The sequence below is a fragment of the Vipera ursinii genome, assembly GCF_947247035.1.
Source record: "Vipera ursinii genome assembly, chromosome: 2".
Lineage (NCBI taxonomy): Eukaryota > Metazoa > Chordata > Lepidosauria > Squamata > Viperidae > Vipera > Vipera ursinii.
In genome coordinates this window covers 250605287-250749465 of record NC_139513.1, presented here as the reverse complement: position 1 = coordinate 250749465, position 144179 = coordinate 250605287, and positions in this window count along the sequence as shown.

The window sequence follows — 144179 nt, the reverse complement described above, 5'->3', positions numbered from 1 at the left end:
TCATTCAAATTATTCATCTATGAATACATCAGAGCGACTTGAGAATTAACAGCGATGCTGAAGTCAATGTACCATAATGACTTCTGAGAAACCTGTAATTGCTATTTTCTGTTCTAGAAATGTTATATCATTACTACTGTTCCATACCAATTGGGGCCGGTTGGCATATATGAAAGTCTGAGCTTGCCATTCAAAAAATGGTTGCCATAGGAGACTCAATCAATTATAAAACATAGATTAAACAGAATATACTGGCTATTCTCTCTAGTGTTCCTCCTATAGGATTTCCCTTTTCAATCCAGCTTCCTTTTGTCCTTGGGAGGCTCATTTCCAAATCCAGGGTCTGGCTACAACCGCTACCCATTGGCTGTAACTGCATCCATTCTGCATCCAGAAAATCTTTCCAGGAAATAATGATGCTAGAAGTGATGCTTTTCTTACCAGCATGCCAGGTTCCCATATTTTGTAACTAGAATAAAGTAAACATGTCATATATAAAATATCAGGTGAAACAGGACATGATTGGTACCAAGGGAAGCATTGGCATGTATATTAGGCTTCCCTAGGTGACAACCCTAGGAATGGTTCTACTACAAATATCAGGGTCCCTAAGCTTTCTGAGTCAGCGACCACATTTGATACAGTATATTGACAGTATGTGGTGGGAATGCTTTCAAATGATAGCCATGAGCTGTTATGTTGTCATATGGGCATTGCTAGTCACAATGTCAGAAGGCAAACTGGTAAAGATTCTCCCCTCTATCTTTTGCAATTTTCCAAGATGTTTCTTATCTCCACACTGTGTTCTCTTTATCATTATTCTTGGCAATAACCATAGTGCCAGACAACAGTCAACTTATGTTTTTGTTTCCCTCAACTATCTGCATTGTTCTGTTGGGCTATCAATAGAAGAGAATATTGGTAGCTGATGAGGTTGCCTAATTTGGTAATTAAATGTCTTCAAGAAAGCCATGAAGCTCAGGGAGCATCAAGAGCACTGCAGTGTAAGGGCTATGTTGGTACCAGAAAATTTCTTAGAAATCCTGGAGTCTGTTTTTTGTTTGTTTGTTTGTTGATATTGATTACATTTTAAATAAAAAAACATGTGGGGCAAAGAAAGACAAATGCTTTTAAACACTACTTCATACATTTGATCTAAATCCAGATTTAGATGACTTACTATTTAAATTGTTCATGTTTGTTAGACTATCTAATGAAAACAGGAATCCAAACCTAAAAGAAGATCTTTGTCTTACTTTTCACTGGGTACACACAATAACATCTCCTGCTTGGGTGGCGGTGGGGGGTTGGACTAGATGACCTACAAGGTCCCTTCCAACTCTATTATTCTAATTCTAATTCTAATATATTTCAAACAGTACATTCCAGACATTAACAAATAATATTTATATGCAAATCGGTTAGAATTTAGACAGTTTTCAAGTTTTGTATGTGAAAAGGTGCACATTGCATGTTGATTAAAGTTTAGTCAGAACAAAGTCTTTCTATATTCAATAGAGATCACAGCCAAATGAGTAGAAGTTTGACATATAAATTTACAATAGTTTTAAACTGAGAGAGCCATTCCTGTATTTTAAGGTCATTTTCATTTGGAGGCAATTTCCAATTTCTGAATCATGGGCTTCAATAATTTCATCAGATTACTTTCTCCATGGTGAGTTACATGAAATCAAGTCACAATTAAAGTTGTTGAAGCAATACTTTACATTTACAGCTCTTACATGTTGCACATTTTCACAGTGGTAGCAATACTTGGGCAACCCCCACCCCACCTTATAACAAGGCTATCAAAATTTCAAATTAGTTGCCCTATCACATGAAGGCGGATATACATGTTCCAGGATAATTTTGCAGGATCCAATCTGGGTCGGTCACCGGGACCAGAGGTTTAGTCTCCCGAGCTTTCAGACTGATGCTGGAGCCCATTCTCAAGGAACTTCTCTCCAGCAGAGTGTGTACTTTGGGCTATTCTCTGTGTGATATTTATATAGTGTCTCTTGTGTGTGGCTTTTTAGTGAACAAGGGAGAAAATGATAGGCATAAATATCAATGCATGTTCAAGTACCAACTACCACCATCACTGCATCCCATTAAAAAAAAACATTATCTTTGGGACTTACAAAGGCATACTAGGATCTTAGAAAAGATTCTATTGTAACAATGGGGAGGAAATATTCATATAAGTTTCCTACTCCTCCCACCATCCTCACTTAGGTGATATTGAAATAATCTTGATATTGTATTCTAACTGTGAAAAATCCATCTTCCTGCCTTGAACAATGCTATTGATGGAGCTTCTTTTACATACATGAAAAATGGAGCAATTTTCTCAGTGCCTACCCTTTTTTTTTGAAAATGACATTCCAGCATACAACTTCTCTCTTTTTTTTCAAGTGTCTCTTTCTACAAAGATTTCTAAGAAGCACATATGAATGATTATGAATTGGATAGGAACTTCAGTTTGAGGAATATATTTCATTCTTTCAAAATTATTAGTTTAATTTTTATATGGAAAGGTTTTCTCTCACCTGCTTTGAATTATATGGAATGCACAAATCTGATCTTGCATCCTCACATCAAAGGTTTTATCCAGCCCAATAGGCTGTAACTCTCAAAAAGTATTTATCGCCAGTATGGTTCCTTCACTTAGCTATTTTTTCCCCATTGTCATTTAACAAGTGTTGTACAAATATAACCACACTCTTCAACCATTAGAAGAATAGTTACCCTTGGGCAAGAAAAGAATTATTAATACCATGTTTATGTTACAGAGGACTCTGATTTGCCTGCTGTCTGCTGCCGAGCCCTGGAGTCTTTCAAAAACATCAATTACTCTTTATCCATAACATCTACAAGACTTTTCACATCTGCTCTGCAGTTCATATATCCATTTTTAATCCATTTTTATTCTATCTCTTATTAACATGAGATTGAAACTTCAGATCTCTCCTTGCAGTCGCTGCATATTTTAAACAAATCAAATGCCATAGGTCTAGAATATTAAACATTGGTTTTATTGGTGCCAATAAACAGCAGGCAATAAAGTAGAAACTAGCAAATTATAGGAGTTAGTGATAATATTTTAATATGGAAATAAATACTGCAGAATATTTTAATAAATGTCTTCTGATAGTAAAACTATAAAGGTAAATCTCAATTTTATATATATATATATATATATATATATATATATATATATATATATATATATATATATATATATATATATATATATAATGTTTTCTGAGGTTTTCGTGGGTGTTTGTATGTGGATCTTTGGTCATTCGGGTTTTTCCCCGCGTAGAGTTGAAGGTGTAGGAGCAATGTTTCGACGGAATCCCATCCGTCATCCTCAGGCTGGTGGCTTCAGCTTCCTTCTTCTATATATATAAACTACTTTCTTATCACTATATTCCATGTATTTAATAAAGTAGACTATAACTCATGAAAGTTTAGGTAATTGTCAGTTTTAAAATACTAAAAGATTGTTATTTCTGCTAGGCTCTAACCATCATTTTACAGTAGATAAATAGATCTCATCCATCCATCTACCAATAGCGCTTTCTACACAGAAAAATGTTTAGAAAATAGGGTATACCTGCTTTCAAATCAACCCCAAATTTCTCATTCAAGGCACAAATAATCAGGCTCAAATTATCCTACTGCAGGGACATTATGTACAGATCTAGCTTTCTAGAAAATGCTCTAATGTTAGAGGATGACCATCAGCAAGGTGGATGGACTCAGTTACTATAGTATATTTAAAAGCACACTGTTTTAATGATTTGATTCATTGCAACAGGAGTATCTGTTTTTGCACTTGCATGGAAACATGACACACAAGTTTATAAAATGTTCCAATGTTGTTACCACTTCAGTAAGCTTGGACAGAGTAGGTGTTCCATCAATTAAATAATGACACTTATCAGAACCCAGAAACTGCACCTTCTCTGCCATCTCCTGCCTTCTGGAATAGCGTTCCCACTGAGAATAGTTTGGCTCCCTCCAACAAAAAAAAAACCTGGCTACTCTCCTAGGTCTGGACATAGGGTGGCTATTGAGTCCTTGTTGGATATATTTTCATAGCATATGGAGTCTGTCTTATATGAACATACATTATTTATTCTAATATTGTTTTCTACTCATTAAAAATGTTATCCACCTAGAATTGTATTGCAGTGGCTAATAAATCTAATAAATAAATAAATAAATAAAGAGGTGTTGCCTCCTTTAATTAAGAACAGAAATGTATTGTGCTCCCATTAGGTCTGAGGTACTTTTTATGGATTATTTTTGGAAATTATGCACAAAACATTAAATAATTCATTCTAGCATGCCAAAGTACAGTTACCAAATAGATTTTATTAGCATTTCAATTAAATATTTTTTTCAAAATCATCTGAAGATAATATCTCTGAAAAATGTTACAGAAACACTAGCATTTAGTTGCTAATGGTTACAGCAAAAATCAAATGCTGGGCAAGAATGCAAATTTGGTCTACTGCAGAACATTTACATGAGGAAAAACATTTTTGCTATACTGGTCATCTCTACATCTTGCAAAGCTGCTATAAGGAACTTTCTCTCTCTTGCAGCATTAGAATCCTGCATGACTATGGTTTCAGAGGGCATTTGGTGGTGTTGGTTAAGACATCAGGAAACTGAGATTTCTAGTTCCACCTTAGGCAGGAAGCCAACTGAGTGACTTTGAACCAGATGCTCTCTCATTCTCTCAGTCTTCAAAAAAAAAAACTTCCAAAAACCTTGCCAAGAAAGTTGCAAGGACTTGTTCAAACAGCAACCAGGAGTCAACATTGACTCAAAGGCACAAACACACACATACACACAAAATGATTGTGGATCATAGGCACTACACATAATGATATACAATTCTGCCATATCAGCCATTTCTATCCTTGTTAGTTGAATACACTGGGATCATGCAATGGAAAGACATTCCTGTTTGCATTAAGCAAATGACATTTGGAAAAGTCTAATATCTCAAGAACCATTTTGCCTCCCTCCCCAGTTAGTATTTTCTGACAGATGCAAAGAAGTGTGAATCTTGTTACTAAGAAATTTCTATAAATAAGGGGGGAAAAAACCTTCTCAGTAATCAAAGAAGTGTGTTTGGATGCTCAGAACAATTATATATATAAAAAAATCTAACACAAATGGTCCTGGGCCTTTCAGGATCTTAAAATCTATATTAATGCATAACATATGCACTGATCATACTATTTGTTATCAACTGTTAAATGTATAGTTAGTATAGAAGCCTGATACTCAAATTACTTTCTACTTATTTACTTACTACTTGGTTGTATTTATTTCCCACCACTCTCCTAGGAAGTTGAGAGGGCAGTCATCATATTCTCTTCCCAATTTTCTCCATAACAAGTCTGGGTCAGCAGAGACTGAGTAGCTCATAACTAGCTAATGAGATTTCATGGTTGAAAAGTGATTTGAATCCACATCTTCCCACTTCTAGCCCCAAACCATATATTGGATTGGAGTAATTTGACATTTTAAAACATATCTAATATGCATCAGATTTAGCAAATTGTAAATCCAGTAACTCTTTTTAACCTTCTGCAAATCAACACTGGACTCTCCTTCCTCCAGTCTTTTCATCCAATGGATCATAATTATACATATTTATAATTCCATGTCGGGATGTGGTGGCTCAGTGGGTTAGGACGCTGAACTTGTCGGGCAGAAGATCGGCAGTTTGGCGGATCGAATCCCAAGTGCTGCGTAACAGAGTGAGCGCCTGTTACTCGTCCCAGCTTCTGCCAACCTAGCAGTTCTAAAGCACATAAAAATGCAAGTAGAAAAATAGGGACCACTATGGTGGGAAGGTAACAGCGTTCCGTGCGCCTTCGGCGTCTAGTCATGCCAGCCACATGACCACAGAGACGTCCTTGGACAAATGCTGGCTCTTCGGCTTTGAAACGGAGATGAGCACCAGCCCCTGGAGTCGGACACGACTAGCACGCATGTGCGGGGGAACCTTTGCCTTTACCTATAATTCCATCCTGGAGTTTGGCATGAAAATCAATTAATCCAATAAGACATTTCCATGTGCCCATGCAGTTATTCACTTTATGAAAACAATGAGACATCTATTATGAAAATAGATTGAAATCTATCCACTTTTCACAATTTCAGGAAGCTCTTTTAATAACTGAAGTAGAGTGTTCTTTACCATAAAATGGGCATTACCATGAAGTAAAAAATATTAAGTTAAGCAGCATAGTACTATGCATTAGTAAAAAAGAAAAAAATATTTTCATGGACTAAACAATTCTGCTTACTAAATTCAAGAAATATAGAGTACAGGATAGCCAAATTGAGGGCAAGGAAATTTGAGTTACAGGAATTAAATGTAGCTCAAAAAAATCAATTACATATCTTTAACATCAGTAAACTTTAACATAAAAACTCCAATTTTAAAGAGCATTTTCTTATGTTATACCTGCTTGTTTAGATAAATGTTAAATATAGAACACATAGCTACACTTTAAGTATTGTCCTATAAATGGAGAAAGTTGTTAAGTAATGGTTCAATTCTGATCAGTGACAAGACAAGAGGAAAGAAGAGAGGAGGGGAGAGAAAGGAAGGCAAACATCCTAATGGAAGTGAACTTTCTTCCACAAGTAAACTAATATAAGTACAGTAAGTATCTGTAAGTACCGTAGATAAAAATATGGCTTAGTTGATATACATCTCCTGGTTTTATTTTGAAAGAAAATATAAGCTTTCGTCTAACTAACTATATTTCTAATTTATATTTATCTACAGGATGTAGGATATAGATACTACACAGTAATTCAAGTAACACATAATGAAATGTATTCTAATTAATGGATATAATTTTACCATAATAGGTTACACAGAAGAGTTAAGTACTCTGTGAAGGAAAAAAAAACTGAGAGAAAAAAAAGAGAAAAATATGGTACAAACAGTAATCTATTGAGAACTGATTATACTGTACACTAAGAACAAAAATAATAGATAAGGCATAGATTAATCTTTTTTTTCTTTATCAGTATTGCTGGCTACAGTTTTGTTGATTGTCTTTTTTCATACTTTATCTGTATATTGATGAATTTATATAAAGGCATCTCAAAGATACTGGATTTTATTCAATGTTTTTCAAGGTCTAAATCAGAAACATATACAATAACAGAATTGCCCAATAGGCTGATAAGTTTTAATTTTTTGTTTTGCTTCTCACATTTTTTTGCTGAAACTAGTCTGTGACTAAAGAAAATCATAAAAGGATTTTTTTTCTATGAAAATTCTCTATATTCTTTATGTAAAATGATTCTTTCTATAAAAAGGAACATTATTCTGAATGTGCCTATGAACAATTTAAATATTTATATCACTGATGTGATGTTCAAAGATTATAAATTATAAAGATAAAAGGTTAGAAAATTTAAAACAGGCATATTATTTGAGCATTATAAGTATGACAACCTTAATGGCTGTTGCACAAGATATTTATTCCTGATATGGTATTCCTCAGAACTGCTTTCTTAATTAACTACCCTAAAACTATTTGATTCCTATATAGGATCAGTGGTATTATACAAATGCCACACAGAAACTACCATATATGCAAAATGTAAGGCTAGAAGCAAAAAATTCTGCGAGTGTTGTAGTACTACGTATATGGTTGAAAGTCACCCAGCTCCAAGACTGAGCAGGTAACTTAAACCTTGGCTTTTGTGAGGTACTGATGAAGCATAAGATAAGGTTATTAATTGTTAAAACTGGGCGGGGGCAGGGAGGAATAAAACAGGAAAGTATAAATATAAATATGGAAGACCCCAAGGAAGCAAAGCAAAGGTGGGTATTCACACAATCAATATTTTGGTTCTTTTAAAATCAGAACAAAAAGGCTAACAGAAAAGTCATACTCCCTAACAAATTGGTTTGATTTCCTAGGAAGAAGGTACTTATGGTTTTTATTGCTCTGGGTGAAACAGAATAAATGACTATGATGGCAATTTCCAGGAAAATAGCTGGATTAATCAGTCTCACAAACAAATAGGATGTCTTATTAGTAAGTTTCATGGAGCAAAATCTGCTTCATGAAATGCAAAAGTATTTAAGTTTTTATATACTGTATATGTGGATTAGAAATGCATGCATACAAACAAATCACTCGCTCTCCCTCTTTCCACCCCAGTGATCTTTCAAATAGAAAACTGGCTCAAAATCTGGGATCTTCTATTCTTACTCAATCTATAGAAAATCTTATATCAGAAGCATCATATTTAAGTACCTGGCTGTTCAATACTATAAGCCAGGGCTTTTTTTCTCATAGAATGCTCAGAACGGAGTTCCGGCACCTTTTTTGGATGGAACCTTGTAGGGTAGGCAAGGTGGGTTGTATGACATGTGTGAGTTCCGGCACCTTTTTCTTTTACAAAAAAAGCACTGCTATAAGCAGTTAAGATACGCAATGCAATATGGAAGATGGAATGGAAATATAAAAGAAGATTAGCTGATAAAGTGCCACTTTGGCTATCAACTCATGAAGCGCTACACAGAACAGAGATGATTTCAGAATGTATGATGGACAAACCAATTGAAAAACAATTTGGGGTGCTATTCCTTCACACGGTGACAGCTGTGAGGATTGTACTTGCCAAACTCTGGAAAGAAAAAGAGAAGTCGACTGTTGAAGAATGGATTTTGAAATTGACTGAACTAGCAGAGATGGTGAAATTAACTGCTTTGATTAGAGATAATGGACTAGACAGTTTTATAAGAGACTGGAAACCATTAGTAGACTTTCTATGTGCTAAATATAGTAACAGATGGTTAAGAGATGGATTCAAAGAGTATTGTAATGTTTAGCTCAACCTGTTGACTTTTCATGTGTTTGTGTGTAGAAGGGGAGGAGAATTTACTGCTTTTTCTTTTCTTTCAGCACCCAGTTAGGGCGGATCCAGCATGTTAAATTTAATTGACTACTTTTTCCTCTTTTCTGTACACTATTTTTTTTCTTTTTTGTTGTTAGGGTTGAATGTATGCTTTTCTTTTGTTTCATTTTGTTTGTTTGTTTTACTGATTTGTATTTTATTCTCTATGATAAAATAATAAATAATAATAAAAAATAAAGATGGAATCTTGGAATTTTCTTTTTTAATAAACTTTTATTAATTTTCCAATATTACAATGGTATCTTTAAAAAGCAATGTGGTGTCTGGGTTACAATAGTTCCATTTCAGACAAATACATATTATTACAAATCTCCAAGTTGTTAAAATTAATATTTCCTCTCTTTTGTTTCCTTTAATGCATATTATCTCTTATCTAAATTAACATACTTCTCATTGCTATCCATCAGTCATTTAATAGTTTCCTTATATTTGTCAATACATTGGTATATTTTATATTTTAACATTCCATCTTTAAAACATCAAAACACCTTATACCCGTATATACTTGAGTATAAGCCGACTCGAGTATAAGCCGAGACCCCTAATTTTACCCCAAAAAACTGGAAAAAGTTATTGACTCGAGTATAAGCCGAGTATAAGTATAAGCTTGGCCCCTTCTTAGCAACATATCTATATTCTGTGCCATGACGAGCTGCTCGTTGACTCCGCCAGCGGCTGTTTCTTGCCGCCTCTCAGCTGATGGAGCTGCGCGACCACCAGCAGCCGTCTCCAGCCTTCTCCCAGCCATCCCTGCTGGCACGTGTGCTCTGTGGCCATTCATGGCCGCCCCCGTTCGCCCCCCTGACCGTGGGTGCGGCCACGGGTCCGGCGTTTGCCCGCCGACCAGCTGATGGGCGCGGGCGTGGCCAGGCTGTCCCCAGAGCCAGGCGGGTTCCACCGGCGTTCGGCGTTCGCCCGCCAAACAGCTGATGGGCGCGGGCGTGGCCGGGCTATCTCCGGAGCCGGGCGGGTTCCACCGGCTGGGCTCTCCATGGCTGCCTCAGTAGTTGGTGCAGCCACGGGTCCGGCGTTCGCCCATCGAACAGCTGATGGGCGCGGGCGTGGCCGGGCTGTCCCCAGAGCCGGGCGGGTTCCACCGGCGTTGGCCCGCCGAACAGCTGATGGTCGCACGAGAGGGAGAAACAACGCTGGACTGCCGCCACCTCTGCCAGCCCTGCAAGCCTCTGCCGGGGCGGAGGGCGACGGCAGCCGCGGCGACCGGGGAAGGGAGCTGGAGGACTCGCAGCAGTCCTTAAGGCATTGGTTGTTGTGACTGGGCGAGAAGCGCGCGCGCTGGAAGGGGCTGGCTGGAGGGCGCTGCCTCGGCGCCTCGCATTCCTTTGTTCTGCGGAGGGGGCGGGGCGGGAATAAAGGCGGCAGGCAGCGCTCCAGCGAGGGGGAGGGGGAGAAGAGTAGAACGTAAGCCCTGCTGGCTCGGGCAGGAGTAAATAAAGCTGGATAACAGTTGTTTTGTACGGACAGAGCGAGAGCAGAACAAGCTGGCCGGAGGGAGGGATGCGTCTCCAGTCACGTAGCGTGTGTACTCGCGCTGTTCAACATGGGGAATGAAAGGCAGGAGAGAGGGTGGGCGGAGAGCTCCTCCCTGCTTCCCTCTCCCAGCTCCTTTTTGCCTTGCAAAATGGAACTGGGTTAAGCCAGCCGAGAGCACACGCTTTCCCCCTCCCCAGCTGGCCTGAGGGACCCCTGCCCCCTTTGTGCCTTTTGCCTTGCCGGAATGTCGCCAAGGCACTCGGCCGACTTGCCCTGCAGTCTGCGTCTCCTTGGAAGTCCAATACCTCTGGAAATCTCCACGTTGGAGAAGCGGCAGAGGCTTGCAGGGCTGGCAGAGGTGGCGGCAGTCCAGCATTGTTTCTCCCCCTCGTGCGTGTGTGTGTGTGTGTGTGTGAGAGAGAGAGACCCGCAGGAATGGCTAGTAAAGGTGGCGGCAGTCCGGCATTTGCGTTTCTCTGTGTGTCAAGCCCCGTGGGCCCGACACACAGGAGGGGGGGACGCCGCTTCCTTGCCAGCCATTCCCGCGGGTCTGACACACACACACACACACGCACGAGGAGGGAAACAACGCTTGACTGCCGCCTCCCTAGCAGACCTTCCCTGCGGGATGTGCTGCCAGGTGTCAAGCCCTACGGGCTCGACAACACAGTGGGGATCGGGGAAGCACGACCGGTGGCAACTACCCAGCATCAGAGAAGGCCCAGCTGCGCCCGCGCCCATCAGCTGTTCGGCGGGCAAACGCCAGACCCGCGGCTGCGCTAACTGCTGAGGCAGCCATGGGGAGCCCAGCCGGTGGAACCCGCCCGGCTCCGGAGACAGCCCAGCCACGCCCGCGCCCATCAACTGTTCGGTGGGCGAACGCCGAACGCCGGTGGAACCCGCCCGGCTCTGGGGACAGCCCGGCCACGCCCGCGCCCATCAGCTGTTCGGCGGGCGAACGCCGAACGCCAATGGAATCCGCCCGGCTCTGGGGACAGCCCGGCCACGTCCGCACCCATCAGCTGTTCGGCGGGCGAACGCCGAACGCCAGTGGAATCCGCCTGGCTCTGGGGACAGCCCGGCCACGCCCGCACCCATCAGCTGTTCGGCGGGCGAACGTCGAACGCCGGTGGAACCCGCCTGGCTCTGAGGACAGCCCGGCCACGCCCGCGCCCATCAGCTGTTCGGCAGGCGAACGCCGAACGCCAGTGGAATCCGCCCGGCTCTGGGGACAGCCCGACCACGCCCGCGCCCATCAGCTGTTCGGCAGGCAAACGCCGGACCCGCGGCCGCGCCAACTGCTGAGGCAGCTGTGGGGATCCCAGCCCTCCCTTCCCTCAGCAGACTGTTCCGAACGAAGGGACAGTTCTTTTTTTTGTTCACTGGAGTATAAGCTGAAGTGGATTTTTTCAGCCCAAAAAGTGGGCTGAAAAATTCGGCTTATACTCAAGTATATACGGTATATTTTTCCAGCTTTAATTTTACATTAATATTAAAATTAAACATTTAAGGTTTCTCATTTTCATATTTCTAAATAACCTTCTTTCCCCTTACACAATTTTCTCTGATACCTAGTAATGTAAATACACTTCTTATTTATCTCATTTTCATATCACCAAGTTAGTAGTACAATATAAGAATGGTAGTCATTAGATTGCAGGGAGGAGAAAAAGACAGAGGGCAATATAATATTCTTATTTCTCATTTATAGTTTCCACATATTGAAAATTAACCAAAATTTCTCCTGTTTCAACATTTAATACATCCTTTCATGTTACTACATCCAAGTATATTAGTTACATTGTATCATTCTTAACATATATACATCTTAATCCATTTCATTTAAAGAGCTCAATATTTCAATGTTAGTATTCATACATCTGTATTGTTTTTTTTAATTAGTCAGTATTTTTTATCTACTCATGAAAACAATCTCTTATAATCCAAGTACAATCCTGTCTATTTCGGTATTATCTATTTCAGGCCTCTTAAATATGTCCATATTTCTTCAATCTTATTCTTGCTTTCCTCCTTTGCCATGCCAGTTTTAGCTTTTTTGCCTCAGGGTCATCAAAGCATTCTTGTGTTGTTGTATTGAAGTAGTCCTTCAGTCTCCATTTTTGAAGGATTGAGGGGTCTGTTAACAGTGCCAAATCTTCTCATTATTTTCACCTCTTGATATAATTGTCCTGGGCTAAATAAATTTTGTTCCACCTTCTCATTTTGGACTTCTAAAGTCTGTGCTTGTTGAAGAGTTAATTCTTCAGCCAATGTATTTAATTCTTCTGTTAAGTTCTGTCCCAATAAAATATTAGTTGTAGTCACAATTTGAGTTTGTTTCTTTGAGATGTTTTCTAATTCTTTTCCAAAAGCTTTTATTTCATTGCCAGCTGTAGAAAGGAACTGATAGGTTTGGTAGGATATTTCCCACATAGCATAGATTTGTTTTTGAAACTCTTCCATGGTGGAGTTTTACATCTGGTGTTCATGGTTAATCTTATCTTATTTTTCTTAAATGTTTTCTTATTTTTTTTTAAAAAAGAAAATCAGATTGCAATTTCAGGTTTAGCCACTGGGTGTCCCCCAAGTGCTTTGAAAGTTCTTTTCTTTTAGTCCATTTCTTTTTTCAATGTTTTAAAAAAAACACCCCTGAGCTTGCTCGCCGCTTATTTGAAGGGAGGATTGAATTCCGCCCTCCCTCTCCACAGGGGGGAAGGTATTTAGCAGCTTATTTAGGTGAAAAGAAGATTAAGGTATTAGAGAGAAATCTTACCCCTGTCTCTTCCATGCTGCTTTAATGTTGCCTGATGGTAAGTTTGACTTCGGCTGTCTGCAGCCTAGTAACTGGCCATATTACTATGGCTCGTCTTTCGTCTGCTGGTACAAAGGGAATGCAGGCACTAACGGGGGGATTGCGGCTCCCCCGCATTTCTGCAAAAGCCCCTTCTTACTGGTCACCCTTCCAGGGTGACTCTTCAGCCCTTTTAGGACCCCCCAGGGATGCGAAACTGGACATGGAAGACAAGAGCCATCCTCCAGATGTCCATGTTGGCTGGCTTGGCAAACCGGAAGTCAGAATCTTGAGGGAATTATAATAGTCTGTATAATTATAGTTGTAAAAGATTTTTGTAGTTTTACTGCATTTTACTGCATTTTACTGCATTTAAGTCAACTGTACCTACATAGCACAAAAAGAATAAGAAGAGATATTTCAGAATTAATTCTTACTTTGGTTTATATCCAGTTCCTGTGCTAATATTATACTCAAATTAGTTGAAGATGATATTAGACATGGAAAGACTTTAAAATGTTTCAGATTCAGAAAATAGAATCCTAGTTTGATGCTGCTTTGTTTCTTTTTGATAAACATTGGCCACAAAGTTAAATTATTCCATTCTTCAGTGAGTGGTTTTTGCTTTAATGAGAAAATAATCTTCAGCTTTTAGCCTAGTTAGACAACCCATCATTTTGCCCCTTCAGAAATGTTTCCTTACGTAAACAGAGAAACAAAATTACCATGGGCATATTGCTTTTGGCTTGGAAATTAAAGAAGTAAACATGGGTTTATTAAAGAAAAATGTGTAGCAAGAGAAATATAAATGCTTTTCATTTAACAAAGGATCTATTATCATCTCCTGCTGGCTTTCTCATTGATTTATGGGAAGCTGGCAGGGAATGTTGGAAATAATGATTACGTGACCATGGCTGACCACGGTAGCAAGCCAGTGTGGCAGCATGGCAGCATTGAATGGACCACAACTTTGCCAAATTTCAATCTCCCAGGTAATGGGTTCCAGATTTTGGATGCATTCTTCAAGTTAGTCCATTTTTAAAAGATTTTTTTTTAAATCCAGTCTTTATTATTTTTAACAAGCATACTTAATACTCCTTCTTCCTATTTTCCCCCACATTTGGGCTGTGTGTGAGAGAGAGACTGGCTCAAAGTCACCCAGACAGTTTTCATGGCTAAGGCAGAACTAAAACTCACAGTAGCCTAGTTTATAGCCTAGTGCACTAACCACTAGAAAACTGGATCTACATTGATTCAAAACTTGTCCTAGGATGCACAGTTTTGCCAATTATTTTCATGCAAAAAAGGATGGAGCTGTCTGTCCTTAATGTTCTTTCTCAGCTTGAGTTGTGTTTTGTAGAATGATGGAGGTTGCCTTCAGGTAAGCATTCAGAAGCTGTAATAAAAACAAAAAGGTCAAAAGCATTCTTTAAGCCTTGGAAAAAGAGATAATATTAGGAAGAAACTCAGACTGGCTCTGCCATAATTCACTGGGATATAAGAAACAGAGAAGGAAAAACTCAGTAAAAATTCCAATAGAAAAGAATCTCTGATGAAAACTCCTTAATCTTATAACATATATACAAATTCAACCACAGTTTCAACTGGGAAACTATTAGCATCTTGGATCCAAAAATGTTAGGAAATTCCTAGAAGCTAGGCATTCAGAAAAATCAGCCATCAGTAGACATATTGGGATAAAACCCATTTACATACCATTAAAAAGTAACAATAAAAAATAGGAATGAAACTACTGTAGAATACAACCCTTCCAGCATCTACCATTCAGATAAACAGGAATTAACAATAGACAAATAATCAGGCAGAAAACAATACTCTAATCCACGCATGTCAAACTCGCGATGTCTCGTGACTTCTTCCCCATTGCCGGCAATGGGGACGACGTGGTTTCGTCGTGATGATCCGGCCTGTGGGCCGGCAGTTTGATATGCCTGCTCTAATCAACAAACCACCAAGGAAGAAGACACGTCCCTATTAAAATTGGCAGGGAAGCTACTATGCTGTATATAAACAAGCTCATGACATGCTTACTTGCACTGATTGATGTTACCTGGATGGTAACAACCAAGCTCAGAGACATCCAGGACTTCAATCAGGTTGCAAAATAAAGCTTAATTCCAGTCTTCTTGTAGAATCTGTTTCCTGATTTGAGCAGCCTTAAAGGCTAGAGTTTTTCACTGTCCCCAATTACATGGAGAGTTTTTGTCAGAATCCATTTATATCACATTTCATAATTGTATAGGTAGAACAACGTGCTATTACTGGGGATTCTGCCATCTCTCCGAGGGGGGGGAGAGGATGGTTACTAAAGCTATTTTCAAACAACAGGGGATGTTTTAATGGGGGGAAGGGAGGGGGACAGACAGATCTGGTTTGTGTCTTCATTTACAACTGAAAAGGGAAGCAATAACCATAAAACCAAGGAGAGTTCCCTTTCCCATGGAAGGACCTGACACCTAGCAACTGACGACAGCCTGACCAAATGGATGAGGGGAGGGACTGGAATGGGAATGGTTTATATAGGATTGAAATGTAACTTTTCTCAGATTCCGTCTTGTATTCCCACAATCGATTCCTTCATAGTAAACATTTTCCTTTTGGACTAAACTTGCATCCAAGAGTTCTTATTTCCTAAGATGTGGATTGAGGTGGGTCCTGACAGTAGACGGAATCTGCTTTAAGAGTCAACCTGGAAGGGAAAACCTTACCGGGGGACTTTGCAACAAATACAAATGTCTGGCGACGAAGCAAGAGAGGAGGGAAGCCCCATGGAGGGGGAGTCTTCCCCCCAAATGGAATCCCAGAGACAATGGGAAGCTGAAGCAGCATATTCCCCCGGGGAAGAAGCGGTGGAGCAGTACAACCGAAACCCCCGGTGGTCGATGGGCGTTGGAAGGAAAAGTGAGTGGGAAAAGGCATCGGGAGAAAAGACCCTGAGGCGTAGTAACCACCAACCGGAATGGAGGCAAGAGATGGAGAGTTCCCTGCACGCCAGCGAGGAGGAGCGGATCCTGGAAAAGGCCATTGATCTGATGAAAGCAACCCTGAGTTCACTGAGGGAGGAGAGAGCTGAAAATCGCAACCGAGGCAGCGCCTGGGGACGCAACTGGAAAGGTAACGGAGGGGATCCAACACCTGAAACCCCGGGGCCATCTAATGGAACAGGAATTGCTGCCTCAGCAGTACCCCCCCCCAGAACCACAGATGGGGACCAGGATGAGGAGCGATACCGGCCACAGTGCAGACAACGCTCCAGCCAAAGACTCCCACCCCTGGAAGTCAAATTCAAGGGGGAGCCATCACGACTGGGATTTTTCCTAACCCAAGTCCTCAGCTACATGGAAGAGTATGGACAGGACATCCCCAGTGACAAAACACGCATCCGAATTGTGCAATCTGCCCTGGACGGGATGGCTGCAGACTGGGTGGTGAACTTGCATGACTCCAACGCCCCAGAACTCAACGACTTCAACCGATTCATGTCATCTTTGAGGCGACGGTTCGAGGATCCTTTGGCTGACCGTAAGGCCCGGGAGAGAATCAAAACGGTGAGGCAGGGCAGGCGAGCAGTGGCTGATTATACCCAAGAATTCCGAGCCATTGCCAGCAAGCTGAGCTGGCCAGAAGACATCCTCCTTAGCCATTTCAAAGACGGTCTGAACTACGACCTGTATGATGCTTGCCTGCCTCGAGGAGACCCACCCCACCTCGACGACTGGTACATCCTGGTGGAGGAAGTGGAAATAGACCTACTGAAGAGACACCGCAGAGGAAAACCATGGGGCCGCCTGCCACCCGAGCAAACACGCGAGGGGGAAAAACCACCAGCCACAGCCAAAAAATAAACAAGTTGCTTCAACTGCAGGAGAGAGGGCCACCGTGCTGCAGAATGTCGTTCAAAAGCCCCCCCACGAAAACCAGAGGCATCATCCTCCAAGAAGCCGGGGAAGCCCCAAGGCAACACAAAAGAATCTTCCATGAAGGGGACAGAGGCTGTAGAGTACACAATTCCTGCCAGGAACAGGGACTGGACTCCGGCCTGCACCGCAGGGACGGTGGACAACTCGGAAAACAGCTCAGAGGGAGAACCATTGGTAAGTGGACCCCTTCCACCCATACTTAAGACAGTGACTATATTAGCTTCCCCTATGCCTGAAGCAGCCAAAATAAAAGCTCTGATAGACTCTGGGTGCATCCGCTGCCTTATCAGCCCAACGCTGGTGGAGAGATTGAGCATCCCAGTGAGGAGGCTAAAACATCCAATCTCTTTTAGTCAATTAGATGGGACAATAGCAGGGGGAGGACCAGCCACCCTAGCCACTTTACCAATCCACCTATCACTGGGGCCCCATGAGGAGGACATAACGTTTATAGTGGCCCCAGGCATGGAATGCCCAATGATCCTAGGACTGGAATGGCTGAAGAAATGGAACCCCGGGATAAACTGGAGGACAGCAGAACTCAACTTCCCAAAGGGGGGGCAGAAGAACGTAGACTCCAAAAGCACCCCCCCAACCCAGAGGGAGGAGACAGCAGCAGTGGGGAAAGAGAAGGGATTACCAGAGATACCGGAGGAATACAGGGACCTGGCTGAGGTTTTCAGTGAGGAAAGAGCAGATGAGCTTCCCCCTCACCGCCCCACAGACTGCACCATAGAATTCAAACCTGGGGCAAAACTCCCAAAACCCAGGATGTATGCCATGAGCCCAAGGGAAATGGCAGAAATGGAGAGATTCATAAAGAAAAACTTAGAAAGAGGATTTATTGAGTCTGCCAAACCCAAAGTGGCCACCCCGGTTCTGTTCAGGGAGAAGAAGGATGGGTCCTTTCATTTGGTTGTGGACTATAGAAATTTGAACACAATTAGTGAATGTAATCTGTACCCCCTTCCCCTAATGAAGGATATGTTATCCCACCTATCGAAAGGAAAGATTTTTTCCAAACTAGACCTGAGGGAAGCATACTAACGTATTAGGATTAAGGAAGGAGACGAATGGAAGACTGCATTCAACTGCCCAATGGGGTGCTATCAATTCAAAGTATTGCCATTCGGACTGCAAGGGGCCCCCGCAGTCTTTATGCAATTAATTAATGACGTGCTGAGAGAGCACCTATATAAGGGGGTCCTGGTTTACCTCGATGACATCCTTATCTTCACAGAAACCAAAGAGGAACATATCAAACTAGTCAGAGCAGTCCTGAAGAAGTTGCGAGCTGCCCACTTATATGCTAAATTATCGAAGTGTGAATTCCATCAGGAAAAAATCGACTACCTGGGATATCGCATATCTCCAGAGGGCATCGAAATGGACCCTGAGAAGGTCAGGGCAGTACTAGAGTGTGCACCCCCCCGCACACAGAAGCAATTGCAAAGTTTCCTGGGGTTTGCAAACTTCTACCGCCAATTCATCCCCGCATTTGGCCAAATAGCCATGCCCCTCACAAATTTGTTGAAAACGAAGGGGGGTCACCCGTGAAACCCAGCCAGCCTCTGAAATGGTCAATGGAATGTCAAGCAGCATTTGAGAGGCTAAAGAGACTTTTTTCTGCTGAACCTGTCCTAAAACACCCAGATCCCGACAAACCTTTTGTAATACAGGCAGATGCAAGTGATGTAGCGGTAGGAGCCATACTATTACAAGAAAATGATGGGGGGACATTGCAACCATGCGCATACACATCCAGAAAACTCACAGAAACAGAACAACGCTGGCCAATATGGGAAAAAGAGGCATTCTCGTTGAGGTGGGCATTACTAACATGGCGCCAATTTTTAGAAGGAAATAAAATACCTTTCCAGGTCTGGACAGACCACAAAAATTTGGAAGCACTAAAAACGCCCAGGAAGCTCACTCCTAAGCAAGCCCGCTGGTCCCAACATTTTCACCGATTCAATTTCACTCTCAAACACTTACCGGGGGGAAAGAACTTCCTTGCAGATGCATTATCCCGCATGCCCCAATATAACAGCACAAGAGTTACTGACTTTAAACCACTTGTACCGGAACAACAACTGGCAGCACCAGTCACCACCAGGGCCCAAGAAAAAATGAAGCCGAAGGTAGATAGCCAAACTGGAATAGAATTCAGGAAATCTTTGGAAAGTGATGAATGGTTCCAGAAAAATAAACATGTGTGCACAATTAAAGATGGACTGCCGTGGGTGGGGGAGAAGCTATATATACCTGCCACACAGAGAATCAATTTCATGCAACTGTGCCATGATACAAAATCAGCAGGACACTTTGGCTTTGTAAAAACCTTACACTTAACTAAAAGGCAATTTTGGAGGCCATCTATGAAAAAGGACATAGAAAGCTATGTGGGTAGCTGTCAAATTTGCGCGATGGCCAAAAGACTGCAAGGGAAACCGCCAGGTCTGTTACAACCGGTGGCAAACCCCTCAGCCACATGGAAAGAAATAGCCATGGATTTTATCGTAGAACTGCCAGAAAGTAATGGAAACACCGTAGTCTGGACTGTCACAGATCTGTTCTCTAAGCAAGTACACTTCATACCTTGCCAAAAAATCCCGACTGCAAAAGCATTAGCAAAACTTTTTGTACAGCATATTTACAGATTGCACGGGGTACCACAACGCATCATATCTGACAGAGGGGTGCAATTTACGTCGGCATTTTGGAAAGAATTTTTATCCCTCTTGGGAACCACCCAAGGACTGTCATCTAGTCACCATCCTCAGACAGACAGAGCTTCTGAAAGACTTAATAATATACTTGAACAATATCTGAGATGCTACATTAATTTTCAACAGTCCGACTGGACAGACCTACTGCCTTTTGCAGAAGTAGCATATAATAATGCAGTCCACTCAAGCACAGGTTACACTCCTTTTCAAGTAGCTACAGGCCAGAGTTTCAACCCAATACCAGAACTAACCCCAAAAGAACCGGTTATCCCTGATCTGAAGGAATGGATTGCTCAATTACAAAATACATGGCCAATCGTTAAGAAAGCGTTGGAAGATGCCAGAAAAGCATACAAGACACAGGCAGACAAAAAAAGAACCAATCCCACACCATTTAGGGTAGGAGAGATGGTATATTTATCCACAAAATACCTGAAATCACTCCAACCCTGTAAAAAACTAGGACCAAAATATATTGGACCCTTTCCAATTAAAAGAATCATAAACCCAGTAACAGTTGAATTAGAACTACCCAAAAATCTTAGATGAATACACCCAACCTTCCACTGCAGTCTATTAAAGAGAGAACAACAATCTCCACTACGAGAAAAAATCCCACCACCACCACCCCCCATCATGGTGGAAGGAGAACAACATTTTGAAGTGAAAGAAATCTTAGATTCCAGAAAACACCATGGAACGATACAATATTTAGTGGCATGGAAACACCTCCCCTCCTCAGAAAACGAGTGGGTTAACAAACTGCATGTTAAAGCACCCAAGTTGCTTAAGAGGTTTCATACAGAATATCCAAACAAACCAGGCTAACATTTATATGTTTTCTTTCCCCACAGATGGACTCATCTTTTTTCTGAAAGGACAGCCGAATGTCAGAATCCATTTATATCACATTTCATAATTGTATAGGTAGAACAACGTGCTATTACTGGGGATTCTGCCATCTCTCCGAGGGGGGGGGAGAGGATGGTTACTAAAGCGATTTTCAAACAACAGGGGATGTTTTAACGGGGGGAAGGGAGGGGGACAGACAGATCTGGTTTGTGTCTTCATTTACAACTGAAAAGGGAAGCAATAACCATAAAACCAAGGAGAGTTCCCTTTCCCATGGAAGGACCTGACACCTAGCAACTGACGACAGCCTGACCAAATGGATGAGGGGAGGGACTGGAATGGGAATGGTTTATATAGGATTGAAATGTAACTTTTCTCAGATTCCATCTTGTATTCCCACAATCGATTCCTTCCTAGTAAACATTTTCCTTTTGGACTAAACTTGCATCCAAGAGTTCTTATTTCCTAAGATGTGGATTGAGGTGGGTCCTGACAGTTTTACTCATATGTAAATAAATACCAGGTAGATAGCAGTCATGCCAGTGATCATGTGCTGAAAGCCTAACATGATGGCATATGAAGGTATTAATCAGAATCTAGAGAGCCAGAAATCTTTTTTAAGATAGAGAAATACAGGATTTCTTCTAATATTCCTCAGGTTCATATAAGCACTGGAGAGTTCTGAGTTATTCCTTTGCAAATGAATTAAATCCCAGAGCAAGAGAAAAAGCAAATGGCAAAATTTAAAAAAAAGATATTGAAGGATACAGCCTTCCTACAACAATGAAAATAGAAGAAACAATACTAGAAACCCAAAACATTTATTCTCCATTTTCTCTATTCAACCATGAATATCTATTACATCAATTTACCCTACATAAGAACCCAATAAAGAAATATAATTCTATAGCAGAGCAACTCAATTCAGTTATTATGCCCTGTATTTTTCAATACACTTAGCCAAAGCTTTCTTTAATATTTTTCTTTCTCTCACATATATGCACCATATGTGTTAATTTTTAACCCAGGATCTAATATTATACATGCCTTTATGTCTATTGCAAGTTGCAGACAGTTTTAAAAGTAATTCCGTTTACAGTTCTCTGACTAAATAGATTACACAGAGGGATTTGTAATTTGCAGAAAAATTAGTTCTCTGATCACCAGTGTCTTATTCTGATTAAATGCATTCTACATATTTGGCAGAAGCATAAATGAACAATGCATTTACTTTTGAGGAAAATAACTCAGCAGATCAAAAACCATCTATTTTTGTATGGTATCAAATTTCTAATCTTCATTAATAAGGTTATATTCTTCTTAGATAGTACATTTTTCATGCTATCTATACATATTAAATTGTTTTATATTTGTTTACACAGGGGTAACTCTAACATAAAGTAAGATACAAAAAATGAATTATGTGTTAAAATATAGTGTGATGCGTCCCTTCAATTTCTTTCTTTTTTTTAGAGTAAATGAATAAAGAGAGAATAATATAAACCAGGGGAGAAAATAATGGAAAGGACTGAACTTCAATGTGCAATTTATTTATTTAAAGCACTTACATGGCTGCCTATCTCACACAGTGTTCCTAGCTATCTCATAACAACTAATAAAAGCAACAGTATTGAAACATATTAAGCCTTTTCAACATGTACCAGTTGATCATGCTGGGCCCTTCTTGACTCGGCCCCATACTAGCCCAATGCTTGAGTGGGGGGGAGAGTCAGGTTTTGATGTCCTTTCAGGTTAAAAGAGTAGGGTTACAGAATATCAGGTAGGAAGTTATTCCAAAGGGCTAGCACAGCTCAGAAAAGGGACCCACCAAATGACAGTATGTGAGGGAAGGGATCTGCAGTATGTCTTCCATAACTATCTAGACTAGAGGGATGGGCAAGTATCCTCAGGGAGAGGTAGACCCACAAATAGGCTGGTCCTGTGCCATGCAGACCTTTAAAAGTGATAAACAAAGGGTAGAAATACTCTGGACTTAAAGCTAATTGCACTAATTGTTATTTAGATGAGACTACACGGGGAATACAGTACAGGATTGCATAAATAAAATACATCATGGAAATATGCAACAGTAAACCATTATTTCCATATTGTTGCCAAGAAAAATCCATGGTTGCCTCCAAGGAATCACCAAAAGTCAAAACCAAGCTTTTGCTTGCCAATGTACAGAATGGTTCAGTCTAGATCAGATCAATGGCTGCTTATTCTAGAAATGAGATACATAACCCAGTTCTACAGGGCCAGTTTGGGTATATTCCAGAAACCTCTCAAAAATTGTGACAACACTTTAAATTGGAATGTGTCTGAAGGGATTTTTTTAAAAAATGGAGAGAAAACACACACACACACACAAACAGTATTTTATTTTAATTAAATACATATCAAATGAAATCAAAGGAGCCCTGGTGGCACAGTAGTTAGAATTACAGGAAAAGTCTGCCCACAGCCTGGAGTTTGATCCAGCTTTCCATCTTTCCAAGGCCGGTAAAATGAGGACATATTGTTGGGCAATATAATAACATTATAAACTGTCCAGGGAGTGCTGAAAAGCACCATGGAGTGGTATATAAGTCTAAGTGCTATTTGCTATTTTAGTTTTTGCTCTGGTCTTGTTTACTATTTTATTTTCAAATGTGACACCTGGCATACTCCTAAAATAAAGGAAAAGAAAAGGTCAAAACACATTCATGCAATCTACTTTAACAAATCACTGTGTTTTAAATACTACAGTATGGAGTTGCCTATCAATAGTAGTAATAATCAGTGCTTTTTTGTAAAAAAAAAAAGTGCTGGAACTCACACACGTCATACAACCCGCCTTGCTTACCGTACAAGGTTCCATCCAAAAACGGTGCCAGAACTCCGTTCTGGGTGTTCTATGGCAAAAAAAACCCTGGTAATAATAAACATGTTCATGTCAGAGCATAAAAATGGCAAAAATGTCAATTGTTTAATGGGAAAAATGTCAAGTGTTTAATTAACATTTATTATCAGAAATTGAGTGATAGAGTTTTTCACTTTAAATATCAACATCATGTCATGGAGTAGGGAATGAAAAAAATCTGAAATATATTGCATCAATCTATGTTGTGCAACATAGCTGGATATAAAAGGAATCTCTGAGTCTGCAGCAGTGCAAAATGTTGAAAGGCAAAAATAATATGTTTTTCTCTGTCTCATGGAAAAGACAAATTATGTAAATTGGGAAAGTGAAGTCTCTTGCAAATCAAGGCCAAAACTATTAATATGTCACTGAAAAAGTAACATATGAATGTGAAACAGAAAACAAATATTGTACATAATCCCTGATGTGTTTGAACAAAATTAAGATAATACCAATAATTACAATGGTTTAGAAATTTTGTAGGACTATAAAGAGGCTATGTATCATTCTGCAAATAAGGATGAATTTGTTATGCTTATAAAGATTTTGTTTTCCTTGTTCCTTGTATATTATATCAACTTGGGTTAGTGCTTGATAACTTGAGTACTTAAAATAGCTACATAATATTTGGAGCACTAACCATGACTGTTAATTTCATCTGTGTAAGAAGATTAAAAAGAAATATTATTGATAAAATGTAGCCAAAGTACAAAGTAAAGTTTACTAAATATGTAATAGGATAGAAAGTAGATGTGGGAAGATATGGAGGAGGTCAAAGAACCTTGAAAGTTGATGTTGAAATAACTTTAGCATGAAAGAAGTTAGCTAAGTACAGGTCTTCAAAGATGCAAAATTCCAGCAATGCAGAACAAAATCATCCATATGGATCATTACTGCTGACAGGAATAATTTAGATATACTTACTCATCTCTTTCTTGTGGTCGCATCTGGTTTCCTAGTTAATCACTTCAGTTCATTGGTTTCCTATGGCTATTTAAGATAGCTAGATGTGGGCATTCAACTTTCTATCACATTTAGAAGCTGGATAAGTAGTCTTTTCAGTTTCCAAGTGTCCTCATCCTGAAACAATAGCCTAGACTATTTTAATGATTATCAAATCTGCTGAGATGCTATTAATATTTTAAATTATGTGGACATAAACATAGAATTAATATGTTAATATGTATATGTTTCAAAATCTGGAATTCACAGAGAACCATCAGCCATTCAATGATTGCCCTTTCTTTTCAATAAATAAGAGAGATGTGCTAATTAATCAGTTATGTTGCTCTCCTTTCAAATTGGCAATAAACAAAGGCCTTGCTCTGGTGTCACCAGTCTTAACAAAAATACAAACAAATCAAAGTGATTTGGGATCACCCATCTCAGGATTCATAACTGAGACTGTGATGTAATGCTTAGAAGCATCAAATGGCTGTAGAGGACCATAAAAGTTTAGTATGTGGAAGACTATATCAAATTATAGAGGACTCGAAAATGGCAAACTAGGTCCTTATTAAATCTTGTTTGCAGCACAGATCATCATCTAGCATAGGAGGCTAGTATTAATATCTCTGTAGTATAGCCACTGGAGAAACACATCAGATGAATGAAACCATACTGAAATATTCCAGAACTCCAAAAAGAGGAAAAAGACTATCTTCCAACACAATGGATACCGATGCATCTTAATTAAAAAGTATATTGGTTCACAATTTATCACCATACAACTGTCTCAGCCTATTAAAAGGACAACTTTCACAGAGACCCAAAACCTTTCCATGATAATCAACAGATTATTACAACCTCATGGAATCATTTCAGCATAGAAACCAAAAATTTATTGAAAGTATCTTGAACAAACCCAAAGATCCAGTAACGAAAGAATTAAAAATTGGAGTTATAATGGATAATGTAAGGATTGTAACAGACACTATGTAAGGCAGACAGGTTAGAAAATTGGCAGAACTTATCCCTGAACTTCAACTGATATCACAAGATAGTCAGAAGACAGAATCGATTTTTATGAGATGAGTGGCCATATAAATTTAACAAACAAAACTTAGAAATTCGTTAATCCTCACTCACTTTCAGTGATTCTAGGCATCTGGATTTAGTATACAGCTAGCACTTAATAAATAGCCTGAAGTGGTATACGGTATATTCTCTCTACTGTTACATTATATATACACTTGTCTTTAGCTTTTGAATTGAAACATCGCTATATACATCAAAACCTCAGTTATTATTGATAAACTGTTAAAAAAATGGATCCATGTTAAATCTGAATGCCTATTAAATCCAAATTTGTATTACTTGCATGTATTTACATTGTTCAGTTAATTATGCAATAGACATAAAGGGAGACGATGCAATAAACCCAGTGGGAGTGGGTGTATGTGTGTGAAGTTTGAAAAATTTGTAAGTTGTATTAAAGTCTGTTAAACTTGAAACTGAAGTTTTAGTGTGTACATTGATTATCTCCAACTGGATTGAGGCAATATACAAATGGCACAAACACATAAAGAAAAGGAAAAACTGGAGAGTCAACCAAATTTATAATCCCATATCAAGAATAAGTACGATATTATTTTCTTCATACTGAGCAATTTAAAACAAAAGGCACACCAAATTTCCTAACAATTCTGACTTTGCAATGGGCAGTCTGGCAAACAGCAAGACATACATATTCATAAATATAGAATTATGTAGTCAAACAAGGAAAAACACAGAGGTGCATGATAATTTGCATAATTAATTAAGTGAGGGTTTTAGAATAATTATATCTTCACTGATGAATGCTGGAAACTAAACACTCTGAACTATTCTGAGGGCAGAGAGAACCCACATTCTGAAAGCTGCAAAGGGATTTACCCATTAACTTAGTTTTATACTAACCTTTGGGATATCAACTATTAATGAGCTGCTGGTTTCAAATTATTGGTGTCTTTAAAAAGAATCTATTAATAGGGCTTAATTTAGTAAATTAATATAGCATTTTCTCAGACCTTTCTATTTGGCATGACCTGACACGGTTTCCAATTTTATAACAATTTAATTATCATAACATCACATATTAATGGACCCTAAACACACAATGACAAAGAAATATCTTGTTGGAGTAGCAACAGCAATGTATTTATAAGCCAAGTGTAAGAAACCATGGTTATAGCTTCATGTACAATTTTTCAAATAGTAGATTAAAAATCACAATTACAATAATATAAAACTAATACAAACTAAAACAATAAAAGAAAAAATTAAAAAAAAATAGAATGTGCAGAAAAAAACAGAAAAAAGGAAATAAAGAATAAAGAAAAAGAAAAAAAAATGTAAAGAAATTATTTTCCTATTCATCCAAACACATATAAACAATATTAGTAACTTATCACTTTCTCACGTATGAATTGGGTGGGTCTAGCTCACACACTGTACAGATAGAATAGAATAGAATAGAATAGAATAGAATAGAATAGAATAGAATAGAATAGAATAGAATAGAATAGAATAGAATAGAATAGAATAGAATAGAATAGAATAGAATAGAATAGAATAGAATAGAATAGAGCTGGAAGGGACCTTGGAGGTCTTCTAGTCCAGCTCCCTGCTCGAGCAGGGGAACCTATTGCATTTCAGCACATGTTCCTGTGCTCAGTGTTAGCTACAATATGTGTCTGTACTCAGTCTTCATCTTGGGTTCTACCTAGTTTGGTGGACCCCTGTTTCAATTGATCTGGTGCTTAATGCTTTGTCTTATTCTGCTAGGATTAGTGCTTGAGTGCTGTCTTTTACCACCCTTTGCAGTTACTGGTTGGACATCCTATGGGCAGAAGATAAGGAGTGAAGACCATCAAATAAGAGCTATAGCTATTATTAGAGCCTATCTCATGGCCACAAGAGTGATCAAATGTATCTATTTCTCCACATTAGATAATTATTTGGCAGCCCTATAGTGGATGACTCGGTCCTTTCTAGGAGGGAATAATTATATACAGTAGATCACTATGGGGTAATTTTGATGAATATGCCAGATATCTAGCAGATAAAATTGCTTGCATGTCCACTGCTCTGGAACCCAGCCTTGCAGCAGGCCCAATAGAGGTTGTGGGGGGGTCTTTATCTGTCTCAGTTTGAGCCTATTGAGCCTGAGCAAATAGACAGGTCCCTTTCAACTGTTACTTCAGCCACTTGTATGTTAGATACATGTCCCACCTGGCATATTAAAACTGAATGGGAAGGGATATATAATTGGGTATGGGTGGTAGTCAATACATCACTATGAGAATGGGTGGTTCCACCACTCTCAAGGAAATGGTAGTGGATCTCTTCCTTAGGAGACCTTCACTCAGTCCAGTTAACAATGTTCATCCAATCTCCAATCTCCCCCTTTTTAGGGAAGGTAGTAGAGAGAGTGATAAAATGGCAGCTCAAGAAGACACTTCCAGTCAAAGTTCAAGCTGGGGTTTGGGATTAAAACAGCATTTATCACACTGGTCTGGTGGGAGAAGGATGGGGGTAGTGCCTCATCCTTGCTCTTCATGACCTTTCAGTGTCATTCAATACTTTCTTATACGGTGTCCTTCTAATTTGGCTCTCGTAGTTGGAATTGTAGTTGGGTTGTCCTGGTTTCCCTCTTTCTTCTGAGGCCAGTTTCAGTCAGTGTTGGTAGGAAGAAATAATCCAGGTCTTTGCCCCTGGATGCCTCAAGACTTTGTTCTCTCTCCTTTCTTATTTAACACGTACATGAATCTGATAGGTGAGGTGATGTGATGGTTTGAATGAGGTGACCATCAATATGCAGATGATACCCAGCCCTATAACTCCATTCCAGGCCTGTTGAGTGATGCCATGGATGTCTTATTGCAGTGTCTGAAGGCTGAAGGAGCTTGGATGGGTGCAATGGGCTTCAACTCAATCCAGATAAAACTGAGTGGCTTTAGGTATTTAATCCTCCTGGAAACAAGGTTCTTCAATCTTTGCTACGGTGTGAGATAGTAGTGCCACAGACAGATCAAGTGTGTAATCTGAGGGTCCTCTTGAACTCACAGTTTCTAGTTGAAGAGCAGGTGACAGTCATGTCTAGGAAGGCATTGGCACACCTTCAGGCTTTCCCCCAGTTATGCTCATTCTTGGACCTTTGCTCACAGTCATGCCCTCCTTACCTCTCTTTTGATCTACCATAATGGGTTCTACATGGAGTTGCCCTTGAAGAGCATTCCAAAACTTCAATTCATATAGAAATGTTACTGCCGGGATAGTTAATGGTTGCATTGGTTGCCAGTGTTTTCTGGGTGTAATTCACAATTCTGGTAGTTACCTTTTAAGCCTTATATAGTTTGGGACTGGATTACTTAAGGGACCATCTTCAAATTGTTTCTACCCATCAAATTTGATGTAGTAGATTTGGGATGTTACGAACTCCATAAGTCAATTAATATGGACTGAATGTAGACCCTCAGGAAGTGTGTCATTTTAGTAGTAGACCCTGCCCTCTGCAGTATTCTTACTTTGGATTTCAGGATAGCCTTGACCTGTTAGCATTTTGTAAAGCTCTAAAGACTCAGCTAGGGGAATAATAATAATAATAATAATAATAATAATAATAATAATAATAATAATAACAACAACAACAACAACAACAACAACAACAACAACAACAACAACAATAATAATAATAATAATAATAATAATAATAATAATAATAATAATAATAATAGAGTTGGAAGGGACCTTGGAGGTCATCTAGTCTAACCCCCTGCTCAGGCAGGAAACCCTATACCATTTCAGACAAATGGCTGTCCAGTCTCTTCTTAAAAACTTCAGTGTTGGAGCATTCACAGCTTCTGGAGGCAGATTGTTCCACTGGTTAATTGTTCTAACTGTCAGGAAATTTCTCCTTAGTTCTAGGTTGCTTCTAACTTTGGTTAGTTTCCATCTGTTGCTTCTTGTCTTGCCTTCAGGTGCTTTGGAGAATAGCTTGACTCCCTCTTCTTTGTGGCAACCTCTGAGATATTGGAACACTGCTATCATGTCACCCCTCACCCTTCTCTTCATTAAACTACACATACCAAATTCCAGCAACCGTTTGTTATATGTTTTAGCCCCCAGTCCCCTAATCATCTTTGTTGCTCTTCTCTGTACTCTTTCTAGAGTCTCAACATCTTTTTTCATCGTAGTGATGTAAAAAAGGGGTCCCACTTCCTGATTGCACTCTTAATTTTTATGTATTGTTATGATAATTCTTGGTTATTTATATGTAATTTCTGTTATGTTTTTAATTGTTGTGATATTGTTTGCCATCTCAAGTCAATTAGATTGAGTAAATTAGAATGAATAAATTGAATTGGATATATAAATTGAATAAATAAATAAAACATTTATTATGACTAAATTATTAATATTGCTTAAGAGGCATACAAGAAACAAAAGTCTAGAATGATTGAAAAGCTAGCAGAAAATATTGGAATACCATGTTTTAATTATGTCTCCATTCCTCAAGACTATTGTGGGGTAATTCATATTCATTTCAAATAGAAAGGGCGTTTGCTAGTACTGATGCTTTGAAATTTATTAAAATAAATTTCAAATTTGTTAGATACATAAAATCTCAGATGTGTAAGGTAAAGGTAAAGGTAAAAGTTCCCCCACACATGCGTGCTAATTGTTTACAACTCTAGGGGCCGGTGCTCATCTCTCTTTCAAAGCCGAAGAGCCAGCACTTGTCCAAGGATGTCTCCGTGGTCATGTGGCCAGCATGACTAGATGCCAAAGGCGCACGGAACTCTGTTACCTTTCCACCGGAGTGGTCCCTATTTTTCTACTTGCATTTGTATGTGCTTTCAAACTGCTAGGTTGGCAGAAGCTGGGACGAGTAACAGGTGCTCACTATGCTACGTGGCACTCGGGATTCAACCCGCCAAACTGCCGACCTTCTGATCGACAAGCTCAGCGTCTTAACCCACTGAGCCAAGAGACAATTCTACAGTTTAAAATTCATATCCACCTTGAGTTAATATATGCAAAATGAATCACTAAACTAAATCTTATCTTTTGTTCCATCTTCTTTGTTATTTTCATGTATGGCACATGTAATATGCATTCTCTAGAATTTTCGACCAATGGACACATGAATAAGCCATCATTTCTGAATTTTCAGAAATCATCATTTTTTACTACAGTGTTTACAAGTGATCAACAGCACAATCTGATATATGCTCAATCAGAAGATTTCATTTTCTTTCAATCAAACATACTCCTATGATTACAGCCTACAGTATAACCTCAGAAGAAATAGGTTAATATGCACAATTTCAGCAAAATGCACTTTGATATAACTTAATACTCTTATACTTAATGTTGTGTCCGGCGCAGCGCGAGATCATGTGGAGCCAGGTTAGGGTTAATCCGTTTATTTCTGGTACACGTGGCCGAACTGGCCTTACCTGCCCGGTTGCCAATATATGTATGCCCGGAACGCCTGACGCTAGCCAACCAGCTGGCTTTAATCTCCCGCGCTTGCCCTGGTCACCCAACCCGGTGTCCAGGAATTCCCGCCGGACGGGTTAGCCAATCAGGTGGCCGGACAGGTGTATACCTAACACCCCTTTCCCCCCTATTGAGTCTGTTCTCTACCTTGTGGTCCATGCTCTACTGCTTCACCGTCTTATATAATCCCTTAGGTATGCTGGGGGCCTGTGTGCCCTGGCAGGATATCTCCCTGGTGGACTATCAGGTCCCGCCCCCTTCCCTGGACCGGCCTCATTGGCACTGGCTGTTCACTCATCTGCCGGTGCCCCGCTGGCTGTGAGGATCCGGTGGGTTCGCTTTGCACTGTGTCTGTGGTTGGCTCTGGTGACCCAGGTTCGGTTATGGCGTCCCTGGGTCCCCCAGTCTCTGTTGGTCTGGCCAAAGCCCTGGTGTTGGGTTGCTGTGGGGTGTCTGGGAGGGTGAGTGGTTCACAGTGTGTGTTATTTGGTGGCTGCTGGGTCTGTTTTTGTGTGGTATTCTCTGGGGCCCTTTTCCTGAGTTGGTCAATGTGTCTCCTGACCTGGCATTCCCCTTCCCCCTCTATAATGTACGATAGCGGGCCCAGCTTGTCCACCACCACTCCCTGTATCCACTTGTCCCCCTGGCCATAGTTCCTGGCCCACACTAAGTCCCCAATGTTCAATGTCCTGGCCGTGCAGTCCTGTTCCATTTCCTCCGTTGCCCTATCTGGGTGGAGCCTATCTAATTTGGTTGTGAGTCTCCTGGCCCACCTCATTTCTGCTGGGCTTTTCCCGCTTGCTGTGCATGGTGTAGTGTGTTGTGCCAGCAAGAACTGCACCAGTCTTTGGGGCCAATCACCAACAATAATCCAGCGTAGTGCATCTTTGGTGGTCCTCACGTTCCTCTCTGCCAATCTGTTGCTGGAGGGATGGAAGGGAGCCGATGTTGCATGCCTAATCCAATTGGCCTTGAGGAAGTCCTGAAATTCATTAGATGTGAATTGAGGGCCATTGTCAGACACAATCACGTCAGGTAACCTGTGAGTGGCAAAGAGTCCCCTCAGAACCTGTATTGTCTTCGTTGATGTCGTGTTCTTGACAGGCACCACCTCTAACCACCGGGAATAGCTATTGACCACTATTAAGAATGTTTGACCCTGGAATGGCCCTGCGTAGTCGATGTGTATGCGGGACCAGGGGTTGTGTGTTGCCTCCCACCTGTGGACTGGTGCGTGAGCCTGTTCAGGTCTGGACCTCTGGCATTGGTAGCACCCCGCTACTCTCTCCTCGATGGCCTTGTCCAACCCTGGCCACCATAGGTGGCTTCTGGCCAGGGCTTTCATGCGCACTATCCCATGGTGTCCTTCATGTAGTTCACTGATGACCCTCTGCCTTAATTTTTCTGGCACTATCACCCTGTTTCCCCATAATAGGCAGCCTAAGTGTGATGATATCTCGTCCCTTCTCCTTAGATAAGCCTGGAATTGTGGTTCCAGGTTCCCATGTTTCCACCCCCTAGGACCCAGGTCGCCACTCTGCTTAGCACTGGGTCTTTGCAGGTGGCGTTGGTGATGTCCTTAGCTGTCAAGGGGCATTCTGGGAGTTCTTCTATTGTTAGGATTTGTCCTGCAGGGGCTGGGTCTGTGTCGGTGTCTGGGAGGGGTAATCTGCTTAATGCATCCGCATGACCCATTTCTTTTCCTGGTCTGTATTGGATGGAGAATGTGTAGGCTGATAGGAATATTGACCATCTCAACATCCTTGGCGACATTATTTGTGGGGTCTGTCTGTCTGTGGTGAATAGGCCTAGCAGGGGTTTGTGGTCAGTAAATATTGTGAAATTCCTCCTGTATAAATAATCGTGGAATTTCTTTACTCCTGCCACAATTGCTAATGCCTCTTTGTCTATTTGTGCGTAGTTGCGCTCTGCCTTGGTCAGGGTTCTGGAATAATATGCTATGGGTCTTTGTTCCCCGTTACTGTCCCAGTGGCTGATCACTGCTCCTACCCCATATGGCGATGCATCGCATTGGCTTTCCTTCGATGAAGTGGGTGACTGTGGGCCTACTGGATAGTATGTCCTTTAGTGTTTGAAAACTTTTTTTGTGTTGTTCCAGCCACTGCTACATGGTTTTTTTGTCTAATAGCCTGTGCAGTGGTTCTGCTATGGCAGCTTTGTGTGATAGGAATGCATGGTAGAAATTTATGAGACCCAAGAATGCTTGTAACTCTGCCTTATTTTTGGGTTCTGGGGCTGCTTTGATTGCCTTTATTTTTTCCTCTGTTGGATGTATGCCCTGGGCATCAATCCTGTATCCCAAAAATTCAGTGGATGTTACTCCAATGGAGCACTTCCCCTTTTTTAATTTGAGTCCTGCAGCTCTAAATCTCTACAGTACCCTTTCCAATCTTTCAGCTAAAACTCCCTCATTTTCCCCTGCTATCAATATGTCGTCAAAATAGGGACACACCCCAGGTATACCTTTCAAGGTCCTCTCCATCACTTCTTGGAAAATACCTGGGGCTGTTGCTATGCCAAATTGCAGTCTGTTGACTCGGAATGCCCTCTTGTGGGTGACTATTGTTTGAGCATCTGCTGCTTCCCTGGTGACTGTTAGTTGCAAATACGCCTGCGCTAAATCGAGTTTAGCAAAGATGGCGCCATCCTGGATGGTCGCGAGGACCTGCTTCACTGTTGGGACCAGGTAAGCTCGGTTTAATGTGGCTTTATAATCAGCGCAAATCCTCACATCCCCATTGGGTTTTAGAGGGGTGACGATAGGCGTTTCCCAGGGGCCCCCTTCTACCGGTTCCCGCACTCCCTGGCCCACTAGTTTGTCTAGTTCGGTTTCTATTTTTTGTTTGAGTGCGAAGGGCACCCTCCTAGCCTTAATTCTTATGGGAGGTACTGTGGGGTCTAGTTTTAAACTGATAGGCGGCCCCTTGTATTTGCCCAGTGTGCCATTGAAGACGTCTGCGTAGTTATTGCAGATGGACTGTAAGGATCGGTGCTGTATTGTGTTAATTCCCCAAACCCAAATACCTAGTGGCCCGAACCAGTTGAGGCCAATTAAGCTGGTTCTCCGGCCCTCGGTAACTAATAGTTCGAGTGGCCCCTCAAAACTCTTAAAGCTGACTTCAAGGGTGACTATCCCCTGCACTTTTATGGGTGTCTTTTGGAAGTCTGCCAGCTGGATGTGTGTATGTTTGATGGGAACCCAGCGGCCACTTCTAGCCTCGATGCGTGCCAGTGTTTCTCTTCAGATTATGGACACTGCAGCCTCTGAATCCACCTCCATTCTGCAGGGGATGCCCTGCAAATGGACCTCAATTTGTAGTTTGGGGCTAAGCACTTGATTGACGGACTCAACCATCCCCTGGTTAGGGGTTCGTGCCTGTGGCCTGTGGGTCTCTTTGCCACTATCACCAGGGGTTACCTTACCTGTGGTCCAGGCGTCGATGTCGTGGAGTTTTTCCCGCGGTTTGCTTCTGTAGATGCTCTGGATGTGGCCGGTTTTGCCGCAATTCCTGCATTTTGCGTTTCGGGATCGGCAGCCCGCACAGGGGTGATTTCCCCCACAGCTTCCGCATTTGGATTCTGAGTCCCTGTGCCTGTTCAGGCCTTCCCTTGGTGGTCTTGTTTGTTGGGATGATGGTGGTCTTCTGGTTCGGTCGGTGTTGTCCGCACGGGATGTTCTCACGGTGGCATTTCCGAATCTCCGGGTGACCTCGTTGATGTCCATCTCCCATGGGTAGTCCTCCACCCCACTGTCCACAAGGCACTCTTGGTGGATGGATCCAGCCACGCCATTGCTGTTGTGGGGGGGGGTCGCATTGTCCGGTGGCTTCGTAAGTCAGCAGTTCACCGAGGACTTCTTGTAATTTCCCTGTGGGTTTGGCTATTATTCTGTTTTGTAGTTGTTCATCACGTAGGCCTAGGACCACTCTGTCTCTGATGCACACCTCTAGGTTATCGTACTTGCAATGGAGTGTGGCTTCCCTCACTGCGGCCATGAACTCCGTTATCGATTCCCCCAGTTTCTGGTTTCGAAAATCCTCCTCCAGAAGAGTTTGGATCATTTGGGGGTGAAATGTTCTTGCAGTTTCCCCAAGAGGTCAGCATACGAGATGCTGGCGACTGTTGCTGGCTGGCATAATCCCACGGTGACCTGGTAAACTGGCGTTCCGCTGATCATCAGCAACACGGCGGCCTTCTTCCGATCGTCCGTAATGCCATTCACCAGCATGTATCCCTCGACTTGGCCTACGTACTCTTCCCAATCTTCTGGGTGTCTGGGGTCGAATTCTCTTATTGAGCCAACTTGTGCCATTCTTGCTCGTCCGTTCGTGGGGTTGGTTCTGCTGACGGCTCTTTGAATTTCCCGCTCCGCGCGCTGCCTGTTTTCGCATCTTTTTCTCTGCTGTTCTGCCGATCCCACCTTCATTGCCACTGTTGTGTCCGGTGCAGTGAGAGATCACGTGGAGCCAGGGTAGGGTTAATCCATATATTTCTGGTACACGTGGCCGAACTGGCCTTACCTGCCCGGTTGCCAATATATGTATGCCCGGAATGCCTGACGCTAGCCAACCCGCTGGCTTTAATCTCCCGCGCTTGCCCTGGTCACCCAACCCGGTGTCCAGGAATTCCCGCCGGATGGGTTAGCCAATCAGGTGGCCGGACAGGTGTATACCTAACACTTAATACTCTTAATAATCCTCTCTGCGAGGAGGTTTCAAAGTATTTCTAGCAGTACTACCCGATTCTGTAATAGCTTTGTTCCCTATGCCATCTGTTTGGTAAACTCACAAGATTCATTTTTCTCGCCATGCACATGTATACATAACCCAAACTAGACTGTTGCTTCTCTGTGTCATATAATATATGTGGGTATATGCATAATTCTGTATTTATTTATTATTTTGTTATATTTATGAAGTGTATATTGGAGGTGGTGACCCTTTGAGAGCTATATGCAACAAAATTTCATTTTAATGTATGCCGATTAGTGTACATTCGAAGTGACAATAAAAGTTAAAAGTTATTATTCTATTATTCTGTTCTATTCTATTAATATAGATTCATTTCATATTCCTTTATGTCTTTATATACAGAAAGAGACTCCACAAGGGAGACATCAGCAAGCTAACTGTCTGTCAAGCTTCTCCTTAGTAGGCATAGTGAAGGTGAAACTTCCAGATACAACACAAAGGACTAAATGAATATGGAGAATCTCAGTCATCCAGGTATGGTTGTCCCAAAGGTGCTTTTTTCAGGAGACAAATGGACTTTTTTGTTGTTTCTTTGAAGACATTTTGCTTCTCATCCAAGAAGACTGCACCTGTCTTCAGCAGTGAAGGGACACAGGACATTAAAAACAAGAAGGCTTGACACACATTTGCATTACTCAGGTGACCCTGAGGACACAGGAAAACCTCCAAATGGTCCCAATAACTCTCTAAAAGAATGCAAATGACCAGCTGTCTGCAAGCAATATAAATCCTTCCATTCCCCACTGCCTAGTCAGAGCTGAAGAAGTTTCTTGGATGAGAAGTGAAACATCTTCAAAGAAAAAACAAGGAAGTCCATTTGCGTCCTGAAAAAAGCACCTTTGGGACAAAGGACTAAACTATTACAGAGTTTATGCTCTGTCCCTGAAGGCTACTTCTCAATTTAAATCCTCACTGGATTTAACTCTGACAACTTCTCTTGCCACAATTTGCTTTTCGATATTCATACTCAGTTTGAGGTGTCACTGTCTGTTTACATACTCTACAATTTTGCCCCAGAAAATTCAAGCTACTAATGGAACTCTATCATCAGTCTTTCAAAGAACAGAAAGGAGTTGAACTTGGATCTCCCTTGTTATAGTCCAGAGGTTTCCTAGAAATGTAATTGTCTTTGTATAGACCACAGGCCCTGAATTCCCAGCTAGCATCTTAGACTTGGACTGGATTTTTAGGTCTTATAATTTATCCTCTGCACTTAAATAGCTCTGCTCTGTAATATTCAGGGATTTAATAAAATTTTACTCAAATATTATCATAAGTCTCTTAAACCTATTCAGTCAGATACTAATTTGGTGTAATATTTTCACTGTCTGTAGTTTATAAGCATCAGCTTCTTTATTGTAATGTAATACAAAAAGGAAAACAAAAACAAATAGATGGAATAATGGTATAATACTGCATGAAACTATTGTGTATAATATTGTTATTTGCAATGTGTATATATATATATATATGATAGTTGAAGCAAGTTGATAGTTGATAGTTGATAGTATAGTTTGCAAGTTGATAGTTGATAGTATATATATATATATATATATATATATATATATATATATATATATATATATATATATATATATATATATATATGTGATAGTTGAAGCAAGATGAATGTTTAAAACTACCAGAGTCAGCAATTGTATCTAGGTTGTTCAAGTTGCTACTTACAACCCCGTAGATAAATTGCATAAATTGATTTTTAAAAAACTGGTAAAAGATCCTTATATGTTCTCTTATACATCAGAATTTATGAACAGAAGAATATATATCTCCTCAACTGTATGGCAGAGTGAGAATTCTGCAGCCTAATTCTCAATTTTCAAATTATCACAATATTCAATATTTTATTTGTTTGTTTGTATCCAGCCTTTATTATTTTTACAGAGAGGTGTGGTGGCTTAGTGGCTTAATGTGGTTAGAGATGGTTATTGCTCCAGTGGTTTGAGTCCTAGCACCATGTGGCAGGGTGAGCTCCCGTCACTCGCCTCAGCTTCTGCCCACCTAGCAGCTCTTGGGAAGATTCAAGAACAGAATTAAGTATTATTACTAAATCATATTTAGCAAGAATAGAAATGATTGTAAAATGAAGAACATCTCCATATTCCTTATACAATGCTTCAGTAGCTTTCCATTCCTCTTCAGAGCACCCAGCATTCATGAAGTAGGAAGTAACACATTCACTGACACTCTGTAGATGAATTCAATCCAAAGAAGTCTTCTTGATGGGTAAAGCTGGCATTAGATTAAAAACAAAGCCTCCTACTTCATTTTGAAGACTTGCTGAAAGCTTCTTTATTGCTTATGTTCTGTATATATGTAGAGCTCCAAGAAAAACCTTTCCAATCCCCAATGGTGACAGACCACAGGCCATGGCAATCAGTTGGTGTGCAAGAAGAAAGTCACAACTGCTTTTTCCACTTCACCAAAACAGTAGGCATGAACATCCCAAGGGAGTCAGGATAAAAGAAAGAGACCAGCTAGAGAATATGCAGCACTGGGAAAGCCATCAAGGCCATCAAGGCCTGCAAGGGCTCCATTTCTATCACAGGGCTTGACTTGACCTTTCTCCATTTCTAGGCAAGCCAAGAAGAGAGAGCTGACGGCAGTCTTTTGCTGCTGATTGAGACAATGCTTGACTTAGGAGGGGTAAAGAAGGAGCTAATATAACAGGGGGGGGAAATGAATGATTATTCTTCATGGCTCTCCCCTTTCTTTGCTATGGCTACTATTTGGCCTATGTGATCAGGTTGCTGAAGGCCTGGACCAAAACTGCAGCAAAAAGTAGCCCAGACCCCCTGTGAACTGCAGAAAAAAATGGAATGGAATAGAATAGAATAGAATAGAATAGAATAGAATAGAATAGAATAGAATAGAATAGAATAGAATAGAATAGAATAGAATAGAAGGTAAAGGTTCCCCTGCACATGCGTGCTAGTTGTTTCCGACTCTAGGGGGCGGTGCTCATCTCTGTTTCAAAGCCGAAGAGCCAGTGCTTGTCCAACGACATCTCCGTAGTCATGTGGCCGGCATGACTAGATGCCAAAGGCGCACGGAACGCTGTTACCTTCCCACCGGAGTGGTCCCTATTTTTCTACTTGCATTTTTACGTGCTTTTGAACTGCTAGGTTGGCAGAAGCTGGGATGAGTCACAGGCACTCACTCTGTTATGTGACACTCAGGATTCACCCCGCCAAACTGCCAACCTTCTGATCGACAAGCTCAGCGTCCTAACCCACTGAGCCACCACGTCCCTAATATAGAATAGAATAGAATAGAATAGAATAGAATAGAATAGAATAGAATAGAATAGAATAGAATAGAATAGAATAGAATAGAATAGAATAGAATAGAATAGAATAGAATAGAATAGAATAGAATAATAACTTTATTGTCACTTTGAATGTACACTAATAGGCATATATTAAAATGAAATTTCATTTTATACAGCTCTCAAAGTTCTTTCCCTTCCTTTACTATTTGTATTTTTTTTTTGAATTTGAGATACACAGTTGAATCCTGTAGAGACCTTGAAGGAAGATATGGAATGTCTAGAAATGCAAACATTTACTTTTTGTGGGACAACAGAAGAAAGTGTCCATTAATCTTGGATTCTACAAAGAAATATCTTTACCATTGTGTCAATATACTAAATATAACCTCAATTCTATAAGTGTCAATCTTTATGAAGCTCAGACAGGGCTTCTTAGGCACAAAATGGAGGCATCTAGTGCTTCAGGAAATCTCTAATATTTGTGGAACCATAAAATACTTTAAAGAAAAAAGAGCTGAAGGGATGTACAAAACCACAAATCTGTCCAATGAAAATTGAATTCATCCATAGCTATAAAATGGTGACAGTTTGGGGAGAGGAGATGACCCCAAACCATTAGACAAGGAATGCAATGAAATATATTCAGCAGCAGCTATCTGCACCAAATGTTTTGTTTCAGTTCTCTTTTTATCAAATATTTTATTTTCCATTCCATAAACAGCCTAGTTCATAGAATTGATTTCTCTTTCTACTCTCCATTAAGGTTATAGATGACCAGTCATGTGTTCTTTCAGTTGCCCACTCTTGCACTAGGAAACATAAAGGGTTATATACCATGAAGTACTGTATATAGTTGTGACATTTTAAGAGAGACCTAAGATTATGAACTTCAGAATTTGGGGTCATATATTTTGATTATTGTTTTTATAATTGTGTGTTGCTTTGTGACCATCTCCATATGATAGAATGCACTGTTTAAGTGTGTTGGGTGTCTCTCCATATTTTTACTTTTTGTTTTCCATCCAACTGTTGTCAAACACATAAAGAAAGTGAAAATACAGCTTATCTTGCTATGCTAGGATTCTTAAAAGTAATGCTGGGTGCTCTACAGCATGGCTGGCCGAGGAATTCTGGGAGTTGAAGTCCACAAGTCTTAAAGTTGTTATGTTTGGAGACCACAACTCTACAGGAATGGAAATGGGATGGAGAGAAAAGGGGTTATGATGCTTCATTACTCGGGTCCAGTGAAAATCAAAGCATAAGAACCTTTACCCTAGATCCATCTCAGACTGAATGGCATAACTTTCATTGTATTTATTTATTTAATCAGTTAATCAACTGAAACCAGCCACCTAGAGATGGAAACTCTCATATATTCAGGGACCCAGGCCTAGAGATAGAACCAAGTTTTCAGGGCCTTATAAAAGGTCAACAGAGTTGGGGCCAACCTAATCTCCAGAGGAAGAACATTCCACAGGTTGGGAATATAGAAAAGGCTTATCTTCTGGGACCCACTAGTCATTGTTCCTTTGCTAGTGGATCCAGAACACGCCCAATCTTTTTATTATTATATTATATTGCAACAATGTAATGATTACTCAACTATGTATATAAAAAGATATATTGAAATTAGTTTCTCAATAGTGACTATTTCATTAGATTAGATTTTTATTAAAATTAACTACAATTATAGCTTTGCTGTTGACTTTCCCTATTGTAAATTTTGCATATCTCTCCTAATGAAACAATGGTTCATTTCCTGTTATTTCATTGTGCAGTCTGTCCCTTGGCATATAAACATATTTATTCAGTCACATAACTAACCAAAAAGTGGCGTCTTTCAAAGAATGAAATTCTATTTAGCATTGAAGAAGAAAACATAAATCTACTTGAAAATAGCTATCATGAATAGCTCTTTTATTTAGTCCTAGAAGCATAACTAAGTACTGAAGCTTGTCCATAGCATCTGTCTGCAAGGCAGTCTAGAGAAAAGACACAGCTGTTTTAAAGAGTTGTAAACAGATGCTTTAAGTTTGCTTACAGATGCTTCATGTGTGATACAGGACCATACTAGGTGCTTGCATGTAGAAAGTCCACGTCCACTCCCAATAATCCCAAGCTAAGATTCTGTTTGACTGACAAAAATAAGTTAGGCGGTAATGGTCTCAGTAATAGTTTGATTCACTGTATGGCATCTATCAGCAATCCTATGTTCTTCTGAAAACATTTTACTAATCTCAGGAAATTATACAGTTAGAATTAAATGAATGGTACAGCCCAATGAAATATATCTTATATGATTCTCCCAAACCTGTTTTCTCTTTGTTCTGTGCAAAAAATAAAAACAAAGATGAAAGTACTTTGGAAGCTGGACAGGATATCATTTCTTGTAAAAGGAATGATGAACCAATAATGAACAAAATAATATGTGCTGTTTTGTTAATGATTTTTGTGCACATAATGTTTTCCTAGTCTATCAAATTTAAAAAGTATAGGTAGTCCTTGACTTACAACCATTTGAGCCCAAAATTTCCATTACAAAGCAAGATACTTGTTACGTGAATTTTGCTCCATGTTATGACTTTTCATGCCACAGTTGTTAAGTGAATCACTGAAATTATTAAGTTAGTAAGAGGTTGTTAAGTGAATCTGATTTTCCCATTGACTTTGCTTGTCAGAAGCTCGCAAAAGGTGATCACATGACACTGCAACCATCAAAAATACATGCCAGTTGCCAATTGTCTGAATTTAGATCATGTGACCAAGGGAATGCAGCAATGGTTGTAAGTGTGAAAAATAACACATATTTTTCAATGCTGTTGTACCTTTGAATAGTGGTTGTAAATGAATGGTTGTAAGTCATGAATTACCAATAATTTAAAATTACTGCAAAATTATTCCCCACACTAAAGCACATTATATATGCATTTATTGAAATGATAGTTTTATCTAGGTGCATCATACTGTGCAATATCACTTGAGTATACTTGCATCCACTGATTAAATTACTCCTAGATGTCATAGCTGTGCTAATTATTTCACATAGTAGAAATAAAGATGACCTTCAAATAATTTGAAAGATTCAGAATTTTTTGAGACTGGGAATTTAAATTGGATCAGAAAAAAAATGCCTTGATTAAGAAGCTGTCATCTGCTTTCTCTAACTTACTGGGTAGATAGACTGAGCTGCAGATTGTGGTACACCTACTGCAAACTGCACAAATTCATCTCCTGATAACAGGAATTACTATGAACTTTGCTTGCTTTGGCAGCAGAGATACTAATACTGAAATGTCATATGAAGTCTGTTACAACTCTGTACTTCATTTAATCTTCTCCTGCAATGCTTTAAGTAAAGAACAAAGAAACAAATATGGAAGTTTTGTGTTGCTAGGCTAGTTATCTGTGTCTATATAATAGATCTGTATCAATTCTGACCCAGAATAGCACAAAGTATTTTATATATTTGGTTTTCCATTCAATCTATTGCAGGACTAAACATTATAAACAAAGAGAATTATAAATCTCTATGTAAGATTAAGGGGACGCGGTGGCTCAGTGTGTTAGGATGCTGAGCTTGTCGATCAGAAGGTCGGCAGTTTGGCGGGTTGAATCCCGAGTGCTGCATAACAGAGTGAGCGCCTGTTATTCGTCCCAGCTTCTGCCAACCTAGCAGTTCAAAAGCATGTAAAAAATGCAAGTAGAAAAATAGGGACCACTCCGGTGGGAAGGTAACAGTGTTCCGTGCGCCTTTGGCGTCTAGTCATGCCGGCCACATGACCACGGAGATGTCCTCAGACAAGCGCTGGCTTTTCGGCTTTGAAACAGAGATGAGCACTGGCCTCTAGAGTTGGAAACGACTAGGACGCATGTGCGGGGGAACCTTTACCTTTACTTTTTTACGTAAGATTAAAACATTTTATACACACACACACACACACACATAATAGCAAATACTGTAATCAGGTAGCCAATGTACAGTGCAAAGGACACAAATACTTTCACAATTTGGCAATATACAGTGTTATTGTTCTATAAAAAGGTGATTTTATTCTGATTCTGTTTATGCTGGGTTTTGTTTTTATGGTCAAGAAACCAATTCTTTTAGTCTTACTCAGCTGTTGGACAAAATACTTTATGTGCCATTGAAAGTAATAATTCAGAACTTGGAGATTATATTGCAATTATATATAGTGCTTCAAATATTATGCAGAAAGGGCATAACTTTTTCATGTCATCAGAAATGACAGTGCACTGCTCAAATTAGATTTCTTTGAATGCAATGTTCAGAGTTTTTCCCAAATAAATTTAATGAGAAAGTTGTTTTTTTTTAAGCTGACAAATTTTCAGTATGTAATGTAGACAGATAAAAAGACTGCTCAGTGTGCAATTTTGGCTAGCCTGCTCTCAGATTAACCATTTAGGAAATGTGCTTAAAGATCAAATAAAAGTTTGTTTTAATTAACAATCACACAATTAAATGGATATGAAGAAAAAATGGTACTCTTAGCTTTACACAACTATTTTTAATTTAATCTGCAACTTTGTTTGAAACACAAACCACGTCCCTTTCAAAACTGGTTATACCAGACCAAAATTTGATATACACTTTTCAAAAATGCAAAATAATGTTTGTTTGTAAAAGGTAGATCGGCAGTCAAAGAAAGTAGAATTAAACATATTTAATACTATTTCAGTTGTCATCTATTAAATTAGGAAACTGATTGCTCCATTCTAAAATAAATTTTTTCCAGGCTTATCAACTGCTCCTATATCTAAAACCAGGTGATTTTTCTTATAGTTAAGAGTTTTTTTGTTTCCTGTGAACTGTCTGTTCCAATATCTTTACATAGCTAATAATGTCTTCTAAATATTCTTTATGCTAAAAGATTTTATATTCCAGATTTTATATTCCATTTACAATAGGTATAAACCAGATATGTCAAACTTGTGACTTCACATGACGTCACACGACGTATCAGGACTGTTTTGTCATTGCTGGCAATGGGGTAGGTGCGGTTTCCATGTGACGGGGCCGGCCCATGGGGCCGGCAGTTTGACATCCCTGGTATATCCCTGAGATTTAAGGTGCTGGTACTTACCTTTAAAGCCCTACATGGCTTAGGCCCGGGATACTTGCAGGACCATCTGCTGCCGGGAACGAATTCCCATCGCCCAGTACGCTCACACAGAGAAGGCCTCCTCAGGGTACCATCGGCTAGACAATGTCGGCTGGTGACCCCCAGGGGAAGAGCCTTCTTTGTGGGAGCGCCAGCCCTGTGGAACCAGCTCCCCCCTGAGCTTCGGATGGCCCAAGATCTCCAGTCCTTTCGCCGCAGCCTCAAAACACTCCTTTTCCACCTGGCTGACCTGGACTGACAGGGATTTTAATTATGTTTACAATTTTAACTCTAATCTTTAATTTATTTCAATTTTTAATTTTAATTTACTGTACAGAGACCTTTAATTTTTGTTGTTGTTAGCCGCCCTGAGTCCTTCGGGAGATAGGGCGGGATATAAGTCCAATAAATAAATAAATAAATAAATAAATAGTTACCCAGCCTATAAGTGCACATTTAAAGGGTCAGCATTATTAGCTGATGACCAAAATGCATCTCTGATCATTAATCAAGCAAGTGGCCATTTTTAGCATTTAGTATCTTTTTATAATAACATAAAATGCAAAACTAATAATCTAAAGGAGGAATATTTATTCCCAGAAAAACATCATATAGCCAAACCTTTTCAGTGTTCTTTCTGTCACAAATCATTTATTTTCACCAATGCAGAGGTAAAAATATTTTAAAGACTATATTCCTCTGGCTGTTATTTTGCAAATTAAAATAACATTATTTGACAGAGAAAATTAATCTAACCCCAAACTATATTTTTTTTCATGTAGAATATATTGTCACTGCTCTCTTATTTTCTTAAAGCCTTGTGTTCAAACTGCTTGTCATCATTTCCCAGTTCAAAAAGTCACAGTATATTTTTGAAAGAAATAAAAGTATAGGAGGAAGTAAACTCTCTACCCCAAGATCAGTGTACTGTAAGTCACAATGTATTTCCCATTATAACTGATGAGTTCTGAAAACATCTTATTTCTTGCCTTTGCTTTTGCCTATGGATTTGTGTAACACCTTTATATGTGTCCAAATTTGAAGCACAATGTAAATTGTTCCTGACACCTATCACTTCCATACCTCGATTTGCAATACCAGTCAGAATGTTAGATTGTCCTAGGAATAAAGATGTAATTTACATAAACAGATGATATTATAAAGACATGAGCATTTCACTTTACCAAAGCAATATATGAGAATTACTGTAATTACAGTTATAAGTTAATGCATATAATTGTGTAAACTGCGTGCTGCTAAGAGTCAGAAATTCCGTAAGACAAGCAGATGTGCAAGGGAGGAAGTATTTGGGAGGGGAGCAGTAAAGACTTCCTAGAAGACAGGCACAAGGCAAGGATGTCCACTATTAGACAAGATACAGAAATTAAAGATTTGGGGATAAAGGGTGAAACATATAAATTACAAGCATTTGCTGACGATTTAGTATTTATTTTGGAAGAACCCCTGGAGATGATTCCCAAATTGTGGGGAAAGATAGAACAGTATGGAGAAATAGCAGGATTAAAAATAAATAAAGAAAAAACTAAGATAATAGTAAAGAATCTCACAGATAAGCAAAAAAAAAAAAAACAAACAAACCCCGATTGTCAGAATCAATAGAAGTACAGATAGTGAAAAAGGTTAAATATTTGGGTATATATTTATCAGCCAAATGCTCAACAATAAAAGAAGACAACTATGTAAGGCTATGGAAGCAAATAAAATTAGATATGGAAAAGTGGAAGAACTTACTACTGTCAATACTAGGAAGAATTGCTACAGTTAAAATGAATATATTGCCTAAGATTTTATTTTTATTTCAAACAATTCCGATAAAACTTGAGAAAAAATTCTTCCAAGAGTTAAATTCATTAATTTTGAAGTTTGTTTGGCAAGGAAAGAAAGCTAGAATAAAGATGAAAACGTTGCAAGATGCTAAGGAAAATGGAGGTTTTGGGCTACCCAAGTGGGCTTTGTATTATCAAGCATCTGTATTAACATGGGTGAAAGAATGGATAACTCTCAGGAATAAAAGGTTGTTATATTTGGAGGGACATGACTTACAATTGGGGTGGGACGCTTTTTTGTGGTATGGGAAAAATAAAATTCATAAGTATTTCCAAAATCACTATATTAGAAATGCTTTGATAATAGTATGGGAAAAAATCAAAACTAATATATATGTAAAGATTCCAGGGTGGCTATCAATGACGGAAGCTTTCTCACATCCAAATTTGGTAGATTTTGAAAAAAATTGCACATATAGAGATATTTTAAATACTAATGGGACATTAAAATCGAAACAAGAACTGGAAAATCAGGGTATCAACCTGTCATGGTGGGCACAGTTACAAATACAAAATAGATATGAAAAAGATGTGACACTGTATGGGTTTTATAAAGAACAAACTGTATTTGATAAGATATTATTAACTTCTGATGAGAAACTAATTAAGAAAATGTATAATTTTTTGTTAATTTTGGAGTTGGAAAGTGAACAAACTGAAGAAACAGTGATAAGGTGGGCAAAATACTTTGGTTATAATATAGAACTAGAAAAATGGCAAAAATTATGGGAGAGAAATTATAAATTGACAATGTCAACTGCGTATAAAGAAAATTTATATAAAATGGTTTATAGATGGCACCTGCCACCAGCAAGATTAGCAAAAATGTTTAAAAATTTGTCAGATAGATGTTGGAAACGTAAACATAACTCAGGAATGTATTATTATATCTGGTGGACATGTGGTAAAGCAAAGGCTTATTGGAAAAAAAATACATGCTTGGTTAGAAAAAATGTTGGGAGAACATGTAGTATTTAATCCTGAATTTTTTTTATTAGGTATAATACCAGAAAAGATTAATAAGGAAAGTTTATATTTGGTTCTACACATTACAACAGCAGCAAGAATAACTTTTGCGCAATACTGGAAAAATGAAGGAATACCACCAGAGGAAGAAGTAATTAAAAAAATATTGGAATGAGCTGAGATGGACAGATTAACTATGAGATTGAAAGATAAAGAAGAAACAGAATACTACCAAACTTGGGAGCCATTCTACAAATGGCTAGAGGAAAGAACCAAAGATTCGGTCTTGACTATGTATTAGCACTTTTGAACCCAGACTGCACGTGGGTTGAAAAATTAACATATGTATGTAAGGAAAAAAGAACTAATAAAAAGCTTTATAATTACAAAAAGACCTCTTAGAAGACACATATATTGTGATATATCTTGCTTCCCTAACATTGCTTTATTAAGTGTACAAGAAGGGACTTTCCAGGATTTAGTATTAAATCATGATTTTGCTGATACATGGAAAGCTCCTGAAAAGGAAGGAATCTCTTAGTATGAGCATGAGTCTTAGATGAAATCAGGGATGGGCAAAATATTTCCATTGCCACTAAAGAAAAAATATATATCTTCAACTCTGCCTCCTCCATATCACCAAAACACCACTACGGAGTCTTCTGAAACACTCCAAAAAGATCAGGAGGCTGGACTGCAGTTCCCAACCTTTCAAGTATTGCTTATCCTTGCTCTAAACCAGCCCTGTGCTAAACCTGGAATTAAAATATATTATTTCTTACAGTACATGTCACAAAAGAGTAAGAACCTACCCATTTGCTTCACAACTGACCCAACTTCATTGATAATGTCTAACATTTATGCTTATGCTGCTCAAGTTCTAAGAGCAAATCCTTTGTGTGCTATAACAATAAATTAGTGCATTAATGAATAAAGCCAAGATAATACCAGTGTTTGCTGGAACTGTGATATACTGACAAGCCAAAATAGGTTCACAAGGGAACATATCAAATTAAAAACACAGAGCATAAGGTTGCTGTGCCATCTCTTGATAAATTGTAAAACCTTGTACATAGCAATTAATAATGGAAGTACTGGATTGCACAGAGCCATTAGATATAAATTGAAAGAAATTATTCTAGCACCACATATGGGATTAGGGAGGGTAAGTTAGAATAATGTATGACATTCTAGTCACCTTATTAAAAAAGAACACAGAGCAGATGCTGTTGCATTAGGAATTTAAAGAAAGGGGGGGGAGAAAAGACTTAGCTAGCTTTTTGAAAAAGATGAAGATCTTCAATGAGACATGTTGATCTCTCTGAGACCTTTAAAGGGAATGGACATAGATGGGTACATGTTATGTGTCTGTTTTATAAGGGAGACAACGTCAAACATATCAACCAAGACTGTCATTACAAAGTCAATGGCTTATAGGACACAAGAGTTTTATCTAAAAAACAAGACCAAACTTTCATAGGAAAAAGAAAAGAAGGTGCCAAAACTAAGAAAGATTTATAACTTGAGTTAAATAATATCACCTTTTGACTTTTCATTGTTAACTGTGATAGCTTTTCAAGGAAAATAATCTTTTTTAAACTTGGTTTTTAACTTTTGCATTTTTGGTTTTTAATTACCCTGTAAACCGCCCTGAGTCCTCCGGGAAAGGGCGGTATATAAATGTAATAAAATAAAATAAATAAATAAATACCATTACAGAATAATCTTAACTCAGAATAATTGGAATATAGAGGCTGGCTTGTAGAAATCAGATCACTGGGCCATCTAGCTGAATATACTAGTTTTACCTAATATGGCAGCTTCAAATATTCTGTATAAATCCTAAGTGAGCAATGGGAATTTTCATTATGGGGGCATTATAATCCTGATAACTCAGGAGGTGACCAGATTGGTAAAGAGGCTAAGCTCCAATAAATATCCATGCCAGTTCCAAAACATTCTTTTTTCAAAATGCATTTGGTAATATTAATTACTTTAATTAAGTATTTTCTGGATATTGATTGATATAAACTTCCTTCATCACCCTTGTAATCGAGTCCATCCACCTTGCTGCTGGTCATCTTCTTCTCTTTTCTTGTACCTTTGTCAGCATTAAAGTCTTCTTCAGATACGTTTTTGCATAATGTGTCCAAAAATAGGATAATTTGAGTCTGGTCATTTGCACCTTCGATGAGACTTCTCTCTTGATTTGTTCAATGAGCAATTTCTTTGCTTTCTTGGCTGTCCACGGTATTCTCAGGAGTCTTCTCCAGCACTGTTAAATATTTTCAATAAAATTAATAGAGAGAAGAAGTGGTCAAGATTTTGAAGATGGGGAAAAATGGTGATGATGGAAAATTTAATAAAGTACCTTATATTCCTGAAAAGATTTTTCCCATAAAAAGTTAACATTTTTATGCAAATTATCAGGGTTCATCATTTAAAACATATACAGAATTCGTTGTTCTCTACTTTGTATTCATTAGAGCTATGAAAATAAGCTAGAAGAATGTTTTAGATTGTATTTATTAAAATGCTATTCATTAGAGAAGCCTAACTTTTTTCCAATTCCCATGCAATTTTTTTTTTCTTCTTCTGGGCTTGTATGGAACCCTTTTTTAAAAAAAGCTAAGTTTCTTTAATAAAAGCAGAGTTCTGCTCTAACCCAAAGGTCAGAAATATTTATGAAACATTTTTAAAATACTGTATATACAACCTTTATTATCATTTTCTCTCTTTTAGTATATTTCTTGTTTTAAAAGAGAAGAATGATAATAAATATTAAGCACCGGGGAAAAATCTTGAAGGTTTATGAATGCCATCAAAAACTGACAGAAAGTAGCAATATCAAACTTTCCGTATTGAAATTCTTTCCTCCTGGAAGGTTGTAAGAGGTCTCAATAACTATCTGAAGAAGAAAATTCTGTATTAATTTCCTCTATGTCTGATTCACATAGGTTTAAAATGTGACAGTTTTAATTATTAATAAATACAAGCCAAACAAACTCTTCTCATATTCCATAAAGCCAAGAAGCATTGCATTGTTGATGTTCTCACTTAAAGGCAGATTTCTTTTTTAAAAAAACAATATATATATTTTTGAGTCCTCTATTACCTTTCTATTTTTCTGTTTCCCTGTGTTGTTGAACAACTGTTTAAAATTGGCAGATTGAAATTACCTTCCATGAGAGTGAAGGTTCTTTCTCAAGCTTGTGGATTGGTTTCTGACATTTCATTACCAGGGTATGTAACATCTTCAGTGGAGTTTAGGGGATGTCAGTGTCAGTTTTCTGTTCATAAGGGCTTCATGTGGTCAGTAGGTCTTGTGATAAGTTAGGTGTCGGTGTGTCAAGTGAGGGTCCTGTAATGCAGGGCTTTTCAACTGGTGGTATGCGTACCACCGATGGTATATTGGCACCTGGCAGGTGGTACGTGGCCCTGCCCAGCCATGTTGTAGTGGGGGAGGGAATGAGCCAAAGTGGCTCAGTGCAGGACTTGCTGTGAGAGAGTCCTTAGGAGCTGCAGGGGTACAAGATCGGCACTTCCGGCTCACCTGGAAGAAGAAGGAAGAGGAGGGGGCGGAGACAGGAGAGGATATAAAAGGAGAGGGAGAGGAAAAAAAAGATGCAGCCTTGGGAGGAGTCAGATGGAGTTGCACCAAAGAGAAAAGAAGGAGGAGGGGGGGAGAGAGGAGACGAGATAAAACAGGCCGGCCAATTGGCAGCCATCTGTGCTAGGCACACACACAGGTGGAAAAGAAAAACAGGCAAGAAATGCAGCTGGGGAGGGGTCAACATCCGCAAGGAATGAAGAAAGGCACCATCGGATGGAGGTGAGGCATGGAGGAAGGAAGGAAGGAGATGGCAATGAGAAAGAGGGAGGTAAAGAGCAGGAGGGACGGAGGGAAACCGAAAGGAAGGAAAAGCCAGGGGCTTGCTTTCCAGCTGAGAGCGTATACCTTTAAGAAAAAAAAATGAAGTGCCACCATTTGAAATAGACGAGAGGAAGCTGGCTGCTCAAGGGGAGATGTTTATTGGCAGAACCAAAATGCTGTTTCAGCAGTTTGGTTCTGGTCAGCTGAACAACATGTCAACGCTGCTAACATCGGATGTTCTTGTTTTGACAACAGGTGAAAATGCAGCCATTTTCTCTATGCTTTTAGAATTAGTTGGTGCTGGGAGGGGGAATTGGTATGAGAGTTCACTTAGTCGTAATAATAATAATTCTGCCATGGGTATCCAAGGACAAACTGGGTCCAGAGCTGATAACGTTTTGGTGGGCTGGAGAGCTGAGGGGAAAGCCTGCGCTTCAAGCTAATTGGGGAATGTGATTTATGACTGTTTATTGGGGGTGGGAATTGTACTTTGCTACTTTGTATCCAGGGGAGGAGAATTTAGTTTTGGGGTACAACTATGTAGTGCCGATACTTTGTTTCCCAAATGAAAGATTCTTTAAGGAAAACATTGCCTTGAAGTTCTTTTGAAGGGTTTCATCTGTTGGAACCAAGACACAACAGACCCGGAGAGTGGAAGGATTCTTATGTGATTTTGTGACTTTGAAGTTCTGGGATTTGTGTAATGTGGGCTTTGTGTTCTTAAGGAGTGTTTGTCAGTTTCTATTGTGGCTGAAGGCTGATGTCCCATATTGGATTTTGGGGTGAGGGTTTACTGGTTCTAGTTCTATTACTCTGTTATTGTTAGCTGTAAGTTTTGCTGCAAGGGATTTTGGAGTATTTTTGTCCTGAATGGATTTTGCCTGTATGAATGGAGCTATTTGGGGAGGCTGCCTTAGCCAGCAGCCAGTACTTGCTACATTTGTTTGTTTGTTTGTTTTCTTAAGTGCTGGCAGCCGCCTGCTGGCTCCTTAACATTCCTTTCTAGTCAATAGCTAATTCTTAAAGGGGAATGTGCCTTTTTATGCTAGTTCTCTCAGCGGCTTGTTTTTTTCTGTCTCTGGAAGCTTTTCCTTGTTTGATAAATATATGGAAGAGACAAAATATGGTGGGGAGTTCAAATTCTTCCTTCAGAAGGAAGGAGATGGGAATAAGAAAGAGGGAGGCAGGGAAGGAGGGTGGTGTCCCATCCTATCGCTAAGGACGCTTTGGTTACAAAGCCAGGTCTCTTAGCATGGAGAGGGAGTGGGCCTCCCTCTGACCCACACACTTTGCCCTCCTGCACCCACTATGAGCAACCTGGCCAAGGAGAGTGTGCACAGCAGCAGCAGCTTCAAGGAAGAGGTAAGCGCAGCCAGGCATCCCCTCAGGGAAGTGGTGCTGGACTGGGTTGGGCTGATATCCTGGGAGCTTGGGGGCCAGGCTGGGCACTTACCCTTCACTGTCCAGGGCTCTGGGCAGCCCGTGCCACCAGCAGGGAGTCCCCGCATGATCCAAGAGGGGCAGCGAGGCTCATCTGGTTGACCATGGCCCAGTTCCCATTCATACCACCCCCCTCCACTGACCCCTGGATCCCTCCACACAGCCCCCCAGGCCCCCCTACAGGCACTCTCCAACCTGAGTGATGTTGAGCTGGCCATTGACTTTGCTTGTCAAAAGGTTGCAAAAGGTGATGACATGACCCTGGGACACTGTGGCCATCATAATTATGAATCAGTTGACAAGCATCCAAATATAAGTCACATGATCCTTTCTGCAATGGTCATAAGTGTGAAAAATGGTCATAAGTCACTTCAGTGCCATTGTAACTTTGAACAGTCACTAAGCAAATTGTTGTAAGTCGAGGACTACCTGTTACCACTTTTTTTCCTTTTTTTTAGTCATTAAGTTTTTGACACCTTGCTAGATGGTACTCAGATGTTGCCATATCCTAAAAGTGGTACAATCGGTGAAAAGGTTCAAAAGCCCAGCTTTAATGTGATGGGTCAGGTGTGAGTCATCAGTGGGAGTCTTGTGATGGGTCTTGTGATGGGGTTTGTGATGGGGTTTGTGATGGGGTTTCACAGAATCTCTAAGATGTAACAGAATGAAAGAGGAAGCTGACAAGATTTTTTTTCACCTGCCCCTCTCCTCTATATTCCTTCAATGTGTCTTTTTAAATGTCCATTTTGTATTTCTCAAAACAGCATGCCTTATTAGTTGCAATTTTCAGAAGTGACCTCATCTTAACAGGTGGTCCCCATGGAGAACTAAAGCAGCATGTCCGGCAGCAATATCGAGACCTTGCTTAGTCATCACAATTTGTTCCTCACTACTGGTTATATGGCAAAAGTGTATAATATATTTAGCCAGCTTCCATGCTACTTTTAATATATTAGGAGAAATTAATAACAAGCTGAACACAAAAAGAAAATGTTTGTTCTATTCTTATGAACCTAGTCAATCACCCATTCTATTCCTGTATCACAGTTCAGAGAGAGGCTTCATTGACATGAATATGGAATATATTTAGTCTAAAAAGGCTCTCTAATCATTCTAAAACTTTTATCTCTCTTATTGTTAGCATAATTGAATTGGTTCCATGAAACAACAAAAATGGTAATTGAAGTCAATCTAGCTGCTGAAGACATGCAGAAAGCGTGTTTTGTGCCAACTAACTATGATTGAGTCGAATCATATTAGCATAACATTTGAAATGCCATATATTATTAACAATAGGCCATAGAACTTTGTGCAACATAATGAAACAAAATAACATTATCAAAATAATAATGATGGAGAATAAATTATGTTATAATGATATTACATTCTCATAATGATTGACGGAATGATGGCCAACAGGGAAAATTTTGGGACTTCTTAATTCTTTTTCTTTTCTTTTTTTTTGCAAAAAGAAAAAGTGTTTCAAAATTACAGAAGTTGCAACATGGTGCAGAAGAGAAATTGAGATCAAAATAGGTAAGGAATTGCTGAGAGAATACCTAGTCATTTTATAAATTAATTGGATCATCCCAGAGTGGTAAACTAATTAATTAATTAACTAGTGGTAATCTAACTAGCAGATGTCATATTAGAGCCACTGACTTAAATTTATGAGAAATCTTGGAGCATGGGAAAAGTGCCAGAAGACTCAAGAAGAGCAATATTGTTCCAATATTTTAAAAATGGGGAAGTGAATTGTGGAATTTACAAGCCACCCAGCTTGATATCAATATCTAGGAAAATTCAAGAAAAGGATGTGTCCACAAGCACCGAGAAATGAGGGAAAGGGTATTAGCAGTCTTATATCACTGTACTTTCTCAGTCTCTTCACTTCCACTAATCAGAATATTTCCCAGGGTAAAGGAGTTTTTTTATACTAAAATGATCTCCTGCTTTTAAAATAGAACTGCTAAGGCAATGTGACCCAATATTGGTACACTGGAAGCACTCTAAGCTATCTTAATGTTACACAGTTTTCTAACAAGGTATTAAAGAATGCTTCTCATTGGAACAGTTGTAGAGCTTTTAGTGAATTGGATTTTCCTTTTGATTACATTGCTTTCTATTTTGGCCTTTCTTTGCAGTGTTTCTGAGGGCACCAGAAATCAATAAATCCCAAGAGAAGCATTGGGGTTGATGCACATGCATGAAGGAGGTTTGTGTGGAATCCCCATGAGCAGGAGAGTGAAGGAGAAAAAAAGTTGACAGATAGCAAAAATAGCAGTAAGCTAAGCAGACCAAAAGCTGATTCATTTTAGGCAATTACATTTGTTCTCTAAGACTGCTAGGTTTGCTGATGTATGAATCAATTTTCATCCACTTTTACAGATGTGAAAAACTTTCTGCCTAGTATTAGGAATATATTTTGAAACCCAAGGCCAGGAACTGGTATCAAAGTGCTTATTACACCCAATTCACATCTGTGTGTATCTGAATCCAGAGAGGCACTATAGCTCTTAGGTCAACATCAGAAAGTAGTGGTGAGCTAAATGGGGAAAAAACAGTCCCTGACTCCTGGTCAGATGGAGGTTTTGCAAATGAGAAGTCCCCAAATTTGGGTGATACGTGATAGTTTATTTATCCTAGAAGTGGTTGGACTCTTTCTGTAAGGAAATATATTATTAGTTAGTGATATGCAGTGATATGGAATATCTTTTTCAGTTTGGTATACCAGCTATGGCCATTGTGGACAAAAATAGCTTACCCACGATACTTAACATCCATCTCAATTGCTAGCAGTCAACTGGCAATTATGTGAAACAAAGTCCAACATAAATCCAGAGAGAATTGGATTAGAAAATTATAAATTGGGAAATTTTGGCTAGAAACTTACATGGAGACTGGCATTCAGTTATCATACCACTGATAAATGTTGCTTTATGAGGTTTTTGATGTATAAGTAATATAGTGGTCATGGCAACCAAGAACTATGCCTGTGACTCCTGCTGCCTATAGCAATTTCCAACAACGTCTAGCAAGAGAATTTTGTCTTATAAAATCAGGACTCCTGACAATCAGACATCTAGTGAGTAATAATCATAGCATATTGTTGCATTGAACTTCATACTGTGAGAATCAAGGTCAGTTCATACATTACAAAAAACGTTCACAATTGTCTTTGCCGTTGTATTCACATGGCAAACTATGCGATGGAAAGCTGTGCTCCAAGTCTACACTTCCCATTGTTCTACTGGAATATCTCTCTAAGACAATCATGATTATCATAGGATGCCTGGCAGCAAAACCTTTAAAATTATAAAGGCACATCAAATGGATCTATCCTCCCAAATGTGATGCTATGGGCAAGGATATATAAATAAAAAGTTATTGGCTCCCTGTTGCTGTTATTTTGGTGTACAGTATAGTTGTGTCACTGCTGGTCAAAATTGAAGTTACAATTTTGGACTATCAAGGAACATCCCATATATCGGGCATCTTTTATTCTCAAATTCTATTTTACAATCTCCAGATCCCCCCCCCCCAAAGTGCAGTGGCATTCAATAGGGAAATGAATGTATTTATATTTGGGGAAAAAAATAATTGTGTTAAGTCTTCAAATGAGCAAAGTACATGAAAAGGCTATCTTCTACAATTGTATATAGAGAAAATGGAATAGTTCAAAAGTTCACATCAAAAATATAGGTAAAAACTTGTTAAATTAGGCCAAAGGCCATCGTTCAAAAAATGGCTTTTAAATTATCTAACTGAAAACCATCAGCACGTGTAATGGCACCAGATTCCAAAGTTCAGTTATGAATTTCTTTATACATTTGCAATAATTTATATGTCATCTACTTACTAGAGTCTGGGCAACTAACAATTATTAAGCCATTAAAACAATTTTCAACATAAATTCAATGCATTTGTATCCACAAATAACACTGTGGCCTACTAAAGAGAGCTTTTATATGCTTCCTTTTATTAGTGCTGAACCCCTTATTTCAACTTATGACCCCATGTTTTAACATTATCGGAAAGGAAGAAAAATATATCTTTTGCTAAAAGAGAGTATTTTTTAAATTATGAATGACTTCATACAGTATATCTTTGTTTCTCTTTGCCTAGTTTTGCTTCAAACTAAAAAAAACACCCCAAATTATATAAACTTTCCTCAAAGGAATTTTTTTTGGTCATTTGTACACTTTTTCTATCTGTGTATTATCCTTTTTGAGAGATGACGACTAAAACTGTAGTAATATTCCAAATGCAATTGCACTGTAGATTTAGAATAATGTTTCTACTATAGTGGCAGACTTATTTTCAATGGAAATATAAGTTCAAATGCTGTTCTCTTAGGCCTCCTCCTTCATGTATCCATTGGCCTGTATCACGTGTCTTTTATGAATATCTGAAAGTTTCCAAAATAGGCATAACTTTAATAACTTTAATTGGCTAAGGTTAACAGTATGAAGCTAATAAGTTCATGCGTTAGAATTAGTAAAAGACATGTTAGCAAGTTTCCCATATAAGTAGTTATTCAAATAAATAGGCTACCACAAAGAAGAGGAGGTCACATTATTCACCAAAACCAGAGGGTAGGACGAGAAACAATGGTTGGAAACTGATCAAAATAAGAAGCAACCTGGAATTAAGGAGAAATTTTCTGACAGTGAAGACAATTAACCAGTGGAACAGCTTGCCTCCAGAAATCATGGGTCCTCCATAACTGGAGGTTTTTAAGAAGAGACTGGACAGTCACTTGTCTGAGATGGTATAGGACAGTGATGGCGAACCATTTAGAGACCGAGTGCCCAAACTGCAACCCAAAAGCAAAAAGGTTTTATAAAACCCAGCTGAAGGCCTAGGACTGGGGCAATGGTGCACGTGCCCACAGAGAGGGCTCTGCGTGCCACCTGTGGCACCTGTACCATAGGTTCGCCACCACAGGTATAGGATCTCCTGCTTGAGCATGGGTCAGACTAGAAAACCTCCAAGCCCACTTCCAGCTCTATTCTATTCTATTCTATTCTATTCTATTCTATTCTATTCTATTCTATTCTATTCTATTCTATTCTATTCTATTCTATTCTATTCTATTCATCAGTTACACTACGACAAGTACTTTGGAAAAAAGACATGATTTTTTTTCCCTTTTAGCTTTTGCATATGGAAAATGGATCATCTCTCTTCTTTATTCATTATAGCAAACAGAGATTCTTTCTCCCAGTTAAATAGAGTTTGAAAGACTTATTGTCCCAGTGATCAGTGTCCTGTCCATTGTCTTAGAACAGCATCATAGCTTGACTTCTTCTCATTGCTCTCAACTTTTATCATTGATTTGGCATGAATGTATTTACATGGACCTACTTTTCAAATATTCTCCATGTGAAGGTGAATTATACACACCATTAATCAAAAAGTTTACTGTGCTGCACCACACATCCACCATTCAACCTTGCTATTGTATTTCCGCCAAAATAAGACCAGATTTTATATTAATTTTTGCTCCAAAGGACCCATTAGGGCTTATTTTCAATTTATGTCTTATTATACAGGAGGCTGCGAGCACACCGGGGCCGGTGGTGTCCAGCAGCAATCGCAGCCAACCAGTATCTTGTAGGTGCACTGTGGGGCATACACAGCCCATGCAGCACAAGTGAGATGGGCGCTGTGACTGCTGGGCTGGCCCTCCAAACATCAGGTGGAGGCAGAGGCCTGGGGGGAGGTATGTGATCTGGCCCACCGGATGCACTGGGTGGCCATCAGCCCACTTCATCCCACTGTTACAGCTGCAGCCACGATGAAGCAGGGGGCTGCACGGCACTTCCGGTGGGCTGGAGCAAATGCCTCCTCCTGTGCCTCTGCCTCTGCCTACTGCTGGTGCTGCATGAGGTGAGGCAGGTGGTGGGGCAGGACTGGTGCCATGCCATGTGATGAGGCAGGTGGCAGGGTGGGGTTACCACTACACCACAAGGCAAGGCAGGTGGTTAAACAGTGTGGCACCATGTTGTGACCCCTGCGTGCTCAGCTTCTCACCCACCCCCCATGATGGTGACAGTGAACAGAAAGAGCAGGGAGCCCCAATCCCCAAGAGGTAGCTGTAACTCCCCTCACTGCTCTACCCCACCTGAGCCCAGCCTTGGAGCTGCCCCATGTACCCTGTACCTGCACACCTTGGGACCCTGCAGCCAGGTTACTCCTGTCCCACCTGACTCATGGTGTGCCAATAGCAACAGGCGCAGGCAAAGGCATGGGGGAGGCATGTGATTTGGCTCATTGGATGTGCCATGTGGTTGCCTGCTCAGTAGTGTCCACAGGAAAGCAAAGACAGACAAATTAATATTATTACTTTATAATTCAATACATCTGTCATGTGTTGCAACAGACATACTTAATGCATCCATCTGGCTGACAATGTTAACTGGGGCTTATTTTTGGGGTAGGGCTTATATTATGAGCATCCTGAAAAATCATGCCAGGGCTTATTTTCTGGTTGGATCTTACTGTGGGGGAACCACAGTAGTCAAGTTCCTAAATATAGCCTATGTTAAAACAGTTTCTTTCTCTGTCTGTTCTGTACACTTATTTTAGACTTCATTTAAATTGTGTTTCAATCTTTATTTTGCATTTCAGATTTATTTACTAAGTTCCCCCAGCTAAAGTAGCTTTCTCTAGCTCCCATTCTTATTCTTCCTCATCTGAGGAAGAAACATAAAGTGGCCCATGACAGGCAGTCACTTTCACAGCAGACATCTAAAGGGGAGAGTTGGCTCCATTTACAAATAAAATCCAGTGAATTCACAAATAATTACCCAAATTTATTTATTATATTTAAAACTACAGTACTGTAGAACTGCATGGAAACCATACAACACGAGTTTATGGGCTTCATGAGGGAATTAATATTGTTAATGACAAAGAAGTACTTCTCTGGAGTACCGTCTAGAGCTTAGCACTATTCCAGACCCCTGCAAATCAGCTCCAGATAGATCATATTTGCATTGAGCAGATGATTTTTTTTAATCTCAGCTTAGCTGTAATGTGTCTGAAATTGCACTAATGGAAATTATTTTGTTTGAAGGCCTGCAGAATTTGCCATTTTTTCTGCTGAACCTTTTGCCTCATCTTACTTCTCAACTCATACTATACTGAGAAACATTAGCAACCACTCATGAATATATAAGGGTGGGGGTGCAGGAGAATAATATCAAAATGTATGTTTTTTTCTCATTTTTTGTGGAATTGGAAGTGAAGGGATTTTAGCATTCCAGAACGAGTTTGAGATGAGGTGCAACTAGAATGATTTTGGGGGTGTTGTTGTCTCTCCTTAGGAGCTGAATGTTCTGTGGAGGGTTAAAAAATGGATAATTAAAAATATTTCCCTTTTTATATAACAAACATTGAAAAGGGGTAGGATTTTGATAGTGCAATCATGACCACCATCTTGATTTTTTTAAACTCCTTGTTGAAGGCATTTATGAATTGGCTCAAAAAATGTTTTATGGTGATTAGGTAATAGAAATGACAGTAATGTGGAAGTGTCCCAGCTTTAGGCTGCAAAAATTGCATGAGCATGTAAAAGAGAGAAAGTTAAAATATATTATTTTGGAATTGATATCTCCATGAAATAAAATATGCATGATCCTCTAGGTAAAGGTTCCCCTGCACATGCGTGCTAGTCGTTTCCAACTCTAGGGGCCAGTGCTCATCTCCGTTTCAGAGCTGAAGAGCCAGCATTTGTCCGAGGACATCTCCGTGGTCATGTGGCTGGCATGACTAGATGCCAAAAGTGCACGGAACGCTGTTACCTTCCCACCATAGTGGTCCCTATTTTTCTACTTGCATTTTTATGTGGTTTCGAACTGTTAGGTTGGCAGAAGCTGGGACGAGTAACAGGTGCTCACTCTGTTACGCGGCACTTGGGATTCGACCCGCCAAACTGCCAACCTTCTGATCGACAAGCTCAGCGTCCTAACCCACTGAGCCACTGCATCCCTAGTATGATCCTCTACCCTTCCTTAATTCAGACTGAGTTAGCTGGAGAAGATATCTCTATTCTGCTGAAATTGGGGAGAACTTTTTTGCATCCTAAAAGTTGGAGGGAAAAGGTTCCCCTATCCATCTGTTTAGATTAGGGGGGTCAAACTCCTGGCCCATGAGCCAGATGCATCATGGAGAAACCGCGCCCACCCCATTGCTGGGAATGGGAAAAAAGGCACAATATATTGCAACACGTCACATTACGCTTTGAGTTTGACACCCCTGATTTAGATGGTAGGGTTTTTTTAAACAAGGATTGTAGGTTGTTTTTTTTAACAGCAGCATAGCTATATTCTTCATATTTTGTGATTTTGTTCTACTCACTTATACGACAGAAAAAAGTCTGGTGAGTACTTCTTAGTGTCCCATAGCATATTGTAATATTATGCAGTCATTAGTTAGCATTAAATATTGTTTAGAGAATATTGTTGTTCCCAGAAATGAGACTTTGATTCATCAAGTTTTAATTATCAACTTAGTGTTTTGCATATAGAGCAATTCTGAGCAAGGCAACATTTGTATGCCTGATCTTCTCCTTACCAGTTCCAAGTTGGGTGCAAAGAAGTGATGTTGATATGGGGATTCTGCCTGTAACTGGGACAGTGAATAAGTTATTATACTTCCGTAGGTTATATTATGGAAACCTCTGGTGGGTATACTTCCATTTTGGTCACACATGTCACATCATCTGATAACACCTGGGAAAGTGGAGAAAAGAGCTTTGATAAGCTTTATACAATTTGAGAAAGAAGGGAGAAAATGAGCTCAAAAGTAATGTTATTCCAACTCCCCTCACAGGAGGAGGATGCCACTGTAGGAGCTAATGCTGATAGGATATTACTGAAACTCACATTATTCTGCCATGAATTATAGGAACCTCTGTGAGCATAGCAAATTATCCTGAGAATTATTTATCCAATCTCATCTTTGTGCAAAACTCCAGTATTCACTGACAAGGAATTCCACAATAATAAGCAATAAAATGTGATACGTTGTATTTCTCTCCACCTAGCTGCCTAACATGATTTTGATTTTTTCCCCTCCTTCAAATGGAGGGAAAACATCAAATGCTAAGCCAATAATGTAGCTCTGGATAGAATAGAATAGAATAGAATAGAATAGAATAGAATAGAATAGAATAGAATAGAATAGAATAGAATAGAATAGAATAGAATAGAATAGAATAGAATAGAGCTTTCTAATATATAATAGAACAGAGGTCCCCAACCTTTTGGGCACCAGGGATTGGTTACGTGGAAAGAGGTTTTTCTGTGGACCGGAGGGAGTGTGGTTTTGTGTGCTGCCTGCATATCACAGATGGGGCTTTGCTTGTTTGTGCAGACTGGTTGCTGGCATGCCGCACACCAATACTGGTCCATGGACCGGGGGTTGGGGACCCCTGTAATAGAATATATATACTCATAGCAGAGCTAGCAAATGGGCCTTATGGACAAGAGCAGGAACACGTTAAATCTGTTTTGAATTTTCTCTTTTTAAGTATTTGATAAGTAAATATTTAGAATATTATTTGGCTATTAGAATTCCAGTTTCAGAATCTACTTGCATTTAAAATAAATTCTGCTTGGACAAGTTATTCAGATATAGTTAGAATGAGAGATTTTCTCCTCTCCTCTCCTCTCTGTCTCTTAAATGTATGGTGCTTGATTTTCAAAGGAGGACAATCATGTCTAAAGGGCACAGTAGTTTCTACTAAAACTCTGATTGCTATGATGCTTACTCAGCAGAAGAAATTATAAAAGTTGGAAGGGGAATTTAAAGCACTCAGAAAACAAAACAAACAAATAAAAATAAGCTGTAATTTTATCCCATGCAGCTATGGTGGGAAAAATGTGTCAGAAGTAATTTGCAACTTGCTAGTTAAATCAGCTTCTTTTAAACTGCTGCAGCTTGCAGTTTAAGAGAAGCTGATTTCAGGCAAGAAAACACACCTCTTTGTTTAGAAATAAACAATCCCTAGCTAGAATTTCTGGCACTCTATTACAATTCATCTAGGTATCGAGCACATTGTAAAGAAAGAATGAAGAATGAACAATAAAATTGTATGTGTATGGAAAATAAGCTTTTCCCACTCTATTTCATATTACATTCATCTGCAAAAACCATAGATTGCAGACCACACAAATAATTAAAAACAATAAGTAGAAAACTTACTTTTCTTACATTTAACAGTATAGCAGCAGATTGCTAGAATTGATGATATACTTTTATTTCCATTCAAAATTGAGAGACAACTAAAACAGCTTATGATAACTTATCACATATATTGTTAATGGGAATGCCTAACATTGTTTATTTATTTATTTATTTAATTAAATTTTTATACCGCCCTTCTCCCAAGGGACTCAGGGCGGTGTACAGGGCATATAATAAAAATACAAAACTACAAAAGTTAAAATAGAATTAAATTAATGCCCACGATAAAACAATAAAATATAGCAATATTTAAAACCCAAATTAATTCCCCATCAGGCCAGGCCAGCTTGTTCAAATAGGTGGGTCTTTAACCCGCGCCGGAAGGAGCGGAGATCCGGTGCCATCCGGAGCTCCACCGGCAGCTGATTCCACAAAGCCGGGGCGCCCACAGAGAAGGCCCTCCCCCTGGGGGCCACCAGCCGACATTCTCTGACCGGAGGCACCCTGAGGAGGCCCTCTCTGTGGGAACGCACTGGGCGGAGGGGAGTTGACGCCGGCAGCAGGTGATCCCCGAGGTATTCCGGACCCATGCCATGTAAGGACTTAAAAACCATCACTAAGACCTTGAACCTCACCCGGAAGACAACTGGTAGCCAATGCAGCTCACGGAGCAAAGGTGTAACATGGGAGTACCGGGAAACTCCCAAGACAACTCTCGCGGCCGCATTCTGTACCAGTTGGAGCCTCCGAGTGGTCTTCAAGGGAAGCCCCATGTAGAGAGCATTACAGTAGTCAAGGCGAGAGGTCACGAGCGCATGAGTGACCGTACACAGGGCATCCCGGTCCAGATAGGGCCGCAACTGGCGCACCAGGCGAACCTGGGCGAAAGCCCCCCTAGTCACAGCTGCTACATGTTCTTCCAAGGTAAGTCGTGAGTCTAGGAGGACTCCCAAGTTGCGAGCCCTATCCACGGGGGGTAACAACTCACCCCCCATAGAAAGAGATGGAACATTTTGAATGTCCCGGGATGCCGGAATGTACAGCCACTCAGTCTTGTCAGGGTTGAGTTGAAGTCTGTTCCTCCCCATCCAGACCCGAACCGCCTCCAGGCAACGGGACATCACAGCGAGGGCATCACTGGGGTGGTTTGGGGTCGAAAAGAAAAGTTGGGTATCATCAGCATATTGATGATACCCAACTCCAAAACCACGAATGATCTCACCCAGCGGTTTCATATAGATGTTGAACAGGAGAGGCGAGAGAACCGACCCCTGAGGAACTCCACAAACGAGAGACCTAGGGGCCGATCTCTGCCCCCCTGCCAACACCGACTGCGAGCGTCCCAGGAGATAGGAGGAGAACCACCGAAGGACCGTGCCTCCCACTCCCAATCCCCTGAGACGCCGCAGCAAGATACCATGGTCGATGGTATCGAAAGCCGCTGAGAGGTCTAATAGGACTAGGACAGAGGAACATCCCCTATCCCGAGCCCTCCAGAGATCATTCACCAGCGCGACCAATGCCGTCTCTGTGCTGTACCCGGGCCTGAAACCCGATTGGTACGGATCCAGATAATCCGCTTCATCCAGGGCCAAAGGGAGCTGATGCGCCACCACACTCTCAACAACCTTCGCAAGAAAGCGAAGGTTGGAGACTGGACGAAAGTTGTTCAACACAGCTGGGTCCAAGGCAGGCTTCTTGAGGAGGGGTCTCACCACCGCCTCCTTCAAGACGGAGGGGAAGTTACCCTCACTCAAGGAAGCAGATATCACCGCCTGGAACCAGCCTCGTGTCCTCTCCCTAGCTGCATAAACCAGCCAGGAAGGGCACGGGTCCAATAAACATGTGGTGGAGCTCAGCCTCCCCATAATCCTGTCCACTTCATCAGGGGTCACAGAATCAAACTCCTCCCAGGTAACATTGACAAGACCGCCCGTGTCCTGATCGCCAGACTCTGCCCAGCTGGAGTCCAAACCGGTCCGAATCCGAGCGATTTTATCCGACAGATGCTGACCAAACTCCTCGGCACGACCCTGCAAGGGATCCTCCCTCACCTCCTGATTAAGGAGCGAGCGAGTCACCCTAAACAGGGCGGCCGGGCGATTATCTGCGGACGCGATGAGGGTGGAGAAGTAATTACACCTCGCCACCCTCATCGCAGCGAGTTAAGACCTAATATAGGTTCTTAACCGCAACCGGTCGGATTCGGATCGGCTGGACCTCCAGCAGCTCTCTAGGCCCCGTTTCCGACGCTTCATCTCCCGGAGCTCCGCGGAGAACCATGGAGCTCGTTGGGATCTGCACCGGGTCAGGGGCCGCAAGGGTACAACTCGGTCCAGTGCCCCAGTGGCTGCCCTTTCCCAGGCTTCCACTAAGGCATCCGCCGAGTTGTGAGCGACGGAGGCAGGTGGGGATCCCAGCGCCGCCTGGAACCCATCAGGGTCCATTAAGCGCCTGGGACGGTACCATCTAATTGGTTCCGTATCCCCACGGCGGGGGGTGGTAAAACGGAAGACCAGCCGCAGGAGGTGATGATCGGTCCATGACAGGGGCATGATAAATGGAGAGCCCCCACCAAGATCATCCAACCATCGTCCAGATAAAAAAACTAGGTCCAGGGTGTGGCCTCCCTCATGAGTCGGTTCAGAAATTACCTGCGTCAGGTCCATGGCCGTCATGGAAGCCATGAACTCCCGAGCCAACTCAGATGACCCTCCCAGGGATGGTAGATTGAAGTCACCCAAAACTAACAGTTTGGGGAACTCAATCACCAAACCGGAGAGGACATCGAGTAGCTCAGGCAGGGCTGCCGCTGTGTGACTAGGCGAAATGTACACCAGCAGCAAGCCCAACTGCGCCCCCGAACCAAACCTCAAAAAGAGAGACTCACACCCGACTATCTGAGGAACGGTGGTCTCCCGCGGACATAAGGTCTCCCTGATAACTACCGCCACTCCCCCGCCCCTACCTTGAGCCCGAGGCTGGTGTAACGCTCGGAAACCTGGTGGGCAAAGATCAACCAAAGGGACCCCACCCTCTGGGCCCAACCAGGTTTCGGTAATACAAGCCAGGTCCGCATGCTCACCCTCCACCAAATCCCGCACAAGGGGAGCCTTATTAACCACGGACCTGGCATTCAGGTACACCAGCCGGAGCTCAGGAGGCTGCACATCCTCGCTCCCGGCACCTCGGGGAAGAACCAGAGGGTCGGAGCGCCTCACCGCTTGTAAACAGCGGGGACGGCCCTCCCGGTAACGATACGGCCCTCTGTCCATACGCCTGCTGCCATACCCCAGTGTCGTGGGAATCGGTAATCCCACGACCCGCTCCTGAGCCCCAGATGTAACCACACCCCGCTCCCCCCGAACGCAGTCGGACCCAGGCCTGGCCTGCACCATGGTTGTATGGCCACCCCCCATAGTCAAACAACTATTACCCCCCACCCCCCTCCCTAGCCCCCTAAAAAATTTAACTAAAAAAGTAACCAGGGGCCTCCTATTAAATTTAAATCGAGAGCCCCTGACCCTACCCGGCCATCTCTCAGGGTCCCAGTAATTGGGCCCTTCATTGAGACTGGGAGCGGCAAAAAAGGCGGGACGCACCCAGGAGAGGGGGGAACCCCTGAGGGCGAGCAAGTCCGTGCTGGAGTATCTGTACATAAGTCCAACAAGTCCAGATAAGGCAGTCCCATAATGGAAGAGTCCAGTAGGAGGTTCTACAGGAAGGGAGTGAAACATTCGGGCCATCGACCAACCTACTGCCACCCGGTTGGATGCTCCCGGGGACAGACCCCAACCCGTCCTCCCACAACAGGTCGAGAGTCTGAGCCAGGGGGATGGTCCAGAATGTACACCCTGGGGGGGCATAACCCATAGAGCTCCCACCTCTATGGGTATACCGATGTAAAAGCAAGCCGCTCTCCCACTGCGGCTTGCACCCAGGTCCGTCCCAGTCCAAAGGGGAATAGAGAGGCAGATGAAGAATTAATAATTGGCAGTCCACCGGAGCTGCTACGGCCATCGCAGACCAGATGAAAAGCACCGACCACCGCCATATCGCTGCCGATGGAGCGGGCCAGCAGGCCAGCAAGCCCCGAAAAACGCCGTCGTCGCCATCACCGTCAGAGGCCGGAACAAGGCAAGCGAAGCAGCAGCACCGCCGCCATCGCCGCGGTCGTCCTCTCCACTGCCCAAGGCAGCCCGAGGACGCCATCACCGTCGCCACCTCCGCCGCCGGCAGCGGCGCGAAAAAAATACCAGGGACATCCCTGCCACCCAGCCGACCAGCGGTCGTCCCCTCCGCCGTCGAAACGGCCCGAAGACACCGCAGCCGCCGAAAGCGGCCCGAGGCAGGTCCAACAGAGAGATCCCCGCCGCCGCCGCCGCCGACATCGCCGCCAACACGAAGGCGCCAAAATGGAGGCGCCGATCAGCTGGAGCTCCGAGGCCACCGCCGATCAGCTGGAGCCTCAAGACGCCGCCGAAAACCACCGAGAGCCGGCCAGAAGAAACAGCGCTGCCCGAAACAGCAGAAACTGTTGGAATCAGTTGGAATCAGTGTTAGAATCAGATCAGCCGGAACTCCGAAGCCGCCGCCGATATCGCCGCCAACACGGAGCGCCAAAATGGAGGCGCCGATCCGCTGAAGCTCCGAGGCCACCGCCGATCAGCTGGAGCCTCAAGACGCTGCCGAAAACCACCGAGAGCCGGCCAGAAGAAGCAGCGCTGCCCGAAACAGCAGAACAGCAGAAAAACGCCGTCACCACCAGCTACAATCCCTCTGGAACAGTCCGAGGCAGCCCGGAAACATCGAGGTAAAGTAGCCCAGAGACGCCGAGGCTGTAGAAACCGGCAGGCCAAGACCAAGCACAGCAACACAGCGGCAGCACAAACGAAGCAGCTGGAAACAGCAGGCGAAGCAGCAGACGGAGCAGATGGAAACAGCCACTCATAGACGGGAGAAAACGAACAGCAAGCTACCTCATTCTTTGCCTCTAAAATTGATAGTCCAAATCCCCTACCCAGGGGCTCAAAAGGACCCCTGGGGGGCTCCAAGGGACGCCCAACAACTGGAGCTCGCGGAGCTCAGCCCAACACATCCGCCATCTTAGGTCTCTTAGGTGAATATTGGTAGGTTTATGTGGATTTTCTTTTTTAGGTAAAGAACTAATTATGTCCCTATTGTATGAATTTTTTTAAAAAATGAGAAAATACATTTATTAATCAATAGAAGCATTCCACGTGCTTGTTTTCATCTATAACAAAGGAGCTGAGTTTGATAGGCTATAAGAGTTTGTGAATTATGTCAGTTGTGTTCATTTTTTTTCACACTTGGAGGACGTAATCAGTTTAAAAGTGGAAAGGTCTTCCAGATTCCAAACTCAGGAAAGCCACCAAATTCTTATCGTGTGTTATTCAAAAGTTCAAAGTAATAAAAGTAAAATATTTTTTTTAAAAACTCTGCTCTTGTATGATCTTAGTATCACATTGAGGCTATGCTAAGTAAGAGAAGGTTAAATAAACTGCCTTAAACTTTTCTTTGCAATAAGGTATGCAGCCACCTCAATGTGATCCTGAAATCACAATATCATGCCAATGAAATTCAATAGCAAAATAGCTACTTTTGAATATATTTTTAAATTCAAAATTTAAGGTACAATAAAAATGGAAGACTGCCCAAATCTTCCATAATATCAATTCTAGATCATTTGTTGGTTTTTTGTTTTTTTTTAAAGGATGGGTTAAGTGTTAGAGCAGAGCTCCCCAACCTTTTGGGCACCAGGGACATGTTCCATGGTGTGTGTTTCATATGCTGCCTGCATCTTGCGGATGGGGCTTTGCTTGTTCGTGCAGCCGTTACTGGCATGCTGCGGCTGGGTACTGTTCCACTGACCAGAGGTTCGGGACCCCTGTGTTAGAGGATTCTGTGAGACCAATCATTTCCATTTCAATCATTTAGCATCCTCTCAAACTAGAAAAACTGAAATCAATCACAAAATTAACATTTTTAATGAAGTTCAAAGTATGAAAATGCTAGTGTGGTTTGAATCCCAGAACCTTTCTGCTTCTCTTCCTACTTTTAATTAAAAATTGTCCCCAATTAGTTGGCAAAGGATTCTTCTATGTCAACATTGTTTTCCTGTGAAAGTCAACACTCAAAGACCAACTACTGCAGTACACAAAAAAGATCAACCAATTCCAGCTATAAAGTCATCCACACAGTACATTGGATAGTGGCTTGTGACTTTGACAACTATATTATGGCCATTCATTATCAATCGGCACTGAGATAAATACTGAGTATATATTGTTCAGAAGTTAGTAACTAGTCATTGCTGCAAGTCATTTTAGATATTTGTCATCTGTCATACACTGTTGTCTTCAAGCAAATTAAACATGTTGAATCTAGGAGTCCCAGGCAGAAAAACTTTTATTCTGCTCCATCAGTATCAGGGTTCTGATGGAATACTGACTGCTTTGTATGCATGAGGAAGTATGAAAAAATGGGTAAAGTGCAATATAGTTGGTAGTTCAAAAAATGGGAAATCATTTACAGGGATCAGCAGATCATTGAATCTGATCCTTGAGAAGATTCTAGAGCAGGTCATAAAAAATTCATTTGCAAGCACCATTAAAATAATACAATAACTTTAGAACAACATGGATTTGTCAAGAATAAATTATACCAGGTTATTAATCTCAGTTTTTCATTGGATGTTCCTTAGTAGATTGTGGGAACATTGTATCTTGATTATGGAAAAAAATTGACATACTGGAGACAAATAAGAATCATACTCCAAGGTGCTACTAAACCGTTCTTCACTAAACCAGAGTACTATAAGCTTCAGTCTTGCACCCTGTACCTTTCAACATTTTTGTTAGTGGGTTGGCTAAAGAATTAAACGAAATCTTTTTCAAATTTGGAGATGTCACCTTTTGAGGTAGTCCAGGTCAAGAAACACACTCTACAAGTTTGACTAGAACTATATTGATAAAACTAAAGTAACAGAATATTGAAAGCTAAATTGTCTTTTTTATTTTTATTTTTTATTATTTTTATAACTCAGGGATTTTTATATTTTTCTTGTTTCCAAGATTTTAACTATCACTGCATAGTTTTTCCAAAATCATATCTGTGACTCTTTACGGTGTATTTATTTTTATTATAGCATTAGATCCTCCCATGCTATGTAGCATATCAGGCAGAAAGGGATACCCAGCATTTTTTATTTTGGGTGAATATTTCCCATATGATGTTTAGAATCTGTAAGTCTTCCCATGTGATGTTTAGTATCTGTATGTCTTCCATGAACATTCTTTGCCATGCTTTTTGAGGACATCTTCTTGGTCTTTTGGCATCAAGGGAGTTCCAGGGGTGTGTGTGCCTTTTTACAGTAGAAGACTAATAAAATACAAAATTACTTTGAACGGTTAGGTAAAACTGACTGAAAATAACAAAATTAGAGGTAACAAATGCAAATTTTTCACCTAAGAACTAGAAATCAAATTGAATGGGAATTACATGGCTTGATATTCTTGTTAAAAGACACTGGAATAGTAATTGATTATAAACTGAATATGAGTCAGCAATGTGGTACAACTGCAAAAAGCTCTGTTAAGAAAAGTATAATTTCTAAATATAGGAAGTTATTTATTTTGTGCTGGTCAGATTACCCCCAAGTATTATTTTTTTTAGTTCCAGCACTTATTTAATAATAATTAGAAAGAAAATTAGATCAAGTTCAGAGAAAGACAGTGAATATGAGGAGCAGTTTAGAAACTATATTGAGTCAAGACAGTTTATGAACATTTAGCCTTGAGAAGAGAAGAGGTAGGAAAGAATTGACAGCTCTTTTCAAGTACCTCTTCCTTTTATATACAGAATAATGCCAAGATATATATTTTATTATCTAAGAATACAGAATACAGAATACAGGATATAGAACAATGGATTTAAACTACAGTCCTATTAAATATTAGGAGAAAAAAACTTCCTGATACTCTAGTTTGATCACACAACCAATTATTCAGAGAAGTAGTGTCCTTCACTTCACTGGATGTGTTTGAGTGGAGGCTAGAGTATTGTGCGTCAGGGATACTGGAATTCTTCTTTTCTGCATTGATCAGATGGTTGGGCTTGATGTCTAAATGATATTTTCCAAGCTATGTATGTCTACATTCTTTTGTTTAGCAGTCTTCAGTCTTCCTGTCCTCAGTTAAATCCCATGGGAAGTATCAGGAGCCCTGATGGTTCAGTGGTTAGAATACCATATTGCAGTCAAATTCTAGCCACAGTCTGAAGTTTGATCTTAATGGGGCTCAAGGTTGACTAAGCCTTCATCCTTCCAAGGTCATTTAAATGAGGAGCAGGATTGTTGAGGGCAATATGCTGACATTGTAAACTGCCCAGAGACTGCTGTATATAAGTATATAAGTCTAAGTCAGGGGTGTCAAACTCACAATGTCTCATGATGTGTCATGATGTATCACAACTTTTTTCCCATTGCCAGCAATGGGGTGGGCATGGTTTCAGCATGACGTATCCGGCCCGTGGGCTGGCAGTTTGACACCCCTGGTCTAAGCGCTATTGCTATGAATAAGCTTGTCCTATTGGGCTTCAGTAATGAAAGTTCTGTTACCACAGAAGGGAATTGTGCTCTTCAGAAACCACTGAAGATTGCTGCCTTTCTCGGAGAACTCAAGTTTCTATTTCTAGTCACAAACCTTGTAGAAAATTTCCTAAGCCATAGCTTTGAGTGACATAATAGCACAGTAATTGATTGCCATTCCCTATTAAAAGAAACAAATAGCAAATTATAGGGAAAGTTTTTGTCTGAGAACATGGAGAGCTATTTCAAGTCAGAGTAAAGAAGTTGGGCTAAGTCGTCTAATTATATGAGTTCTGTCTTTCTTTTGTGGCACAGTTCTATTTTTTCTTCTTCTTTGCTTATTACTTTTCAGTGAAATGAACAAGTATTGAGATAATGGGAGAGTAAAAATCTGTTCTGTACCAAGACCACTGCCATTTGTAGTTCATTATTATCAGCAGACCAGTAGCATATTTGTAGGATTTAATGGAAATCCTTTCTGATCTCAAAGTGGAGATGCTAGTGATGCAAAAGTGTATAAACGTGAATGTAAGCTATGTGCAATACTGTGGAGCTACAGATTTTCCCAAAGGGCTTTGCTTGGTTATAGTAACAAAGAATAGCTGAGAGTGTACTCTCTCTCTCTCTCTCTCTCTCTCTCTCTCTCTCTCTCTCTCTCACACACACACACACACACACACACACACACACACACACACACAGCTACATCAAAGCCATTTCTGATTCTTCCTGTTTCTTGCAATATAAACATCATCCATTTTCAGAGTTTGAAGCAAAACCACTTCTTTGTGCCCTCTAAAAAGATGCTTGTGTCAACTTCAGTACTTTAATTCCAGTCCATGAAATATATAGATATTACTTCCAGAAGGAAAATGAACCATCCAGAAGCTTTCATCAGCTCTTTTTGAAATTGCCCTGAGCACAGAATCACTTGTGATGGTTCATTACAGTGAGCCTTAGCTAGATTTCAAAACACAGAGAAAGCTGACCTCATTGTTTTAATTAGAAAATATGCCAGTATAGGGTCATCCTGTTTAACCTTGCTTGATTGGTTCTTATCTGTGAGTAAACACTTAGACCCTTTTCTCCACATCATACCATCTGCATAGTTCTTGATGTTGCCTTTACAGCAGGACCAGCCGTGCATTGGTATGATTAGCATATTCAGTACAGCTCATATTTAATGGGCATTTGAAAATTTTCCTTGACAGGGGCTTTATGAATATTTCTGTGAATATTTGACATAACTGCAAAGCATTTCAAGATGGGCTTTCAAAGTCAAACTCACTATGAAAACTAGGATCCTCCTTCCTTAAAAGTTAAAGCTCTCATTAAAGAGATAGCTGGGAAATCTCTACAAGTTTTGCTGATTTTAATAAGACCAAATCAAAGCTCTGTTTTAGTTTTATATGGAAATGTCATGCTATCATCAAAACACTTGTGAATATTTTAGAAAAGAAGCAATTAAGAGATGTTTATGCTGTAAATTTCCAAATATTGGCACTTAATTTTATTTTATATATAAATTTGCATGTCAATTTTTAATGTATATGCATCTCTCATGGTGTCCAATAATATTCAAAACCAAATAAAATATTTAAAATACAAAAAAAAATCCCAAACCCAATTGTAACACAAAAATATACAGTTTCAGTAATAACATTTCAGCAAAAATTTCAAAAATAGCTAATTAAGGTGATAAAGCAAGGAGGAGGAAGAGATAGTCTCTCCTGAAATTAATAGTGGCAAGAATGGAGTTGAAGACAAGGCCTTTCTTTAAAAAAGGCCTTGAGCCTTGGTGGAGCAGTGGGCTAATGCCTCCTTAAGTAACACCAGCTGCCTGCAATTATTGCAGGTTCGCATCCCACCAGGCTCAAGGTTGACTCAGCCTTCCATCCTTCCGAGGTAGGTAAAATGAGGACCCAGATTGTTGGGGGCAATTAAGCTGACTTTGTAATAATGCCACTGGGGTGTGTGTGAAAGCCCTAATAAGCAGGCATATAAATAGAATGAAGGCTACTGCTAAGCTTGTAAGCCGCCCTGAGTCTTTGGAGAAGGGCAGGATATAAATGGAATTAAAATAAAAATAAAATAAAAAAGGATCTATAGTCCAGCAAAAAGGGTGCCAGCCTTCTCAAAGCCCCAGAATTTAAGTGAAACCAATGAGAAGGCCCTTTCTCTTGTCCTAAGTTTAACTGGTCACAATTAAGGCAACAGAAAAGCCATTACAGCAGATCTTACAAAGGGAGTATTAGTACCTGAGGAGGTAAACCCTGCTGAAATATCAACCTAACTTTAGCAGGTTTTAAAAATTGAGCTCCACTAGAAATAAGGAGGTAACCAATGGAGGGAAGAGGCACATCTGGAATTTGAAAGAAAAGAATTATGGCTACGACAAAAAGGAAGAACAAGGAAATTATCCACGGACTTTAATGTATGCTGCAGTTCCAGAATTCAACTCCCCAAACACAAATCAGCCATTTTAGATCTATAATTCCTCTGAATCAACTTCATGTTGTTCTCTGTCAATGAGACATGAAGCACAAGAGATAATGGCTATCATTCCATTGACAATTAAGTTATTTTAAAGGTTTTGATAAATCTCTAAACTTGGTTTTCATTTGATTATTTGAAAGGAAAAATTATGTTCTTCTGGATGGAAATAACAGCAATTTTAGAAGAAAGTAATTTTCTTCAGAAAAAAAAACTTGTTCAGTAGACTAAAACTTGCTACTTCTTGATGACTTGGTCTAGCCTGAACCAGCAGGACTTTAGCTGTTACCGTGAAAAGAGATCAGAGAACTTAAGACTGATCCTGAAAGCCAGGCCATAATAACTGTCATATATATCAAATATTGAGTTATGATCATCAGTTCTTTCCTGAATACAGATAAGGAAGTTATAAGGAGGTTATTAGAAAGAAAAGGCAGAAAAGAAAATAAAGTCTGCTTTTCATGAGACACTTCTAGCTTCAAGGACTTTTAATTCTTTTCAAAGAAAAGATAGGCATGAAAAAATAATACCTTCCCCATTTCTTATATTTCAAAAGAGGAAATTGCATTTAGAAACAAAGCTGAGCTATTCACCGAAGAGGAAATTATTTGTCTACAGTTCTTAGAAGAAGTGATCTTTCATATACCTTGGTTCATAGAATTTTTCAAAAGCTGAAAAAATGGGGAGTGTAGATAGGAAAAACAATACTTAAGCAATCTTCTAAGGCCACCCAATGGGACTACTTCCACACAGGAATCATGACAGTTCCTGGACAGCTCACTGCTGTAAGCCTTTGAAGAATCTGCTCTTCAATAAGTCCTTGATAAATGTATGATATGAGAAACCGTAGTGCACATCTGTTGATTTAGAGGCAGTACATGATAAAGTTAATGGGTTTGAATTCTCAAATGTTTTATGCCAGCTAATGTAGAGTTGAAGGTTAATGCAGCTAAAGTGGTATATGATGCAAGTAAAGCTTGTGTGGAAATAAATTGAATGTTAGTGAACAGTTCCAACACTGAGGATACAGTAAATCAAGGATGTGTGATGCCTGCTTGGCTGTTTAGTGAGTTTCTGAATAAATGCATCAGGTATGCTTGCAATGACATTAGATGTGTGTCAGTTAGGAATGGGAATGTACTTGTACTTTGGCATGCAGAAGGTGTTGTTCTGTTGGCTGAGAACCCAAATGATTGGCAGTGAATATTACATAGATTGTAAATTAATGTATCAAATGTACCATTGTAGTTATGTTTGACAGAGAAAATGCAGTGAATAAAATGCATCATTTTACAGTAATAGTGAAAAAGAGAGCAAAGCATATACCTTCATAGACTGTTAATTAAAAATGAGGAAATGGTTGCAGAAATTTTAAGAACTTATGATAGAAATATTGTAGGTAGTATGCGGTCTGTTGAGGAGAATAGCACCCAGCAATAGCACCTAAGCTTATATATCACTCCATAGTGTTTTACAGCCTGTTCTAAGTAGTTTACAGAGTCAGAATATTGCCCCCTACAATCTGGATTCTCATTTTACCAACCTGAGAAGGATAGCAGGCTGAGTCAACCTTGAGCCAGTTAGGATCAAACTCCTGGCAGTGAGCAGAGTTAGCCTGCAATACTGCATTCTAACCACTGCACCCGCCACATTTGATGAATGTTTGTTGAAAGAAGCAAAAATGATTAGAGTCACTTCAAACAGCTATATATGTGTATTTAATAAACCCATATATAAATTTAATAAATAAATAAGTAAATATGTATCAGAATGTCCTTCTGCCCATTTTTGTCCCATGGAAGTAAGAATTAGGTATGACAGGAGAAAATAAATAGACATTAAATGCGATGTTGTCTTAAGTAGTTGTGTGTAAAATAAGAAAAGACAGAGTCAGGAATGGATAGTTGTTGAATTATTATTAATAGAATAAAAATGAAGAACTAGTATGAAGAAATTATATCCCCAAAGTCCCCAAAGATGATTAGGGGACTGGAGGCTAAAACATATGGAATGAGTTGCTAGAATTGGGTATGTCCAGTTTAATGAAGAGAAAGATGAGGGGGGACATGATAGCAGTGTTCCAATATCTCAGGGGTTGCCACAAAGGAGAGGGAGACATTCACCAAAGCACCTGAAGGCAAGACAAGAAGCAATGGATGGAAACTAATCAAAAAGAGAAGCAACCTAGAACTATGGAAAACAATTGATCAACCTGCCTCCAGAAGCTGTGAATGCTCCAACACTGGAAGTTTTTAAGAAGAGATTGGACAGCCATTTGTCTGAAATGGTATAGGGTTTCCTGCCTGAGCAGGGGGTTGGACTAGATGACCTCCAAGGTCCCTTACAACTTTTATTATTTTTATTGTTATTGTTATTAAATTACATTGATGAATTATGTAAACAAATATGTGAACAAAAGAGTGATTGACTGAGAAAAATGAAGATTGAGAAAGTTGTGGTTGCATATTGCTGAAGAGATCCTTGACCTTAAGAAAAAAAATTGAACAATTTTTAAAGAAAAAAAGGCAATGTATTAAATGTTATGTGGGTGTGGCATTATCAAGGATGATTTATGAAGATACATACCTTATTATGAATGGTCAAAAAGTATTATATACAATAGTATACATTATGTTACATAGACATTAGATTTTAAGGATTATATTAGATTTTCCTTGGCAAATGCTTAGAGAATTTATGGGAACAATCAATTGCAGTAGGCACAGCTTTCATTGGTGTTGGGTGGGAACAGCAAAACTTAGCATCCAATCAGCTCATATGTACATAAATTATCTTGAAATCAATTCTGATAGTATATTTCAAAATTAGCATATTTCAAACTTTCGAATAACTTTTCTCCTTGACAAGAATCAGAAAAAGAAAATAACTATTGAGCATCATCTGCGAATTGAGAAGGCCTAAACCTGAACAGTTAAGATTGTAGGATCATTTTTCTTTAGAGTGATTGTTGAAGTAGTCAAGACCTTTAAGCCAATCCCTAGATAAATAGAAACTAATTAAATATTTGTTACCCTACAACAGTTTTTTTTCAAAAATAGTATTATTTTTGACACTACTGGTTGAGCTTATAATTAAAAAAGCAATAATTGGATCTTTCCTGATCAAACTTTTTAACATTTATTTACTTTTTATGAATTTTCAACTATCTGTTTACCTCGTCCTTGCCAAACTCTTAATGTAGTGGGACAATCTTATGCTAATTGACAATGATAATTATTCCCAGAAATGCCTGCTAGACTAAGTTATTGCTTTCAGCTGGTCATAAGCACTGGTCAGAATCTCAATAAAAAGAAAACAATCAAGTTTAAGAAAAATACTGCTTTATAAAGTAAAAGGCATCAACTTGAGCTAGGACATATATTTACAATATTTCTGATTACAGAGAAATTTTTAAAACAAAGCATGTGACAGCAGCTAGCTGACTTTGGCTGATTGCATATAAAACTAAACTGGGTTAGATCTGATATGAACCTGGAAAGGAGACTAGTCAGAAAATCATTGCTGGAAAGTAAAGCAGGAGAAAAAAATAATATTCCAGGGGTCAATGACAAGTTCCTTTCATATTGTTGCCAAATCAGCAGTTGACATAAGGGAATCCTAACATTTGTTCTATAGTAAAACCAATTAATAGAGTTAGAAGGAACCTTACTTCTAATACTATCTAGATCAGGCACGTCAAATTGCCAGCCTGCAGGCTGGATGCACCCACTCCATTGCTGGCAATGGAAAAAAAGTGACGATATGTCACACGACATCACGTGACGTCGTGAGTTTGACATACCTGATCTAGATCCCAAACTATCTCAAGTTATTAAATTTCTGTGAAAGAATGTAAAGTCCTAAGATGTATGCAGTGTATTTTTCCATGGTTCTTTAAATTTTGCCTTACCAGAAGGCCTTGGGAGATGAAATGTTGGAAAACTTTTCCTAATTTTCTATTTGTGATTGGTGTTATACTGAGGAAAGAAGAGATCCAGGATTGTTCTCAGAGGGAAATTCATGGCATCATCTGCTAGAATCCTATGGTGAATTATAAGTCATCCTTGCTCTGGTAAGTTAATGAGAAGGTTAGGAAACTTTAAAGTTTTGCTTCTGTTGGAAGACAGAGAATAAAGCTAATAATCATGAAAAGATTAATGCTTTTTAAAAATTAGACTACTACTTTACAAGTTTAAGCAAACAATGTTTTGCAGGATTATTTTCATTTCTAATTAAAAACTAGAAGTTGCATTTTTACTGACAGAATGTGATTTTTTTTTTGTTAAAGTTCAGTTTGATTTACAATTTGAAATTGTGTCTTCTGTCTTAATCTCTCTTTGATTTAATGAGATTTATATTTACTATATAAATATATAAGCGTAAGAATATCCAATCTTCTTGAAAAATAAATCAGATTTCTTTCAGTTTTGCATAACTGAATAATATGCATAACTGCTGTCTGGATTACAAAGAATGAAAGGGAGAATGGCAAATGGAGATGAAGCAATAAGCACCTACTTATAGTGGTGCAATTACACAGTGCAGGGCTTTTCAACCTTTTCACCCATTGTACCACTTTTAGGATATGGCAAAATCCAAGTACCACCAGTTGCCTAGCAAGGTGTCAAAAACTTGATGACCAAAAAAAAGAAAAGAAAAAAGTAATGAAGTACAGATAGTCCTTGACTTACAACAGTTTGCTTAGTGACTGTTTGAAGTTACAACGGCACTGAAAAATGTGCCCCCCCCAAGCCACAGCCAAGCAAGACATCTGCCTGCCTGCCTGCCCGGCGACACTCTTCTTCCTGTCCAAGGTTTTCATTGTTGTGAGCATTTCTGTTGAGGATTGGCAGTGGCGGTGGGGCGAGGGATGTTTGGTTTTTATCCCCCCCCCACATCTACTGGGTGGTTGCAGCAGGTTTTGGTCACTTCACATGACCCTGGGACACTGTAATCATCATAAATATGAATCAGTTGCCAAGCATCTGAATGTAAATCACAAGACCCTGGAGATGCTGCAACATTCCTGCAGATTGGTGCTTCTTCTGGGCTCAGCAGAAGCGCCAGGATCAGCACTGAGCTCCAGCTGGAGCCTGGCACTGATCCTGGTACTTCCACTGAGCCCTGACAGCCCTGCAGCTCCAGCATCTCTCACTCAGGCTTGTGCGGTGCTGCCACCGGTTCAGCTCATTCCCCTCCCCTGCTACCATTTTTCTAGGATGGTTCCGTACCACCTGCCAGGTGCCAATGTACCACAGATGGTACCAATACAACTGGTTGTAAAGCCCTGACATAGTGCATAGCCAGTTACAAAATCATGCACTTTATTTGATGCTAACACCAGTAGTATGCCTTATGCTGCACTTTGTTTTTATTCTAGGTCACAGAGCTTAAAGGTGTTTGTGGTTTTAAAAATCTTTTTTTTAGATTTCCTTTATATTCAAAGCGCAACTTTTTTTACTAAATTATAATTTTAAAATGTATTTATTTAGGTTTTAAATTCTCTTTTCTGCCTCTATGATACTTAGGATAGATTTTTTTAATAATATAAGATAATAACCATGAGAACTTCTAGTAAATCATCTTCAAGGCAATGTTTTACAATTGTTCTACTCTTTTCCAGGTTTGTAGTTCCAGTCAGCGGTAGAGGGAAGATTTGGCCCTTGTAGAGTTCTCCAAGGATTAATTCTTTTTTACTCCTGAAGTTCAACAGCCATAGGAGGCTACTGGGAGAAGTCATCTGTTGTTGGAATGATGTAGTGCCAGTATTTAATTTTAATTTAATTTATTAATATTTCTATACCGCCCTTCTCCCGGAGGACTCAGGGCGGTGTACAGGGCAAGAATAAAACACAGAAATTTACAAAAGCTAAAAGATAATTAAATGCATGCCCAATTAAAATACAATTGATACATAGTAAAAACCCCAATAAAAATAATAAAAAACCCCACCAATCCCCCCTCAGGCCAGGCCGGCTTGCTCGAACAAGTATGTTTTCAGATCGCGGCGAAAGGAGCGCAGATCGGGCGCCGTCCGGAGCTCAACCGGTAACTGGTTCCATAGCTCCGGGGCGCCCACAGAGAAGGATCTCCCCCTGGGGGCCACCAGTCGGCATTCTCTGACCGGTGGCACCCTGAGGAGGCCCTCTCTGTGGGAACGCACAGGGCGCAGGGAGCTTGATGCCGGCAGCAGATGTTCCCTGAGGTACTCCGGCCCCATGCCATGGAGGGCTTTGAACACCATTACTAGCACCTTGAATCTCACCCGGAAGAAAACTGGCAACCAATGCAGCTCACGGAGCAGAGGTGTCACATGGGAGTATCGGGAGACTCCCAACACAACTCTCGCGACTGCATTCTGTACCAGTTGGAGCCTCCGGGTGGTCCTCAAGGGAAGCCCCATGTAGAGAGCGTTGCAGTAGTCTAGATGAGAGGTCACGAGCACGTGAGTGACCATGCATAAATCATCCCGGCTTAGATAGGGCCGCAACTGGCGCACCAGGTGAACCTGGGCGAAAGCCCCCCTAGTCACAGCCACCATGTGATCTTCCAAGGTGAGCCGCGAATCTAGGAGGACTCCCAAGTTGCGAGCCCTATCTACGGGGGGTAATAATTCACCCCCCATAGAAAGAGATGGAATATCCAGTATGCTGGTCATTCACAGTTATACGTTGCCACTCTGGGCAAGCCAAAGACAAACTCCAGTGTCTGGATAAAATGGCTTCCCCTGAAAGAACAGGGCCAATTCCTGGGTGTCTTCCTGGATTCAGGACTACTGCTTGGAAGGAGTGCCTGGAAGGAGTTAGCCAACTATAGTTGGTCCACCTATTTCAGACCCATCTGAAGGGACCTCGTGCCCACATTGCCACTCATTTAGTCTACTGAAATGCACTTACATTGAAGGCTATTTGGAAGTAGCAAATTTTATAAAATGAAAACTATTTGGAATTTGTAACTGGTAAAGAATGCTTCTGTATTGAAATTGGTAAAGAACGCTGGTTAGCTTAAATGGAATCTAACAAGATGCTTCCCATTTTAATTCATCATGATTTTTTTGGAGAAAGAAAGCAAGAGCACTTATTCTTATATACTGCTTTACAGGGCTTTACAGCCCTCTCTAAGTGGTTTACAGAATCAGCCTATTGCCCCAACAATCTGGTGCCTCATTTTACCAACCTCGAAAGGATGGAAGGCTGAGTCAACCTTGAGCCAATGAGACTCGAATTGCCAAACTGCTGGCAGCCAGGAATCAGCAGAAGTAGCCTGCTGTGCTGCATTCTAACCATTAAGCCACGAGGGCTCTCAAACCTGTTCTTCCTGATGAAATTAAATATGGATTTATGCCAGCTGTAGCATTTTGGGGCCCCTAAATAAGGGAATGCAATAAGAAATAGTGAGATTGATGAAAGAATCCAGAAAACCTGAAAGTTTCATAGTTAAGATAGTCATCTAACATCAACAGCAATATCCTACTAATGGTTCCTTATACAGTATGCTTCAGAATGTTTTTTTTTTCATTGCCTGAAGGTTGAAGTTTTTGGTCATTTTTAATATCATACTGAAGCTAATGGTGATTAATAATTGACTTGCACCTAATACAAATTACAAATTGTAATTTACTAGGATTATATTCATGAAAGTACTAAATCCATACATTGTTTCCTTCTCTCTAGGAAACACTTTATATCTTCACTGTATTTTTTTTAAGTTTTTCTTGGACAAGCTGACCAAGGACAACTGGCATAGCTGCCATTGAAGCTGTAAAGGAACGACCTGATTCTTTATGGGAAGGCAGAAACATTGTTTCCTCTGCTATTACATCGTGGAGTAAACTGCATATACTGATCTTTATTTGGGGGCAAAGAACCCTTTTAAAGACCACAATTCTATGGTTTTGCTTATGAATGTTTTCCTTTTCTTCCTGAATAGCTAGCTGCTTTATGTTTGATGGATAGCCATTGACATCATATAGAAAGAATCATGGTGCAGTCACAGTACAATAGCATTAAGAGATTTTTTTCCCTAGTTTTCTTTTGTTTTTTGAGAAAGGAGGAAAGAAGATGAAAATAAACTGAATTGTAGATTGAGCTAACTTAAAATTCTGGGCTTTTGTTAAATATATCCCATTTTTCTGTACCTGAGTTTCTGTTAGATATTTCTGTACTATCAAAACCATCCTTTTAGATATTGTTGGGCCGCTATTTTCGTGATCTCTATTGCTCACGAAATTCAATTGACTGCAAAGATTTGAATACTCTTCCCTCCACTATATTGACTATATGGAATAGAGGACAGGAATTTCATCTGAAACAATAGGAAAAGGCAGAACTATGGCTCTTTGCATTAAGACTTTTAAAAAAGGTAAATATATTTGATGGTAATGCTGATTTTTTTCCCTTTAGAGTATCAATATCAGCACACATAAAGACATTATTTTTGCAAAAGGATAGCTCAGTTATAGGTGTATGCTTGCAGAAGCTAAATTGCTTCTAATTAGGCTTGCAGAGAGAAATTCCTATTGACTAAAAAAGAAATAGAAGAAATAGAACAACATCCTGAAAGAAAATCGTTCATGCTTTATAATAGGATAATAGGATACATCTGGAAAATATCAATTGCTTGTTTATAGAGTAATATAAAAATGTATGCATGATAGAATATAATACTAGAGTTTTAGAAATTATAAGACACACTCCAAGGAAAAAGTATTATTTTTCTATCTTGCTTCCCCATCCCAGTCTAGGACTGCATGAACACATCACAGTTGGAAAAAAAAATCTAAGGAATTATTATATATGCAAATTACATGTTTTTTTTCATTGTACAACAACAGTAAAGCAATTAATAATGCAGTTAATGAAGAGTTGACTGAAGTGAAATAGAACAATAACATTCACTTTGTAAATATAGATTTAAACTGCTTTGGCAAGTCATAACAGTAAATGAAGGATAAGGTTATGAAATATTTATTTAGCATCACCAGTCTATGTATTTGGATTCAAAGGAAAGCCATGTGTGGTTAGCCACCAATGAGATAGATAGATAGATAGATAGATAGATAGATAGATAGATAGATAGATAGATAGATAGATAGATAGATAGATAGATAGATAGATAGATTCAAGGCTTATTTTGACAGCTGTTTTGGCATGAATCAGCTTTTTTGAATGTTAACAAAATTAACCTTTATTTATTCTAACAAAGATTATACATCCAATTTGAGATGTAGTAGATATTGCAGATGTGGCTGCAATAAAAATAAAGACCCCAATAAGAGCAGTAACCTGAAGCTGGATATTTTTTTCTCCTTTCAGCGAAATCCTTCCACTTTTCTTTAAATTTATATTTTTGTTGTGGTTCTAAGTGTCTTAATTAAAATAAAATGTGCTATACTTCTTTCACATTCATGGTAATATAGCAAATGTCTCTTTGCTAGGTCAAATTTTAATTGCTCCCAGGGGTCCAGGCAGATATTTTTTTAAAATTTATTTTTATTTATCTAATTTATATAGCTGCTCATCTCACCAAAAGTGATTCTGGGCAGTTTCAGCAAAGCAAAAAACAGTGAAAAAAAACTTATTGAAAGATCTTTCCCATTACTATTTGACCTATTTAACAATGGATTGACTGAATTTAGCAAGTCACCTGCAACCTTTACATGGAGCATGGAGAAAAACATAAAATGTGGGGAAATGTATTGTTTCTTGTTTTATTGTAATGCAGAGGATTCAGGAAATGAATACTGTAGGAATATTAGGATCACTTAAGAAGGATTTTGATGTTGATGGGATTTTTTAAAAAAAACAATCACCAAAAATCCTGCTAGTATTTCTCTGGGAAAACTCTACCATTATCAGGTGTCTACTTTTCTTCAAAATTTAAGTTAAAGCTTTTTTGGATGTATTAGAGTTAGTAATATAAAAATCAATTCATCCTAGAAAATTAAAATTCTAAGAAAATATAAACATACAAGTAGCTCTTCATTTACAATCAGTAATAATAATGTATGTACTTAATTTAAAAGAAAAAGCAGCTTTGTAAAACAAATGTTCCCCTACTTCTCTATTTTCTTGAAGTTTCCCAAATATTAATCTGAAGCTGAAATTAAAACCCTAATCCTTACCCAGGAATATTTTCATATACATCTTCCTTTAAAAAGACCAAGGTTTTTTATATATACAGAAGAGAATAGGCTGAATCCATGTACTGAGCCATTTCCCAGGCTCACATTATTATCAGGTTGTAGTTTAGCTTATAGTCTATATCAGGCATGTCAAACTCGTGATGTCACATGATGTCATGCGACGTATCACGGCTTTCCCCCCACTGCCGGCAATGGGGTGGGCACGGTTTCGGCATGACATGTCCAGCCTGCGGGCCAGCAGTTTGACATGCCTGGTCTATATTCACAACACACTAATTACAAAAGGTGAAGATATTTTATAATTTTACTAAATCAGATTTAAAGGCAATTTAGGGTAATTACTTAGGTATTATGTATCCAAATTAAAAAAAAAAACAGCTGAGAGAGTTTTAATAAGACAAATGCTAAACATTTTCCATGAGCCTCAAACTGTTTTCAAGGAGGGCTTTGGATTGTTCTACCAATTCCTGATTCTGACAGATATTAACCACTGTGACTATATACACATAGGCAAATCATTTATATATATATTTTGAGAAGCAATTTATTTATCTACTGCTAAGACCCATGCTATTTATTGGACCATCTTTTCCCATCCTCCTCCAGCAGGCAGACACACATTTTTACATGATTAACAGGACACTTTTTAGCATTATCACTGTTAAGGAATTTGTTGTGCAGAGGTCTCCTTGTGCTACCAAAGAGTTGCACAGACAAGGAAGGGCACTGAGAGCAGTAAAAGTCACACAAGAATACACTGAGTTATAAAAACAAAAAGTATTTTACTTTGAGGTGGTGTAAAAACAAAAATGCACAGTCAAAAATAAACAGTCCAAGGAGTAATCCAAACTACAAAGTCTTCTTACTGGTCCAGAGGTCAATACACAGTTCAGGCTACAACAGTAGTAAACCAACAGCAGAGCAAAAACAGTAATAGTAGAGATCAGTGAATTCAGAGAGAGAGAGAAGCTACTTCCTAGCTTCCTCTTATGGCCATGAGAACACTTACACACCCATTGGCCAATTACCAAATTAAAGACATAGCATTATGGTTAATATATTTTCAACCCAACATTGTAGGCTAACACCATATGCCTAACATTCTCCCCTTTGGGTAGAATAATATATAACTCTTACAATCTTATGCACATTCTTTCACAATTAGCATTGTGTTTCACAGCACTTTGTACCTTCGTAAAATGGTCTGCAATATTTACATCAGATGGGCAATACTCTAGCTGTATTAATTTATCTTTGACACATTGTCTGACATTTAAATAACGAAGATCAGTATGTTTAGATCTTGTTCTTACTGCAGCATTGTTAGCCATCTTTATTGCAGCTTGATTGTCCTCATATACAATGAATGGATCATTTACATTTAAACCCATATCTAACAATAATTGTTTGTACACTAGCAGTTCTGTACATAACACTGATAGACATGAAAATTCAGCCTCCATTGTCGATAAGCTTATGTGTTTTTGTCTAATGGATTTCCATCCAATCAAAGAATCTCCCAACATTACAACCAACCCTGAAGTAGATTTACGAGTGTTTGTATCAGAGGCAAAACTCGCATCTGCATATGCTGTAAGGATTAACTCACGATTTGGCTCTAGATATAACGAGTAGTGAATAGTCTGCTTCAAATACCTTAATACTCGTTTAGCTGATTGCCAGTGTCTAACAGTTGGATTATTGTTGTACCTAGCCAATTGGTTTACACAGTAAGAAATATCAGGTCTAGTCCAATTACTAAGATACATAAGACTTCCTATCAAAGATTGGTACATAGTCTTATCAAATACAGGACTCTCAACATTAGTGTCCTTAAAATCCATAGCCATCGGAGTTTTTGCTGGTTTACACATTTCCATATTGTATCTCTTTAATAACTGAGATATTTTACTGGCTTGCGACACCTTAAAACCCCTATTTGTTTTCACAATATCTAACCCTAAATAGTGGCTTATTTTCCCAAGATTTCTAATTGTGAATTTATTTTGCAATCTTGAAATGATAGTTTGTGCTTCTAACTCAGTTTTTGTTATTATTGCAATATCATCTGTGAATAATAAAAGAAAAGATAACACTCCGTTGTGTTCCCTTCTAAACAAAAAAGGATCAGCATTACTGGCTACAAAACCTAATGCACTTAACTCATTAACTATACATTTATTCCACTCATAGCCTGATTGTTTCAATCCATAGAGGTTTTTCTTTAATTCCCAACAATCATGGTCTCTATCACTGGTCAATCCTGGTGGTATTCTTAAATAAATAGTATGTTGCAATGGAGCATGTAGATATGCAGTTTCAACATCTACATGATTAACCATATATTGGTTTTTAGCCGCCCATACTAAAGCTGCTCTTAAAGTAGTTGCCCTCAGACTGGGTGCAAACACCTCGTCATAATCCTCAGTAGTTTGGGCAAAAAGTTGTGCAACCAAACGTGCCTTATGGGTTACGGTCCCATCTACACCCTTCTTTATCTTATATATCCATTTACAACCTATAGCTTGCTCACCAGGTGGCAGTTTAGCTTTCTCATAGACCTTAAGATCCTGCAAAGACTTCAACTCCCTGTTCATTGCAGTTTTCCATGATGCCTGTTCCTTTTCAGGATACATCCTGATCTCATCATAGTTAGATGGCTCTACATTAACTTGACATATTACACTTGCTTCATAGTGATCAGGTGGATGTCTGATGCGCGTTGAACGCCAAGGAATTACAGGGCTTTGAATTTCTGACTCCTTTCCTTCCTCTGATTCATCTATAATCTCCCCTATCTCCTCTTCATCTTTTATATTTACAGGAGAAGTATTATCATTACTAGTTATGTTATCAGAGGAGTCCTCAAACACTAGAGGATCAATATTAACAGTTTCTAGCTCTAATCTATCCCAACCAACGTGCTCAAGGAATTTTGCACTCGAACTGTTATATACATTAGTTGTGCCTCGTTCCCAGAAACGATATGATCTGTGGTTAGCTTCATAACCTACAAAGTATAATTGCCTAGCCCTATGTTGGCCTTTACTCCTGAGTTGTGCAGGAATGTGGACCCAAGCTGGGGTGCCAAACGTGTGCAGATAATCAAGGTTTGGTCTTCTACCATGCCATATAGTATATGGTATTTTACCAGTAGAAATATTAACAACTATATTCAGAATATGGTTTGCACATTTTGCTTCCTCCCCCCACAGTCTATCTGTTAAGCCTGAATCTCTTAACATGGTTCTCATCATGGCTTGTAACGTTTGCCCACTTCTCTCAACAAATGCATTATGTTGAGGCCTATAAGGGGCTGAACGTTTATGCTCAATGCCAGCTGATTCTAGCATATCAACAAAGTGCTTATTTGTAAATTCAGTACCATTATCAGTAATTATGCACTGAACCTTTCTCTTTGTTTTTCTCTCCACAAACTTCAGCCAGTTTGCAAATTGTTGGAAAGTATCTGCCTTTGACTTAAGCAGATAACAAAATCCATAACGAGAGTAGTGGTCCAATATACTTAAAATATAACATGACCCTTCTAAACTTGGTTTCATGGGTCCAATTAAATCAGCAAACACAACTTCCAAAGGTACAGTTGTTTTGAAGCCGTTTAACCTGTTTGCAGGAGTTGCCTTACTCTTTTCCTGATTACAGGCATTGCAATTCAAATACTTACTACATGGCTTCAGTTTAATTCCTTCTACTAACTCAACTGTTTTACGTAGTGAGTTAAAGTTTACATGCCCTAACCGCCTATGCAATAAATGTATACATTCATCATGTGGCTTCTTGTTCTCACATATTGAGTTAGCTTTAACTGTACTAACCTGGTTACTTGTGAGAACGAATAAACCATTTTTCAAATTAGCAGTTACACAGGTTCCATTCCTCTCAATAGTGCATTGCTCCCCTCTGAATGTTACCACAAACCCAACTTTAACCAATTCCCTTACAGATAACAGGTTGAATCTTAGCTTAGGTATATAACATAGGTAACTGTTCATCAATGCATGGACAATAGGAATTACCTTCACCAGAGGCCTTTATCTTCCAACCGTTGGCTAGTGAAACATATTGGTTGCTGTTTTTCATATTAATAAACCTCTTTTTCTCTTTAGTAATGCATTGTGAAGCCCCACTATCAACAACCCACAATTCATTATTTCTGGATGTTGGTTCACCAGAAACAGCCAAACCAATGCTCTTCTTAGCCTTCACACTGCTATTTACATTCTGTTTTTTACCCTTTCTACAGAATTTGGCTATATGCCCTCTAGCCTCACAAGAATAACATTTCTTGACGTTGTAAGGAGTGGTGAATGGCTGCTCCTCTTGTGGTTGTGTCTCTCTCAGCTGGCCTCTGTCACGCCTCTTTCTGGACTCTTCCAGCAGTCTCCGAGTAATGTTAGTCAATGTCAGTTCTTCTCTGGTCAGGACTTCCAAAGAAGAAACATACCCATCATAACTCTCATCCAAAGATGACAGAATAATGTAGACCTGATGCAACTCTGAAAAAATCAGCTCCTTTTCATGAAGCTCTTGAAAAGTTGCCTTCATATAGATTAAATGGGTCATCATATCTCCATTCTTCTGCAGACGAGCCCTAAACAGCTTACGTGTAAGGTGTATATGTGCACCCACACTGTCTTGAACATAAAGCCTTCGCAAAATGCCCCAACACCTAGCAGCAGACTCCTCACCATGAATATGGACAAGCTGCTGGTCATTCAGTGTTAGTCCAATAATGCAAAGAGCTTTCTCATTGCTACGTTTAAAGTCGTCTAACTTCTTTGCATCCTCTTCATCATCTGGATCCCAAGCAGTAGTATCTGGTGGGTTATTTACAACAGCCCATAGTCCTTCCTTGCGCAAAAGCAAGCAGCATTTTGTGGACCAGGAAACATAGTTTGTCCCATCCAACCGGGTTATCCAGGAGAAGCTTGACAACAGTTCTTGTGCCATTTTACACCAAATAGCTAACACAAACTCAGCTAGGATACTGTGTGTACTAACTCTCAGTACAGGCCTGGGCCCATAACCAGTGTTATGGAATTTGTTGTGCAGAGGTCTCCTTGTGCTACCAAAGAGTTGCACAGACAAGGAAGGGCACTGAGAGCAGTAAAAGTCACACAAGAATACACTGAGTTATAAAAACAAAAAAGTATTTTACTTTGAGGTGGTGTAAAAACAAAAATGCACAGTCAAAAATAAACAGTCCAAGGAGTAATCCAAACTACAAAGTCTTCTTACCGGTCCAGAGGTCAATACACAGTTCAGGCTACAACAGTAGTAAACCAACAGCAGAGCAAAAACAGTAATAGTAGAGATCAGTGAATTCAGAGAGAGAGAGAAGCTACTTCCTAGCTTCCTCTTATGGCCAGGAGAACACTTACACACCCATTGGCCAATTAACTTCTTAAAGACATAGCATTATGGTTAATATATTTTCAACCCAACATTGTAGGCTAACACCATATGCCTAACAATCACCAGGAATATTTTAACATCAAGAAGGAAATTTCTTTGTGGCTGGGACCAAATTCTAGAATAAGGGTGCAACTGAATTTGAAGTAAGCCCTTTAACAGTTTGAGAGGGGGCTCAAAATATATTTATTTTCCCCCAGAGTCGAATGCTACCACTGTACTTTAGTTTTCCAGTTTTGCATTTGTTATATTTAATGCTCTTTTTATGGGAGCTTTTACTATACCTCGTAAGCCATAAATATCCATGTCATGCCTACTACTGCAACACACGCATGTTTTAAACCAATTCATTAAAATAATAAAAGCTGGAAGTTTGCATAGCAAAAAGAGAGGTTCAGAACTTTACTTAGTGCCTCATGTTTTATGAACATTTTAGCTAAATGGATGTTTATTTCAATTACTTGGTCAAAAATTCATATTTTTTTTTCTGTTAATGCCCCTTCCATTAGAGAAACCTGACTTTCTCTAATTTAAACTCATTATTCCTGTATTTTGACATTTTAGAAAGCAGGTGATAGCTTTCTCCTGCAGGATTATATTGCCTTGAGTCTGTTTTTCTCAAGGCTAAATATACTCAGCTCACTCAAATTTACCTTATAGGCCTTTGTTTCTAATCCACTGCTTATTTTTGTTGCCCTTTTTTGAACATGTTCCAATTTATCAGAGTCTTTCTTAAAACATTGTGAATGGTAGAATTAGGCATACTTCTGAAGTTCTTGGTATAAAATAGAATCATTCTATAATTTTATTTCTGTTTTTATGAAGTTAGTCATTCTTTCACATTCTTTGTCAATTGGGTATTACTTCATTCCATATTTTCATTTCCATATGAAAAAAAAACATTATTGGATAACATAGACTAGGACAGAGCCCTATAATAATTATTATTTTTTCTTTGTCTCCCCAGTTGGATAGATAACCATTGACAAACACTTACTTAAAGGATCCATCTAATAAAAATGGCATTCAGCTCCAACTACTCAGTTTGCTAATCTAAGTAACATACCGTATTATAGGACACTTGTTTAAATGCTTTGCTAACCAAGTTGCATTATATTCACAAGAATCTACCATAATTATTGCTTCCTAAACTGCGACTCCTATGGGGATAAAGCCCATCTCATTTTGTACAAATATATATATTTGTGGTTATTCATTTTATTATATTTTAAATTTAAACTTTATAATACATATATTTATATATTATATTTATTTTATTATATCTCATTTTCCTGTGCTTTCTTAAATTACCACATAAATTACTGCTTATTTACAGAGACTTCAGAATATATTGTACTTTACTATTCTGAGAAGATATACAAGGGCAATTTGGAAATAAACCTCCATTGGTTATCAATGACAGACACTTGCAGATACAGAACTTTTATTATACATGATAGAAAACTACAACATTACATTACTTTTTGACATAATCACCATTCAAATTGAGGCACTTGTCATAACGTCTTACATGGTTGGAAATTCCTTAGTAATAGTCACTCGGTGGCAAATCTGGGCTATGGGTGTGTGTGTGTGAGATCAAAAACATTCCAACAGAACTGCTTCAAAATTTCTTTGGTGCATCTATCAGTGTGCGGGTGAGCATTATTGTGAACCTACACCACACTGGAAGTCAGCATGCCCCGATGCTTGTTTTGGATGACTCATCAGTTTTCATAACGTTTCACAGTAGACTTCTGAATTGATGGTTGAACCACTTCACTAGCATTATTCCTTTGGCATCTTCACATTTGGTGGCATTTTCTATGGCACCACTTACAGTGTGGTGTTCCTTCACGATAGTGCTCACCCACACACTGATAAATGCACCCAAGAACTTTTGAAGCAGTTCTGTTGGGATATTTTTGATCACACACACACACACACACACACACACACACACACACACACACACACACACACCCATAGCCATATTTGGCATTGAGCGACTACTACTAAGAATTTCAAACCTTGTAAGACGTTATGGCAAGTGCCTCAATTTGAATGGCGATTATGTCAAAAAGTAATGCAATGTTGTAGTTTTCTAAGGTGTATAATAAAATTTATGTATTTGCGAGTGTCTGCCATTGATAACCAAATAGAGGTTTACTTCCGAATTGCTCTCGTATTTCTAAAATATAGCTTCAGAGCTGAGAAATCATCTCACATTGTGACTGTGCATTAAGACCAACATGAAAAATTATGGCAATCAGCAGGGTGGCTAATTTAGCCCCATCCTCATCTTGCTGTCTTGTGATCTCTAGTTTATGCCATTTCAGCAGGTACTATTCCTATATCAAACAACTTATAGAAATAATGCAGAAGTTTGAGTCACACCATAAGAGGACTCAAACTTGAAACAGGAGTTTATTGTCAGCTAAAGACTGAACAGGCAGCAGTGAACTGATGTCATTCCACTTAGTAGTTTTCAGGAAACATAATAATAGCTGTTGGTGGAGACAGATACAGTTGCTGAGGACTCTTCTATACTATAGGAATAGTCAGCAACAATATTCAGAGAATATAACTGGACATTAACCATCTTTAACCTTCCCCCAATTCAATTCAGACCCATTTGTGTTTACTTCTCTTCAAAAGTGTTGCTTTCCTGGGAAATAAAACTAAGGAAACAGGTTATATCTGGTAAAGGTTGGTGAAAGAAAATCCAGAATCCAGGAGGACTGACCATGCAAGATCACCTCTTCCATTCTCTTCTTCCACCACTTCTTTTGTCGTGGCTGGTAGCTACCATCTTGGTTTTTTTCACATCTCTCTTTTGAGTAGAATCTTGAGGAACAGCTGCCATTTATCAAATTCCACAGACTGATTCTGGAGTTGGAAGATTGAGAGTGTTAGATCCCTGGATCTTCTACCACCAAGGCATAACAGAGGCCAACAGTGTGGGTGACAGATTTTCTAGTCAATTTCTGCACTGCAACTAGCACTTTAATGCAGTGATGCCGAAGACTGGTTCAGAAAAACTGCTTCCAATATACCCTTCAAGTACCTCCAAAAACACTTATAAATTCATTTCTTAATAGAAAATAAATTCAGGCTTCAAATTAGATTTGCTGGCCCCTTTCCCCCTTACTTGGCTTTTTAATTTTAAATTTTAAAAAAATACAGAAATTTTGAAGACTGAAAGAAAAAAAAAAGTTTTGTCAAACTGGCTCTTCAAAATACAAAGCAACTCTCCAAGGCCAGATTGAATCTTGTTTGGTGAGACGGTGTTAAGCTGCAATTGCATCAGTTCAGAGGCAGATTGACTATCTCTTTGTAGGATGCAGTTCAGGGAATTCACTTTTCATCAGTGCTCAACCTGATGGAAATATATATTGGTAGTTATGGTACAATAAACTACCAGTAAAACTAAATCAAATTAATTTTTCTGTTTTAAAAGGAGTCACAATTAAAACAGAAATAGTAAGGCAAGGCTTAGTGCTCCTAAAAACCTTGTAAAGGATCTGTTTGCTATCTATCAAAGGAAATGTACCCAGGAAGAAATTAACTTTTTGCGATGCTATTTGAAAAAATGCAGACTCATAGGTAAAAGTCTCATTCAAATCAAGCTCAACATCTTGTGATTCTAGGGATGCATTAGTGGTGTTTTATTGACAAGAGAGATGTTTGCTGCAGTATTTGGGAATTTTATTTTGAAACTTTCCAGTTTAGCCCATACCCTATTGTTTGCTTGTGGTCTTCCATCCAAGTCCTAATCATGTCCCACCTTTTAAGGATGAGTCCAGCATGGCTGGGAGTTGCTACTTAGTGGGGTCTATTTATATGCCTAGGAGTTATTTGCTTAGTGCAATCTCCTTTTATAGTATATTTATTTGGAGTTTTTTTTTTATTACTTCAGTGTATAGTATAGACCTGCTCATCTTAAATTCATGACACTCAGTTCATCTGGGTGGCTAACAATGTAAAAACAACAACAAATAAACAGTTTAAACGACCCAGAAAGACAAAGCTTAAAAAACAGCAAGAATAAACAGGGAGCAAAGTTCACATTCACAATAACAGCAACAACAGCAACAATAGCAATAACAACAAAACAACAACAAATAATAATAATAATAATAATAATAATAATAATAATAATAATAATAATAATAATAATAATAATAATAATAATAATAGACAGATTCTTCAATAACAAACCAGCATGACCAATTTATGGGCTCAATCACACCTCCTAACCCAAGGCTCAGTGTCAAAACCATTTTTAAGCCTTGGGAGAGGCTGACAGGCTGGTGCAGCGTGATCTTTGGAGGGATGATATTCCAAAAGAGTCTGCATCTCTCAAAAGACTCTCTTCCTAAACTTTGCCAGATGGCTCTCTTCCTATATATATGATCTCTATTTTCTGTTTGGATCTATAATTGTGTGTGCTTGTGTGTTTTAAAACCTTTTTTCCCCCATTTCCCATTATTTTTCTTAAACAATAGCTAGATAAAACCATCACTTCCATGCACATAGTGCTACTGATAGGGGCAGGCATTTCCAGGATGGAGAAAAACAGGGAAAGAAACAGATCAGAACATATCCTCTCCAGCAACAAATATCCAAATAAGCAGGGATTAACACCAGACAAACTATCAGGCAGAAAATAATACCCTAATCCAGGAACTACCAAGTAGAAAACAACAGCCCTATCAATGCTACCAGGACAAGCTACTGCATATAAACAGGGAGCAAAGTTCACATTCACTTGCATTGATGATGTTACCTAGTTGGGCAATGAAATGTCTGTAAGCAAACAATTATACTCAAAAAGCAACAAGGACTCTGTTGTGTATTAAACAGTTCCCGTTGTGTATTAAACAAGTTCACATCTCTCTCAGCGTGAGGAGAAAACGTGGCAGCCCGCTGACAGCTGTCAAATGGGCTGCCGCTCGCCAACACGCAGGCGCAGACCGGCTGACGATGACAGCTGTCAAAGCGGCCACGCAGGCGCAGCTCAATGACAGCTGTCAGGTTGCCAGAGGCTGCACATGTGCAGTAGCGACCAAGCTGTCAAATGTTGCCAGCTGGTCGAAGGCATGGCACATTGACAGCTCGCAGCTGTCAAAGCTAGCCGCTTCTGATTGGCCGCAGCCACGCGGCAGGAGAACGCCGCACTGTTATTGGTCGTTACTTGTACAAGTGTTTCTATAAATAGCAGGGAATCCTGGCGGTGTTTCTAAGCTGGTGCTTCCCCTAATAAATCTCTGAGTACTGTGCCTGCTGTCTCCTGGTCTTGCCTCATGCTAATTCAGACTCCTTAGAGAAACATATCATATAACTGTTAAAGATAATATGGCAGACTTAATTCAGGACTGAAATCTGAGAGGTTTGACTCTAGATTTAGAATTCAGAATAATCTATCCAGACAGAGGAATATGTCACTTTTGCTACCACATTTTTAAAAACCTATCAAGTTCCTTATCTCTTTAGAAAATTATGAATTTTGAGTTTTTTAATTACAAAATAAGCCTTGGAAAATGTTCGTTCATCTTTATTAATAGTTCAGATGTGTGTGTTGCATCAGAGATCTAGGTCTTCAAAAAGTGCTCTGCTCCTTTGGTTTGATAGGTACCACAAATATTGAAGTCCTAGCAGATTCTATTCATCTTGAAAACAATGTCATGGGGAGATGTATGGAAGGTTTTGCATTCCTCCAAAGACAACCAATTACTTTTGAAGCTTTCAAAGCCACACAGTATCTGAACATAATACACCAACCAAATGGTCCTTTGCTTTAGAGCCACTGTATTTGCTCTACCAAGGTTTGTAGGTGGTTATGTGATTTAGATCTAGATGACCATGTAGTTCTCTTTCCACTGCTAGAGATAGAAAAGGACCAATTCCTTTAACTCTAATCTGGGATACAGCATTGCCACCATTTCATTCAATGGGGCCCTCACTCAAAATATATGTTTCCCACCAGTGGTTTTGTCTAAAAGTTTATAAAGACATAGTAGGAACATTTGCACAGATGCTCTCATATTTATATGCATAAAAATCATGCTGGGTAAAATTAAACAGTATTTGGTGCCATGATAAGTATAAAATAGTAAATTTTGGGCTGCTACTTTTATTGTTTTGATCCCCTGCCCTTGCTAATAGAAAAGCTTTATTCAGGGAAGGAAATGTAAATGAAATCATATAATGGGAAGACTGTTCCTCCAAATGCCATATGAAAAGTTATGACCTGCCCTGTCCAGATAATTATCCCTCTAAGATGGACCTTATTCTTATACTGCTGATTTAGCCTTAAATGATAAATTAATGGCCGACATAACCTAAATTCAGATTTGATACTGAGGGCCTGGAACAACTCCAATTGTTGAAGGTACCACTTATGCGTTCATAATGTTGTTGCCCTCTTTTATTACATGAGGATGGGAAGTACTGGAGTTTGGAGTGCAAATCGATTAACCTAAGAGAGGGCATGATGTATCTTGTAAACTGAAGCAATTTTCTAGTAATTTTGCTGATCTTTTTTTGTTTTACATTTTTGTGAACTAAGGGATATAAGTGAACTGCCAAGGACATTAGTTTCATATGTTTGAAATTATTGGTGTTTTTATACTGTAAAGGTGTTCCAGCCACCATAGATTATGTAGAGACAGTGGTACCATGATGGAAAGAGTTTTCATCTCAGAAATCTTTCCAGCTATTCTGGAAATATCCATGGACGCATGTGTGAAAGGTAGGAAAGGAGCTATTTCAGAAGAACATGTCAATCACATCCATGGACTCCCCCCTCCCCAAAAACAGAAGACAATCTACCAATAAAACCAAATAAAACCAACTCCAAAACAATTGTGGGAAAAATGTTGCTTTTTTTTACTCTTGCCGTGCCTGCAGAATTGGAGAAATGTGGTTGTAGCAGTTTGTTTTTCTGTGGCTCCCTCCACTATTGCAGGTAGCAGGGACAACCACTGGGTTGGTGGAGAAGCTAAATAAGTCTAGATGGCACCTATGTAATTGAAGCTCCATCACTCTTTGATATTTGTTGTCCATATGACATGTCAAAAAGGAGTCAGACTTCAATCACAAGGTAACAGTGACAATTTTGACATTTTTTTACACTCACACACATAGCCCAAAGCTCCTATCAGGAATGTTGATTTTTAAAAATAAGATCAGTTTTACTCATGGTGCCTGTTCACCAGTGGTGTCGACTTATGACCATTCATTGACTTATGACCATCCGCTGAAAAAAGGGAATTACAAGTGGACCTCATACTTAATGACTATCACAGCATCCCAATGATCACGTGATTAAAAATAGGGCACTTGGCAACTGGCAGGAATTTGCAGTAGTGGCCAAAATTGTGGAAACCTTTTGGGAAAAATGTATTTTTGAGGTTTGATGACTAATAACATTTTGTTTTTGGAGTATTATCATAAAATTATATATCAATGGAAAGATAATTTAATCAAGAATGTAATGCAACATAGTTTGTTCAATTATCTGTACTGTATTCTATGAAATAACCAGAAAAAGGAAGCCCAACTTGCTTAGGTTGATATCAGGTAGCTTTCCTTCATCTGATTGTAGCCAATGAGCATGAATGTTTAGAGAGCCAATCAGGTGTCATCTTGTTTTGGCAATGAGCCAATCATATCACAGTAGGATTCAGTTATTGATGTCATGTATTAAAGCTGAGAGGAGGACATTTGGCAGTGTATTATGGGATCGCTATCAAGTTGGTTGTGGTTTTTTGTGCTCTTTCATTTAGTGAACTTATAAAACGAAATAAAATTAAAGTAATGGTGCAAAGAGTTGACTGGTTGCCCAGAAAGTGATGTAAAATAGTATTATTAAGTGAACAAGGCTACAGTTATAAAGAAATTAAACAAAAAAATGGTGGAAACTTAACCAAAGGTGGTATTTCTACTGTACACTTTTCCCAAAAGGTTTCCACAATTTTGGCCACTACTGTACAAGGGTTGAAACATCCCAGAATCATATGATCACTACTTGTGACCTTCCCAGATAGCGTTTGACAAGCAAAGTCAATGAGACAAACTGGATTCATTTAATGACTTCACTTAACAACTATGGTGATTTGCATAACAGCCTTGGCAAAAAAAAGATTCACTTAACAGCACCTTTGCTTAGCAACTGAAGTTCTGGCTCCAACTATGGTGGTAAGTTGACGACTATCTATAGCTGAATATGGCTGTGTGTTTTGGTACACTGGATGGTGGAAAGGTATTCCGAATCTTTATTAATTACTGGCACAATAGTTAATTCATAATTTTCTTGGCAATGAATCATTCTCATTGAATAATGTTCATAGCTCCAAGGATTCCTGAATTAAAATGTGCTTATAAATATAAAACTTAAGGAATATTTTTATTGCAAATCTCCAAGAGAACTTGGAAGTTGGGGCTTATATAAAGTTAAATAGTTAACTACATAAACATTCCATAAATTAGTTATAACAAGATAATAGCTTTAAATTAAGAGCTGGAAATGTATGGCCCATTGTTGCAACACATGCTGGCTGTTACTGATGGTATTCTAAGTCCCACAATATCTTTAAAGTCATAAGTTTCCCAAATCTGATTTAACATATCAGGGTCCATTATACAGCATTTTAAAAGCAAAGGTATTTTATAGCCTTTCTCTTGCTCATCTAACATAATAATCATTGTAGATTTCATTGTGCCTGTGTTTGAACAGACTCTAAAATTAACATATCTCTTACTATTTTCTGAATAATAATTCTGAAGTTCTAACTAGTACTCTGTTAGACCAAATATGTAAAACTTGAGGTCTATTTTACTTCAGTAAGGAGCTACTCAAGAATATGCCAAGGCCCAGGAGCATCCACAACAGAGATTTTATCGAAATGTCAAAGCATTCATCATGACTTAACAACACAAATTCTTCTCATTATGACGCACATCATAAATACAAAAATTGTGGAGTTTATGTTGCAATATCACAGTGGGCATTTCATTATTTGACCCCCCTTCCTCTCCCTGTAGGAATCTCTCTGCAGATACATCTACATTTTGCAATATGATGAACCGGCATCATAAAATGGCAATATCAGATGTCAGTGACTGTTGACAGTAAAAAGTAAGGTAGTTGGCCTGATGCTTTTGCATGTCAGTTCATTAGTATATGTCCCTAGACTGGTTTGCTTACAGGCAGCCTTCTGTCTTCTTTCTTGCATCCATACTTTAGAAAGAGGAGAAATCATCTCCTGTCAGAATGTAATAGATATACGCATTTAGTTTGCAGAAGAGTACAGGTAGTCCTTGATGTACAACCATTTGTTTAGCAACTATTCAAATTTACAACGGCAATACAAATGATTTATGACTGTTTTTTTCACATTTATGAACATTGCAGCATCCCCACATGATCAAAATTCAGACGCTTGGCAACTGGCATGTACTTATGATGGGTCATATGATCACCTGTGGCGAACGTCTGACAAGCAAAGTAAATGCAGAAGCCAGATACACTTAACAGCCATGTTACTAACTTAACAACTGCAGTGATTCCCTTAACAGTGGCAAGAAAGGCTGTAAAATGGGGCAAAATTCACTTAACCCCTGCCTTGCTTAATGGCATAAATTTTGGGCTTAATTGTGATCTTAAGTTGAGGACTATATGTATTTAAATATAATAGGACATTTATTTTATATCAGCTTTTTAGAAAAACCCATTCCAAGCCCAGCATGCACAGACAGAAAAGATTTCAAGAATTGGTTCTGGTTTAGAACAAAACACTGGCAGCATCAAGGCAGTGCATGGGTGCAGTCTCTCACATATTAGCAAAATCTCATGTGCTTTGGAACTTAGCTGTAGACAGGTCCAAAGCAGTGGGCAGAAGCCTTGTTAAGTCACAGTCCTTTTGATCTAATCTTTGAAGTATAGATTTTCAGCCAGTTAAAGTGTCAGTGTCTGGGGAGGCAAGTGGTTCAAGGCTTCAGCTGCTCAGAGTCCTGTTTTCCAATGGATTATGTCTGAGCAGCAAAGGTCCTTTCATGGAACCATCATAAGCAGAATCTAATTAAGGTAGTGACTATCCCTCCTGGGAGAGAAAATGCGCAGAAAATTTTTGCTCCACTTGATCCACAGAATGTCACACCTGGGGACCAGGTGGCTGCACAGAATCAGGCGCCCCATTATCCAGTGGCAGGAACTTCGGTTGCTTCAGATGCTTGTAGGTGGAGGCAGCCTCAGTGCATCCAAAACAGGGTCCAAAACAGGGTCCAGGCCCATATCTATATCTATATCTATATCATCTATATCTATATCTATATCTATATCTATATCTATATCTATATCTATATCTATATCTATATCTATATCTATATCTATATCTATATCTATATCTATATCTATATCTATATCTATATCTATATCTATCTATCTATCTATCTATCTATCTATCTATCTATCTATCTATCTATGTTATTTGTTAAATGTTTGTTAAGCATTCAGAATACACTTGCTTGGTCCCAGACATGGGACAAATCTTATTTCCTGTTTCAGCCTAGCCCAAGGCCATCTACAGGCAGTAGCCACAGCAGTGGCAGCTCATATTTGTGTAAAAAAAATTTTTGGCTTGCTAAAAGTTTGTTTTAACTCATTTGTTCTCATCAGTCAGGCATACCCTTCGAATCTCAGAAGGGTTCAAATCTCAGAAGGGTATGGCTGACTGATGAGAACAAATGAGTTTGAAATGGCCATATCAGTCTCCCTTTAATTCTTTGTTAGCAATCCAAAAAAATTACACAAATAATGAGTTGTCACAGTTGTGACTACAGCATGTGGATGGCCTTAGGTTAGGCTGATACAGACAATAAGATTTGGCCCATATTTGGGCCTTGTAAGGTATTCTAAAATACTTAACAAATACTTAACAAATTTATTTATTTATTTATTTATTTATTTATTTATTTATTTATTTATTTATATTTGTATACCGCCCTTCTCCCAAAGGACTCAGGGCGGTGAACAGGGCAATAAATATCAAAATACAAAAATACAAAAATTAAGAACAGATTAAACCATAGTGCCCGATACAATAAATAAATTACATTAAAACAATAATTTAAAACCCAAACCCATCAGACCAGGTCGGCTTGTTCAAACAAGTAGGTTTTTAGATCACGCCGGAAGGAGCAAAGGTCGGGAGCCATCCGGAGCTCAACCGGTAAATGGTTCCACAAGTCAGGTGCACCCACAGAGAATGCCCTCCCCCTGGGAGCAACCCTGAGGAGGCCCTCTCTGGGAGTGGACTGGGTGGAGGGAAGTTGATGCCGGCCGCAGGTGCTCCCTAAGGTATTCCGGACCCATGCAATGTAGGGCTTTGTAGGTCATTACCAGCACCTTGAATCTCACCCGGAAGGCAACTGGAAGCCAATGCAGCTCACGGAGCAGAGGTGTAACATGGGAGTATCGGGAGACCCCCAACACAACTCTCGCAGCTGCATTCTGCAGTTGGAGCCTCCGAGTGGTCCTCAAGGGCAGCCCCATGTAGAGAGCGTTGCAGTAGTCTAACCGAGAGGTCACGAGCACATGAGTGACTGTACACAAGGCATCCCGGTCTAGATAGGGCCGCAACTGGCGCACCAGGTGAACCTGGGTGAAGGCCCCCCTAGTCACAGTTACTATATGATCTTCTAAAGAAAGCTGTGAGTCTAGGAGGACTCCCAAGTTGCGAGCCCTATCTATCTATTTGTGTGTGTGTGTGTGTGTTTGTGTGTGTGTGTGTGTGTGTGTGTGTGTGTGAAGTGCTTGTTAAGTATTTTAGAATACCTTGCTAGGCCCCAAACAAGGGACAAATCTTGTTGCCTGTTTCAGCCTAACCCAAGGCCATCCACAGGCTGTAGTCACAACAGTGACAGCTCATATTTGTGTAAATTTTATATATTATATATTTTATATATTAGTTTTCCTTACCAGCTCACTCCCATTTCTTTTAAAATTTTGGGAAACATAAAGCAGCCTAGCCATTATCTTGCTCTTTCTGTGTCACAGTGTGGAGAAAGACTATAAATATTAGAATATCACTCAATTTGAATTATTAAAGCAATACCAAGAGCAGGTGTCTCAGCTATCCTGAGATTCCCTTAGGACAGATCAGAGGCAGAGAAAGCAAAATGGGAAGAAAATTAGCATGGAAAAATAACTGCAGAACTTTCCGGAATATGGCTCATTTGTGAAGGGACATTTTTAATTAAGTTCCCAATAATGTTATTATGGAGTTGCTTTTATTCTATCAATAGAAAACCAGGTACTAACCTATCCCTAGCAGTTAGGATATATCCAAGCAGCTTGTAATACATTTAGTTTTGCATAGTTCTCTAAGCCAAAAAAAAAGAGAAGAGGTAAGATATGATAAGACAGAGGCTATTTTTTAAAAAAATAAAATCAAGCATGAGTAACTAATATGGAGATGTAGCATTAAATAGTTACAGAAACAGACAACCACTGATACATGATAAAATGTAGTAGGAACAATATATTTTGCTGTAGAGTCCATATGTGGAATTGGAGGTCTTCCAAATTATCCGCTTTTCCATATTTCACAAATGGACATGCTGATGGGTGAGCAAATCTACATTCATGTACCTTAAGCATGCCTGCATGATGATATGATAGTTCAGAAGCGGAATGAGAAAAAAAATCCCAAGAGCAAAAAATCCTCTTAAAGCAACAATATAGCTGTAAGACATTTCGGAAGGATGGGCATCTCCCAAATTAATAATAAAATATCACTACTGTAAGGATAGCAACCTCAAATCTCTTTGATAATATGGTGAGATCAGAGGAGAAAGAGTCATGTCACTTCACTACTACAATTACATAATTGTCTGGAAAGTGCTAGGTTCCACAGTAAGCTATGAAAGACCTGGTTTTGGGAATGCAGTCCCAAAATTATGTAATTGATAATGATTCTGACTGTAATCATATTGAACAATTGGAGATAAGAATATTTCTTAAATGAAAGCATAGGAAAACTTTGTAATTTAATAGGCCCCAACTAGATTAAAGAAGATATGGATAATGTGGCATTATGTGTTTGTTGCTGAAATGTTGTGTACTCCCATAGTTAATTTCCTGCTTCTTGTATATCATTTTATGAATGTATATGTTATGGTACTTTTCGAAATCTGAATCTGCTCATCATTTCTGATTGAATCAAAAAGCACCACTAAATGACAATTTGTAGTGCCTGGTGAATTTTTGCTTTCAGAGTTTCACATTCTCTCAAAATCATATTTTCCCATTTTGACAGTGTGCAATAAAAGGGACAAGATTGTTATATTCTGATGTGGCTGAGGGCAACTTCCTTTATTCCTAAAAGAATATCCTTGATAAACTATATCTACATTCACCCATCTCTGGTTGACCATTTAATGTACAGTGTCACCAAATAATGATCCTTTTAATATCATGACTATAGGAATAGGACTACAGCTGGTTGGTCATAAAGGAAGAAAATAATCATTCCAAGATATAAATGTAGATAACAATCATAACAATATAAGTAGACATTGAGAGAGACAGGAGAAGAAAATATGGAACAAAGTTTATGCAATGAGTATTCAACAATAACATATAATTGTCCCTACTAATATTTGTTAGTACTTAAGATGTATATATTGCTAACTAAAATAAATCCTGGCTGTTCAGTGCTTTCATAGAAATGGAATGCTAGTGTAGTTATGTTGTGCCTTCTATTGGGTGTTTTACTTCTCAAAGCTAACTTTTTGAAATATAATTGCTATTTGGACATTCCAAATTTTAAATCAACACTCAGGGAGGTAAAATACATGTTCTAACTTTATTCAAATTCTCATACAGAGAGTAAATCTTTGAAACATTTCTATACAATATAAAATCTGTAAAATCAGCATTCTACATGGAGGAGAGAGCCTTAACATAGAAGACAGTAACTTCTATTGCTTCTTGTCGGGGAAAAATAATGCAATGAAAGAGAAACTAGTAGATATTTTATCTTTTGATGGGGAGCCATCCAGAGTTCATTGTAAGATGAATGGCTATATAAAATGTTACAAATAATTAATAAAATACGTAAATGTCTTGAGGTACTTTTCCTCCTTATACATCATCCCCAGATTTAAGAAGTCTAAAGAGATTTTTATCTATCCAGATTTTATCAAACTATCTTCTTCCTCAGACAGTTATATTTAGTTGAGCAGACAATTCACAGAACAAAATGCATAGTTCTAGTTAGGTACTTGAACATGAAAAACACTTTTTCCCCTTCATCTTGTTAACAAAAGGATGTCCACTTATCCACATAGACCCTTTCAATGTATAGTTGCCATCTCTCCTTGGCAGTATACTTAACTCAAAACTCTGACAGATGGTGCATCTTTTTTTTGGCTATAAAATTAGCAATATTGATAATTATGGAACACACTCCTTCATAATAGACTGTAAAAAATGTTGACACTCTGAATAAAATAGTTGACTTTTAATAATGGGGTATGTGAGGATGGAAAGCATATTAACTTATGGAGAAAACAGAGGATGCTATCCTTTTAATCCCTGAACTACAGAAAAATCTATATGATAGGAAAAACCAAAATATATATGGTAGATAACATATCTGGTTAAGCAGACTACCCACAATCATCATTAATTTTCTCTGTACTTGGATGAGGGAACAATCCTTTTCACTCCTGAAGAAAGATCATACAGAACTTGAAAATTATTGCTAAATATGGTTGAAAAATTCAGATGGCCTTCATTCCTCCCTTCAGTCCCAACTTTACTATACATATAGGCTAGCTGGTTGGCTTGCAATTCATCCTATGGATTGATCTATAAATGCTTTAACTCATCAGCATTTTCATTAACTTCACTTAGAACAAGAAATGTAGGTTCCAACCTATTTGCCTTATAATAATTTACTTCTTAAATCCATGATTTGGCAACTTTTTGTTCTGTCAAGTAAAAAATATTTCAAAATCTGGTACTTTTAAATTCAAATTTGGTATATTACTCAGAAAAAGTGCATACCATACAAATAAGGAGAAAATCAAACAGAACAAGTTATACAGGAATTGTGATATTGACTAAGGGTTTGAGATGTGAAATGTGTCTTGAAATTTATTTGAGAATACTGAAGGCACTAAAAGAAAGATGTCCTGGTCTCTGCTCCCACAAGAGTTGGTAGTGAGGAAAAGCTTTGTCTTATCTGTATAGAAACAAAGAAGCTATGGTTAGAGCCCCATGCAGGTTTGCAGACAAAAAATGTGATAAAATACAAAATGAACATACACGAATTTCCCAACCCGACAATGCAATGTTGAATACAGACAAGACTGCCTGTCTGAGATAGCAAATGTGGAAACCTACTTCCCTTTCATTAACTGTTGTAGCTATATGAAAAAACAGATAAATAAATTCAATCTTGTCTTCTAAATCTTCCTGTTTAAACTTTCAAAAAATGCCTTTAGATGGGTTTACGTAAATATGGGAAGCTATATGCCATTCAAGGTGCACAATTGTTTTGAACTTAAATATAAACTTGGACTTTGAAACATGACCTGGAGATATCTTTCAAAGAATAGTAGGTGGGGCCAAAACAAAAGCTAGAATTTATTTATGTACACTTTCATCTAAATACAATTAACATGTAATTGATGTGATTATTCTCCAACAATGTTTTGCAAAACTTTGCCTTCTATTACGTTAAAAATTACTCATAGAGGTGTCTTGGAGCCAAAACCCACAGTTTTTAATGCAACGTGAAAATGCTAGATGTCAGGACATATGTTTGTGCTTTGCAGAATAGAATCTATGTACAGTAAATATATAAGACCCTCAGGTCTGGAAGAATAATAAAATTCAGTTGTGAACAGTACCTATTTGCAGCTTACACAGTAGAATATTCTTTCACCATAAAAGGATCCACTTGTAAAGCAAAGAAATCATCACAATCCAAGGAAAAACAGATGATAGATAGATAGATAGATAGATAGATAGATAGATAGATAGATAGATAGATAGATAGATAGATAGATAGATAGATAGATAGAGCTGGAGACAGATAGACAGACAGGAAGGATCATTTCTCAATTCTCACAGAATGAAGTTCAGAATCTGCTCTGTGTTATCCTTTAACAAATTTTTGATCCTCTGTCATTACACTGAATCATAGCAGTTAAGTTAGGAAGGAGAGCAAACCTACAGTGTAAAGTAATATTTTAAAAACATAATAGATAAAATATATTCATGCTCTAATGAAAGTGTACAGAGTTTAATGAAAAAAATGAAGCCTATTTTAAAGCTGAAGCTGTGATAGGTTATGAGCTGGGGTATCAAGTAATGTAGCAGAAAGTGCTGCAATGGGTGGCGTGTGAAGTTTATTATTAACTAACTGCTCCGTTAAGTTGAATGTCCATCTAGAGGTCAATATCAGGATTTCCAAGTGTTTTTCCAAATCCTTTCTTTCTTCAGATATACGGGATTGGATTGCTGTTTATTTACTGTTTAAATTTTTTAACATTGTGTTCTTCAGCCAAAGATTTACCAAACCATTCTGCATAAAACAAAACAGGCCTTGCCCACAAGCTTCATTATCTAACATGCACAATGTAAAAAGAAAAGACAAGGCTGGGGAAAAGCAAGAAAACCAGGTACTTTTCCTGGGCAGATCCTTCTGCATTACTTAAATTTAATGGTATCAAGTGAAATTAATAAAGCTCCATCTGAAGTGACCTAAAGGAGTACTTTCATGAAGTTGTATGGGTGTGTGCCTGATCTCAGAAGTATAGATGGCCTTGGAGCTTATTTGTATGCTGGGCTAGTAAAGCATTGCATAATAACTGAAGGGCATAACACTAAATCATATTTCCAGGTATTGTTTCTATAGTTACCATACATGAACACACATGGTTCAATGGTACTATATACAGTATCAGTTAGTGAAACAGGAACATCTGGTTTAGTCTCACACGTTCTTGGTTTGCAGTTGAGTATTGAATTAAACCAGATCTTTCTTTACCAAATTAGAGTCAAATTGATTCATGCATACACAGACACACACACAAAAACAAACATAAAGTGTTGATGTACATTTTCTTATTCCACTTCTGACAAATCTTCATTGTTGACAAAATGTATTCTGCTTAAGTAAAATGTTCTACAATTGCATCTTGATTGGAAATCACTGGAACTGCAGGGATTGATTGATAAGGGTCATAAATTTGTCCAAAAAACACATTTTAAGCAAGGAAGTCTTTAGAACAATTCTGTATAACAACAGGAAAAACATCCAGCTTTGATTAATAACTTTCTTTCACAGCATTTTTGATGCAGTGAACAAAAAGTGCCATTTCAAGTCACCCTTCTACAGTGATGTTACTCTGTCCAGTGATTCCTTCCTTCCCAAGCAGCAACACTCATTGCTTCTTTCATCTTATTATTTCATTCTTACTGCTGCACTAATATTGTTAGCCAGGATTTCAGTCTCTGTTTCCCATAGAGGATCAGAATAATTCCCAAGTGTTTTTAAAAATGAACAATTTTATATTTACAAATGCATTGTTTTCATTTACTGCTTTTATAACCTGACTTCTCTTGGAGGCTTGCCCTTCATGATTTTCCCACAACATAACCTGGGAAGACAGGATGGACTAAGAGAGGATAACTAGATCATGTCCACCTATTGAGATTCCTGGTTGATTGGGACTTGAACTCAGGCTTTTCAATTCAAATTCAGCACCTTATGTGCAGTAATAAAAATAAAGACAATGCTAGCACTTATAATACTGAATATTCTCCCATATTGCTATGATGATGATGTTAAGGAAGTGCAGATTTATATGAAGCTATGTTAGGTCTAAAGAAACAACAAGAACAATGTCACAAATGCTAATGGAGTAATTATGAGATTTAATACTGTTCTGAAAGCCAATAAAGAAGTCTATCAAGTGTTGCTTAGGAGATAGCAACTTCTGTCCATACTGGGTATAGTTAAGTGACAAGAGTCTTGAATTTTAGATTTAAGATCCTGAATAATAAAGCTTGTAGACTAATTTGAACAATTTTGTCTGTCTCAGAAACATAATTATTTCACAGAGCTTTCATTATAATATAATAAGGAGCATACCACTCTATAGTGTAGGAAAAACAGGAGAGAAACATAAAACAAAAGTGTTTTTTTTAATGTTCATTTATTACATTTCTATCCTGCTGCAATCAATTTGGTTCTCGGCAGTTTACATAATAGAAAACAATTTAAAATAGCCACAGTAAGCTTAAAAACATAAAACAAAACTTAACTACAGTGAAATAAAAACAAAACAAAAGATGGCCCTGAAAGAGTTTAAATTTTCTGAAGAACAGCTTTGACCTCAATATCTTCCTGAAATATAATCAGGGATGGTACCAACCTGATATCTACAGGTAGACTGTTCCAGAAGATTAGCACTACCACCCAAAACTCTGTACCTCTTCACTTTATTTATCTTGATTTCCTAAAAGGGTGGGTTGATCCAGGTTTAACCAGACAGTCTTCTAGGGACCCAGGTGCCAAACTATAAGGAACCCAGTTGCATTCAGATGTGAATTCATATCAAATACTGGGACCACAGTATAGGAGTAATACTGTATGTCCCCAACAATGAAAACTTCTTAACACACATCTCTGCATTTTGGACTAACTTTAATGAAGAGAAGGGTGAGGGGTGACATGATAGCAGTGTTCCAATATCTCAGAGGCTGCCACAAAAAAGAGGCAGTCAAGCTATTCTCCAAAGCACCTGAAAGCAGGACAAGAAGCAATGGATGGAAACTAGTCAAGGAGAGAAGCAACCTAGAACTAAGGAGAAACTTCCTGACAGTTAGAACAACTAACCAGTGGAACAACCTGCCTCCAGAAGTGGTGAATGCTCCAACACTGGAAGTTTTTAAGAAGAGACTGGACAGCCATTTGTCTGAAATGGTATAGGGTTTCCTGCCTTAGCAGGGGGTTGGACTAGATGACCTCCAAGGTCCCTTCCAACTACTACTTCTTCTTCTTCTTCTTCTTCTTCTTCTTCTTCTTCTTCTTCTTCTTCTTCTTCTTCTTCTTCTTCTTATTATTATTATTATTATTATTATTATTATTATTATTATTATTATTATTATTATTATTATTATTATTATTATTATTATTATTATTATTATTATTATTATTATTCAGCTTCTATGTGGTTATTAAAAGTAGCCCCATACAAAGCACGCTGCAGTAGTTTGGAAGGGTAATAATAGCATGAGTTGCCGTGGCAAAGTGCTTTTCTGCCAGGTAAAGTTAGAACTGGTGCACTAGCTGAAGCTGGGCAAAAGCCATTCCGGGTCATGAATCCACAAAGAACCCCATATAATGAATTTGTTCTTTCAGGGATAGTGCCTTCCCATCCAGGAAATAATACTTATATTGATGGAGACTCTTATAATAATACTTCTGTTTTGACAGGCTTCAGTCTGTTCTGTCCCATTGAGACCTGACAGCCTCCAACCATTGAGGTAAGCTATCAATAGATCTCCCATATAGCCTGGAATTTAAAGTATGTCCTCGATCCCCACCTTAAGGGATCCAGATAATGAAAGAGGTCATTAGTAAGAGTGGCTAATGTCATCTTGGTCTCATGTTGTTGTTGTTGTTAGTTGCAAAGTCATGTCCGACCCATTGTGACCCCACGGACAACATTCCTCCAGGCCTTCCTGTCCTCTACCATCTTCTGGAGTCAATTTAGGCTCACGCCTACTGCTTCAGTGACCCCATCTAGCCACCTCATTCTCTGTCGTCCCCTTCTTCTCTTGCCCTCAACCTTTCCCAGCATTAGGCTCTTCTCCAGTGAGACCTTCCTTCTCATTAGGTGGCCAAAGTATTTGAGTTTCAACTTCAGGATCTGGCCTTCTAAAGAGCAGTCAGGGTTGATCTCCTCTAGGACTGACCGGTTTGATCGCCTTGCAGTCCAAGGGACTCGCAGGAGTCTTCTCCAGCACCATAGTTCAAAGGCTTCAATTCTTTGGCGCTCAGCCTGTCTTATGGTCCAACTTTCATAGCCATACATTGCAACTGGGAAGATCATAGCCTTGACTATACGCACTTTTGTTGGCAGGGTGATGTCTCTGCTTTTTAGTGTGCTGTCTAGATTTGCCATGGCTTTCCTCCCCAGGAGCAAATGTCTTTTAATTTCTTGGCTGCAGTTCCCATCTGCGGTGATCTTGGAGCCCAGGAAAATAAAATCTGTCACTACCTCCATTTCTTCCCCATCTATTTGCCAGGAATTGAGAGGGCCAGATGCCATGATCTTGGTTTTCTTAATGTTTAGTTTCAACCCAAGTTTTGCACTCTCCTTCTTCACCCACAAGAAGAGGCTCTTTACTTCCTCTTCACTTTCTGCTATTAGAGTGGTATCATCTGCATATCTTAGGTTGTTGATATTTCTCCCAGAAATCTTAATTCCAATTTTTGATTCATCTACCCCTGCCTTTCTCATGATGTGCTCTGCATATAAGTTAAATAGGCAGGGCCAGACTACTTTCCCAATTTTGAACCAATCAGTGGTTCTGTGTCCAGTTCTCACTGTTGCTTCTTGACCCACATATAGGTTTCTCAAGAGACAAATAAGATGGTCTGGTACTCCCATCTCTTTAAGAACTTGCCACAGATAATTGTGATCCACACAATCAATTGCTTTAGCATAGTCAATGAAGGAGTAGTAGATGTTTTTCTGAAACTCCCTAGCTTTCTCCATGATCCAGCATATGTTGGCAATTTGATCTCTAGTTCCTCTGCCTGTACTTCTGGTAGTTCTCGATCCACATACTGCTGGAGTCTAGCTTGCAGGATTTTAAGCATAACTTTACTAGCATGTGAAATGAGTGCAATGGTGCAATAGCTTGAACATTCTTTGGCATTACCTTTCTTTGGAATTAGAATGTAAACTGATCTTTTCCAATCCTGTGGCCACTGTTGAGTTTTCCAAATTTGCTGGCAAATTGAGTGTAGCACTTTTACTGCATCATCTTTTAAAATTTTGAATAGCTCAGCTGGAATACTGTCACCTCCACTAGTTTTGTTGTTGCTCAGCTTTCCTAAGGCCCACTTCACTTCACATTCTAGGATGTCTGGCTCGAGGTCAGTGACCACCTCATTGTGATTATCAGGGATGTTAAGCTCATTCTTGTATAGTTCTTCTGTGTAATTTTGCCACCTCTTCTTAATCTCTTCTGCCTCTGTTAGGTCCCTGCCATTTTGGTCCTTTATCATGCCCATATTTGCATAAAACGTTCCCTTTATCTCTCCAATTTTCTTGAAAAGATCTCTAGTCCTCCCTATTCTATTGTTTTCTTCTATTTCTTTGCACTGTTCATTTAAGAAGGCATTCTTATCTCTTCTAGCTATTCTCTGGAATTCTGCATTCAATTGGGTGTATCTTTCTTTTTCTCCCTTGCCTTTCGCTTCCCTCCTTTCCTCAGCTATTTGCAAAGCTTCCTCAGACAGCCATTTTGCTTTCTTGCATTTCTTTTTCTTTGGGATGGTTTTAGTTGCTACTTCTTGTACAATGTTGCGAACCTCCATCCATAGGCACTCTGTCTATCAGATCTAATTCCTTAAATCTATTTGTCACCTCTACTGTATATTCGTCAGGGATATGATTTAGTTCATACCTGTGTGGCCTAGTGCTTTTCCCTACTTTCTTCAGTTTAAGCCTAAATTTTGCAATGAGAAGCTCATGGTCTGAGCCACAGTAAGCTCCTGGTCTTGTTTTTACTGACTATATAGAGCTTTTCAATCTTTGGCTGCAGAGCACGTAGTCAATCTGATTTCTGTGTTGACCATCTGGTGATGTCCATGTGTAGAGCTGTCTCTTGGGTTGTTGGAAAAGAGTGTTTGCTATGATCATCGTATTCTCTTGACAAAATTCTGTCAGCCTGTGCCCTGCTTCATTTTGTACTCCAAGGCCAAACTTGCCTGTTATTCCGCTTTTCTTTTGGCTTCCTGCTTTAGCATTGGTGGAGCAGTGGGCTAATGCTTCCTTAAGTAACACCAGCTGCCTGCAATTAGTGCAGGTTCGCATCCCACCAGGCTCAAGGTTGACTCAGCCTTCCATCCTTCCGAGGTAGGTAAAATGAGGACCCAGATTGTTGGGGGCAATAAGCTGACTTTGTAATAATGCCGCTTCAAGGGGGTGTGGCGAAAGCCCTAATAAGCAGGCCTATACATAGAATGAAGGCTATTGCTAAGCACATTGGTTTGTGCTTAAATTGTAAGCCGCCCTGAGTCTTCGGAGAAGGCTGGGATATAAATGGGATTAAAATAAAATAAAAAATAAAGAAAATTCAATCCCCCATGATAATAAGGACATCATTTTTTGGTGTTAGTTCTATAAGGTGCTGTAGAAGTGGTCATTTCATCCTCTTCAGCACTGGTGGTTGGGGCATGGACTTGGACTACTGTGATATTAATGGTTTGCCTTGGATTCGAACTGAGATCATTCTGTCATTTTGGGGATTGTATCCCAGTATTGCTTTTCCTACTCTTTTATTGACTATGAAAGCTACTCCATTTCTCCTGAGGGATTCTTGCCCGCAGTAGTATACCTGATGATCATCTGAATTAAATTCACCCATTCCTGTCCATTTTAATTCGCTGATTCCTAAGATGTCGATGTTCAGTCTTGTCATCTCTTGTTTGACCACGTCCAGCTTTCCTTGATTCATGGATCTTACATTCCAGGTTCCTATGGAGAAAAAATCTTTACAGCATCGGACTTTCCTTTCACCTATAGACACATCCACAGCTGAGCGTCCTTTTGGCTTTGGCCCAGATGCTTCTTTCTTTCTGGTGCTACTAATACTAGCCCTCTGCTCTTGGTCTCATACTTGAACTTTAACCAAATAAATCCAGATAATCTGTTTTTATCTAGGGTGCTACATAGGCAATTTTCCATTACTGTCTCAACAATTTTGCCCAAAAATGGAATGTTGAAGATCAACCTGTTGGATCCAAGGAAGATCTCTTCAGTTGGGGGCTTACTGCAACCTTTTTCAAAGCTGCTAACAACACTGTCCCCAATAAATATTCCTTGACAGTCACCTATATCACATTCTGGAGGCAAGAATGTCACAGCTGCAACTTGTAGAAGAGAGAGGATAGTTTAGATACTACTGTCTCCACCTCCAGAGTTCACAGTGGAGTCCCAAGTAGTAGAACAAAATGCTATTCTAATCACCACCCATAAGGAGCCAAGATTCTGCCAAACCTCAGCAACTGTCTTGTCAAAATGCTGTGTGAATTGGTTACAATGACCAACTGGATTGGTCATTGTTGAATCTGTCATTGTTGAATTTTCTTTGCACAATGCTTGATAACAGTGTGCCTTAATTATCACAACAATGGAGGCCTGAACTTAGCATGTAGCCATGCTCAGTAAGAATTACCTTTTTGCTTTCTTCATTGGTGTTTTAGCTATTGTTTCCATTGTTTCATTCCTTGAATATCTTCAGGAAATCAACTACAATTGACCAGAACTGCTTGGCTATTCACTAGATTGCTCAGATGCTCTGTGATTGCTTCTGGAAACCAATAAAATCCATTAGTCACCTGGGGCAAACTATTTCTGGAGATCAGAGGTGGTAATCAAATCTGGATCAGGGCATGTCAGCTCTAAAAATAGACCAGATAAAAACAGATGTCACATGGACCTACTGTAAAGCTACTCTTGTTCAGATTAGTTACAATAATAGGATCTTGCAAGTCTGAATGTGCCTCTTCTCCCTCTTTGATCTAGCATGTGAATTAGGGTGGTGCCTAGCTGACACTCTTCCATATGAGCTTCTGCAATATTTATCTGTTCATTGATAACATAACTTCCCTCTCTGTATCAAAGTCAACCTCTTTATTATCTGCATAACATGCTGTAATCACAGCATAGAGGATAGGAATTATCTCCATCTTTATATCAACTAACGTTTCTTGGAGATTATGAGGTCTAATGTATGACCACTTACATATGTTGGGCCACAAATTATGGTGCCTATAGAAAGCCCATGTTTCCCATGGAGGCAATTAACCCCTGGGGATAACATGACATAGAGTTTGAGGCAAAGATATCCATGCTGTCCCTGAGACTAGATGCATTAACCTATAGAATGAAGCCTTTGAACTATGGTGCTGGAGAAGACTCCTGCGAGTTCCTTGGACTGCAAGGCGATCAAACCGGTCAGTCCTAGAGGAGATCAACCCTGACTGCTCTTTAGAAGGCCAGATCCTGAAGCTAAAATTCAAATACTTTGGCCACCTAATGAGAAGGAAGGACTCACTGGAGAAGAGCCTAATGCTGGGAAAGATTGAGGGCAATAGAAGAAGGGGACGACGGAGAATGAGGTGGCTGGATGGAGTCATTGAAGCAGTAGGCGTGAGCTTAGATGGACTCCAGAAGATGGTAGAGGACAGGAAGGCCTGGAGGAATGTTGTCCATAGGGTCGCGATGGGTCGGACACGACTTCGCAACTAACAACAACAACAATAGAATGAAGCCTATAGAATTCCTAGTTTGTTTCTACAATCCAGTTGTACAACCCAAATTACAACACACACACCCTCCCCCAACACCGGCAGGACAATCTGGTGTACAGGAAGCAAACCCTACACTCATTGCTGATGAAGTTACCTAGTCAGGTAATGAAATGTCTGCAAGAAAACTATCAAGCTCAGAGAGTACCCAGGATTCCACTTCTCAAGTTTCTTCTCTCACCCAAATCAGATCTCATAAAGTTAATGGTGCAGGTGGCTGTATTCTAAAGATGCAAGAAAATAAAAGAAAGAAATAGAAAAAAGATATACAGAAGTTGCTTCTAATCTTCTTTACAGCATTATAAGTACGATTATATATTTGCCTCTTATATTATTATTACAACATAACTCTTTCTATAATCTATCCTGTATAATAATCCAAACTGTAAATCATACATTCATGAATTTGGTTTATAAAAGGAAATCTAGTTCTTTAGATGGAGACTAAAATGTTGCTATAAAAAGAGGTAATAATGGAGGATTGTAAAAAAGAAATTGAATGATTTTTTTAAAAAAAATATGTATAAAGGTACTGATTAAGAACAGTTTGGGATACAAGCAAAGTTTTAATTAAAGGATATTTTATACACTATAATAGTAATTTTTTTTAAAAAAAGGATCAAGAGAAAGTGCAAGCTACTTTCGTTGGGATAAAGAGAAAAGAACATGAATGAAAGAAATTTCCAGAAGTTTTCATTTAGTACTTCATTGGTTTCTTCTTTCTATTCCTTTGCATTTGATGGTTCTTTTCTTTCTGTTTGTTTAACTCTTTTTAGTTTTTAAAATACTTGACTGCTGAATATATTGTCATCAGAATTAACTCAGATTTTCTTGGGTTACTTCTACAAAGGATTAGATTTTTGCTCTCAATCTGTAATCTTGGAGATCACCCCCCCAAAAAACCACCCCACTCATTATAACATGATAAAATCATTCAGAAAGGTTTGGAGGAGTGTGAAGGTATAATCTGCCATGGTGGCTATTTTGATGATACTTTTTGTAAACAGTCCTACTGTGTTGGTGAATGTACTGTAGCTTCTCTCCTCTACAATGTACTTTGCAGACAATAACAAGAGGTTTTTAGAATACACTTTTACCCTTCATAAGACCATGATTTCTAAATTGGTTTCCTGAATTTAGAATGTCTGCTTTGTATCATTCAATTTTTTTTTCTTCTTCTATGATTCAAGGATTGACTTCATCTCTCTTCTTTCTTTTTTTGTTCCTAAAGCTTAATGGCTATCTAATAGCATGAAATATCTTTTCATTTTTCTTCAGCTGTTTCACTTCCTTTGTTCATAAATGATTTTTTATTGCTTTCTTACAGAAGCTGGACATTCTGCTACTATTAGAAAGCAAAATTATGATTATAAATGTCAAAGGGAGGGAATATAAATCATTTAAAATCTAATATTCTGACTGGAGAACCATCAGAGCATGCAGTCAGCTCCGTATACCGCAAATGTCCACTCAAATCAATCCATATTGGTCAACAACATTGCCACAAGGCAATCAAAATCTTGACTGAATAGAGCTAAATATATTAATGACCAACTGCTCTTCTTTGCAACTGCAGGACTGTGCAGTCTTAGCTCTTTTTGAATTAATAGTTTACATAAAAGGCTGTAAAGTAATACATATTAATTTGTGTGTAAGAATGAGGCCTACTGAATGGAGAGTTGACTTCTGAATGCATATATACAATGTTTTGTTATTAATATATATTTATTGGCAACATTTTTTATTTATTACTTTTACCACAACAGTTTCCAATGGAAATTCCCATGACAATGATATTTTTGACCCAAGTGAGGATGTTTCCACCCTCCTGTAATGCCTGGAGACTGTAAGGATCTGGCTGGGAGACAACAGACTTCAACTGAACCCTGGCTAGACTGATTGGATTTAGGTGTATGGAGCCTCGGAATCTGAGTATTTGTCATCCTTACATCTGGACAGGGTTGCACTACCCATTCAGACCTAGTTCACAACTTAGGGATTCTCCTGGACCTACAAGTCCTACTGAAAGAGCTGGTGGCAGATGTGACTAGGAAAGGTTTCTGCACAAGCTGCAACCTTTCCTGGATTGTGATTCCCTGCACTCAGCTACTGAAGTCTCTTGTCTGGACTATTGCAGTGCACTCTATATGGAGTTATCCTTGAAATCCATGTGGAAGCTTCAGCTGGTGCAATGTGTGGCAGCAAGAACAGTCTTTGGACCCCTGAAGGCCCACATTATACCTCTGTTCTGCGAACTTCATTGGCTACCATTTACTTCTGAGCGCAGTTCAAGGTGTTGGTTATGCGCTGTAAAGTCCTTAATGGCATACCTGATGGACCACCTTGTCCTTCTAGGACAAGGTCTTCTTACTCATGCTGGCAAGAAAGCCTACTTTGGACACCATTGGTCAAAGAACTCCAATATCAGGATCCAGAAGAAGAACCATCTTTGTTGCAGCACCCGCCCTTTGGAACATCTTACCATCTAAGATAAAATCTGCTTCTCCTTCCAATCCTTCCACTAAAATCTGAAGACCTGGCTCTGCCCTGGAGGTTTGATAAAGGAGTTCATGCTGGAGGTGGCTTCTGGATTGATGACAGACTCCACTTCCACCTTGCTCTCTGCTCTTTACTCATCTATCTTTTTGTTATTGCATTGATGTATTATTTTTCATTGTTTATTTTATAGTTTTATTATTTACTTCAGTTCTGTTTATACTCTTTTCATTTCTTCTTTTTTATTGCTGTAGGCCACCTGAAGTAGCCCCATAGTGAGATAGGTGGCAAATCAATTTAACAAATAATAAATAATAATATTTTAATAGCACTGTTTTGTCATGAAGCAAAAGCAAAAACACATAAGAAGTAATCCAAGGTTTAACAAATAAATTCCACTTGCTTCACTATATGTCCCTTTTCTAACTCCTTAGTAATGATACAGAATTAAATACATAATTTTTAATTGAGGATGCTGGAGACTGCAGAGACTGGCAAGTGATCTTTGTCTCAGAAAAGCTGTTATCTTTGGCTACTAAATAGTCACTACATCATTGGCATTTAAGAAGAGTTCACATCACATCATTTGCATGATAATTGCTACTATAATTGAGGAGTCTGAACATAGGAAATTGTCATCATTTGTAATCATGGATCATTCCTGCTTATAAAAGAGGCAATTATCCAAAAGCAGAAGCAGAGTTTTGCTGTGATAAGTCCACCACAAGTTTGCAATCATTGTGTAATGATCAGAAACTCAGGAGTCAAAAATTGGTCAGATATTATGATTAATAAATAGTTTGAGCTTTCCTTTTCTGGACAGTTTGCTGCACTTGGAATGTAAAGCAAGACAGTACAAATGAGAATAAATTTTGATTCCTTCAAAATAGGTTACTGTTCTATAACTAAAAGTAGCTTGCATGTATTTTTTCATATCTTGTTGAGAAAAGTTATATAATCATCTACTCCATATAGTTTCTTCCTAAGAAACTTCAACCATTTGGCCAGTCTCTAAGTACTATTTCTTGATAAATTTATTTGGAAGATAGCTGGGCTTCAATTAGAAAGTGCAGAGGATGAGATGAATTAGGCCTGGACCAGAAACCACATTGGTTGGACATCTGATTGGTTCCCAATGTTTTGTCCTTTGGAAAAATGATTAATTGAATTTGAATATGAAGAATTTAATTAGGATTTCAATAGATCCTATGCTAATTATAAATTGTTTTAAGGGAACTCTTAGCTCTGTATATTATAAACTGCCTTGTGATGTGCAAATAGGCAACCTATAAAAGTTGATGGGTATTGTTATTTAAGAATATCATTTCTCATATGAATGATTAAGCTATCTACTCTTTAGGCACTCTATCATGCTATTTCTTTGGTTTACATGAATAACCAAGGATTTTTTTTCTAGTTAGCACAAATTACACAGCTTAATAGTCAACAGTATAACAGTTAGTTCTTGTGCAATCTGTGTAGCAGATGTGCCTTGTGAAAATAATGCAAATTGATGACAATATCAAACCAAGAAAGTATATAGCTATAATCTGTTACAGGAGACTTGCATCTAAACATTGTTTCTCTGGACTTATTTGTATAAGTAAATGTACACATACGAACTTTCTATATAATATCAGAAACTGCCTCTGATAATAGACAAGACAACTGTGTAGAACCATATTTTCCTTGTATTAGACTTCTGTCCAAAGAAAGCAATTGATTCAGCCATATTTGCTTAAATATAATATCCAAGAAATCTAATAAATAAATATATTGTGAAAAAACTGAATGGTGAGTAATATTGAGTACTTGTATATTTATGTGGAATTGCCATTCTTTGTTTATTTATCTCTTAAGGGCTATAAACAATGACATCCAACTTTCTTCCCTGTTCTTCAAAATGTGAGCATTAATTTAGATGGGTAAAGAGAGGAAAAATGGAAAAAATACTGTGTTGGTTAACTGAAATATTATCTTCTATTTGAAGAAGGCAGGTTTTATTTGTTCCACTGTTCAAACATACAAAGATAAGGGATTGCAACCTGCTGTCTTTTTCTCACTAATTTTTAGTAAATATATTAAAACTAAAATTAGGATTCAACTCAGGAAATGAAACATTTAGAAAAATGTAGATATTCTTGACATGCTCATTTTCTGCTTTAACTATTCCCTGCCTTTTCCCTACCCATATTCCTAAATACATTCTAGTGATAAAAACTATTAGGCTTTCTTGCTCTATATAAACCCCTTTCCAAAATACTCCTGGATATATTGTGCAGAACAAGGGTAATATATTTTAGCAAGTATTGCTCCAATAAAACATATATTAAAATAGCTACATTTTAGTACAACATAAAGTAATAACATAAAGCCAACTGGGTGACCTTAGGCTAGCCACTCTCTCTGACCCCAATTCACTTCACAGGATTGTTATTGTGGGGAAAGGTGTGTTATATATGTTTGTTGCCTTGAGAGCTATTTGTAAAATTAATAAAGGGAGGATACAAATAAGTAAAAATAAAATAAATAAACCTGTTGTTGAAATGCCATAACAGAGCCAATATTTTTTCTCTACCCACTTATGTTATGCTGAGGAAGGTAGCTGGGATATAAATCATGGGTTTGTATCCACTGAAGTTATAAAAGTCACTTTTAAACAACTCCCATATTTACAGCAGAAGAACATTAATTGTCTACAAAGTTTTCTTTGTTGAAATCCAGACATGCTTCAAAATCTCGAAGACATTTAACTGCAGGATCTGGCCTTCTAAAGAGACACTGATATTCACTGCTATTTCTTTCTGTTCTTTAATAAAGCACTAAGCGGCCTTCTAGGAAATATAAGAAGGACAATCAAAGGGACTGAGTTGTCTTTATATTTTTTTCAAGAAATAGCTCTGCCATAACTTTAATTTGTAAGCCCTGACATAAATGGAATGGAAGATATCCCAGGAGGATATGTGTATAATAACTATTTTCATGTTTCTATAACATTGTTCTTGACCCATTTCTCTTATTCCCCTGTTAACTTCCTCTTTAATCTATTAATTTCAAATGTTTCCCAAAATAGTTATGAAAGGTGAAAATAGTAGAATTTTGCCTGAAACTTCATTGATACTTAAGTAAGATTTCTTTAATGTTATATGGTGTGATTATTATCTTTATATCTATTGTTATGGGCCTTTCCAAAAGAACCATTTTTCCTACAGTTTGTATTTACTTGTTTATTATTTATATGTCCTTATTAACAGAGGGATAGAATCAAGATCACGTGAAGTGTTAATACCACGTTACAATGCCTTGGTAAGGCCACACTTGGAATACTGCATACAGTTTTGGTCACCACTATGTAGAAAAGATGTTGAGACTCTAGAAAGAGTGCAGAGAAGAACAACAAAGATGATTAGAGGTCTGGAGGCTAAAACATATGAGGAACAGTTGCTGGAATTGGGTATGTATAGTTTAATGAAAAGAAGGATGAGGGGGGACATGATAGCAGTGTTCCAATGTCTCAGGGGCTGCCACAAAGAAGAGGGAGTCAAGCTATTCTCCAAAGCGCCCAAAGGGAGGACAAGAAGCAACGGATGGAAACTAATCAAGGAGAGAAGCAACCTAGAACTAAGGAGAAGCTTCCTGACAGCTAGAACAATTAACCAGTGGAGCAACCTGCCTCCAGAAGTGGTGAATGCTCCAACACTGGAAGTTTTTAAGAAGAGATTGGACAGCCATTTGTCTGAAATGGTATAGGGTTTCCTGCCTGAGCAAGGGGTTGGACTAGATGACCTCCAAGGTCCCTTCCAACTTCTTCTTCTTATGATGATGATGATGATGATGTTACAGAAAAAAAACTTGCAACAAAGTCCATCAAGAAACAACGTGAATAAGAATTTGAACAAGAATTTGCTATTAGACATTAAAAAAATGGATGATGAATTAAGAATTAAGGAAATAAAATGATAATCCCAGAGAACAATCAGAATAATTTCCTTTGTTGGACTCACAAAGGTTTTTAAAGTTTTGAAGAAATTCAAAACAAGAATCATCAATCATCATTAAAGAGCAAAATCGGTTTATGTCAAAGGAACACAAAGTTGGTTAATTTAATAAGGGTTAAAATGGGGGCATGTTATTTTGAGTGGTTCTTTTTTGGATTTTCTGACATCTTGACTGGAAAACTGTTCTATATTGGATTTGTTTTCAGTTAACATGGCTTTTCCCCTACAGTTACCTTATGAATCTTAATCTGTTAATATTTAAATTGGCTTTATAACTGTCCTTTAAGCTGAAGGACTTTTGTGAGTTTGTTCTCTTTAAAGGAGAAATTATCCTTCTTTGTCATGTTAAATTTTAATCTTTTGTTCATACTAGAATATTGGAACTACTTATGACTTCTAAATATGGATTTGCTTACAGTTATAAGTTGAGATATGGAATGTTTATTACAGTGGGACATATTGTTATTTGGTGTGGTTCTCTTTGGCCCTGTTGATATCTGGAATGAACAAATGTTACATATTGGATTTTAAATGTTTTCATTACAATTACTTTATGTATTTTAATCTGACAGGATTTCAGCTGACTTTGTGCTTAATTGTCTTTCCACTTAAATTAGATATCTTTGTGAGCTTGTTCTCTTTAAAAGAGAGATGTCATGTTAAATTTTAGTCTTTTGTTCACACTAGGATCCCGAAACCACTTTATGCCTTTTAAATGTGCTTATAGCTATAATTAAGAGAAGAGCTTAATGCTGGGAAAGATTGAGGGCAAGAGAAGAAGGGGACGACAGAGAATGAGGTGGCTGGATGGAGTCAATGAAGCAGTAGGCATGAGCTTAAATGGACTCCAGAAGATGGTAGAAGACAGGAAGGCCTGGAGGAACTTTGTCTATTATTATTATTATTATTATTATTATTATTATTATTATTATTATTATTATTATTATTATTATTATTATTATTATCTGAATTTCCTTTTTGGAGGGACACCTAGAAATAAGTCTTCTGTTCATAACTCTAAGAAATGGATAGGTGTATATAGACTGAAATAACATTTCCAAACCTATGTAGAACTTTGCATGACTTTTATTAAATTGTGCCTGGTTATGGAGATATGGAGAGGAAAGTAGTGAGGTTGTTTTAAAAACTGGAGATAGTGGAATTCCAGGTTCCACAATGACTAAACATTCAATAATGATAGACTGGGAACCCTAAAATATTACTCATATTTTAGTAATATGAGTAATATTCATATAACTAAATAGTAATATGAAGCAAAATGTGAAGCTAAATGAGGTAATTCTATGTAGGTGGAAAAAAAGCTATAGATGGAAGAAGCCATGAGGTAATTTTCTGCAACCTGTTGTGCTTTGCTTTTTCTAAAGAGCAGGAAAGCCTGTCTTAGTCCATATTGCCAAACAAATCAGAAGGAGAAGGGTAGCACTTTTTTCTGATTAACCTATATAAATCCTTATTTCTTTTAATAAACCCATTTGGAAATAATAAACTCATAGTTGAAAAAAATGAATTGAAATCAGAAGTATCTGGACATACTGAAAACTGTTTCCCTGCTTTAGTTTGAGATGGAAATGAAATATTGAAATATTCTGGCTGTAATAAGAGGAGCTAAACAATGACAACAACAATAACAATAGTAATAATAATAAAAAGCTGCTGCAAGAAGATTGCACAGACTGACTACAAACAACAGCATGACAAAGTAGCAACAATGGTGCATTGGAAGATCTGCAAGAACTATCATTTGCCTGTAAGCAAGAACTGCTGGGACCATAAAATAGAAAAAGTTATAGAAAATGAAGAAGTTAAATTGCTCTGGAACTTCAGAATTCAAACAGACTGGCACCTACCATATAACACCACTAACCAAAGACAGGACTTGAAATGTTTTTACCAGCCCAAGACTGTGAATCAATAATAACAATAATAATAATAATAATAATAATAATAATAATAATAATAATAATAACAACAACAACAACAACAACAACATTATTAATATCATCTACTTGTCCCAGGTCCTCAGAAAAGACTAGATAGATAGACAACAATGCCAAACCCAGTCTGAACATCTGACTGTGTGATAAACCATAATAATAATAATAATAATAATAATAATAATAATAATAATAATAATAATAATAATAATAATAATAATAATAATAATAATAGATCAGGAACAAAAGGCTGAACATATTATACAATCATTATAGATACTTTTATACTCATTTTAAAATGCCAGCCCAACCAGATAAACTAATTTTCCATCCTCCTATTCATGACTATTAGCAATTTTATGTATTATCTTCTGAAGTGAAAAGTATTTTTGTTTATGTTGAAAAAAGTCCACATTCTACATGATAAAGGAATATATTATCTGTTGGGCTTCTGTTTCCCTTAAGTTTTCATAAATAAAGAGAAAGAAAAGTGCTCCCTTTTATTAAAGAAAAACTTTGTCTCTCTTTTGTGTTTTATTATGGTTTAGGCATAGATCTCGCTTTCTTAAAAGTAAGAAGCAGCTGCAGCTGCTATAAATATTTCTTTGTGTGATTCAGCCAGTAATAATTGGTGGCAAACACCCCACTTTCAGGCAACCTCTTTCTCAGCTTGTGAGCAGCTTTCCTGCCTCAAATAAATCCATTCGTCCTGAATGACAGTCAATTAATTCACCTTCCCAAAGACCTGAGGCAAAGTAGCTTTTATTATTGGTTCCAAGTCATTATGTGATTTTCTTCAAATCAGAATAAAGAATTAATTTACTTCTAAGAGATGGCTGTAAATTAGCTTAGCCTTTTCCTGGGAGGACAGAAGACAGTTTGAATGCAGGAAAAGCTATCATTAGGTTTCATTTTGTTTACATTTATTGAAGAGATGTCATTTAGTATAAATTCTCCCATAGGTTGCAACGTACAGGTTCCCCTGCTTGTGCATTTCTATTGTGTCTCATATCTTATAGGCTTTGAAAAACAGTTACATCTCAGTGAATGCAAGTGGAAGAAACAACCACAAAAACCCCACTTTGGTTTATCCATGCATATGTTGATATAAAAATGGTAAAACATGTGACTGTCTATGTGTGTATTCATAAATGCCCAGAACATGATTTTTGCATGGTTAAGAGTGGCTCTAAAAGATTTATGCTGCATCATATACATCATATACAGTGTTCGTGAAAACAAATCCACTTTATCCTAGATATAGAAAATAAGTACCAATAACATCATTCTCTAGATATTTGGAAAAACAGAACAATCATCAACATACCCCAATCAACATCTAAAAAGCCACATACAACAGGCACTATAAATACCACACACAGAACTCTGCTAGAGAGAAGTTCCCAGAGGATGGGCTCCAGGACTCGTCTGAAAGCTCGGAAGACAAATTCCTCTGATCCCGGTGGCCCATAAACATTGGATCTTGCAAACAGAACAATCTTACAGATAGGCAGCACTGTAGCTGCATAATGCCAATGTTTTTCTTCATTTCTCTCAGTATCAGAAATCAGGAACATCCATTGCATGTAACTGCATTCAAAGCTATCAGAAGGAAATAATTATTGATACAACACAAAATGTTGCAGTAGCAGTAAGGATAACCAATTTGGATGGTTTAAAAGAGAACTAAAATTAGTGGAAGGGCAGCCTATCAAGATTACTGATATTGATGACTGTTTACTACATCCCGAATCTCAGGGAGTATTCTTAAAATGCTACTGGCTGAAAAGTGGCAATGGAAATCATTGTACAGAAGACCCTTATTCCAGTTTTCATCATTGTTTAAAATAAAAACTTCACATTTCTTGAACACATTTTACATAACTAGGTGGCTAAGTGGTGGAGGACTGAATGATACATTGTGGTTTAGAGATATGCTAATTAGCCATGATTCCATTCAAAATTAAAGGTAAAGGTTCCCCCGCACATGCGTGCTAGTCATTTCCGACTCTAGGAGCCGGTGCTCATCTCCGTTGATGTATATAAGTTGATGTATCAAATAGATTCCAATTAATTCCATGGAATCTTAGATACCATAAACATATGTAACTCTACTGAATGTTTAAATTAATATGAAGGCATCTGATTTGATTTGGCTCAATTTGCTTGTTCTATACCAGACATGTCAAACTCGTGACGTCACATGACCGCGCAATGTATCGGGATGATTTTTCCATTGCCAGCAATAGGGTGGGCGCAGCTTCCTCATGATGCATCTAGTCCATGGGTCGGCAGTTTGACACCCCTGTTCTATACTAAGATTCTGGGGGAGGACCACAAACTTTCATCTAACCTAATGAGTATGTCTACTTAATTGCTCCAAAACAGCAACAGTAGAGTCTCCTTCTCCTCTTCTCCAATGGTTCAATTGCCTACCTGATTTTTGATATTATGCAAACCAAAGTCTAACTTTGCCATCAGATCAGGAAAACATGACCTGTAGCTGCTTCCAAGGCAGAATAAGAAATATACTTCAAATCACAGTATTCAATTTTGGATTTAGAAATTTATGAAAAGATCAAGGTGATGCTTATATTCAATCTAATGACATTTTTGCAGAATATACTACTAGACACTAATTAATTCTTCATTTCTCCATTGTGATAATTCTGGCAGCCCACAATCATAGTAGAAGATTATTTGGCTCCTGTAGATAATCTCTGTTACAGGTAGTATGTTCCATAAAAGAGAACTGGCCTTTCCAGCAACTTTTTTGGCTCCAACATTTTTCTTGGAGGACTAACTAATGGGGCTGGGTAACTGTCCCATATTTGTCTGGGTTATTGAATTCAAATGTCATAGCTGACCAAAGGAGGTCACTTTAAATTTAGCTTATTTAATTTTGTAGCTAACTGGGATAATTGCAGGACACATTAACATTTCCTATGAACCAGTTACGTGTGTCCAAAATACATAGACAGTGATTTGTTCAATCAAGGTAATCAGTGTGCTCCAGACAAAGAGTGATGAGGTAAAGGGCTCAGTGGGTTAGGATGCTGAGCTTGTCGATCAGAAGGTCGGCAGTTTGGCGGGTCGAATCCCGAGTGCCGCGTAACAGAGTGAGCGCCTGTTACTCGTCCCAGCTTCTGCCAACCTAGCAGTTCGAAAGCACGTAAAAATGCAAGTAGAAAAATAGGGACCACTACGGTGGGAAGGTAACAGCGTTCCGTGCGCCTCTGGCGTCTAGTCATGCCGGCCACATGACCACGGAGACGTCCTCGGACAATCGCTGGCTCTTCGGCTTTGAAACGGAGATGAGCACCAGCCCCTAGAGTCAGAAACGACTAGCACGCATGTGCGGGGGAGCCTTTACCTTTACCTTTTTAAGGCATAATACATGTTCTTTCTGTTTGCATTAAATTTGCTGCCATCAGCTTTTATTGGACATCAGAATCTGATGGAAGTGATACTTTGTTATTGATATCTTCAAGTATGCAGCTGGATTTTTTTTTTTAAAAAAAAATAAGGCTGGTAGGCTTTTTAAGCTACGATCCCTGTATATGAATGGTTGAAAAGAAAAACAGTCCTTTAGGCAAGGTGATATCTCTGTAAAATTTTAAAAGAAATGTATCTTGGAATAAGGATCAGATGCTATGTAGGTCAAGGTAAAATTGATAGTGACTCAGGGAAGCTGCAAGTAATAACAGAACACTTAAACACAATGTTTCAGGACAACACATCTTTAAGAAGACATACACCTTCTACAGATGCCATTTGAGGCAGAATACACTATGATTTTTGGTACTGGGAAAACAATAATGCTTATAATTCTAACCTGAGATTATATAGATACTATATCTTATATAGTAAATTATCAAATGCTATTGCACAGAGCTATCAAATCCTAAATTCTGCTACTTACTAAGCAACAAATATGATTAAATATGAAATGTTAAGATCAAAAATATAATTAGAATCCTAGAAATGGAAGAGCACTACTTTCATAGTTCATCTCTAAACTCTAAAACTCCATAGAAACCAGCTGAAATATTTCAAAAAATCCTCTCCAATCAGTGTTTGAACATACTGTATTTAGCAAAGGGAAGCCCCTTACCTTGCTTCTCTCAATAATTGCTTCTATTATCAGTCATAAAATATGGACATCAAATAATCTGGGACATAAACAGTGAGTTTTCAGAGAGCATTCACAGAACATGGTCCTAAAGTAAATTATGCACAAAAAAGGATCTATTCTTAATTTGTAAAAAATCTTTTTAAAAGACAATTTAATGTTCAGTTGCTGCAAATGATTTTATAATATTAAGAAGATCAAAGTACAGTATCCTTTTTGAAGCCTTTGATGGATGGAGAAAGTGGTGATAGCAGCTCTATAGCAAGATCATATGAGCCTATCATGGTGGTCCCTGGTTGTACCAATGAATGAGTACATATTTTCATTATCCAAATTAGAAATCCAAATAGTCTAGGAAAAAAGTGTTGATTAATAACTGCACAGCTTATACTGACTCACTGTGTATATGAACACACAACTCCTTTTTGTCACTTTCTTTAGGTGGCATAAGTATAATTTAGTCCTAGTTTCAAATTATCATATTTTGAACATAATATGTTAATACCCAATTCCCTTAAGAAGTCCATAATGCTGGAAAATATTGAAGAAGAGAGGAAGTTGATTAGAAGCAAGGTGGATGAACTCTATTATAGCAGGGATGAATGCACAGTTAGAAGTTTTGAAAAGCCAGTGTGAGACTAGGCTGAAGCTGCCATAATTAAAGATGAAGCAGGCACATAAACAGTGAGCACAAAAACAAAAGAATATGTATAAAAATAATATCTTTAGGGAGGTAGAAGTCATTAAGAAAACAAAGGGGGGGAAATCATCTGAACCAAACAAGGATGTTGGACTTCAGAACATGGAAAAATAGCCAGAACAATAGCCAGTTAACCAATAAGACAAAAACTTTGGGGGATAAAAAGGGGGCCTAAAGTCTGCCCAATCCTTGAATCATCTTTAGATCCAGACGGTGATTTCCATCATTCTAGCTAGTGCCTGGCAGCCTACTTGAGAAGGTTGTAGTTAAGTGTGGATGAGTGTGTATGTGTCTATGTTGCAAGAAAGAGTGACTGTACATTTTAACCAGTAAAGTTTTGTTGTCTCTTTAAATTCACTGGGTCCATGTACCTCAGTGTTTACTTGAAAATGATTTGTGGTGTGTCCCTAATTATTTCCTAGCTGTGTGTCTGTGTGCTCTAGTCCCACCTATTTGGAAACCCCAGGTGGAAAGCAAGCTGGTTAACGATCCATATGCCTTAACAAGCTATGATTGTGTGAGTAAGTGACCATGAGCCAAACCTAGGAGTGCATGCAACAGTATGTGATCCAGGAAAAATCTAAGAGTTGACATTAACTTGAGGACATGCAGGTTAAAATGCATCTTTTAACCTATAAATTGTGAGGTGTGTACTTTTGAATGGTTTGTAATTGTTCTGTCCTTTCGTACACATTACTTTTATTAAAGGAACAGGATGGGTGAAACTGGGGAAAAATAGAAATACATATAATAAAAATCCAAATACAAAATAACCAGTACTGAGTTGCTGGTGAACATAACAATTAACAAATATAGATAAATATAAATATCACCAGTGATGCCATTTGTATGGGATGTGGGTTTTGTCCTCAGATGACCATGTGCCACAGCTTGGCTGGATTCTTCCTAGTGTTTCTGCTTCCCTCCAAATGCTAAAGGAAGTGGAGTCTGGCTTCCCAGTGTTCACTTGTTCTGGGAGTGAGCATTCATAGGTAAAGGGGTTGGGTTAGCTTCAAAACAATATATTGTATTTGCACCCCAGTGCAAATATACAATGCTTTTATTGGGGGGGAAAAGGTACCAGAACTCACACACATCATACAATCCCCCTTGCCTACCCTACAAGGTTTACCTTTGTAGTTGAAAAAAAAAACCCTTCAATTTTTAGTGTATATAAAGGACTAGGATTTTGTTCAAGGCAACTCTGGAAAATCCGTCAAAAAAAGTTGCCGGAACTCCATTCTGGTGCATTCTATGACAAAAAAAAGCACTTTTGTTTCTGTGCTGCGAATATATATTACCTTGATGGTATAGTTAGTGGTACAAATAGGCTAGGTCAGAAAGAAGCAAGATGACAGAAGTAGTGTCATGATGCAAGCTCCACCTTTTGTATATTGATCAATGTTGAATCCATGTATAAAAGGATTTGTCTTTCGTTACAATGCTCTTTCTACTAGCTTGCCTATTTAACAGTTCCTTACCTCATGGATACCATTCTAAATAATAATGATTAGGAAAAGAGGAGGACATGATGATTGGGGCTCTTATGATTATTTTAAAATACTTGTAACTTTTTTGCAAGTCAGAATAGCTCAGCCAAAGCAGGCGAGAGTATCATTGGCAAGAATTTTCTATTTCTCTTTCACCTGAGTAGATGGCCAACCATTGTGGAATACCTAAGGGTTTTTGTTTATTTCGTATGGCAGGAGATGACAGAAGCAAGGCTTCTTGTTAATACAAGATAACACTGCCAAGCAAAGAGATGGCGGAAATACCCAATGGGCCAGCACTATCTGATCAGGCAAATGCAGAAGAAGTTTTAAACCTAAGCAAAGTTTTCTGTCAAGGTCTTCATAGTTAGCATTTTTTATTGCATCTGAAAAGTAAATCTGATAAAGCACAATCTTTTCTCTCTTTTCAAAACCATTACATAGCCAATTATACTTCAGGTTTTTAGACCAAGAATATAATTTCTTCTTGTTGATACCTATTCTGTGAATCTCTTCCACATTTTTTATCTTGTTTTAATCCAGAAATCATATACACTTTGGTCTGTTGTCTTATCCTTCATTGCTGTTATAAATACAGTATTTCTATAAAGTACATCATACTGGTTTGGCCCCAACCCCAAAAACTGGGGAGGGGGTGGGGGAGAAGAAAAATATTTTAATTAATTTCCAATGCATTCTATGAAAACAAAAAAGCATAACACAAGATTCAAAATAAAAATTGTGCACATACAAATCTTTTGCACTGTGGAATAAATATTAAGATCATTCAGGAGTCCTGTAATAAAGCAGAATTTCTTAACCAGAATCTACATCACAGATGAAGGGATCCACTTCATTGTACAGATCTGTTCTCCAATGCACTCCTATATCAAAAGGATGAGAGTTATCTAGAATGATGCCAAGGCAAATGGCTTTCTGAATCATTCTCTTGAAAGCATGGCAAAGAATTTTAAATCCTCTGTTGTTGTTTTGGTGATTGGATGGGGACAGGTCATGTCAAAGCACATATTCTAGAGATTTAAATCGTGCACATATAAAGAGGATATATAATGTTTTAATTGAATTGGATTCGGAAATGGAATTAGTTAAAGATTGTATGATAAAGTGGGCACAAAATATTCAGGAACCAATTCCGCTGGATACTTGGGAGGTAATTTGGGTTAGGAATGTTAAATTTACTCAGGCTCAAAATTTAAGAGAAAATTTTTATAAAATGTTTTATAGATGACATCTGGATCCCAAAAAGTTTTCTAACATGTATCCTAACTTACAGTCTAAATGCTGGAGATGTGGTAGTTTAGAAGCCACCTATTTTCATATGTGGTGGACTTGCAGAAATATAAAAGCTTTTTGGGTTAAAATTTGGTGGAACATTCAAAAGATTTTTAAGAGAAAGATAAAGTTCTCTCCGCAATTGTTTTTTTTTATTGAAAAGTTTTACAATACATTTTATCTTTAACAATCCCTCCCCCCTCCCTCCACCCAAACCTTCCTAACCCTCCCTAACCCTCCCCCCCTTCCCCCCTCCCCCCTTCCCGACTTCCCAGAGCTAAATACAAGGTATAAAAGCAAAAAACAATCATAAACAACCGTATGTTAACAATAAACTATTAAGTCTATCGCACTCTAGCTCATATGAGATGACTACAAGCAAAATTAATATCACATTAAAAAAAGAAAAAAAACTTATTCAAATGCTAAGTGAAACTTTTTGGTCCCATATTTGTTCTGGATATAATCAATCCACTTTTTCCATTCCATAATATAACGTTGTTGCAAATGGACTTTCAAATAAGCCGAAATCTTTGCCATTTCCGCCAGGTCAGAAACTTTTAGAGTCCATTCTTCTATAGTCGGCAGTTCCTCCTTCTTCCAATATTGACCTACTAAAAGTCTTGCTGCTGTAATTAAGTTCAGCATCAACTTAGTGTCCACAACAGTAGTATCTGTAATTATGCCCAATAAGAACAATTGCGGACAAAACTTTATCCTTTGCTTAAATATCTTCTGCATATTCCACCAGATTTTAATCCAAAAAGCTTTAACCTTTTTACAGGTCCACCATATATGAAAATACGTTGCATCTTCGCCACCACATCTCCAACATTTAGGTTGGTAGTTCGGATACATACTTGCAAGCTTTTTAGGATCTAAATGCCACCTATAAAACATTTTGTAAAAGTTCTCTCTTAAGTTTTGAGCTTGTGTAAATTTTACGTTCCTCACCCAGATCTTTTCCCAAGTGTCCATTGTGATAAGTTCTTGAATATTCTGAGCCCACTTTATCATACAATCTTTGACAAGTTCTGTTTCTGAGTCAATTTCTATCAATGCAAGATATATCCATTTGATATGTGCTGGACCCTGATTTCTAATTTGCTTTACCAAATTTTCATCAGTCATTGAGAAACCAATTTTCTGGTCTTCTTTCCACCTGGCCCGTAATTGACCATATTGAAACCAAGTTTGAACAATCTTCTCATCTCGTAAAAGATCATACGGCTTCAAACACCATACGTTCCTCTCCAAACTTAAGATCTCCTTGTATGTAATCACATCATGTTTGAAGCCAACATTTATGTTTTCTATTGCATGTTTCAGAATTGCCCACAAAGGTATCTTGTAGTTTAGCTTATATCTATACTTTTTCCAAACTCTCAGCAATGCCTGTCTTAAAATATGCACTTTAAACACATTATCTACCTTCTTATCATACAATAAATATGCATGCCAGCCAAATAACAAGTCGTGGCCCTCAAGATTTAATAATCTCCCTTGTGTTAAATTAATCCAATCACTTATCGCTGACAACGCAGCAGCTTCATAATATAATTTAAAGTTGGGCATTTTAAGACCACCTCTTTCGCGTGTATCCTGCATAATCTTAAGTTTAACTCGTGGCCTTTTCCCTGCCCATACAAATTTATTGATACCCCATTGCCATTCCTCCAAATTTAAATCTTTTTTAAGAATAGGTATCATTTGAAATAAAAATAGAAATTTAGGCAAAACTTTCATTTTCACTGCTGCAATTCTTCCCAATAAAGACAATTGCAATTTTTCCCAACTCTCCAATTCTTTTTGAATTTTTCCCCATAGCTTTTCATAATTATTTTTATATAACTTTGCATTTGAGGGTGACAAATACACCCCCAAATATTTAACCCTTTTAACAAACTCAAATCCAGTTAACCCTTCTAAAAGGGCCTTTTGTGATACTGTCATATTTTTGGCTAATATTTTAGTTTTTTGTACATTAACCTTAAATCCAGAAACCTTCCCATATTGCATTATTATCTCCATCAGGTCCACAACAGAATTTTCTGGCTGGGTCACCGTAACAACCAGATCGTCTGCAAATGCCCTCAGTCTATAATCCTGATCTCTAATTTGGATACCCTTAATTTTTTCCGAATTCCGTATTTTAATCAATAATATCTCCAATGTTAAAACAAATAATAAAGGTGATAACGGACACCCTTGTCTTGTGCCCTTTTCAATATTGCATACTTCAGTCAAACTATTATTTACTATTTATTATTCGGGCAGTTTGTTTTTGATATAATGCCCTAATTGGTTGTAAAAAATTATCCCCAAAATTCATTTTATCTAAAACTTTCATCAAAAATTGCCAATCCAGTTGATCAAAAGCTTTTTCAGCATCTAAAAAGATCAACGCCGCAGGGATCTGGTTGTTCCTTTCCAAAAATTCCACCAAGTCTACTATATGCCTCACATTATTTTTCATTTGTCTACCACTAATGAACCCAGTTTGGTCCCCATGAATCATCTGTTGCAAAACCCTCATCAATCTGTTAGCTAAGACCTTAGCAAATATCTTGTAGTCCGTATTCAAAAGTGATATTGGTCTGTAATTTCTTACTTGAGTAACATCCTGATCTTCCTTCGGAATCAGGGAAATAAAAGCAGTTCTCCAAGACGGAGGCACCCTTCCTCCCCTTTGAATTGTCTGAAACAATTCCCTTAATGGCTTTATCACCTCCGATTGTAGATTTTTGTAATACACCGCAGTCAGTCCATCCGTGCCTGGCGCTTTATCCACCTTCAGTTGCTTAATTGCTAAAAGAATTTCTTCTTCTGTTATCAATTGATTAATCTCTTCCTTTTGTTCTTGTGTAAGAACCGGGATGTTGGCATTCTTCAGATATACATCAATATCTACTTCATTGATCTTATCTTTAGCATATAATTTGGAATAAAAGTCCACAAAGGCTTCCTTAATAAGGTCCTGTTGATACACAACCTTACCTTTATGTTCTATTTTATCTATGTTAGAAGCCCTTTGCTTTTTCCTTAACCTGTAGGCTAACCATCTACGGGGTTTATTGGTATTGCAAAAAGTATTATGCCTAGCAAACCGTAAGTTAGTTGCCACCTGATCAGCCATCAACTTATCAAATTGTCCTCTTAACAAATTAATAACCTCTTTGATCTTCACATCCGATGGATTCAAAATTAGGGCCTTTTCTTTTTCCCTAATTTCATTCTCCAATTCTTTCCTCCTAACTTCCAAGTTACATCTGTATTTATTGTTCATATATATTAACACCCCTCTCATATAAGCTTTACTAGCGTCACAAACCATGTCCATAGAAGTATCCTTGTTCATATTAATTTCAAAAAAGTCCTTCATCTGTTTTTTACATTCTTCCACGTTACTCTGATTTCTAAACAAGTTCTCATTTAAGCGCCAAGAGCGCCTATCTCTATTATCCTTATTAATCTCTAACCAGACTGGACTATGGTCAGATATAGTTCTTGGACAAATCTTTATCTTCTTAATCCTAGAAAAAAAATCATTAGTCAATAATATAAAATCAATCCTGGAAAAAGATTGGTGTCTATCAGAAAAAAAAGTGTAATCCTTGTCATGTAGATGTATTTCTCTCCAGATGTCTTGCAATTCCAAATCGTCCTTCATTTCAAAAAAAGATTTAGGCAATCTAGCATGGCTCGGAGCATGTTTAAAAGAACCACACTTGTCCAGTTGTAAATACAAGATGCCATTCCAATCTCCCATAAAAATAAAAGATTTATAATCCATCTGAGTAATCTTACTGTGTAGTGAACTATAAAAGTCAGCTTGTTGTTGATTAGGAGCATACAGTCCAACCAAAAGCGTTTTTTTGCCTTCTAACAGCAGATCTATCATAACGTATCTTCCTTGTTTATCTGCTTCTATTAGTTCTGCTGTCACAGTATTCTTGACATAAATAACCACTCCATTTTTCTTATTCATTGCAGAGGCAATAAATTGCGTACCCAACCTTAAGTTGAATAGGTACTTTTGGTCCATAACCCTAATATGTGTTTCTTGCAAGCAAATAACATCAGTCTTAATTTTTTTTAAGTATTGAAAAACTTTCTTTCTCTTCTGTGGTGAGTTTAAACCATTGACATTCCAAGTTAGGAACTTAGTCGCCATCCTTGGCATCCCGAAGCTTCTGGAACATGCCTGCCAGGATTCCCTTAACTTCCTTAGGCCGCGCCCCTCCCACAGCTTCGCTATAGGTACGCTTTGAAGGTTCCTTAACTTTCTGCTGGTCTTGCTCTTGCTCTTGTCTCACTCGTCTCGAGGCGGCACACGTCAACCTCTGCTCTCTAGCGTCTTCCGATGAAACTGTAATTTGATCCCCTCTAGTATCTTTCTCATCTGTCTGTGTTCCTTCAGCACCTTGAGGCTTTCCCTCGCCATTTTTCTTTGCAGATTCCAAAAGTGATAGAGGGGTTGCTTTTAAAACTTTGCTATAAAAATCATGTGCCTGGATCACTGTGACCAAACGGTGTCTCGTGCCTTCATGCATCACCACCATGCCCACTGGTATCTCCCATCTAAACTTGATGTCACGTTTCTTAAGTTCCTGTGCCAGAAAAGCAAAATCTTTCCTTCTCCTTAAAATTCTTGGAGGAATCTCTTTTAAAACCAAAACTTCTTGCTCAGCAACCACAAGCTTAGTATCATAAGAAACTTGGATAACTTCATTCCTGATTGCTCTCTTTGTGAAGTAAACCACCACATCTCTAGGTAGCTTCCTCTGCCTTGCAATCCATGAATTCACACGAAAGATTTTGTCTATATTTCCCTCAATTTCAGCTGCTGGCTGTCCCAGTACCACTTCCAAAGCCTCGGAGACTATCTGCTTTAAATCTTCTTTAGGATTCTCTTTTAAGCCTCTGATTCTGATAGCAAACTCCATCTGGTGGTACTGGACCACAGTCAAGTCACCATCCATTTTATCCATCACATTTTCGTTCTCTAAGACTTTTGCTTCTAATCTGGAATTCTTTTGGCTAAGATCTTCCATTTTTTCATCCAAGCATTGAATACATGAAGCCACACCTTCAAGTGCAGGCAAGATGTCTGCCCTCATTGCTGTAAACTTCTCTTCCATCTTCTCTACCAGCTTTTCCATTTTCTCCTCCAGCTTTTCCATCTTTCCATCTATAATATCTGCTATTTGTTGTGAGTGCTTTTCCAAAGCATCCTGTAAATCCTTAACCGTCAGTGCCGGAGCAGGTGCAGGAGGCAGTAAGGCTTGCAGCGAGGACTGTTGCACCGGGGAAGCCCCCGCACTCCGGAGAACTTTAGAAGTTTTAGCCACCATCTTCCCCCACTTTCACTTGCTACGCACTTTCACTTTTAAAGTCCATAAAGTCCATTGAACTAGAGAACAAAAATCCACTTCACCTTGACCTCCTGTATCGCTCTGCCTGCCTCTTCACACTCGAAAGTCTTTCCTTCTGGCAGGGGTGGTTGCTAACACTTGGTTCTGCTCCCAAAAGCATGGAGCAGAAGCGCTGCGCAGCCCGGAGCAAACCCAGGCTTCGGGGGGGCTCGATCCTTCAGCCGCCCGATCTAAAAGCTCAGGCGGCCCCGGAGAGCTCAACCCCTACCTGGGGCCTCACCCCCTCCTCTTCTCCTGAGGAGGGGGCTTCCGAACCACTAAAACAGCTGATCAGCGCTGTTTTCAGCAGTTCAAACAAAGCCACGGAGTGGACAGCCGGGAGATGGCTGTCTTCAGCGTCGCGTCGCCACCGGAAGTCTCTCCGCAATTGTTTTTATTGGGTATTGTTGTAGATTGTGATGTTAAAGAAACCAACTTAATGTTGAATTTGATAACAGCAGCACAGTTACTGGTGGGACAATACTGGAAGAAGGATAGTTTGCCTACTATAGAAGAATGGGTGTTTAAAGTTTCGAATCTTGCAAAAATGTCTAAGATTTCTGCTTATTTGAAGGATCATTCACAAGAAAGATATATTTCAGTTTGGAGGAGATGGAAAGATTATATTCAGAATAAATATGGGACTAAAAAGTTCCATTTAGCTTATGAGTAGATTTTAGAGGAATATTGTTATTAATTTTAGTGTTAGTACTTTGTATGTATCTATGTTAAAGGGGAGTTAAAGCATATTATGAATTTAGTTAATTTTATATTATAGATAATCTTTAGTTAGATTATGATTATTATAACTATAATCCTGTATTTAGCTCTGGGAAGTGGGGGGACGGGGGGTGGTTTGGGGTGGGGGGGATTTGGGGATGTACTGTAAAATCTTGTTTTTGTAAAACTCTTTAATTAAAAAAAGCACATATTCTGCTTATCCTTTTTCCCCTTTTCTTAAAGACAACTTTTAAAAATCTTCTTACGATGTGTGACAAGAACAGGTTCAGTTCATTCGTTGTCCCTGTATTTCCTTACTCTAATTGGATTTTTTTCCAAATGTATACTAAAGGGGCATAAGGGTTGCCAAGTAAACATTCTTCACTCTAATTAGTTTGAATTTAAGCTAGCATCATCCTTTTATAAATTGTATCATTGACCCTTAAATGACTGATATGTAAATGATGTGGAAAAGTTGTAACTTAGGCAGTAGATATTTAGCTTGGGCAACATTCCTTGTTTTTGTCATGAATTTCTAAGAAATGAAGTTCTCTTGTCAAACTATAAATGAGGTTTCATGCAGGAAGCTTATGCTGAAGGATTCCCTTCCTCTGCAATTGCTATAGCATAATGGTAAACTATATGCTTTACATCAGAATTCCCCAAACTTTTCAGCTTTCCAGACTGGGGTGGGTGGGGAAGGGGATGGTTCTTCATGAGCAGCAGGCATCTGCACAAAGAGCTTCATTTGTGCGCAAGTGGGGATGCTCACAGCCCAGTTGCAAACGGTTCAAGGCCCGGTAGTGGGCTGTGACCCAGGGGTTTGGGACTCTGCTTTACATAAAGAAACCACAGGTTCTAATCCCTGCCATCCTCTAAAAGCACTAAAATAATAAAGGAAAGAAAAATCTCCTAGAACTATTAAAAGGAAAGTCACACTGGGCTAGATGAGCAAATACTGTGATTTAGTATAAAGATTCTCTATCTTACTTAGTAGTAGTCTCAAAATATACAAGATGTATATGGACCACATAATTTGTTGGAAAGGGCAAGGGAATCTCCAACAACTTGGAAGAAATGCAGAAGGTAATATCTACTTGTTAATTCAGGTGACCTGAAGCATCTTAAAACTACTAGAATGGTGTTTGATTAAAATCAAGAAATACTTGTAGAAAGTTCTGGGCCAATGAGAAAACTTGTTCCCGTGAGATTTAGGCTTCCCAGCCTTGAAACATTTTTGAATAGCAGTGCTCTGAATGTAGTTTTAACCCTCAGTAGTTTTAGGACACTGGTGGTAACTTTTTTATTTTATTTTTATTTTATTTTAATTCCATTTATATCCCGCCCTTCTCCGAAGACTCAGGGCGGCTTACAAGCTTAGCAGTAGCTTTGACAACTTAAAGAGGATTGTTCCTTCATCTCTGTTCATATTACTCTTGCTGCAGGTCTTCTATCCCTCTTTCAGGGGCCCATGTTTTCTTCATTGTCTGAATGATAATTGTGATTATAGCACACAAAAACTGTTAATTGGTCTCTGCTGTAGGTTTTCACCTCCTTTGCCCAAAGGATGCCTGGAAAGATGTTTCCAGAAAGAAACCTTTTTAATTCTAAAGCTCTGCTTAATGTGACCAGCAAATTCACCACAATGATGGCATTTATGGGCCCATTTCTTTTCTGCAAGTTTTTCAAATTCAGCATTTAGAAGTAGATTTTGCAAAGGCCAGCATGCCTCTTTCAGTCATATATTCAGAGAAGTCTGACTTCTCTGAATATGGAACACTCAAAATGCTGATATAGCTCTTTGTTATTGAGGTTAGGCCTGATCTGTCTGAAAGATCTCTTGAATCTTTTACTATCTCTTGATTTTTGCTCTAGTTCTCCCCAGCATTTTTAAATACCATATTTAGTACCATCATCTCATCAGACAGATTAATATATAATTTTTCCACCGAGAAGAAATAATAGCTGGATTCAGGACTAGACCCCGCTAATGAACAGCTCTCTTTCTCTAAATGCTGTCTTCATGGCTCCATTTTTTAAAATTGTTTCGCAGAAATTGGATGGTTCTTTTTATACCTCATCTTGATTTTACCTACTTTCATTTTTTTCATCTCTTGTGACCTGTTCAGTGACCTAACATTTTCATCTCCAAGATATCATTTTTCCTCTTGACTCAACTAAATATGAAAATGTAGTTAAAATTTACTGCAAATGACAGCAGTAGGCATGCATGTAGAAACAATCCATCCACAAGATTCTTCCAACTATTAAGGGTAGTTTAGGTTTTTAAGACATTCAGGATTTGTATTAATGGGCCACTTTTATTTCCATCATTGATGTTAGTTTCAGTTGCAGAAAATAAAATGAAGCGCTAGAGCTTTAGAAAGCAATGCTATCATTCCTTGCATTCTGTAATGAATTAATATTTAATGCAGCCAAATAAAGCCCAGAAAAGACATTACAGCAGATTCATTCTCTATTGTAATGGATGTGGATAGTGTTAGCACAAAGAAGAAGCAAAAGCAGATCGTTACAGAACTTTTCATCCTATAATGCCAGCTAAAGGCCTACAAATGGCTGCAATGCTAATGAGGAAGCAAAAGAGAAAGCCCTGTTTTTATTCTAACCACTCACTGTAGGTCAGTCAGTCAGAAAATGTCCAAACCCATGTGCTGCTTAGGCCAGGAGTAAGCAACCTATTGTTCCCAAGCTTTTTTCTGTGGCCCCAGTATATACAGTATGTATATACTCAGATGAGCTACATAATGCACAAGACAGGAGCCAAGTCTCTTATGTATATATCAACCCCAGGATTTAAATCCTAGGCCCTTTCCTCTGATCCTTTCAGTTGATGGACTTTTACCTACATTTTCTGGATTTGAGAGACAAAGGAATCTGCTCTGCATTTTCATAGCATACTTTTTAGGGAAGGAACAAAATGATTCATCCCCACTTTCTGTATCAGGATTAGATTAGATTAGATTAGATTAGATTAGATTAGATTAGATTAGATTAGATTAGATTAGATTAGATTAGATTACCTTTATTGTCATTTTTTCCTGTGGGCACACATTAAAAATGAAATTTAGTTGCTTTCTCTCAAAGTGTACACATACATAACACACATTTACACACTAGTTTGGTTGGCTGTAAAAAGGTTTCTTAAGATAAATCACTATAATATCTCATGGTTGGCATTTGAACAGAATCTGCAAAATTGGTTTCGGCTATTATACCAGGACTGATTTAGAATTTCTGATATAATTTAGGGCTTGAATTTATATCTCCTTTCTGGTATCAGATTAAATTTGTTTTAGAAAGGTCCAGTTCAAATATCTACCAAGCCTACTGTATCCAAAATAAACCTAATTTGGTTATGAATTCAGGATTTTTCTGGATCTGATTCATATTTACTAGTGGCTATACTTAATTGTTACAGGAAATAACAAAGAAGAGGGAGTCAACCTATTATCTAAAGTGCCTGAAGGCAGGACAAGAAACAGTGGATGGAAACCAATCAAGGAAAGAAGCAACCTAGAACTAAGAAGAAAGTCACAAGAGTTATTCAATGGAATGACTTGCTTCCAGAAGTTGTGAATGCTCCAACATTGGAGGTTTTTAAAAAGAGACTGGAGATTTGTCCAAAATGGTATAGGATTTCCTGCATGATCAAAGGGTTGGACTAGAAGTCCTCCAAGGTCCCTTCCAACTCTATTATTCTGTTAAAAATGAGGTGTTTTCCCCTTTTTGTTGGAGGTTTTTCATGTATTTAACAGAATCTCAAGAAAGATGGTACAAACTGTACTTTTAGCAAGAAGAGAAATGGAAAAGAAATGCATTTGGGTATGTTTGTGAAAATCCAGTCCCCAAAAGGGAAGCACGACGCAGTTATACAAGAACAGAACCTGAATCAACTTCTCTTGAGGAGATGCAGAGAAAAGGGCAAGAAGAATTTAGTACATGGAACAAAAGTAGAAAAAGCCAGTGGAGCGTTTTTTTTAAAGCCACTTTCCTACAAGAAATGAGCTGCATTTGTGTTAAAGATATGTACTCACAAGCTCACCTCACTCCCTGGCAAGGAAGGAAACGGCCACATTTAACCTTGGGCAGTTTTTTATGTATTGCTAGTTAACAATAATCATAATGTGAGCAGGTGTTTGCTGCTTATGTTTTGTGGGTTAGAATAAAAGAGGAAGCAAGAAACCAGCATTTGCACATTGAAGGACATATGAGGATAATTTGAGAAACAGCAAACTCTATCCTTCCAAAGGGCCAGCTGAGCTTCATAAAGCATGGAGACAAAGCTTCGGAAAGGCTCTTATTACTTTTTTTAAAAAAAAATGTATCTCCTGGATTGATTTTTTTTTAGAAATAACTCAAGGTAGGAGACGTACCTAATCCTCTTTCCTCCTCTCTTTTCCTTACAACAACAATTTTGCGAGTTCATTTGGGTGAGAGAATGTGACTGGCCCATATACAGCTGGCTTGCATGCTTAAGGATGGACTACAACTTGCAGTTTCCTGGTGTCTAGCTTGATGTCATAACCACTAGATGACATGCTGACATTATAGACTTTAGAGTAAATGCTGTCAATGAGAATATTTTTGTTGGATTTGTTTAATATTAAATATCTAAGCTGGAAAGTTATTCTTTACAACATCTGAAGCAAACACACTCTGGAGTGGCAAATTACTTCTCTTTGTGTCCATACATGCCCATACTTGCACACACATACACAAACGGAAAAAGAAAAAATATGTGTATGTGTGTATACACATGCACAATTTCTCTTTTTCTGCTTGTGTATATCTGTGTGTATATGTCTATGTGTGCTGTATATGCATCTCTCAAGAGAGAGAGAGAGAGAGAGAGAGAGAGAGAGAGAGAGAGAGAACTAATGATTTGTCCAGAGAAATGGGACAAAGTTCAGGCAAAATCATGGAAACTTCTATTAAGCTCCTTTCTGTCTATCTTTCAAATAATGAAAAAATATCAACAATATAAATATAATAGACATATTGAGAGGGATATGACGATATAAAGCTTTGACATTATGATGAAAATGATGGAGGATCCATTAGAAATTCCAGTGGAATATCTCATTTGCTAAAATGAAGTTTGTTGTAAAGAAGGAATTTTGTTCTTTCTCCAAGGAGTTATCTTGCTGATGGACAAATAAATGAGCAAAGTCCTGCCCCCCCTTTCATAACTTATTTTCAACATTCAGTTGGATGAAATAACTAAAAAACATTTGCTAACCAGAAAAGCATGCTCAGTCTTGCTATTAATAATTTATTAAGAAACTGTGGGAGTGGGCTTTCTTGAACCATAAGATTCCTGATTCTTTCTCTCTCCCTTAAACTCTCCTCACCTCTCCATCTGTCTCTGGTGTTATGTATATAGGGGATGTTTCCACAGAGATGAGCCACTGATGCAACCAGGTGGCATGGTACCCTGTCCGGATGAGATGAGCCACTGACACCACCAGGTGGCATGGTACCCTGAACGGATTGGCAGGGTAGTCCTTGGTGGGAAATCCAGATAAGGGGATTGGTTCCAGGTATACCTGGCTAGGTATATAAGAGAGGCTAATAGCCCTTTGTCTCCAGTCTTTACTATCATCAATAAAGGTCTGCTATGTTGAGGGACGGGGTGGCTCAGTGGGTTAGGACGCTGACCTTGTTGATCAGAAGGTCGGCAGTTTGGCGAGTCGAATCCCGAGTGCCGCATAACAGAGTGAGCGCCTGTTACTCATCCCAGCTTCTGCCAACCTAGCAGTTTGAAAAGCACGTAAAAATGCAAGTAGAAAAATAGGAAGGTAACAGAGTTCCGTGCGCCTTTGCCGTCTAGTCATGCCGGCCACATGACCACGGAGATGTCCTCGGACAAGCGCTGGCTCTTCGGCTTTGAAACGGAGATGAGCACCGGCCCCTAGAGTTGGAAACGACTAGCACTCATGTCCGGGGGAACCTTTACCTTTACCTAAACATATTCATTGGGGACAGTAGCAGCAATTTAAACTAAAATGAATGTATTACCTAAAATGCTTTTCTTGTCCCAGATAATACCTATATTAATAAAATGATGTGCTCTTGGTTCAACAGCAAGAGGGTTTCAATAAATTCATATGACAATGCAACCCCCCCCCAAGTTAAAATGAAAGTGTTATGGAATTCTAAAGAAAAGGGGGACTGGCAGTATATAATTTGAAATTATATTTTGTGGAAGCTATCTAGAATGTTTAAAGGAGTAGAGCTTATTGACAAACAGAAGTGTTAAATTTGGAGGTGCATAACCTCAGATATGGTCTACAAGGGTATTTCTGGTACAATAAGGTGAAATGCTGAGTTTAAAAATCATTATGTCAGAGAAAGCCTATTAAAAACTTTGAATAAATATAAGAAAAAGTTGTTCTAAGATTGTCATTATATATTTCAATTCAAAAACAGCTATTAAGTTTGAGCAGATCCTATCTAATTGCTGGATTTATAGGCAGCTGTGGAAGGAAGGAGGGACGGAGGAAAAAATGAGACTCAGTGCATACAGTTAAAAGAAAGAACTGGAGCATGCTATAAATAATAGAAATAAGTCTGAGAATCAGAAAGATAAGATCGGATTAGGAAATTATTCAAGTTAGAAGTTTTGTTAGTATAGCTAAAATTCTACTTTTGCAACTATACAACAATACATACACCTCTGTGAGGGTAAAATCTATTTGTATTCATCTGACACTGAAAATTTGACATCAGCCACTAAGATATGTCCATGGGATGAAAGATTCATTGTGCCATCAAGACATGAGTACAAAACACAAACTGACACACTTATAAACTCCCTTCCCCAATTGGTTTAGTAGCGATGTCAATGTTAAAAACATTTATAAAATATTTTTGAACTAATATTGTTGAACCACATTTCTCATATTTTTTGGACTGGTGGGACTAAGTTTTAGTAAGGACAAGGTTACATTTTTGTCTGGACAGTGGGAAAATAAAATGTAATTTTGCACTGACATTCATTTCCGGGAGTCCTATTTATATGTAAATGGCATAGGGTCACAGCCTTAAATTAAACTGTATATTCAAATTAGCTGTATATATTTTTTGCCCAGGAAAAGTGACAGTCTTATAAATTTTGCTTCTTTTGTTTTGTCAATATTTTATTCTGTATTCAGTTACTCATCCAAAGGACTTCTTTTGACTCATACGAATATGCCACCTCATTCATATTTGACCAGATTAATGTCAATATAACTTTGAACATCTCTAGAAGATTTTGTCCAAATGGATGAAGATCAAAGAAAAAAAGAAACTGAAAACATTTCTGAATCAATGGAAAATCAGCACAGGAGGTTTCATTGCCTTTTCCAGGAATTCGTGTTTCAGATGAAAACAAAAAGATAGTTATCTATAATTCTTTAACCTTTGGTAATTGACTTATGATGAGTTTACAACAAATTGCATTCGAAAATATATGGTTTGAATCCTTTTTTCAGGAAAATAATTTGAAAATGTCAGAACATATATCTTATACATAGAGACTGTATGTACTTTCAGTGAAATCCAGCTCATCTGAAACCCATTGGTTGGAAATACTGTTTTAGAACTTCAGGCTACAAACCAGGAGACTGTGAGTTCTAGTATTGCCTTAGGGATGTCAACTGTCTGAATAACTTTGGGCCAGTCACTTTCACTCAGCCCAAATCACCTCATGGATTGTTGTGGGGAAAATAAGAGGAGGAGGCAGTATTAGTATGTTTGCTACCTTGATTTATTTGTAGAAATAATAAAGGTGGGATGAAAATCTGACTCTTCCTGGAGAGAAAATATATAGGCGCACCTGTACTACAGTATCTTTTCCATTCCCAAGATGTATTTCTGAGCCATAAGAAAGATAAATTGCAACATGTGATTTAGGAGTATATTTCAGTATTTTAGAAAATCCACATCAAATACTTATGGAACCTCATGTTACTGTGAAAGATATACTAGACTA